Source organism: Camelus bactrianus, unplaced genomic scaffold (assembly GCF_048773025.1).
Source record: "Camelus bactrianus isolate YW-2024 breed Bactrian camel unplaced genomic scaffold, ASM4877302v1 HiC_scaffold_59, whole genome shotgun sequence".
NCBI classification, from domain to species: Eukaryota; Metazoa; Chordata; class Mammalia; order Artiodactyla; family Camelidae; genus Camelus; species Camelus bactrianus.
This window is the reverse complement of record NW_027413976.1, coordinates 1934841-2074120: the sequence shown is the minus strand read 5'-3', so window position 1 is coordinate 2074120 and position 139280 is coordinate 1934841. Positions and strand designations below refer to the sequence as shown.

Sequence of the window (139280 nt, the reverse complement as noted above, 5' to 3'; positions counted from 1 at the left end):
GGTACACAGTTTTGAAGACGCTAGCCTGCTGTGAATCCCCTTTGCCCGGCAGAGCGATAAAATGGCCTCTTTGCTTCTAAGCTCCAAGACCTTGTCTCTGGATTCTTGGGCTCGTCGGGGACGGGGGCCGAACTTTTGGCAACAAGCGTGCTTCAGAAACAGCGGATGCCCGAGAAGGACACTCTGCCTCTCCCTCTTCTTCCGGGCCTGAAATGGGGAGGAAAAAAAAATCGCTTCCCCTGGAAGCCGGAGTCCGGAGCCCGCCATCCGGAGGGACTTCTGGCTTGGCCTTCTCCTGGGGTGGGGGGGAGGGCACGCCACTGCACGTGTTCTTTGTCAACTCCCTGTTTCTCTCTTCTCGAGTTATCTCTTTGGGACGGCTCCCACACTGGGTGAAAACAGACAGACTGGCTGGTATGTCTCCCTACCCCACCCTTCGCCCCCAAATGACTGATCTCCTGTCCCATCAGAATCACCACTTGTTTTCCAACGTGGCTTTCTTGGATCCTGGAGGACTTGTAAAGGAAAAGCCCAGCTGGGCTAACAAGCTAAAGTCACAAATCTAAGTGTGATAAGTGTCCGTTTACTGATCTAAGTTCTGCTGGGCTAACTCGTAAATCTGAAGTTTAGTGTCAGTTTACTGGGCTAACAAGCTAACTCGTAAATCCAAGCTCAACAAGTGTCAGTAACGTGATCTGTTCCAAATTGATAAGCTCCAGTGTACTGATCCTTTGCTTTTTGTTGTTTGAGCCTTATTGGCGAATAGACCCATATTTGTAATTAACCCTATGAAACCTCATGTGCACGTCTTGGAGGTGCTCAGAGCTTCGGAGCAGAAGCCCCTCTGAGCCCGCCGGCGTAATAAATCTGAGTACTCCAACCCTCCGAGTGGTGCTTGTTTCTTGGCTGGCCTGTCATTTCCGTAACAGACTGATATCAACTTAGAGCCAAGATGGGCGCAGAACTGAAGGAGCTTCTCGGCTGGCCTAAGAAGCCTGTCGTCGTGATGTGGGAGGCATTCTTTACGAGGGACCTATCTGATTAAGTGCTTGACCGCCTTTTGGACTTTGAACCAACTTGGAGATAGGAACTAGGATGAGAGGGCACCCGAAATAGCTCAGCAAACTCTTCTCCATCCTTAGAAGACAGACAGACAGACAGACAGACAGACAGACAGAGTGTGTGTGTGTGTGTGTGTGTGTGTGTGTGTGTGTGCGCGCGCGCGCGCGTGTTTGTGCGCGTGCGGGGGTGTGGGAGAGGGAGGAGATGACGTCAGCGTACTGGACACTGTTTCAGTGACATGGGGAGTGCTGTCAACTAGGAAGGAACGTCATGTATTCTTCAGCCTTGTGTCTGTACAGGTGGGTACACTCAGGGTTCCAGAAAGGATGGGATATTCCTGGCAGTCGTCTACTGCCCTGGCATCGAGGGCTGGCTGGCTGGCTGGCTGTCATCCAAAGTGGAGGCTCTCGTGAAAGGGACAGAACCGAGTCCCAAGGAGATGCCTCCTTCACTGACTTTCATGCAAACACAGTGGACCACAGCCTCCGGAAAGAGGGTGGGTGGCACACGTGGCCCCAGTCTGTTCTGTCCATTCGGCAAATGGCCTGGGTTAGGGGAAACCCAGCATGGCGACCATCCGACAGGCCGACCCACCGACCCACGGACGTGCTCGGTTTCTCCCAGCTCCCTGGATGACCTCCCCCACCCACCCCCACCCCACCCGCATTCCTTCACCCACCGTGGTGTCTGGTGTCAGGGCACTTGGAAGATGACTCCCATTGTTCAATAGACAGGGGCAGGAAGATTCCTATAGGACCGCAAAAACAGTCAACTGGCCATACACACATACATACATACGTACAAACGTTTTGTCCCCAGAGGCCTCAGACCTCCTCTCTCTGGACCCGCTGAACCCCAGTAACTGTCCCCCATTCAACTGCCACATAGTAGGGGTCATCCAGACGTTCTTGGGATGGTAGGTATGACTTCCAAAGGGGTTGAAGCCTTCCTTCCCCCACTGCAAGCCTGATGCCATCAGCATGGCCAGGACACTGCTACAAACAAACAAACAAACAAACAAACAAACAAACAAACAAACACACACACACCACCACCACCACCACCACCACCAACAACAACAACAACAACGACGACAACAAAAGACAAACACATGCGTATGTGACTTGGGGACATACTTTCCGCAGCCTCCAGGGACGAAGGCACTCGCTTCGCTGGGTAAATCCTACGAGGCTTCACTAAAGCGCTTGCCAACTTACTTCTCAGAAGGATCGATCTCTGCCCCCATCACCCGCCATCATCAGGCAAGGTCGTCAGAATCCATGGGAGATATAGACTAGAAGAAGAAGTAGAGGAAGGAGGAGGAGGAGGTGGAGGAGGAGAATCAGTGACATGAGGTGTGTACGACTTCTTGTCTCCAAGAGGATTGAGTTTTAAATTTTTTTCTTTTCAGATACAAGGGAAAATAAACTTTTGTTTTTTCCCCTTCCTTCCCTTTTAGAGGCGGACACCCACATGGTAAATATCATACCTCTGTCAGCAGAATGGAACCCTTTCTCTTTTTCTCCCTCCCTGACCCTTCTGGGATTCAGAAATCCTCCGTGAGGATTTTTCTATTCTTGGCAGCAGAGTTATTAGCATCATTGACTTGGAGGCAAAAACTTAGGTTTCCATTAAACTGGGATAGACATGCATGGATAAGAGATACTAGTGCTACTCGTTTTCCTTAGGGTTCCCCTGTGTCTGTGGTGTGTGTGTGTGTGTGTGTGTGTGTGTGTGTGTGTGTGTGTGTGTGTGTGTGTGTCTGTGTCTGTGTCTGTCTGTCTGCCTGCCTGCCTGCCTGCCTGCCTGCCTGCCTGCCTGCCTGTTTATTGTAGGAACTCTCTGTCAATGGAAGTATAGTTGACTTACAATGTTGTGTTCATTTATGACGTACGGCATAGTGATTCACTTATTCACACACACACACACACACACACACACACACACACACACACGTATACTTTTTCAGGATAGGTTATTACAAGCTATTGAACATAGTTCCCTGTGCTAGACAGTAGGACCTACTTGTGTACCTAGTTTGTATAGGGTGGTTTATATCTGCTAGTCCCAAACTCCTGATTTATCCCTCTGCCCTCCCCCATTCCTCCACCCTACCCTGTCCCCTGTGTTAACCATCGGTTTCTTTTCCATGTCTGCGAGTCCAGTCTGTTTCTGGTTTGTAAATAGGTTCCTTGGAGTCTTTTTAAAATGGAGTTATTTATGTATGGATGGGTGTCTTGACTTACTTTCAGATCCCACCTAGAAGTGATGGCATAGGATATCTGTCTTCCTCTGGGTGACTGACATCACTAAAGCTACGGAACTCTTCACGTATGTGCGTGTGTCGTCCACGTTCAGGGGCCGTGCTGATCTTCTCTGGATGGTTCCCGTGTTAGTCGATGTGCTGTGGCAGCAAGCGCTTGCCTTAGGGTTTTTGTCTCAACCTGAAAGCCGGCCCGGAGACTGAAGGTCTTCTAGTTGCCTCCACTATCTGCCTAGGACCATCTCCACGAACGTTTCCCATTTTCTCTCACCCTTTTGTCTTGGCATCATTGAGTACTAAAATGCTCCGTCTCCTGAAGCCCTGCAGACTGAAGCTGGACAACGGGAGGTAAACGTCAGAGAAATGGCCACAACAGCTCCTGTGGAAACCATCCTAGGGCCTGTTTTTGGAGGAGCCGCTCAGAGAGTTGAGCCGAACACCCCAGGACATCATCAGAGGCATTTCAAACTGCTCGAGCCATTTCGATGACCCCGATGTGTGGAAATCTCCTACTAGACTGACCCCCTACTCCCGGCCCTGAATCTGGTTTCTCATCTGCTCCAATGATTAACTTTTGTGCTGTATTTTGGTTTTCCACACAAGTGCCTCTTAGGCGATACCTGACTGCTTGCTCCCTAGGCCTAGCTTCAGAAGCCCATCGACACCACCGCCTCCTGAGACGAGATACTACAACTGTTTCCTTGAACAGACCTGTTCTCAGAACTAAGAAACTGGGTCCATGAAACGCAGGCCCTCTAGGAAACTATTCCCTCCCTCCTGCCCCCACACCACACGCACGCATGCACGCTCAGACGCACGCACGCACGCACGCACGCACACATGGACGCACATGCACAGTCAACAGCCCAGCTTTTAATGTGTAAAACTTCCAGGGAAGTTACAGAATAGGGAAATGTTGGGGTCCAGAGTAGGCTGCCCCAAAATGTGCCCGATGGACTATGCTGAATGAAAGGGACTTCACAACTGGCCAAGGGGGAGGGTATAGGTCAGTGGTAGAGTGTGTGCTTAGCAAGCAAGCACAAGGTCCTGGGTTTAATCCCCAGTACCTCCGGTCAAAAATAAATACATAAAATCGAATTCCTCTCCCCGCCCCCCCCCAAAGTATACACTGCTGTATGTCAACTCTGTCTCAATAAAACTGGAAGAAAAAAAGGAAAAAAAAATGATTTAACAAAAGAAGGAAAGAAACAAACAAAGAACTGCCCGAGGCAAGAGGAACACTCTGGCCCTCCTTTCTGCCTCCCTGGAAGCAGGGGAAAAAGAATTTTGTTTTTTTAAAGTCTCCCATCCCAGAGGAATCTATCAAGTCAGAGGTCTGCTTCCATGCCCTTCCATGATTCTCAAACGGTGTAGTGGGGTTTACCCAGATTAGGAAAAGGAGGGGACTCCTTTGGCCTGAGACCAGGCGAGATTCTCCCCCTCCCTCCCGCCTCCCTCCGTGCAGTTGGGACGGGGTGGCCTAAGGGTGGGGAAATTGAAACCAAAGAACAAAAGCCGTTCAACAGAGAGGAGCCGGAGGCCAAGTCAAAGGCTCTGACCTGAGCACAGAGCTTTCTGCATTTGAATGAAGCGATTGAACGAGGCCCTGCCGAATGGATCCTCCTGACGTCCCCGCCCCCGCTTCCAGGAGACAGTCAGTCGATTTGGGACCGATCGGTGGAGAAGGCCTGTGAGGCGGCGGCGGCGGCGGTGGCGGCGGCGGCGGCGGAAGCAGCGGCGGGGGCGGGGGGTGGGTGGTGCGCGGGCGGGGGCGGGACCAACGTTCGCTCCAACTCTGCCTGCCTGCCTGCCTGCCTGCCTGCCTGCCTGCCTGCCTGCGGGGCTGAGGCCTGAGGGCCACGCTGGTTCCTGCCACTCAGGGAAACTTCTGCGGGTTTTGCCGAAAGATCGCCCTCCCCCACCCCGTCCCTGACGAGCCAAATAACCCAGAGACAGGGTCTTAGAGTTTAGAAGAAAAGAGGCAGCTTGATTGCTTTGCTGGGCAAAGGGGACTCACAGCAGGCTAGTGCCCTCCAAACTGTGAACCCGTCTTGGGGTTGGGGTTTCATGCTTCTGTGGACGAACAGGTTGGAGCATGAAAGGGAATCACAACAGGCGGGAGCACAAAAGGTGCTCATGATCAACAAGGGTCTCTGATGAAACTTCCTCCTAAATCTGGATGAGTGTCTGATAACATGGGACCTCCTGGTGGTCTAGTAGGTCATCAGCCCGTGACCTTCTTTATCTGGTCAGACTCACCCGGCGGCACCAGCGCCACGGAGGAACTCGGGGTGGGGGGTGGGGGGTGGGAGGGGGCTGGTCGTTCTCCTGAGCTTATCCTCCCGTGACTCCCTTCCTGGGGAAAGACTCAGACGCCAAACATGATTGTCAAGTTGAACGATCAGAGGAAGGTCAAATCAAACAGTTAGAATCGACAACTTTAGCTGTTTTTAACAGTGGGCCTGGAGCTGGGAGCGGTGTCTGGTCAGTCGAGTTTGCTGATCGTTCTAAAAGCAAGCAGTAAGCATAAAGCCAAAAATTGGCTTAGCCTAAGTGCGGCCACTTCATGATTCCTCCTTCACTGGGGGCTGAGGCGTGGGGGAGGGCGGGGGTGGGGGACAGGACTGAGGTGGCGGCGAACTTCTCCGTGAATGCTCGGAGCCGAACTGCTCTCTGGGCCTAGGTCTGAAAAAGGCCTGAGTCTCAGCTATGACAGATTCTCTCTCTTTCTGGGCACATGGACTGACTCGCCCCGCATCCTCCCATCCTGTCAGACCCTTTGGACACACACCTCCACCTGAAGAGTTCTTTGGCCTCGTCCAGAAAAAACAAACACACGCACGAACAAAACCAAACGAGCACACAGAAACCCTGCTGATCTCCTTGGACCCCATTCACTTCGGAGAGTCCCTCTCGTAGAAATCCCCTCTGATCGATGATTTCACCACAGCCGCCTCCCTTTCTCCGGCACAGTGACCCCCCACCCCCACCCCTGCGTGGGCCCTGTCCCTCTACCTATCAAAAACCAAACCCCAGGAGAAAAGAAAATCAGAATGCTGTTTTGAGCCACTGGATCTGTGAAAGGAACCAAACAGAAAGCTGAAATAACCAAACCAGCCGAACACCAAAAGCGAACAGACAGATACCCCAGAAAGAAGGGCATGCTGACCCTTGCCCCTTTCCTTCCTGGAATCAGGACATAACATAGATCTACACCCCACCCCCCACCCCACCCTCCCCAGATGTCTTCTTTATGCCGGAACGAGAGTGACGTTCTTATTGTCAACGGTGCTGTTATGGAAATGACAGGCCGGCCAAGAAACAAGCACCACTCGGAGGGCTGGAGTACTCAGATTTATTACGCCGGCGGGCTCAGAGGGGCTTCTGCTCCTAAGCCTTGAGCACCTCCAAGACGTGCACATGAGGTTTTATAGGGTTAAGTACCAGCTTGGGGTATTCGGCCAATAGGCACGCAATAGCTTTAGCAACATCATTATCACGAAAGTAGAGGCAGTGAGGCAGCAAACCAACATTTCAAGGCCAGATATGTCTCTTTGAAAATCCAGCTGGCTAGCAAAATATGAACAGGGAATCAGCAAACCGGCACTTATTAATTTAGATTTACGAGTTAGCCCAGCAGAACTCAGATCAGTAATCCGACAATTGTTACACTTAGATTTGCGACTTAGCTTGTTAACCCAGCTGGGCTTTTCCTTCACAGCGTAAAGCGGAGAAGGAGAGAATTCTGTACAAACAGACCTCGATGAAAAGAATCCTCACCCTCTTTTAGGCCCCCACCTCAACACACGTGCGCGCACACGCGCGCACACACACACACACACACATGCATGCACGCACGCGCGCGTATAGTTACTCCTGTTCTCTCTCTTTCTCTCTCCCTCATCCTTTCTTACTGATTTTTTAAAAATGTTTACTGATAACACAGAAAAATTTGCTTAAATATTGTCCAGGAATGATATTCATTTTTGAAAACATGATATATATTGTAAAGGATTTGGGCTTCCTTAGAAAAATCCCAGTCCAGGCACGATTGTATAGCACCTCCTTTCACTTTCAAGTGTCTCATTTCAGACAATAAAGTAGCCAGTCATCTTCCTTGTGCATGACCTTTGTAACTGGCACAAGTCAAACGGCACAAAATTCAGACCCAATCTCCTGATCCATATGATTCTCATATTCTTTTTTTTTTTTTTTTTTTTTTTTTTAGCGAGTCCAGAAGCTATGGGTCTGTGCCAACCACCCGTGGCTGTTCACTATCCAGCATTTCTTCCATTATCTTTATGTTGTCCTGTTTCTTGGAAGTATTAGTGCAGCTACTTTTCCCGATGGTCTCTCTGTCTCTGTCTCTCACTCTTTTCTCCTTCTTTTTTTTTGGGGGGGGTGGAGGGGGATGGGTTTGATTAGGTTATTTATTTATTTTAATGGTGGTTCTGGGGATTGAACCCAGGGCATCATGCATGCTAAGCAGGCACTCTAACAATGATCTATATCCTTCTCTACACCGCCCCCCCGACCCTCCAGCACCCCCCCCCGTCCCCGGCCAGGGCCTGTCTTTGCTCAACCCAATAGAAAAGCATTTATGTTTTGCCAGTTTCCTGGGTCCTTCTTTGTTTCATAAAACTGAGAAGAAATACACGTGGAAGTTCTCTCCTATGAATTGAACAGACTGAAGATCCTTTAAATAACCAAATGAGGTGGAAGTGCAGAGAGTACCATACGGGAACACACCGAGGCACATCGTCATCAAATTGACCAAAATTAAGGATAAGGAGAAAATATTAAAATGAACGAGAGAAAAGCAGCAAATAACATACAAGGGAACTCCCGTAAGGTTATCAGCTGATTTTTCAGCAGAAACTCTACAGGCCAGAAGTGGGTGGCACAACATACTTAAAGTGATGAAAGGGGAAAACTGACAGGTAAGAATACTCTATTCAGCAAGGCTCTCGTTCAGATTTGAGGGAGAAATCAAAAGCTTCACAGATAAACAAAAGCTACAAGATTTCAGCACCATCAAGCCGGCTTTACAAGGAATGATAAAGGATGGTCTCAAGTCATCAAATCCTAAGAAAAGAGAACAAAAAGATGACAGAGAAAGGGAGGGGGGGAGAGAGGGAGAGAGAGAGGGGGAGAGAGGGGGGGAGAGAGAGAGAGAGAGAGAGAGAGAGAAAGAGAGAGAGAGAGAGGGAGGGAGGGAGGGAGGGAGGGAGGGAGGGAGAGGAGACCTTCGAAAGATTGCTTTGCCTGTTTAGGGTCTTCCGTTGTTCCTTAAAAATTTTGAAATTGTTTGTTCTAGTTCTGTGAGGAATGTCGTGAGTATTTTGACAGGGGTTGCATGGAACCTGCGGATTGCTTTGGATAGTGTGGCCATGTTGATAGTATTGATTCTTCCAATGCAAGAGCACAAGGCATCTTTCCATTTCTTTGTGTCATTTCAGATTCTGGAGTATAGATAACCTCCTCGATTAAGTTTATTTCTAGGCATTTTACTGTTTTTGACTCAATGGAAGTGTTTATCCCAGTTATAAAATTCTGGTTTTTAAAGTGGAGGGGGAAAAAAAAAAGGAAAGGAAGGGCCACAAATGGCAAAATATCCTTCTTTCTCATGGGTGAATTGTATTCCATTACGTGTGTGTATGTGTGTGTGTGTGTGTGTGTGTGTGTGTGTGTGTGTGTGTCCCCTCTTCTTTATCTATTCAAATGTTGATGTGCACTTAGGATGCTTCCGTATCTTGGCAATCATAAATGATGTTGCTGTTAATAGCAGGGTGTGTGTATCTTTTTGAATTCATTCTTCTTTTGTGGTTGGCTTTATTCCTTTGATAAGTATGTAAGTTTAAAAAGCTAAAGCTCTAAACCTTCCTGGAAACAATGAACAGTACATATATGTAAATTAAAAATATATGTGCAGTAAAAACATTTTAAAAAAATAAATAAATAAAAAAGAACGAAAGACAAGGAAATTAGCTATCAAGCCGTGAAAGACATGGAAGAAACTTAAAAGACATCTTACTAAATCAAAGAAACCGGTCTGAAAATTGTTACCAACTGTACAATTCCAACCAAATGACATCCTGGAAAAGGCAAAGCTCTAGAAACAATCAAAAGATCATGGTATCCAGGGGTTTGGGGAGAGGGAGGGAAGGAGGAATGAACAGATGCAGCGTGAGGGATTTTTAAGGCGATGAAATTATTCTGTAGGATACCATAGTGGTGGCTGCATGTCATTGTACATTTGTCAAAACCCATAGAACGTACAACCTCAAGAGTGAACCGTCCTGTAAACTATGGACTTTGATGGATAATAACGTGTCCATGTCGGATCATCAGTTTTACCAAATAGGCCACACTGATGAGAGATGTTGAGGGGAGTGGAGGATATATGCGTGGGTGGGGAGGGCTATGTGAGAACTCTCTGTATTTTCTGCTCAATTCTGCTGTGAGCCTGAAACTGCTCTAGGAAATAAAGTCTATTAATCAAAAACAAAAACAAAAACAAAAACAGAAACAAAAACAAAAACAGAAACAAAAACAAAACACCCAAATGAGGTGAACCAGGATTCAGTCATCCAAAATGGAGCTGGACGGCCAGTGGGAGGAACTTTGTTGCAGACATAGTCCTGTTTCAGGGAGGGGGACGTTGTCCCCTCCCTCTACACATCTTGAGTTCTCTGGGCTGGACTGATCCAAAAATGGACCCCAGACGGATCGTTGAGCAGGAGCGACAGGGAACCTACTGTCTTTCATTCAAGCACTCATGTGTCCCCGAAGCAGGCAGCTTTTCTCCGTTTTAGGACAAGAAATCAGCCCTTTGTGCGAAATGGGCCGGGCTGAGAGCCTTTGGTTTTGGGTGACCCGTCCGTGAAGAATCGAGACGGAGTTTGGGTTTTGGGGAGGGGGGGAAGCCCCTGAAAGAAGTCACGAGGTTGGTTGGTTTCTCTAGGCTTCCGGGGCCTGAAGGCTCTCAGTGGGTGATCAGGGTGTTTTCCTAAGTCCAGATGCAGGGAGGGCACCCTCCACGGAAGTGATCGATTTCCCGCTTTCAGGGAGACAGAAAGAAGAGTCTGAGGGTCCCTCTTGCGTCTGCTGGCCCCTCGGCTTCTTCGGTCACTCTCATTTCTAACCCATCCGTGTGCCACGGAGGCACATACATGTTTGGGGTGGCCTCCCCTGGGTCCCGACACCGGCATCAATGGGGGGAGGGGGGGCATGAGTGGTCAGAACTGTATCAAGCTCAAGGGCACCACCAACCGGTTTCAAAAACAAATCTGCCAGCAGCTGCTAGCCGCAGCCTGGTCGTTTCAAAGTTCCCGCCTTGCTCTTGTGGTGTGTTTTCTTTCGTTTCCCCTTCTCCACTTGCCCCGTGGGGTAGTCTGATGACACACACTTCCAGTGCTTCTTTCTTGCATCTGTGTCTCCTGGGCTGCAGTCCTAAGAGCCCCCCCCATCGCCCCCGCCCCCCCAATCAACTCGTTTCTTTACCCTCCACCAGGTCTCCTGGCTTGGAAATCTCGGCTCACAGCATGTGTCTCGTGTCCTCTCTGAATTCACGGGCCCAGCCATCCACCCTAAGGAGACGGAGGGAGGGAAGGAAGGTTTTGACCTGGCGACCTTCCTTGCCGGCATCCTCCGGATTTGGGACCCTTCAGTGCGCCACCTGCCACCCGCCATACCACTCTCACCCTGAGGCCTAGCCCTCGGGGCTCCGTCCACGCGGAAACCTGAACGCGGACGGACCTGGACGGTGGGCGGGGTGGGGGTGGGGGTGTGGAGGGGCTTGCTTCATCACTGCCGGAACCGTGGAGGCGACCGGGACAGACGCGTCCTTCAAGAGGTGAAGGGACACGTCGCCCGGGCTAGGTCCGTGCCACAGCATGTGATTTGGCTCTAAAAAGGAAAGCAGGGACCCGTGGAGCCGAGAGACCTGTGGGAGACAGGCGGGGCCGTTTCTGCGTGCCCCTGACTCCCTGAAAGAAGCCAATCTGAAAAGGTGGCATCCTGTAGGGTACCGGCTCTGGATGACATTCATTCTCAAAAGGGCAAAAGCCCCAGCGAGGGTGAAAAGATGAGTGGGGTCGGGGGTGGTGGTGGTGAAGGTTGTCTGTGTGGGTGTGTGTGTGTGTGGGTGTGTGGGTGTGTGTGTGTGGGTGTGTGGGTGTGTGTGTTGTGGCGGGGGGTTGTTGATGAATAGGTGGAGCACAGGGGACTTTTAAGCAGCGAAACTCTCCGGTAGGTAGGTCCACGATGGGATGAAAACCAACGTGTTGGATATGGCAATACCTAAGATGGGGTGAACTGAAAGAACCCTTCTGGGTGTCCCGCCCCTCAGCCGAAGTTTAAAGTCCTTCCTAAAGCCAGAAGGTAAAGACACACGAGAGCAATCTGAGGGGCCATCGCTGAGGAGTAACAGCGAGGCCAGTGAATCCAGTGAAAGACTGACTGACGTGGGGGCCTGGGTCCCTCGGCTCGACCCCCTTCCCCGGGAAACCGAAGCCTTCGACGCAGGGATGCGCTTTGACACGCTTCTGTCTCATCGGAGAAGGCTTCTTCTGCCTGGCATTGCGTGACGGGGCCGAGAAACCCGTCCTCTCCTCCTCTGCGTGAGGTAGCGGTCGCTCCCGCCTTTGCGCAGCGGTGAAGAAAGCTACCAGAAACACGGTTCTGCGTTTCTCTCGATACCGTGGGCGAGCGTCACGGCTTTTCCTTGCGTTCCACCATGCAGTCAGATAGCATTCTCAAAACTAAGCGTGCCATGCAAATTTTCCTTTTCCTTTTTTAAAGTGACTGTCAAGAACTTAGGCAGCATCGAGTGAAAACGTTGGGCACCTTCATCTCTTGGTTTGTATGGAGCCAGCTAGGTCATCAGACCCACGTCACCATGATTTCTGAATTCTAAGATCCTTTCCAATCCATGATATTGTACATTCCTGGGTCATGGGATGTCACTATGGCTGATCAGGTCAAAGGGAATGTGTCCCTCCAGAGCACTTATTAACACGTCAGTTTATTTAAACGACAACAAAGGAAATTCCCTTCGGGCGATATTCATTCCACACGCTAAAGGAAAGCGATAGGTTGTGTGCCTGAGCCCACACAGTGTGACGCAGGAACGGGGTGGGGGTTGAGGGAGGAGGAACTCTGGCTAGTGTCCGGGACCTAACGGGAGATAGAGTGGAGGATTTTTGCCCTTCTTCAGGGACAGGGTGAATCGGCCCGAGGTTGCCTTGTGCGCTCAGAAAGAGGGCCTTTACCGGATGCCCCGAGCAAGCAGACTTTTCTTTTCTTCTTCTTCTTCTTTTCTTTTTTCAGTTTTATTGACATAGGTTTGACATACAGCCCTCTATCAGTTTCAGGTGTACAGCACAATGATTTGACTTCCATAGACTGTGAAGTGATTATTAGGTAACTTTAGTGACCAGGAAACAACGATATGTCAAAAGGGGGTTTAATCAACAGAACTGCTATTTCTGATGATCATCTATTCCTAAGAGAAAGGACAGATGAACACTCCAAAATGCAGCAAGTGCATAGTCACAGAATGATGAACAATCTTTACCCGTGCCGACGTTTTGACGCCAGGATACGTGGAAAGCTGAAGTTTTAGAGCATAGAAATATTTGGCTCTCCTTTTGACCTGGAAATCTCCTTGTTGGAAAGAAGCTAATTTCTCCTCCTCATCCTCGTCCTCCTCGTCCTCGTCCTCGTCCTCGTCCTCCTCCTGCCTTTTTAACTGAAAAAATAAAAAAATAAAATAAAAAAAAATTTTTTTAACAAGAAGTTTTTATCTTTTTGGAGGGGGGACGGGTCATTAGGTGTCTTTATCTACGTTTCAATTAATTATTTAGATTTATTATACGTTTTCAGTGGTGGCACTGGGGACTGAGCCCAAGGCCTTGTGCATGCTGAGCACGCACTCTACCGCAGAGCTCTACGCTTTCCCAGAAAGGAGCAAATTTCTAAACATAGAACTGGATGAGTAGGTCAGCTTTTTGATCTCATAGAAGCAGCGGCCCAGTTCTCTGGGGGGAACCCTCCTTATCTTGTCCATCTCGACAACGTCAGAAACGTCTGTCTGCATAGCCCACAGTGGCCTGAGAGTGAGGCCAGGGGGCTGAATCAGGTAGAACCTGAAACCGAATGGAAGAAACAAACAAACAAAAAAGGGTGGGGAGGGGCACGCGGAGGCCTTTTTAAACGTACACACTGCTGCGTGGTCTCCCTCGTCGAAACTCTAATTCGCAGCCTTCTTAAGGAGAAATATACACCTGAAACGTCTTTTTTCCACACAGAGTTTAAAAGCTTTCACCCTCCGAGCCGAAAAACCTTACCCGTCCCATCGGTTCTTTCTGAGTGAGTGGGTTCTCTAGTGTCCTACGCGTCTGCTGGGAAACAAGCTGCTGGAGAACCAGCAACTAGAAACCAAGCTGCACCAGCATTTCCATGAGCGTAAAATCTTACATTCACACTTACTTGCTTAAAAATGCACACGCCTGCTTTGTTTTCATGTTTTACACAGTCGATGACCTATAACATGTATGATGCTCAAGAAATTGTGTGAGGGGCAATCCTGAGATTGACCGTGAGGGCGCAACAGATGGCAGATATTTCCTTAGGGTAAAACAATGGACGGTCATGGGAAGCCAGATCATCCATTAACAGAACTTGGTTCTGGCAGGAAAGCATGTGGTTTAACCCCGGGGAAATATTTGCTATCTCGAGATGTCCCAGAGGCAATCACAGGATACACTTAGAAATTTTGCATCCCCCGAGGAGGGTGATTGTTCCTGGAAGGGATAGGCCTGAAATGAATCAGTTAGCCAGCAAGCAGAACTTCGTGCTTCTGGCATGAAATATCTAAAGCCCCACCTCTTTGATCGCATTTCTTTTTTTTTTTTTCCCTGAGCCGTATACTCCCAATAAACAGGATGTCGACCAGGCTTTTGGCACTCTAGATCCACGAGACCTTGAGTCCCCTGGTCCCATTTTCGCTCTTTACTTGGTCTCTTTGTTTCTTCATTCTTGCGTCGCCCGTCCTCAGACACGGTCCCGAGCTGCGCTGGACGCAGCACCCGTCCTACCCGACTCGTGAGTGACCTATAGTTTTTAAATGAAAGCTACAAAATCTCTGGTCATGTCGATCTGCTGGTCTCGTCTGTATGAGACAGGGCAGTACCTGAGTTTCAGAGACACACACAGACACACACACAGACACACACACACACACACACACACACACAGACACACAGACACACACACACACACACACACACACACACACAGACACACACACACACTCTAAAGGGAACAAAGAACAAAGAAAGATAGAGAAAGAAAAAGAAAAAGGCTCAGGGGAATAAAGGATTCGCTTGCTCTCTGTGACATGACCCAGTAGACCTAGTTGTCACGAGACAGGAAGCTCAACTCTCCGTGTTTACATTATCTGTTCCTGAGCTTTCTTGCAGAAAATTCTCATGCGTTTCTTTCCCCTCACGGAAGTCTTCTCTATTCCCCACAGAGCCTGGGGAGATGGCTCTTCACCCTGGAGCCGCCTGCGGCCGATCCAAGATATCGGATGATTTATGGAAGTGATCAGTGATCCTGAGACAAAGCCCTTCCTTTAGGTAGAAAAGCATGGCCCCTGCTGCTCAGGGAGCTGGCACTCCCCCTCCCTCTCCCCTCATGCCACCTTCTCCTTTGTGCACAAGCTATCGCTTTCGCAAAAGAGCTTGGCTTGCCTGAGAGTCTTGTGGAAGCCATCCTCATTTCTATGGTACTGCCGTCCAAGGATCTGGAAAGGGCCCGGTCCCATGTATGCATGTATGCATGTAGGCACTTGTGTATGTCCCCGGCTTGTAGGCCTGGCATGTTTCTTCCTCCACATACACTTGCCAGAGTTCATTCATGAAAGAGCTCTATGGAACTGGTTTTCAAGGGAACATGCAGGCAGGGAATGCGAACAGGAAGGAACCCAAATGTTTTCCTTCAGGTTGACATGATCTAGGACAGATCCTTTCATCCAGAAAAGCAAATGTCAAGGGATCGGTCTCGTGAAAAGAGCCATGTCTTGATTGTGACGAGCAGCATTCGAGGTGAAACTTTTCGCCTCCCTAGGTTTACCCCGAATCCATTAAGTTCCTGTGGGTTATCTCTGTCATAAAACGTGTCAGCCAGGAAAAAAAAAAAAAAAAAAAAGAGTCTGGGAGCGATGGTTGGCTCGGTCTCAAGTCTCAGGAAGTGTTCACACCCCAAGCAGTCCGAGGGGGTAGTGTGTGTGGGGGGGGGGGAGGCGGTCCATCTCTGAAAAATTGGTGCCTCCTCCACGTAGTTTTTGGTCCCTTGCAACTGAAGCATCTGGCGACGTCCCTGGAATGTTTAGATCGTTTCCAAAGAAGATGAGATACGGAAGCGTTCGTTCCTGGCTCCATGAGTCGAAGGGGACGTGCTTTAATATCTTTCTGACAGAAAAGACTCGAGATCTGTCAGTGTGTTGGCCGACATGACTGGTATACCTTCGGAGGATGGATGGACCTACAGACAGACAGACAGACCGGAATACATACATACTTACTTACATACGTACATATGTAAACATACAATACAATACAATACAATACAGTACAATACAATACAATACAATACAATACAATACAATACAATACAATGCAATACAATACAATACAATAAAACAAAACAAAATGAAACAGAATAAAATAAAATAAAATAAAATAAAATAAAATAAATTAAATTAAATTAAATTAAATTAAATTAAATTAAATTAAAATAAAAGGATGCTGTGAGGAGAAAGTGTCTGTTTCTGGCTAGGACCAAATCGTGTCCCTACGTGGACCGGTTGGGAAAGACTGGTGTCCCAGATGGTTCACCGTGACTTCCTCGTGAACATTTGCTGTGACCGATTCGGGCTTCGGAACAGTCACGGTCTCGTTCTGAGGAACGTCTCCTGGAAAGCATGTGGAGACCGTCTTCGTCTGCCGTCCTTAGGAAACGTTCCAGCAGAGCGGGTGTCCGAGAGCCTCTAGGGGCGATGGCTATGCTTCGTGGACGTCTGTCCCTCTTCAGGCCGAATTTCGTGGAAGTATGCTGATCTGGCCAGCCGACAAGTCTGAATGGGGGTGATTTTTTGGTAGAAATGCGTGTCCTTGGAGAGACCAGGGGAAGGGGAGCATGTCTCAGTGGAAACTCTCGTACAGCGTGATAGAGATGAGAATGCGGTTCTGTGTCATCATCTTTGCGTGCTTCCCGCCACCCTCCCCCTCCCCGCCCCGCCCCGCCTTCCACTGATACGCTGGGCCACGTCACGCGTGCTTCGAGTTTTCTCCGATTGTTGGCCAACGCTCTTCCGACTCCCGTTGCCCATGGTTCTCCCGCTTTGGACTTGGCATCCTCGAGAACCAAAGCCGCCCTTTCCCTGAAGCCCCGCCGAGCCGGGCTGAGCAGCTGGACATCCGCTGGAGAGAGGTCACTGCCGTGTCCCCTCTCGAGACCCTCCTCCTGCCCGTTGCTGTGGAGGCCACTCAGAAAGTGGACCTGAACCCGCATGCGTTTTTCAGGCCACCCGAGCCTCTTCGAGCCCGACGCCTAGACATCTTCCTGACTGGTGGCGCTCCGGACTCACACCCTGGGTTTCTCGTTGGCTTCAGCCACGGACCTTTGTCTTCCTGGAACGAAAGACCAGACCGGTTTCATCAGGTGGAACCACCTGCCTGGTGGCGGGACTGTCGTGGAACCCTATGGACCACCCCGAAGTGTCTATGCAGCCCAAGGGTGATCTCTCCAGTTGAACAACCATCGAGGCCCAAAAGGACCCCTGCCCTGGGAAGAAAGAAACCTTGACCTTGACCCTTAGCTGCCCGAACGAGAATTTGGATCAGGGTTGGTTATGGTGATGGAGATCTCCCTTGGCACAGTTCCCGTGTGCGGGACTTTCAATGACTCTGTCTTCCTGAAAGGACACCCGCCCCCTGACCACGCTGTCTCGTCATCAGTTTGTTTCCACGAGGGACGAACCGTCATTGTGTGCACGACAAAGTTGGCCGCTGCCTGTTTGGTCCGCCATCGCTCCGTAAGGGACCGACGAAGTGTGCGTCGTGACCAGTGACCGATTTCGGAGCCCGTGGATGGTGGGCGGGTGTGTATCTGTTTTCCAGGTCACGCGCGACGCGGTGTGTCGTGGTGTGGCCCGCCCGGCCACCCCACCTCCCTTCCCCCATGGAAAATCAAGGGAGAGTATTGCCCGAGACAGACGAAAGTGCAGCCACGAAACCTAAAAGGATGACCCTGGATGTCAACTTGGAGGTGGCTAGGAGACAGCTGAGCATGCATAGGATCACACTGCACTGCCACCGTGTGGGATGCCGCACATGTGTCGCCGTCGTGGTTTTCATCTCCTCCACCTATTGCCCTCACCTACATCCACTCTTTATCTCACTGAACTCTTTTTTTTTTTTTTTTTCCGGTAAGACAGTGAGAATTTTCTCTCTCTCTCTCTCTCTCTCTCTGTCTCTCTCTCTCCTACTCTCTCTCATAATTGACCTGACAATGGGATGTCCGTTTTCACGTGTCCAACATAGCGATTCGGGATTCTTCCATGTTCCACGATGATCACCGTGATGAGTCTGGTTACGGATCCGTCACCGGACAGCCTCATGACAATAGTATGGATTGACTCTACTCGCCCTGCTGTCCATGACCTCCCATAATTTGTGTATTTATTAATTGGAGTTAACTGGAAGCTTGTACTTTTTCCTCTCCCTCACCCATTGCACTCATTGTTCCTTCTTGGTATCCATGAGCCTGTTTCAGCTTCCTTGCATGTGTTCCTGCGTATTGTCTTGGGGATTCTGCCTCGAAGTGACAACATCCCTCTCGAACTTAAGTCACTTAGTTAACATCATCCCCTCTAGGTATAGGTCTCTCCAGACCACGTGGCACTGTCCATTCGTCCATCCGCGGGCCCGTAGTGGAACTGCCGGGTCTTCCAGGAGTTTTCTGTGGAATGTTTTGAGGGACTTCTGTCCTGTTTTCCCTAATGGCTTTCCTCCACCTCCGTTTCGCCCTCTCCCCCTCGCCCCCACCACCAACCCCTGTTCCGTGTTGCCTTCTGTCTTCTGTCGGAGAGCGGATTCTGTCAGGTATGAGTCGAGAGCTCTGTGTCCGCCTGCCAGCCCGCCCACCCGGCCCCATCTCGAACGGTGGTCTCTATCACGTGTTCCGTCAGGAGCAGGCACTTTCTGCTTGTTTTTGGAACTTGCTGTCGAGATTCCAGGTTCTGGGCCTGTCCGGATATCTCTTAGAAACGGAAATGTGTGCGTTTTCCCCTTTTTTAAATTGTGTTTGTTTGTTTACTTATTTATTTATTTACTTACTTACATTTATTTATTTATTTAGGCCTTTTTTTTTTGGTCCTTGCTGCTGTTGTTGCTTTCGGTGGTTGTTTGTTTATTCGGGGAGGGGAGGTAATTCGTTTCTTTTGCTGGTTTGTTGCCTGACTTAGTGATTGCCTGACTTACCGACTTCCTTATTGACTTGAACGGAAGTCCTGAAGATCGAACCCTGGACCTCGCGCGTGCTGGGCAGGCACTCTGCCGCTGAGTTTTACGCTCCATCCTCCCCCTCGCCCGCTCCCCCATTTGGGGGAGGAAAAAAATAATTGTTTTTTTCTTTTAAACTGAAAACATCCGTTTGGGTCTCCTGCGCGTGTTTCATCCCTGGTTTTCTGGCTTCTAGGAGGTGGAGTTGACCGAGTTCTTGGACTGTTGAGGAGAGGAACCCCTGATGGGCTGCGGTTGTGCTTTTTCTACGGTGTTTTTGTTTTTGTTTTTAAACCCCAGAGTAGTTCTTCAACTTGATTTCCCTTTGGTGGTGGGTTTTGTCGTTTGTTTTCATGTTTCCTTCCTTCCTTTCTTTCTTTCTTCTTTCTTTCTTTCTTTCTTTCTTTTTCTTTCTTTCTTTCTTTCTTTCTTTCTTTCTTTCTTTCTTTCTTTTTTCTTTCTTTCTTTCTTTCTTTCTTTCTTTCTTTCTTTCTTTCTTACTTTCTTTCTTCCTTCCTTCCTTCCTTCCTTCCTTCCTTCCTTCCTTCCTTCCTTCCTTCCTTCCTTCCTTCCTTCCTTCCTTCCTTCCTTCCTTTTTCCTTTCTTTCCTTTCTTTCTTTCCTTTCTTTCCTTTCTTTCCTTTCTTTCTTTCCTTTCTTTTCTTTCTTTTTTTTTTTTTTCGGATGGGGCTACAGTTTCCTTGTCCACGTTGACTGTGTCAAACACACACACCGACACACACGCACACCCAGACACGTGGATGCGCATGCACAGTGTTGCTCTGTGTAGATGCACTGAACCTCGATTTACCGAGCGGGTGGCTATCGACTCGCCCCCCCGAACCCCCGCCCGCATTTTTTTGTTTTCCCTCCTCCTTCCTGCGGTTGCGGTCAGCCGTGCTGACGTCCGTGTTCTCACGACCGACCGCGAGTGCGTTTTCCCCACGCGCCCGTTTGTTGTCTTTGGGCTTTGTCGCGATCTGTGCCGAGATCGATTTTTCTTTCCGCTTCGATGGGGTTCGCGGTCTTCATCCTTTCTTTTCTTGCTTCTGGGCTTTGCCTGTCTGCTTTCGAAAGACCTCCCGCATTCGAGAGGACGGACTCCAAAGCCGATTCCTGCGTTGTTCTCTGAGCGCTCGCCTGGTTTCGGTTTGCCAGCCCCCGCCTTCCCTCCCTCTTCCCCTCCTCCCCTTCCCAACCTCCCACCCGGGAACCCGGGATCTCGTCCTGGTCGCTCTGGGCCACCCGCGGCGTCGGCCCCGGCCCCGCCGGCGTGTCCGTGTGATCTCCCCCGCCCGGGGAATCGCGTGGGGAGCGCGTCCCCTTCGCGGCAGCCACCCGGCCGGCCGTGTCTTGCCAAACCCCGGCTCCCTCCGTCCTCCCCGCCCTGATCTGGTACCGGGGTCGCGTCGCGCCGCGTCGCGTCGTGTCGCCTCGTGTCGTGCCGTGCCGTGCCGTGCCGTGCCGTGACGAGGGTGAGCGGGCTCCGAGGCGGACGCCACGGGGCCGCCCGGCGCCTCAGTCCGGGACGAGCTCGGGCGTTTGGGCGGCCGGCGGCGGTCGGGATCGGTTCCGGGGACGTTGGCGACGGTTGTCGGGCGCCATCTGGCTGCCGCTCTGAGATCGTCCCTCTTCTCCCGAGCGTCGGCGACCTCGGCAAGGGATGGGGCTCGGCGGCGGGGCCCGAGGCAAACTTCGGGGAGGCTGGCGACACCGGCGGTGACAGTCCCCGTGGCGCTGAGCCGCGGGCGCGTCCTGCTCTCGGCGCAGATTGGACTCGCAGGATGATGAGGGGGTGACTGTCGCTGCGCTCCCGGGATCTCGTGTGCCGGGGGAAGCCGTGTGGCCTGGCCTGGTCGACCAGCATCCGCCTGTGCCCCTCCAGCCGCGGAGACCGACCCGAGCCGATCGGACACGGCCTGCGCCTTGCCGCCGCGGAGGAAAGGGAGAGAGTGTCCCGCGCCCGGGCCGCCGGCGGCTAGGTGGTCAGGCCCTCGTCTGCGTCCCTTGGACGACTGCTCCTGAGGCGAGGAGCGGCCCGGGCCCAGTGCTGTGAGGCCGGGGACGGGCGCGCTGGGGTTCCCGGTCGTCGGAGGCGCCTCCTTGGATGAAATGTTTTCTGAGTCCCGATGGATCCGGAGACGTGGCTGGGCCGGCCCCTGTTGGCGCGGGAGGCCTGGGAGGGGGTGCCCCCTGGCCCGTAAGCCTGCCCGCGTGGGTTCCGGTGGCGTTGAAGGGACCGAGACTTCATCCGGACTCGGGGACCGGCACGGGGGCGTCCTGCGAGGGATGTGGGGGAGGCAGGCTTTCCCCGGCCCGGGGCCCGGGGCCCGGTGCTCGGGAGCGGTCCCTCGTGGGGGGCCCTCTCGTCGGAGGCGCCTCTGTGGCATCTCCCCGAGTCCCCGGCCACGCGGGCGAGAAAAGGGCAGGGCGTCCCCGGCCTGATCCCGTCTCCCTCTCGTCCCTTCCCATTCCCATTCCCATTCCCACTCCTCCTCCTAAGCCTCCTCCTAATCCCCCTCCCCTCTCACCTCCCCCTACCAACCCCCCCACCCCTGTCGATCAGATGGCCCCCGAGAGCTTCGGGGCTGCCATTTATGGGGGTAGGGCTGGGGGCAGGTGGCCGGACCGAGGTCCCGGGGTCCCCCCCTGCAAATCGTGGACCCGCCCCGTTTCTGGGCGCTGTCATTTTTCCCGTCGTGTTGGGCATTTTCTGCCAGCAGATAGGTGCTGACACGGTCTTCCTCGGTGTCTGTCACCGAGTGTTGGGTCTCCGGACGCGTGCGAGGCTCTGGGCTTCTCTCTGCGTGAGCCCTGGCCTGGTAGCCGACTCCGCTTCTGACACTTGAGCCGCCCGCCAGGGCCTGCGCGCCGGCTCTCGTGTGTGCGTCCGGCTGACGTGGCCCGTGGTGCCACCTCCGGTCTCTGGTGGCCCGAGGGCGGTGGGGTGAGGTGGCGGCGTGGGTCTTTTACCCCGTGCGCTCCCCGCCGCAGGCACCCGGTGGTGGCCGGCACGACCCCACCCCCGTAGGCTCCGTGCCGCGTGTCAGGCATTCCCCGCCTGGGGTCGTTGGCCGCTCTCCTCGGAGAGGACCGAGGAGTGGGTGGCGCCTGGCGAGGCTGAAGCAGGCCCCTCTGGTGGTTGTCCTCGCCGGGCCCTCCCCTCTGGGGCCTCCCTGCCCCACATGGCTCGCTCGCTCACTCACTCACCTGACCGATGTGGTGAAGTCATGCTCCCCCGGGCCGGGCCTAAGCCGCGCCAGACGAGGGACGGGGACGTTCATGGCGAACGTGGCTTCTCCTCTCGTTCTGCCTGCGGGCCCCTCGCCTCTCCTCTGCCGCCCGTGGGTGGCGGGGGGGAGGCAGGTGTGCGGACTCCGGCCCGACCTCGGTCTCCCGTGCCTTGTGGTGTCGGCGGGGCCGGGGTCTTGCGACGCGGCAGACACTCTCGCCTCCTCGCCTGCTCGGCGTCCTGTCTCGCGAGCGGCCCTCCCCCGCGGCGGGGGAGGGCTGCCCCGCCGCCACGCCACGTACCCCCTCGTCGGGGTGTGAGCGTGTCTCGCCTTGGTCCTCTGCGGTGCCCCTGGAGCGCTCCAGGTTGTCCCTCAGGTGCCCGAGGCCGAGCGGCGGCATCGCTTCCCGTCCCCAGCGAGTCCTCTCGGGTAACCCCTGCGGTGGTCGTGTCTCCCGAGCGCCTCTCTTGAGGCGTGGGGGAGGGGTCGAGACGGTAAGCGAGGCGTGGCCGCTCCCCACCCTCGGTGGGGCCGGGGCCGCCTCCTGAACGTCAGTCCTCACCCTGTACCGGGGGGGGACTGACGTGTCCGGGCGCACGCCAGGTGGGTCCCCCTCAGCGGGGTTCGCGCCCGGGCGTGGGAGCGATCATGGTGGGGCCGGGTGATGTGCCGGTGAGGGAGGGCATCTTTCCTGTCCCCACGTGGTCTTTGGTGTGCCTCCTCGTGAGGTCGCATGGGCTTTCCGTGGTCCCAACCACAAACGCTTGCTTTCTGGCCCTCTGCTTACCCCTACTGCAGACCCCTCCTGCCCAGCCTAGTGCTGGCGTACACGTTGGCGGACTTCCATAGGTCTGAAGGGGGCACGCTGGTTAGGGGGCGATGTGCCCTCGGTATGGAAGTCTCTAGCGATCTGAGAGAGGAGCCTTGGGGTACCGGAACCACCAGCTGCTGCTCCTCCATCCAGGACGTGCATTCACCACGGGGAGCGACTGCTGCAGCATGTGGGCAGGGCCCCGTCACTTTGGCTTGTGGTTTGCACTGGCCCCGAGGTGGGGCCGAGTGCTGTTCTTTGCCTGCTGTTGCCCGTTCCTCCCCCTCCTAGTCAGGGGAGGTTTCTGCCGGGCCGGGCCCGGTGTCTGGCGCGGGGCCTTCAAGTGCATGTGTTTGCGTGGGCTTGGCCTCCCTGGCCCGTGCCATGGGGGAGGGGGAGGTGGTCCTCCCCGACATTGCCCCCTGTCTCCCCGCTGCGAGGAGCCACCCCACCTTTTCCTGTCCCGAGGTGCAGCCACCGGTGGTGGTGCGTGGGCCACGGGTCAGGCCGCCTCGCTTGGGAGCATTTCCAAGGGACTTGAGTCCTGGGGGCAAGCCATACAAAGCAGGATGGTGGTGGTGGCTCAACAGACGAGACAGACAGATGAGTGAGTGTAAAGGGTTACCCTCAGGAATGGGGTTTGGGCTGCTACACACGAGTCCTGGTGGTGGGGCCGGGGTATGGGAGGAACCGCCATGGGTTGGCTGAGGCCAGACGGGGTCCTGGGCGTCGTGTGTCTGCACTGCCATGTGGGGGTGGTGGGATCCTGCGGTGGATTCCCCGGCGGCCCTAATGTGTCTCAAGATTCCCCATCCCTCAGTTGGTGCCCGCTCACACCAACACCCCTGTGTCTGTTGCTCTTGCGCACGAGCGGCCCCTCTTCAGCGCCGCCGGCCCTCCCATGCCCAGAAGGATGGCCATCCGCTCTGAGGCTTTCCCACACCGACCCGCGTCATGGGACCAGAACGTGGCCTCACCACGTGTGGGTGCTGCCACTCCCCTGGAGGCAGACGCAGGTTAACAACGTCAGACTTGATGGGGGGAGATGGGGTGCTTCGGTAACGCACAAATGTTTGTGTGCGTGTTGGGGCAGGGCAGCGATGGCCTGTGCGGTGGGAGAGCATTGCAGTGGGCTGTTCAGAGGCACAGCAGTGTCGGGAGATGGTGGCCATGAGCCACAGTGAGGGTGAAGCGAGGTGCTGAGGAGAGGGCCTGTCGGTGCCTTGGGTGACATGGGACCGCCACTTTGCCAGAGGGCGTGTGGGGGTGAGAACCCATGTCACACACCGGCAGGTGATTAGTGTCAGGGTTTCTGTCAAGGGGCCCATGGTGGTGGCTCAATGGCCCACCACTCCAGTTTAAAAGCTTCCAAGCAGTGTCCCACATTCGAGGATGCGCAGGCTGTGGGCCGCTACCTCATTTGTCCTGTGCGCTCTCAACCGTCCTTTAACAAGTCCACTCTGTCTGCAGTCACCTGTGAGGCACCAGAGTTCGATTCGCTTCCTAAGACAGCTGCGGGACATATCCGGGTTTAAAGACAACCATAAGCACGCACGCGGGCGTCTTAGAGTGTGGGCATTGAAATGTCATTTCCCAAATCATGGCGACTCTACAGACGCATTGTCTGAGTGCAAGTCGGGCACGGGCAGGCCAACGTGGACCGGGAGACACTGCAGCACAGAACATGGGGAGTCCACGACTCGGGCTCAAACCACAGTCCGTGAGAGTGCAAAACCATAGAAACAGGAGGAATTATCAGAATTCCCCTTGCCAGAGAACACCTGTGACACCAGTAGCTGCGTGGACGGCGGCCCCAAACCTACCCCACACAGTCAGCCGTGTTCCGGAATTCTGAGTGTGGGGAGGTTCCGTCTTCTGTCTGCAGCACCCGGGATCTCCTAGGTGCCCTTCGCGTGTCTTCCCCGAGTGTCTGCCTGTGCGGACTTCCGGGGAAAGGCGGGGGTTGGGTTGGAAATGCAGGTAGCATCTAGTGCCTCCCCCTGGACAGGGTAGGGAATTAGCGGAATTCCCCCTGCCAGGGACTCCTTTGACACCACTCAGCTGCGAGGAGGGCGGACCCAAACCTCCCGCACACTGTCAGGCTTGTTCCGGAATTGTGACTGTGGGGAGGTTCCGTCTTCTGTCTGCAGGACCTTGTATTTCCTAGGAGCCATTCGCGTGTCTTCCCCGAGTTTCTCCCATTGAGGGCTGCCGGGGAAAGGCGGGGGTTGGGCTGGAAATGCTGGTAGAATCTATTGCCTCCCCCTGGACAGGGTAGGCAATTAGCGGACTTCCCCCTGCCAGGGAACACCAGTGACACCAGTCAGCCTCGTGGACGGGGGCCCCATTCCTCCCCCACACAGTCAGCCGTGTTCCGGAATTCTGAGTGTGGGGAAGTTCCGTATTCGGTCTGCAGAACCCGGGATCTCCTAGGAGCCCTCCGCGTGTCTTCCCCGAGTGTCTCCCATTGCGGGCTGCCGGGGAAAGGCGGGGGTTGGGATGGAAATGCAGGTAGCATCTAGTGCCTCCCCCTGGACAGGGTAGGGAATTAGCGGAATTCCCCCTGCCAGGGAACTCCTTTGACACCACTCAGCTTCGTGGAGGGCGGCCCCAAACCTCCCCCACACAGTCAGGCTTGTTCCGGAATTGTGAGTGTGGGGAGGATTCGTCTTCTGTCTGCAGGACCTTGGATCCCCTAGGAGCCATTCGCGTGTCTTCCCCGATTGTCTCCCAATGCGGGCTGCCGGGGAAATGCGGGGGTTGGGCTGGAAATGCAGATAGCATCTAGTGCCTCCCCCTGGTCATAGGAGGTAATTAGCGGACTTCCCCCTGCCAGGGAACACCTGTGACACCAGTCAGCTGCTTGGACGGCGGCCCCATTCCTCCCCCACACAGTCAGCCGTGTTCCGGAATTCTGAGTGTGGGGAGGTTCCGTATTCGGTCTGCAGAACCCGGGATCTCCTAGGAGCCCTTCGCGTGTCTTCCCCGAGTGTCTCCCATTGCGGGCTGCCGGGGAAAGGCGGGGGTTGGGCTGGAAATGCAGGTAGCATCTAGTGCCTCCCCCTGGACAGGGTAGGCATTTAGCGGATTCTCCATGCCAGGGAACACCTTTGACACCACTCAGCTTCGTGGAGGGCGGCCCCAAACATCCCCCACACAGTCAGGCTTGTTCCGGAATTGTGAGTGTGGGGAGGATTCGTCTTCTGTCTGCAGGACCTTGGATTTCATAGGAGCCATCCGCGTGTATTCCCAGAGTGTCTCCCATTGCGGGCTGCCGGGGAAAGGTGGGGGTTGGGCTGGAAATGCAGGTAGCATCTAGTGCCTCCCCCTGGACAGGGTAGGCAATTAGCGGACTTCCTCCTGCCAGGGAACTCCTTTGACACAACTCAGCTGCGAGGAGGGCGGACCCAAACCTCCCCCACACAGTCAGGCTTGTTCCGGAATTGTGAGTGTGGGGAGGTTCCGTCTTCAGTCCTCAGAACCTTGGATCCCCTAGGAGCCATTCGCGTGTCTTCCCCGATTGTCTCCCAGTGCGGGCTGCCGGGGAAAGGCGGGGGTTGGGCTGGAAATGCAGATAGCATCTAGTGCGTCCCCCTGGTCATAGGAGGTAATTAGCGGACTTCCCCCTGCCAGGGAACACCTGTGACACCAGTCAGCCTCGTGGACGGCGGCCCCATTCCTCCCCCACACAGTCAGCCTTGTTCCGGAATTCTGAGTGTGGGGAGGTTCCGTCTTCTGTCTGCAGCACCCGGGATCTCCTAGGAGCCCTTCGCGTGTCTTCCCCGAGTGTCTGCCTGTGCGGACTGCCGGGGAAAGGCGGGGGTTGGGCTGGAAATGCAGGTAGCATCTAGTGCCTCCCCCTGGACAGGGTAGGCAATTAGCGGACTTCCTCCTGCCAGGGAACTCCTTTGACACCACTCAGCTGCGAGGAGGGCGGACCCAAACCTCCCGCACACTGTCAGGCTTGTTCCGGAATTGTGAGTGTGTGGAGGTTCCGTCTTCTGTCTGCAGGACCTTGGATTTCCTAGGAGCCATCCGCGTGTCTTCCCCGAGTGTCTGCCTGTGCGGACTTCCGGGGAAAGGCGGGGGTTGGGCTGGAAATGCAGGTAGCATCTAGTGCCTCCCCCTGGACAGGGTAGGCATTTAGCGGATTCCCCATGCCAGGGAACACCTTTGACACCACTCAGCTTCGTGGAGGGCGGCCCCAAACCTCCCCCACACAGTCAGGCTTGTTCCGGAATTGTGAGTGTGGGGAGGATTCATCTTCTGTCTGCAAGACCTTGGATTTCCTAGGAGCCATCCGCGTGTATTCCCCGAGTGTCTCCCATTGCGGGCTGCCGGGGAAAGGCGGGAGTTGGGCTGGAAATGCAGGTAGCATCTAGTGCCTCCCCCTGGACAGGGTAGGGAATTAGCGGAATTCCCCCTGCCAGGGACTCCTTTGACACCACTCAGCTGCGAGGAGGGCGGACCCAAACCTCCCGCACACTGTCAGGCTTGTTCCGGAATTGTGACTGTGGGGAGGTTCCGTCTTCTGTCTGCAGGACCTTGTATTTCCTAGGAGCCATTCGCGTGTCTTCCCCGAGTTTCTCCCATTGAGGGCTGCCGGGGAAAGGCGGGGGTTGGGCTGGAAATGCTGGTAGAATCTATTGCCTCCCCCTGGACAGGGTAGGCAATTAGCGGACTTCCCCCTGCCAGGGAACACCAGTGACACCAGTCAGCTGCTTGGACGGCGGCCCCATTCCTCCCCCACACAGTCAGCCGTGTTCCGGAATTCTGAGTGTGGGGAGGTTCCGTATTCTGTCTGCAGAACCCGGTATCTCCTAGGAGCCCTTCGCGTGTCTTCCCCGAGTGTCTCCCATTGCGGGCTGCCGGGGAAAGGCGGGGGTTGGGCTGGAAATGCAGGTAGCATCTAGTGCCTCCCCCTGGACAGGGTAGGCATTTAGCGGATTCCCCATGCCAGGGAACACCTTTGACACCACTCAGCTTCGTGGAGGGCGGCCCCAAACCTCCCCCACACAGTCAGGCTTGTTCCGGAATTGTGAGTGTGGGGAGGATTCATCTTCTGTCTGCAGGACCTTGGATTTCATAGGAGCCATCCGCGTGTATTCCCCGAGTGTCTCCCATTGCGGGCTGCCGGGGAAAGGTGGGGGTTGGGCTGGAAATGCAGGTAGCATCTAGTGCATCCCCCTGGACAGGGTATGGAATTAGCGGAATTCCCCTGCCAGGGAACTCCTTTGACACCACTCAGCTGCGAGGAGGGCGGACCCAAACCACCCGCACACTGTCAGGCTTGTTCCGGAATTGTGAGTGTGTGGAGGTTCCGTCTTCTGTCTGCAGGACCTTGGATTTCCTAGGAGCCATCCGCGTGTCTTCCCCGAGTGTCTGCCTGTGCGGACTTCCGGGGAAAGGCGGGAGTTGGGCTGGAAATGCAGGTAGCATCTAGTGCCTCCCCCTGGACAGGGTAGGGAATTAGCGGAATTCCCCCTGCCAGGGACTCCTTTGACACCACTCAGCTGCGAGGAGGGCGGACCCAAACCTTCCGCACACTGTCAGGCTTGTTCCGGAATTGTGAGTGTGTGGAGGTTCCGTCTTCTGTCTGCAGAACCCGGGATCTCCTAGGAGCCCTTCGCGTGTCTTCCCCGAGTGTCTCCCATTGCGGGCTGCCGGGGAAAGGCGGGGGTTGGGCTGGAAATGCAGGTAGCATCTAGTGCCTCCCCCTGGACAGGGTAGGGAATTAGCGGAATTCCCCCTGCCAGGGAACTCCTTTGACACCACTCAGCTGCGAGGAGGGCGGACCCAAACCTCCCCAACACAGTCAGGCTTGTTCCGGAATTGTGAGTGTGTGGAGGTTCCGTCTTCTGTCTGCAGGACCTTGGATTTCCTAGGAGCCATCCGCGTGTCTTCCCCGAGTGTCTCCCAGTGCGGGCTGCTGGGGAAAGGTGGGGGTTGGGCTGGAAATGCAGATAGCATCTAGTGCCTCCCCCTGGTCATAGGAGGTAATTAGCGGACTTCCCCCTGCCAGGGAACACCAGTGACACCAGTCAGCCTCGTGGACGGGGGCCCCATTCCTCCCCCACACAGTCAGCCGTGTTCCGGAATTCTGAGTGTGGGGAGGTTCCGTCTTCTGTCTGCAGGACCTTGGATTTCCTAGGAGCCCTTCGCGTGTCTTCCCCGAGTGTCTCCCATTGCGGGCTGCCGGGGAAAGGCGGGGGTTGGGCTGGAAATGCAGGTAGCATCTAGTGCCTCCCCCTGGACAGGGTAGGCATTTAGCGGATTCCCCATGCCAGGGAACACCTTTGACACCACTCAGCTTCGTGGAGGGCGGCCCCAAACCTCCCCCACACAGTCAGGCTTGTTCCGGAATTGTGAGTGTGGGGAGGATTCATCTTCTGTCTGCAGGACCTTGGATTTCATAGGAGCCATCCGCGTGTATTCCCCGAGTGTCTCCCATTGCGGGCTGCCGGGGAAAGGTGGGGGTTGGGCTGGAAATGCAGGTAGCATCTAGTGCATCCCCCTGGACAGGGTATGGAATTAGCGGAATTCCCCTGCCAGGGAACTCCTTTGACACCACTCAGCTGCGAGGAGGGCGGACCCAAACCACCCGCACACTGTCAGGCTTGTTCCGGAATTGTGAGTGTGTGGAGGTTCCGTCTTCTGTCTGCAGGACCTTGGATTTCCTAGGAGCCATCCGCGTGTCTTCCCCGAGTGTCTGCCTGTGCGGACTTCCGGGGAAAGGCGGGAGTTGGGCTGGAAATGCAGGTAGCATCTAGTGCCTCCCCCTGGACAGGGTAGGCAATTAGCGGACTTCCTCCTGCCAGGGAACTCCTTTGACACAACTCAGCTGCGAGGAGGGCGGACCCAAACCTCCCCCACACAGTCAGGCTTGTTCCGGAATTGTGAGTGTGGGGAGGTTCCGTCTTCAGTCCTCAGAACCTTGGATCCCCTAGGAGCCATTCGCGTGTCTTCCCCGATTGTCTCCCAGTGCGGGCTGCCGGGGAAAGGCGGGGGTTGGGCTGGAAATGCAGATAGCATCTAGTGCGTCCCCCTGGTCATAGGAGGTAATTAGCGGACTTCCCCCTGCCAGGGAACACCTGTGACACCAGTCAGCCTCGTGGACGGCGGCCCCATTCCTCCCCCACACAGTCAGCCTTGTTCCGGAATTCTGAGTGTGGGGAGGTTCCGTCTTCTGTCTGCAGCACCCGGGATCTCCTAGGAGCCCTTCGCGTGTCTTCCCCGAGTGTCTGCCTGTGCGGACTGCCGGGGAAAGGCGGGGGTTGGGCTGGAAATGCAGGTAGCATCTAGTGCCTCCCCCTGGACAGGGTAGGCAATTAGCGGACTTCCTCCTGCCAGGGAACTCCTTTGACACCACTCAGCTGCGAGGAGGGCGGACCCAAACCTCCCGCACACTGTCAGGCTTGTTCCGGAATTGTGAGTGTGTGGAGGTTCCGTCTTCTGTCTGCAGGACCTTGGATTTCCTAGGAGCCATCCGCGTGTCTTCCCCGAGTGTCTGCCTGTGCGGACTTCCGGGGAAAGGCGGGGGTTGGGCTGGAAATGCAGGTAGCATCTAGTGCCTCCCCCTGGACAGGGTAGGCATTTAGCGGATTCCCCATGCCAGGGAACACCTTTGACACCACTCAGCTTCGTGGAGGGCGGCCCCAAACCTCCCCCACACAGTCAGGCTTGTTCCGGAATTGTGAGTGTGGGGAGGATTCATCTTCTGTCTGCAAGACCTTGGATTTCCTAGGAGCCATCCGCGTGTATTCCCCGAGTGTCTCCCATTGCGGGCTGCCGGGGAAAGGCGGGAGTTGGGCTGGAAATGCAGGTAGCATCTAGTGCCTCCCCCTGGACAGGGTAGGGAATTAGCGGAATTCCCCCTGCCAGGAACTCCTTTGACACCACTCAGCTGCGAGGAGGGCGGACCCAAACCTCCCGCACACTGTCAGGCTTGTTCCGGAATTGTGACTGTGGGGAGGTTCCGTCTTCTGTCTGCAGGACCTTGTATTTCCTAGGAGCCATTCGCGTGTCTTCCCCGAGTTTCTCCCATTGAGGGCTGCCGGGGAAAGGCGGGGGTTGGGCTGGAAATGCTGGTAGAATCTATTGCCTCCCCCTGGACAGGGTAGGCAATTAGCGGACTTCCCCCTGCCAGGGAACACCAGTGACACCAGTCAGCTGCTTGGACGGCGGCCCCATTCCTCCCCCACACAGTCAGCCGTGTTCCGGAATTCTGAGTGTGGGGAGGTTCCGTATTCTGTCTGCAGAACCCGGTATCTCCTAGGAGCCCTTCGCGTGTCTTCCCCGAGTGTCTCCCATTGCGGGCTGCCGGGGAAAGGCGGGGGTTGGGCTGGAAATGCAGGTAGCATCTAGTGCCTCCCCCTGGACAGGGTAGGCATTTAGCGGATTCCCCATGCCAGGGAACACCTTTGACACCACTCAGCTTCGTGGAGGGCGGCCCCAAACCTCCCCCACACAGTCAGGCTTGTTCCGGAATTGTGAGTGTGGGGAGGATTCATCTTCTGTCTGCAGGACCTTGGATTTCATAGGAGCCATCCGCGTGTATTCCCCGAGTGTCTCCCATTGCGGGCTGCCGGGGAAAGGTGGGGGTTGGGCTGGAAATGCAGGTAGCATCTAGTGCATCCCCCTGGACAGGGCAGGCAATTAGCGGAATTCCCCTGCCAGGGAACTCCTTTGACACCACTCAGCTGCGAGGAGGGCGGACCCAAACCACCCGCACACTGTCAGGCTTGTTCCGGAATTGTGAGTGTGTGGAGGTTCCGTCTTCTGTCTGCAGGACCTTGGATTTCCTAGGAGCCATCCGCGTGTCTTCCCCGAGTGTCTGCCTGTGCGGACTTCCGGGGAAAGGCGGGAGTTGGGCTGGAAATGCAGGTAGCATCTAGTGCCTCCCCCTGGACAGGGTAGGGAATTAGCGGAATTCCCCCTGCCAGGGACTCCTTTGACACCACTCAGCTGCGAGGAGGGCGGACCCAAACCTTCCGCACACTGTCAGGCTTGTTCCGGAATTGTGAGTGTGTGGAGGTTCCGTCTTCTCTCTGCAGAACCCGGGATCTCCTAGGAGCCCTTCGCGTGTCTTCCCCGAGTGTCTCCCATTGCGGGCTGCCGGGGAAAGGCGGGGGTTGGGCTGGAAATGCAGGTAGCATCTAGTGCCTCCCCCTGGACAGGGTAGGGAATTAGCGGAATTCCCCCTGCCAGGGAACTCCTTTGACACCACTCAGCTGCGAGGAGGGCGGACCCAAACCTCCCCAACACAGTCAGGCTTGTTCCGGAATTGTGAGTGTGTGGAGGTTCCGTCTTCTGTCTGCAGGACCTTGGATTTCCTAGGAGCCATCCGCGTGTCTTCCCCGAGTGTCTCCCAGTGCGGGCTGCTGGGGAAAGGTGGGGGTTGGGCTGGAAATGCAGATAGCATCTAGTGCCTCCCCCTGGTCATAGGAGGTAATTAGCGGACTTCCCCCTGCCAGGGAACACCAGTGACACCAGTCAGCCTCGTGGACGGGGGCCCCATTCCTCCCCCACACAGTCAGCCGTGTTCCGGAATTCTGAGTGTGGGGAGGTTCCGTCTTCTGTCTGCAGGACCTTGGATTTCCTAGGAGCCATCCGCGTGTCTTCCCCGAGTGTCAGCCTGTGCGGACTTCCGGGGAAAGGCGGGGGTTGGGCTGGAAATGCAGGTAGCATCTAGTGCCTCCCCCTGGACAGGGTAGGGAATTAGCGGAATTCCCCCTGCCAAGGAACTCCTTTGACACCACTCAGCTGCGAGGAGGGCGGACCCAAACCTCCCGCACACTGTCAGGCTTGTTCCGGAATTGTGAGTGCGTGGAGGTTCCGTCTTCTGTCTGCAGGACCTTGGATTTCCTAGGAGCCATCCGCGTGTCTTCCCCGAGTGTCAGCCTGTGCGGACTTCCGGGGAAAGGCGGGGGTTGGGCTGGAAATGCAGGTAGCATCTAGTGCCTCCCCCTGGACAGGGTAGGGAATTAGCGGAATTCCCCCTGCCAGGGACTCCTTTGACACAACTCAGCTGCGAGGAGGGCGGACCCAAACCTCCCCAACACAGTCAGGCTTGTTCCGGAATTGTGAGTGTGTGGAGGTTCCGTCTTCTGTCTGCAGGACCTTGGATTTCCTAGGAGGCATCCGCGTGTCTTCCCCGATTGTCTCCCAGTGCGGGCTGCCGGGGAAAGGCGGGGGTTGGGCTGGAAATGCAGATAGCATCTAGTGCGTCCCCCTGGTCATAGGAGGTAATTAGCGGACTTCCCCCTGCCAGGGAACACCTGTGACACCAGTCAGCCTCGTGGACGGCGGCCCCATTCCTCCCCCACACAGTCAGCCTTGTTCCGGAATTCTGAGTGTGGGGAGGTTCCGTCTTCTGTCTGCAGCACCCGGGATCTCCTAGGAGCCCTTCGCGTGTCTTCCCCGAGTGTATGCCTTTGCGGACTGCCGTGGAAAGGCGGGGGTTGTGTTGGAAATGCAGGTAGCATCTAGTGCCTCCCCCTGGACAGGGCAGGCAATTAGCGGAATTCCTCCTGCCAGGGACTCCTTTGACACCACTCAGCTGCGAGGAGGGCGGACCCAAACCTCCCGCACACTGTCAGGCTTGTTCCGGAATTGTGAGTGTGGGGAGGTTCCGTCTTCTGTCTGCAGGACCTTGGAATTCCTAGGAGCCATCCGCGTGTCTTCCCCGAGTGTCTCCCAGTGCGGGCTGCTGGGGAAAGGCGGGGGTTGGGCTGGAAATGCAGATAGCATCTAGTGCGTCCCCCTGGTCATAGGAGGTAATTAGCGGACTTCCCCCTGCCAGGGAACACCTGTGACACCAGTCAGCCTCGTGGACGGCGGCCCCATTCCTCCCCCACACAGTCAGCCTTGTTCCGGAATTCTGAGTGTGGGGAGGTTCCGTCTTCTGTCTGCAGCACCCGGGATCTCCTAGGAGCCCTTCGCGTGTCTTCCCCGAGTGTATGCCTTTGCGGACTGCCGTGGAAAGGCGGGGGTTGTGTTGGAAATGCAGGTAGCATCTAGTGCCTCCCCCTGGACAGGGCAGGCAATTAGCGGAATTCCTCCTGCCAGGGACTCCTTTGACACCACTCAGCTGCGAGGAGGGCGGACCCAAACCTCCCGCACACTGTCAGGCTTGTTCCGGAATTGTGAGTGTGGGGAGGTTCCGTCTTCTGTCTGCAGGACCTTGGAATTCCTAGGAGCCATCCGCGTGTCTTCCCCGAGTGTCTCCCAGTGCGGGCTGCTGGGGAAAGGTGGGGGTTGGGCTGGAAATGCAGATAGCATCTAGTGCCTCCCCCTGGTCATAGGAGGTAATTAGCGGACTTCCCCCTCCCAGGGAACACCTGTGACACCAGTCAGCTGCTTGGACGGCGGCCCCATTCCTCCCCCACACAGTCAGCCTTGTTCCGGAATTCTGAGTGTGGGGAGGTTCCGTATTCTGTCTGCAGAACCCGGTATCTCCTAGGAGCCCTTCGCGTGTCTTCCCCGAGTGTCTCCCATTGCGGGCTGCCGGGGAAAGGCGGGGGTTGGGCTGGAAATGCAGGTAGCATCTAGTGCCTCCCCCTGGACAGGGTAGGCATTTAGCGGATTCCCCATGCCAGGGAACACCTTTGACACCACTCAGCTTCGTGGAGGGCGGCCCCAAACCTCCCCCACACAGTCAGGCTTGTTCCGGAATTGTGAGTGTGGGGAGGATTCATCTTCTGTCTGCAGGACCTTGGATTTCATAGGAGCCATCCGCGTGTATTCCCCGAGTGTCTCCCATTGCGGGCTGCCGGGGAAAGGTGGGGGTTGGGCTGGAAATGCAGGTAGCATCTAGTGCATCCCCCTGGACAGGGTATGGAATTAGCGGAATTCCCCTGCCAGGGAACTCCTTTGACACCACTCAGCTGCGAGGAGGGCGGACCCAAACCACCCGCACACTGTCAGGCTTGTTCCGGAATTGTGAGTGTGTGGAGGTTCCGTCTTCTGTCTGCAGGACCTTGGATTTCCTAGGAGCCATCCGCGTGTCTTCCCCGAGTGTCTGCCTGTGCGGACTTCCGGGGAAAGGCGGGAGTTGGGCTGGAAATGCAGGTAGCATCTAGTGCCTCCCCCTGGACAGGGTAGGGAATTAGCGGAATTCCCCCTGCCAGGGACTCCTTTGACACCACTCAGCTGCGAGGAGGGCTTACCCAAACCTTCCGCACACTGTCAGGCTTGTTCCGGAATTGTGAGTGTGTGGAGGTTCCGTCTTCTGTCTGCAGAACCCGGGATCTCCTAGGAGCCCTTCGCGTGTCTTCCCCGAGTGTCTCCCATTGCGGGCTGCCGGGGAAAGGCGGGGGTTGGGCTGGAAATGCAGGTAGCATCTAGTGCCTCCCCCTGGACAGGGTAGGGAATTAGCGGAATTCCCCCTGCCAGGGAACTCCTTTGACACCACTCAGCTGCGAGGAGGGCGGACCCAAACCTCCCCAACACAGTCAGGCTTGTTCCGGAATTGTGAGTGTGTGGAGGTTCCGTCTTCTGTCTGCAGGACCTTGGATTTCCTAGGAGCCATCCGCGTGTCTTCCCCGAGTGTCTCCCAGTGCGGGCTGCTGGGGAAAGGCGGGGGTTGGGCTGGAAATGCAGATAGCATCTAGTGCCTCCCCCTGGTCATAGGAGGTAATTAGCGGACTTCCCCCTGCCAGGGAACACCAGTGACACCAGTCAGCCTCGTGGACGGGGGCCCCATTCCTCCCCCACACAGTCAGCCGTGTTCCGGAATTCTGAGTGTGGGGAAGTTCCGTATTCGGTCTGCAGAACCCGGGATCTCCTAGGAGCCCTCCGCGTGTCTTCCCCGAGTGTCTCCCATTGCGGGCTGCCGGGGAAAGGCGGGGGTTGGGATGGAAATGCAGGTAGCATCTAGTGCCTCCCCCTGGACAGGGTAGGGAATTAGCGGAATTCCCCCTGCCAGGGAACTCCTTTGACACCACTCAGCTGCGAGGAGGGCGGACCCAAACCTCCCCAACACAGTCAGGCTTGTTCCGGAATTGTGAGTGTGTGGAGGTTCCGTCTTCTGTCTGCAGGACCTTGGATTTCCTAGGAGCCATCCGCGTGTCTTCCCCGAGTGTCTCCCAGTGCGGGCTGCTGGGGAAAGGCGGGGGTTGGGCTGGAAATGCAGATAGCATCTAGTGCCTCCCCCTGGTCATAGGAGGTAATTAGCGGACTTCCCCCTGCCAGGGAACACCAGTGACACCAGTCAGCCTCGTGGACGGGGGCCCCATTCCTCCCCCACACAGTCAGCCGTGTTCCGGAATTCTGAGTGTGGGGAGGTTCCGTCTTCTGTCTGCAGGACCTTGGATTTCCTAGGAGCCATCCGCGTGGTTCCCCGAGTGTCAGCCTGTGCGGACTTCCGGGGAAAGGCGGGGGTTGGGCTGGAAATGCAGGTAGCATCTAGTGCCTCCCCCTGGACAGGGTAGGGAATTAGCGGAATTCCCCATGCCAGGGAACTCCTTTGACACCACTCAGCTGCGAGGAGGGCGGACCCAAACCTCCCCAACACAGTCAGGCTAGTTCCGGAATTGTGAGTGTGTGGAGGTTCCGTCTTCAGTCCTCAGAACCTTGGATCCCCTAGGAGCCATTCGCGTGTCTTCCCCGATTGTCTCCCAGTGCGGGCTGCCGGGGAAAGGCGGGGGTTGGGCTGGAAATGCAGGTAGCATCTAGTGCCTCCCCCTGGACAGGGTAGGGAATTAGCGGAATTCCCCCTGCCAAGGAACTCCTTTGACACCACTCAGCTGCGAGGAGGGCGGACCCAAACCTCCCGCACACTGTCAGGCTTGTTCCGGAATTGTGAGTGTGTGGAGGTTCCGTCTTCTGTCTGCAGGACCTTGGATGTCCTAGGAGCCATCCGCGTGTCTTCCCCGAGTGTCAGCCTGTGCGGGCTGCCGGGGAAATGCGGGGGTTGGGCTGGAAATGCAGGTAGCATCTAGTGCCTCCCCCTGGACAGGGCAGGCAATTAGTGGAATTCCTCCTGCCAGCGAACTCCTTTGACACAACTCAGCTGCGAGGAGGGCGGCCCCAACCCTCCCCCAAACAGTCACGCTTGTTCCGGAATTGTGAGTGTGGGGAGGTTCCGTCTTCTGTCTGCAGGACCTTGGATTTCATAGGAGCCATCCGGGTGTCTTCCCCGAGTGTCTCCAATTGCGGGCTGCCGGGGAAAGGCGGGGGTTGGGCTGGAAATGCAGGTAGCATCTAGTGCCTCCCCCTGGACAGGGTAGGCAATTAGCGGACTTCCTCCTGCCAGTGAACTCCTTTGACACAACTCAGCTGCGAGGAGGGCGGACCCAAACCTCCCCCACACAGTCAGGCTTGTTCCGGAATTGTGAGTGTGGGGAGGTTCCGTCTTCAGTCCTCAGAACCTTGGATCCCCTAGGAGCCATTCGCGTGTCTTCCCCGATTGTCTCCCAGTGCGGGCTGCCGGGGAAATGCGGGGGTTGGGTTGGAAATGCAGATAGCATCTAGTGCCTCCCCCTGGTCATAGGAGGTAATTAGCGGACTTCCCCCTGCCAGGGAACACCTGTGACACCAGTCAGCTGCTTGGACGACGGCCCCATTCCTCCCCCACACAGTCAGCCTTGTTCCGGAATTCTGAGTGTGGGGAGGTTCCGTATTCTGTCTGCAGAACCCGGTATCTCCTAGGAGCCCTTCGCGTGTCTTCCCCGAGTGTCTCCCATTGCGGGCTGCCGGGGAAAGGCGGGGGTTGGGCTGGAAATGCAGGTAGCATCTAGTGCCTCCCCCTGGACAGGGTAGGCATTTAGCGGATTCCCCATGCCAGGGAACACCTTTGACACCACTCAGCTTCGTGGAGGGCGGCCCCAAACCTCCCCCACACAGTCAGGCTTGTTCCGGAATTGTGAGTGTGGGGAGGTTCCGTCTTCTGTCTGCAGGACCTTGGATTTCCTAGGAGCCATCCGCGTGTCTTCCCCGAGTGTCTGCCTGTGCGGACTTCCGGGGAAAGGCGGGAGTTGGGCTGGAAATGCAGGTAGCATCTAGTGCCTCCCCCTGGACAGGGTAGGGAATTAGCGGAATTCCCCCTGCCAGGGACTCCTTTGACACCACTCAGCTGCGAGGAGGGCGGACCCAAACCTTCCGCACACTGTCAGGCTTGTTCCGGAATTGTGAGTGTGTGGAGGTTCCGTCTTCTCTCTGCAGAACCCGGGATCTCCTAGGAGCCCTTCGCGTGTCTTCCCCGAGTGTCTCCCATTGCGGGCTGCCGGGGAAAGGCGGGGGTTGGGCTGGAAATGCAGGTAGCATCTAGTGCCTCCCCCTGGACAGGGTAGGGAATTAGCGGAATTCCCCCTGCCAGGGAACTCCTTTGACACCACTCAGCTGCGAGGAGGGCGGACCCAAACCTCCCCAACACAGTCAGGCTTGTTCCGGAATTGTGAGTGTGTGGAGGTTCCGTCTTCTGTCTGCAGGACCTTGGATTTCCTAGGAGCCATCCGCGTGTCTTCCCCGAGTGTCTCCCAGTGCGGGCTGCTGGGGAAAGGTGGGGGTTGGGCTGGAAATGCAGATAGCATCTAGTGCCTCCCCCTGGTCATAGGAGGTAATTAGCGGACTTCCCCCTGCCAGGGAACACCAGTGACACCAGTCAGCCTCGTGGACGGGGGCCCCATTCCTCCCCCACACAGTCAGCCGTGTTCCGGAATTCTGAGTGTGGGGAGGTTCCGTCTTCTGTCTGCAGGACCTTGGATTTCCTAGGAGCCATCCGCGTGTCTTCCCCGAGTGTCAGCCTGTGCGGACTTCCGGGGAAAGGCGGGGGTTGGGCTGGAAATGCAGGTAGCATCTAGTGCCTCCCCCTGGACAGGGTAGGGAATTAGCGGAATTCCCCCTGCCAAGGAACTCCTTTGACACCACTCAGCTGCGAGGAGGGCGGACCCAAACCTCCCGCACACTGTCAGGCTTGTTCCGGAATTGTGAGTGCGTGGAGGTTCCGTCTTCTGTCTGCAGGACCTTGGATTTCCTAGGAGCCATCCGCGTGTCTTCCCCGAGTGTCAGCCTGTGCGGACTTCCGGGGAAAGGCGGGGGTTGGGCTGGAAATGCAGGTAGCATCTAGTGCATCCCCCTGGACAGGGCAGGCAATTAGCGGAATTCCCCTGCCAGGGAACTCCTTTGACACCACTCAGCTGCGAGGAGGGCGGACCCAAACCACCCGCACACTGTCAGGCTTGTTCCGGAATTGTGAGTGTGTGGAGGTTCCGTCTTCTGTCTGCAGGACCTTGGATTTCCTAGGAGCCATCCGCGTGTCTTCCCCGAGTGTCTGCCTGTGCGGACTTCCGGGGAAAGGCGGGAGTTGGGCTGGAAATGCAGGTAGCATCTAGTGCCTCCCCCTGGACAGGGTAGGGAATTAGCGGAATTCCCCCTGCCAGGGACTCCTTTGACACCACTCAGCTGCGAGGAGGGCTTACCCAAACCTTCCGCACACTGTCAGGCTTGTTCCGGAATTGTGAGTGTGTGGAGGTTCCGTCTTCTCTCTGCAGAACCCGGGATCTCCTAGGAGCCCTTCGCGTGTCTTCCCCGAGTGTCTCCCATTGCGGGCTGCCGGGGAAAGGCGGGGGTTGGGCTGGAAATGCAGGTAGCATCTAGTGCCTCCCCCTGGACAGGGTAGGGAATTAGCGGAATTCCCCCTGCCAGGGAACTCCTTTGACACCACTCAGCTGCGAGGAGGGCGGACCCAAACCTCCCCAACACAGTCAGGCTTGTTCCGGAATTGTGAGTGTGTGGAGGTTCCGTCTTCTGTCTGCAGGACCTTGGATTTCCTAGGAGCCATCCGCGTGTCTTCCCCGAGTGTCTCCCAGTGCGGGCTGCTGGGGAAAGGCGGGGGTTGGGCTGGAAATGCAGATAGCATCTAGTGCCTCCCCCTGGTCATAGGAGGTAATTAGCGGACTTCCCCCTGCCAGGGAACACCAGTGACACCAGTCAGCCTCGTGGACGGGGGCCCCATTCCTCCCCCACACAGTCAGCCGTGTTCCGGAATTCTGAGTGTGGGGAAGTTCCGTATTCGGTCTGCAGAACCCGGGATCTCCTAGGAGCCCTCCGCGTGTCTTCCCCGAGTGTCTCCCATTGCGGGCTGCCGGGGAAAGGCGGGGGTTGGGATGGAAATGCAGGTAGCATCTAGTGCCTCCCCCTGGACAGGGTAGGGAATTAGCGGAATTCCCCCTGCCAGGGAACTCCTTTGACACCACTCAGCTGCGAGGAGGGCGGACCCAAACCTCCCCAACACAGTCAGGCTTGTTCCGGAATTGTGAGTGTGTGGAGGTTCCGTCTTCTGTCTGCAGGACCTTGGATTTCCTAGGAGCCATCCGCGTGTCTTCCCCGAGTGTCTCCCAGTGCGGGCTGCTGGGGAAAGGCGGGGGTTGGGCTGGAAATGCAGATAGCATCTAGTGCCTCCCCCTGGTCATAGGAGGTAATTAGCGGACTTCCCCCTGCCAGGGAACACCAGTGACACCAGTCAGCCTCGTGGACGGGGGCCCCATTCCTCCCCCACACAGTCAGCCGTGTTCCGGAATTCTGAGTGTGGGGAGGTTCCGTCTTCTGTCTGCAGGACCTTGGATTTCCTAGGAGGCATCCGCGTGTCTTCCCCGATTGTCTCCCAGTGCGGGCTGCCGGGGAAAGGCGGGGGTTGGGCTGGAAATGCAGATAGCATCTAGTGCGTCCCCCTGGTCATAGGAGGTAATTAGCGGACTTCCCCCTGCCAGGGAACACCTGTGACACCAGTCAGCCTCGTGGACGGCGGCCCCATTCCTCCCCCACACAGTCAGCCTTGTTCCGGAATTCTGAGTGTGGGGAGGTTCCGTCTTCTGTCTGCAGCACCCGGGATCTCCTAGGAGCCCTTCGCGTGTCTTCCCCGAGTGTATGCCTTTGCGGACTGCCGTGGAAAGGCGGGGGTTGTGTTGGAAATGCAGGTAGCATCTAGTGCCTCCCCCTGGACAGGGCAGGCAATTAGCGGAATTCCTCCTGCCAGGGACTCCTTTGACACCACTCAGCTGCGAGGAGGGCGGACCCAAACCTCCCGCACACTGTCAGGCTTGTTCCGGAATTGTGAGTGTGGGGAGGTTCCGTCTTCTGTCTGCAGGACCTTGGAATTCCTAGGAGCCATCCGCGTGTCTTCCCCGAGTGTCTCCCAGTGCGGGCTGCTGGGGAAAGGCGGGGGTTGGGCTGGAAATGCAGATAGCATCTAGTGCGTCCCCCTGGTCATAGGAGGTAATTAGCGGACTTCCCCCTGCCAGGGAACACCTGTGACACCAGTCAGCCTCGTGGACGGCGGCCCCATTCCTCCCCCACACAGTCAGCCTTGTTCCGGAATTCTGAGTGTGGGGAGGTTCCGTCTTCTGTCTGCAGCACCCGGGATCTCCTAGGAGCCCTTCGCGTGTCTTCCCCGAGTGTATGCCTTTGCGGACTGCCGTGGAAAGGCGGGGGTTGTGTTGGAAATGCAGGTAGCATCTAGTGCCTCCCCCTGGACAGGGCAGGCAATTAGCGGAATTCCTCCTGCCAGGGACTCCTTTGACACCACTCAGCTGCGAGGAGGGCGGACCCAAACCTCCCGCACACTGTCAGGCTTGTTCCGGAATTGTGAGTGTGGGGAGGTTCCGTCTTCTGTCTGCAGGACCTTGGAATTCCTAGGAGCCATCCGCGTGTCTTCCCCGAGTGTCTCCCAGTGCGGGCTGCTGGGGAAAGGTGGGGGTTGGGCTGGAAATGCAGATAGCATCTAGTGCCTCCCCCTGGTCATAGGAGGTAATTAGCGGACTTCCCCCTCCCAGGGAACACCTGTGACACCAGTCAGCTGCTTGGACGGCGGCCCCATTCCTCCCCCACACAGTCAGCCTTGTTCCGGAATTCTGAGTGTGGGGAGGTTCCGTATTCTGTCTGCAGAACCCGGTATCTCCTAGGAGCCCTTCGCGTGTCTTCCCCGAGTGTCTCCCATTGCGGGCTGCCGGGGAAAGGCGGGGGTTGGGCTGGAAATGCAGGTAGCATCTAGTGCCTCCCCCTGGACAGGGTAGGCATTTAGCGGATTCCCCATGCCAGGGAACACCTTTGACACCACTCAGCTTCGTGGAGGGCGGCCCCAAACCTCCCCCACACAGTCAGGCTTGTTCCGGAATTGTGAGTGTGGGGAGGATTCATCTTCTGTCTGCAGGACCTTGGATTTCATAGGAGCCATCCGCGTGTATTCCCCGAGTGTCTCCCATTGCGGGCTGCCGGGGAAAGGTGGGGGTTGGGCTGGAAATGCAGGTAGCATCTAGTGCATCCCCCTGGACAGGGTATGGAATTAGCGGAATTCCCCTGCCAGGGAACTCCTTTGACACCACTCAGCTGCGAGGAGGGCGGACCCAAACCACCCGCACACTGTCAGGCTTGTTCCGGAATTGTGAGTGTGTGGAGGTTCCGTCTTCTGTCTGCAGGACCTTGGATTTCCTAGGAGCCATCCGCGTGTCTTCCCCGAGTGTCTGCCTGTGCGGACTTCCGGGGAAAGGCGGGAGTTGGGCTGGAAATGCAGGTAGCATCTAGTGCCTCCCCCTGGACAGGGTAGGGAATTAGCGGAATTCCCCCTGCCAGGGACTCCTTTGACACCACTCAGCTGCGAGGAGGGCTTACCCAAACCTTCCGCACACTGTCAGGCTTGTTCCGGAATTGTGAGTGTGTGGAGGTTCCGTCTTCTGTCTGCAGAACCCGGGATCTCCTAGGAGCCCTTCGCGTGTCTTCCCCGAGTGTCTCCCATTGCGGGCTGCCGGGGAAAGGCGGGGGTTGGGCTGGAAATGCAGGTAGCATCTAGTGCCTCCCCCTGGACAGGGTAGGGAATTAGCGGAATTCCCCCTGCCAGGGAACTCCTTTGACACCACTCAGCTGCGAGGAGGGCGGACCCAAACCTCCCCAACACAGTCAGGCTTGTTCCGGAATTGTGAGTGTGTGGAGGTTCCGTCTTCTGTCTGCAGGACCTTGGATTTCCTAGGAGCCATCCGCGTGTCTTCCCCGAGTGTCTCCCAGTGCGGGCTGCTGGGGAAAGGCGGGGGTTGGGCTGGAAATGCAGATAGCATCTAGTGCCTCCCCCTGGTCATAGGAGGTAATTAGCGGACTTCCCCCTGCCAGGGAACACCAGTGACACCAGTCAGCCTCGTGGACGGGGGCCCCATTCCTCCCCCACACAGTCAGCCGTGTTCCGGAATTCTGAGTGTGGGGAAGTTCCGTATTCGGTCTGCAGAACCCGGGATCTCCTAGGAGCCCTCCGCGTGTCTTCCCCGAGTGTCTCCCATTGCGGGCTGCCGGGGAAAGGCGGGGGTTGGGATGGAAATGCAGGTAGCATCTAGTGCCTCCCCCTGGACAGGGTAGGGAATTAGCGGAATTCCCCCTGCCAGGGAACTCCTTTGACACCACTCAGCTGCGAGGAGGGCGGACCCAAACCTCCCCAACACAGTCAGGCTTGTTCCGGAATTGTGAGTGTGTGGAGGTTCCGTCTTCTGTCTGCAGGACCTTGGATTTCCTAGGAGCCATCCGCGTGTCTTCCCCGAGTGTCTCCCAGTGCGGGCTGCTGGGGAAAGGCGGGGGTTGGGCTGGAAATGCAGATAGCATCTAGTGCCTCCCCCTGGTCATAGGAGGTAATTAGCGGACTTCCCCCTGCCAGGGAACACCAGTGACACCAGTCAGCCTCGTGGACGGGGGCCCCATTCCTCCCCCACACAGTCAGCCGTGTTCCGGAATTCTGAGTGTGGGGAGGTTCCGTCTTCTGTCTGCAGGACCTTGGATTTCCTAGGAGCCATCCGCGTGGTTCCCCGAGTGTCAGCCTGTGCGGACTTCCGGGGAAAGGCGGGGGTTGGGCTGGAAATGCAGGTAGCATCTAGTGCCTCCCCCTGGACAGGGTAGGGAATTAGCGGAATTCCCCATGCCAGGGAACTCCTTTGACACCACTCAGCTGCGAGGAGGGCGGACCCAAACCTCCCCAACACAGTCAGGCTAGTTCCGGAATTGTGAGTGTGTGGAGGTTCCGTCTTCAGTCCTCAGAACCTTGGATCCCCTAGGAGCCATTCGCGTGTCTTCCCCGATTGTCTCCCAGTGCGGGCTGCCGGGGAAAGGCGGGGGTTGGGCTGGAAATGCAGGTAGCATCTAGTGCCTCCCCCTGGACAGGGTAGGGAATTAGCGGAATTCCCCCTGCCAAGGAACTCCTTTGACACCACTCAGCTGCGAGGAGGGCGGACCCAAACCTCCCGCACACTGTCAGGCTTGTTCCGGAATTGTGAGTGTGTGGAGGTTCCGTCTTCTGTCTGCAGGACCTTGGATGTCCTAGGAGCCATCCGCGTGTCTTCCCCGAGTGTCAGCCTGTGCGGGCTGCCGGGGAAATGCGGGGGTTGGGCTGGAAATGCAGGTAGCATCTAGTGCCTCCCCCTGGACAGGGCAGGCAATTAGTGGAATTCCTCCTGCCAGCGAACTCCTTTGACACAACTCAGCTGCGAGGAGGGCGGCCCCAACCCTCCCCCAAACAGTCACGCTTGTTCCGGAATTGTGAGTGTGGGGAGGTTCCGTCTTCTGTCTGCAGGACCTTGGATTTCATAGGAGCCATCCGGGTGTCTTCCCCGAGTGTCTCCAATTGCGGGCTGCCGGGGAAAGGCGGGGGTTGGGCTGGAAATGCAGGTAGCATCTAGTGCCTCCCCCTGGACAGGGTAGGCAATTAGCGGACTTCCTCCTGCCAGTGAACTCCTTTGACACAACTCAGCTGCGAGGAGGGCGGACCCAAACCTCCCCCACACAGTCAGGCTTGTTCCGGAATTGTGAGTGTGGGGAGGTTCCGTCTTCAGTCCTCAGAACCTTGGATCCCCTAGGAGCCATTCGCGTGTCTTCCCCGATTGTCTCCCAGTGCGGGCTGCCGGGGAAATGCGGGGGTTGGGTTGGAAATGCAGATAGCATCTAGTGCCTCCCCCTGGTCATAGGAGGTAATTAGCGGACTTCCCCCTGCCAGGGAACACCTGTGACACCAGTCAGCTGCTTGGACGACGGCCCCATTCCTCCCCCACACAGTCAGCCTTGTTCCGGAATTCTGAGTGTGGGGAGGTTCCGTATTCTGTCTGCAGAACCCGGTATCTCCTAGGAGCCCTTCGCGTGTCTTCCCCGAGTGTCTCCCATTGCGGGCTGCCGGGGAAAGGCGGGGGTTGGGCTGGAAATGCAGGTAGCATCTAGTGCCTCCCCCTGGACAGGGTAGGCATTTAGCGGATTCCCCATGCCAGGGAACACCTTTGACACCACTCAGCTTCGTGGAGGGCGGCCCCAAACCTCCCCCACACAGTCAGGCTTGTTCCGGAATTGTGAGTGTGGGGAGGTTCCGTCTTCTGTCTGCAGGACCTTGGATTTCCTAGGAGCCATCCGCGTGTCTTCCCCGAGTGTCTGCCTGTGCGGACTTCCGGGGAAAGGCGGGAGTTGGGCTGGAAATGCAGGTAGCATCTAGTGCCTCCCCCTGGACAGGGTAGGGAATTAGCGGAATTCCCCCTGCCAGGGACTCCTTTGACACCACTCAGCTGCGAGGAGGGCGGACCCAAACCTTCCGCACACTGTCAGGCTTGTTCCGGAATTGTGAGTGTGTGGAGGTTCCGTCTTCTCTCTGCAGAACCCGGGATCTCCTAGGAGCCCTTCGCGTGTCTTCCCCGAGTGTCTCCCATTGCGGGCTGCCGGGGAAAGGCGGGGGTTGGGCTGGAAATGCAGGTAGCATCTAGTGCCTCCCCCTGGACAGGGTAGGGAATTAGCGGAATTCCCCCTGCCAGGGAACTCCTTTGACACCACTCAGCTGCGAGGAGGGCGGACCCAAACCTCCCCAACACAGTCAGGCTTGTTCCGGAATTGTGAGTGTGTGGAGGTTCCGTCTTCTGTCTGCAGGACCTTGGATTTCCTAGGAGCCATCCGCGTGTCTTCCCCGAGTGTCTCCCAGTGCGGGCTGCTGGGGAAAGGTGGGGGTTGGGCTGGAAATGCAGATAGCATCTAGTGCCTCCCCCTGGTCATAGGAGGTAATTAGCGGACTTCCCCCTGCCAGGGAACACCAGTGACACCAGTCAGCCTCGTGGACGGGGGCCCCATTCCTCCCCCACACAGTCAGCCGTGTTCCGGAATTCTGAGTGTGGGGAGGTTCCGTCTTCTGTCTGCAGGACCTTGGATTTCCTAGGAGCCATCCGCGTGTCTTCCCCGAGTGTCAGCCTGTGCGGACTTCCGGGGAAAGGCGGGGGTTGGGCTGGAAATGCAGGTAGCATCTAGTGCCTCCCCCTGGACAGGGTAGGGAATTAGCGGAATTCCCCCTGCCAAGGAACTCCTTTGACACCACTCAGCTGCGAGGAGGGCGGACCCAAACCTCCCGCACACTGTCAGGCTTGTTCCGGAATTGTGAGTGCGTGGAGGTTCCGTCTTCTGTCTGCAGGACCTTGGATTTCCTAGGAGCCATCCGCGTGTCTTCCCCGAGTGTCAGCCTGTGCGGACTTCCGGGGAAAGGCGGGGGTTGGGCTGGAAATGCAGGTAGCATCTAGTGCCTCCCCCTGGACAGGGTAGGGAATTAGCGGAATTCCCCCTGCCAGGGACTCCTTTGACACAACTCAGCTGCGAGGAGGGCGGACCCAAACCTCCCCAACACAGTCAGGCTTGTTCCGGAATTGTGAGTGTGTGGAGGTTCCGTCTTCTGTCTGCAGGACCTTGGATTTCCTAGGAGGCATCCGCGTGTCTTCCCCGATTGTCTCCCAGTGCGGGCTGCCGGGGAAAGGCGGGGGTTGGGCTGGAAATGCAGATAGCATCTAGTGCGTCCCCCTGGTCATAGGAGGTAATTAGCGGACTTCCCCCTGCCAGGGAACACCTGTGACACCAGTCAGCCTCGTGGACGGCGGCCCCATTCCTCCCCCACACAGTCAGCCTTGTTCCGGAATTCTGAGTGTGGGGAGGTTCCGTCTTCTGTCTGCAGCACCCGGGATCTCCTAGGAGCCCTTCGCGTGTCTTCCCCGAGTGTATGCCTTTGCGGACTGCCGTGGAAAGGCGGGGGTTGTGTTGGAAATGCAGGTAGCATCTAGTGCCTCCCCCTGGACAGGGCAGGCAATTAGCGGAATTCCTCCTGCCAGGGACTCCTTTGACACCACTCAGCTGCGAGGAGGGCGGACCCAAACCTCCCGCACACTGTCAGGCTTGTTCCGGAATTGTGAGTGTGGGGAGGTTCCGTCTTCTGTCTGCAGGACCTTGGAATTCCTAGGAGCCATCCGCGTGTCTTCCCCGAGTGTCTCCCAGTGCGGGCTGCTGGGGAAAGGCGGGGGTTGGGCTGGAAATGCAGATAGCATCTAGTGCGTCCCCCTGGTCATAGGAGGTAATTAGCGGACTTCCCCCTGCCAGGGAACACCTGTGACACCAGTCAGCCTCGTGGACGGCGGCCCCATTCCTCCCCCACACAGTCAGCCTTGTTCCGGAATTCTGAGTGTGGGGAGGTTCCGTCTTCTGTCTGCAGCACCCGGGATCTCCTAGGAGCCCTTCGCGTGTCTTCCCCGAGTGTATGCCTTTGCGGACTGCCGTGGAAAGGCGGGGGTTGTGTTGGAAATGCAGGTAGCATCTAGTGCCTCCCCCTGGACAGGGCAGGCAATTAGCGGAATTCCTCCTGCCAGGGACTCCTTTGACACCACTCAGCTGCGAGGAGGGCGGACCCAAACCTCCCGCACACTGTCAGGCTTGTTCCGGAATTGTGAGTGTGGGGAGGTTCCGTCTTCTGTCTGCAGGACCTTGGAATTCCTAGGAGCCATCCGCGTGTCTTCCCCGAGTGTCTCCCAGTGCGGGCTGCTGGGGAAAGGTGGGGGTTGGGCTGGAAATGCAGATAGCATCTAGTGCCTCCCCCTGGTCATAGGAGGTAATTAGCGGACTTCCCCCTCCCAGGGAACACCTGTGACACCAGTCAGCTGCTTGGACGGCGGCCCCATTCCTCCCCCACACAGTCAGCCTTGTTCCGGAATTCTGAGTGTGGGGAGGTTCCGTATTCTGTCTGCAGAACCCGGTATCTCCTAGGAGCCCTTCGCGTGTCTTCCCCGAGTGTCTCCCATTGCGGGCTGCCGGGGAAAGGCGGGGGTTGGGCTGGAAATGCAGGTAGCATCTAGTGCCTCCCCCTGGACAGGGTAGGCATTTAGCGGATTCCCCATGCCAGGGAACACCTTTGACACCACTCAGCTTCGTGGAGGGCGGCCCCAAACCTCCCCCACACAGTCAGGCTTGTTCCGGAATTGTGAGTGTGGGGAGGATTCATCTTCTGTCTGCAGGACCTTGGATTTCATAGGAGCCATCCGCGTGTATTCCCCGAGTGTCTCCCATTGCGGGCTGCCGGGGAAAGGTGGGGGTTGGGCTGGAAATGCAGGTAGCATCTAGTGCATCCCCCTGGACAGGGTATGGAATTAGCGGAATTCCCCTGCCAGGGAACTCCTTTGACACCACTCAGCTGCGAGGAGGGCGGACCCAAACCACCCGCACACTGTCAGGCTTGTTCCGGAATTGTGAGTGTGTGGAGGTTCCGTCTTCTGTCTGCAGGACCTTGGATTTCCTAGGAGCCATCCGCGTGTCTTCCCCGAGTGTCTGCCTGTGCGGACTTCCGGGGAAAGGCGGGAGTTGGGCTGGAAATGCAGGTAGCATCTAGTGCCTCCCCCTGGACAGGGTAGGGAATTAGCGGAATTCCCCCTGCCAGGGACTCCTTTGACACCACTCAGCTGCGAGGAGGGCTTACCCAAACCTTCCGCACACTGTCAGGCTTGTTCCGGAATTGTGAGTGTGTGGAGGTTCCGTCTTCTGTCTGCAGAACCCGGGATCTCCTAGGAGCCCTTCGCGTGTCTTCCCCGAGTGTCTCCCATTGCGGGCTGCCGGGGAAAGGCGGGGGTTGGGCTGGAAATGCAGGTAGCATCTAGTGCCTCCCCCTGGACAGGGTAGGGAATTAGCGGAATTCCCCCTGCCAGGGAACTCCTTTGACACCACTCAGCTGCGAGGAGGGCGGACCCAAACCTCCCCAACACAGTCAGGCTTGTTCCGGAATTGTGAGTGTGTGGAGGTTCCGTCTTCTGTCTGCAGGACCTTGGATTTCCTAGGAGCCATCCGCGTGTCTTCCCCGAGTGTCTCCCAGTGCGGGCTGCTGGGGAAAGGCGGGGGTTGGGCTGGAAATGCAGATAGCATCTAGTGCCTCCCCCTGGTCATAGGAGGTAATTAGCGGACTTCCCCCTGCCAGGGAACACCAGTGACACCAGTCAGCCTCGTGGACGGGGGCCCCATTCCTCCCCCACACAGTCAGCCGTGTTCCGGAATTCTGAGTGTGGGGAAGTTCCGTATTCGGTCTGCAGAACCCGGGATCTCCTAGGAGCCCTCCGCGTGTCTTCCCCGAGTGTCTCCCATTGCGGGCTGCCGGGGAAAGGCGGGGGTTGGGATGGAAATGCAGGTAGCATCTAGTGCCTCCCCCTGGACAGGGTAGGGAATTAGCGGAATTCCCCCTGCCAGGGAACTCCTTTGACACCACTCAGCTGCGAGGAGGGCGGACCCAAACCTCCCCAACACAGTCAGGCTTGTTCCGGAATTGTGAGTGTGTGGAGGTTCCGTCTTCTGTCTGCAGGACCTTGGATTTCCTAGGAGCCATCCGCGTGTCTTCCCCGAGTGTCTCCCAGTGCGGGCTGCTGGGGAAAGGCGGGGGTTGGGCTGGAAATGCAGATAGCATCTAGTGCCTCCCCCTGGTCATAGGAGGTAATTAGCGGACTTCCCCCTGCCAGGGAACACCAGTGACACCAGTCAGCCTCGTGGACGGGGGCCCCATTCCTCCCCCACACAGTCAGCCGTGTTCCGGAATTCTGAGTGTGGGGAGGTTCCGTCTTCTGTCTGCAGGACCTTGGATTTCCTAGGAGCCATCCGCGTGGTTCCCCGAGTGTCAGCCTGTGCGGACTTCCGGGGAAAGGCGGGGGTTGTGCTGGAAATGCAGGTAGCATCTAGTGCCTCCCCCTGGACAGGGTAGGGAATTAGCGGAATTCCCCATGCCAGGGAACTCCTTTGACACCACTCAGCTGCGAGGAGGGCGGACCCAAACCTCCCCAACACAGTCAGGCTAGTTCCGGAATTGTGAGTGTGTGGAGGTTCCGTCTTCAGTCCTCAGAACCTTGGATCCCCTAGGAGCCATTCGCGTGTCTTCCCCGATTGTCTCCCAGTGCGGGCTGCCGGGGAAAGGCGGGGGTTGGGCTGGAAATGCAGGTAGCATCTAGTGCCTCCCCCTGGACAGGGTAGGGAATTAGCGGAATTCCCCCTGCCAAGGAACTCCTTTGACACCACTCAGCTGCGAGGAGGGCGGACCCAAACCTCCCGCACACTGTCAGGCTTGTTCCGGAATTGTGAGTGTGTGGAGGTTCCGTCTTCTGTCTGCAGGACCTTGGATGTCCTAGGAGCCATCCGCGTGTCTTCCCCGAGTGTCAGCCTGTGCGGGCTGCCGGGGAAATGCGGGGGTTGGGCTGGAAATGCAGGTAGCATCTAGTGCCTCCCCCTGGACAGGGCAGGCAATTAGTGGAATTCCTCCTGCCAGCGAACTCCTTTGACACAACTCAGCTGCGAGGAGGGCGGCCCCAACCCTCCCCCAAACAGTCACGCTTGTTCCGGAATTGTGAGTGTGGGGAGGTTCCGTCTTCTGTCTGCAGGACCTTGGATTTCATAGGAGCCATCCGGGTGTCTTCCCCGAGTGTCTCCAATTGCGGGCTGCCGGGGAAAGGCGGGGGTTGGGCTGGAAATGCAGGTAGCATCTAGTGCCTCCCCCTGGACAGGGTAGGCAATTAGCGGACTTCCTCCTGCCAGTGAACTCCTTTGACACAACTCAGCTGCGAGGAGGGCGGACCCAAACCTCCCCCACACAGTCAGGCTTGTTCCGGAATTGTGAGTGTGGGGAGGTTCCGTCTTCAGTCCTCAGAACCTTGGATCCCCTAGGAGCCATTCGCGTGTCTTCCCCGATTGTCTCCCAGTGCGGGCTGCCGGGGAAATGCGGGGGTTGGGTTGGAAATGCAGATAGCATCTAGTGCCTCCCCCTGGTCATAGGAGGTAATTAGCGGACTTCCCCCTGCCAGGGAACACCTGTGACACCAGTCAGCTGCTTGGACGACGGCCCCATTCCTCCCCCACACAGTCAGCCTTGTTCCGGAATTCTGAGTGTGGGGAGGTTCCGTATTCTGTCTGCAGAACCCGGTATCTCCTAGGAGCCCTTCGCGTGTCTTCCCCGAGTGTCTCCCATTGCGGGCTGCCGGGGAAAGGCGGGGGTTGGGCTGGAAATGCAGGTAGCATCTAGTGCCTCCCCCTGGACAGGGTAGGCATTTAGCGGATTCCCCATGCCAGGGAACACCTTTGACACCACTCAGCTTCGTGGAGGGCGGCCCCAAACCTCCCCCACACAGTCAGGCTTGTTCCGGAATTGTGAGTGTGGGGAGGATTCATCTTCTGTCTGCAGGACCTTGGATTTCATAGGAGCCATCCGCGTGTATTCCCCGAGTGTCTCCGATTGCGGGCTGCCGGGGAAAGGTGGGGGTTGGGCTGGAAATGCAGGTAGCATCTAGTGCATCCCCCTGGACAGGGTATGGAATTAGCGGAATTCCCCTGCCAGGGAACTCCTTTGACACCACTCAGCTGCGAGGAGGGCGGACCCAAACCACCCGCACACTGTCAGGCTTGTTCCGGAATTGTGAGTGTGTGGAGGTTCCGTCTTCTGTCTGCAGGACCTTGGATTTCCTAGGAGCCATCCGCGTGTCTTCCCCGAGTGTCTGCCTGTGCGGACTTCCGGGGAAAGGCGGGAGTTGGGCTGGAAATGCAGGTAGCATCTAGTGCCTCCCCCTGGACAGGGTAGGGAATTAGCGGAATTCCCCCTGCCAGGGACTCCTTTGACACCACTCAGCTGCGAGGAGGGCGGACCCAAACCTTCCGCACACTGTCAGGCTTGTTCCGGAATTGTGAGTGTGTGGAGGTTCCGTCTTCTGTCTGCAGAACCCGGGATCTCCTAGAAGCCCTTCGCGTGTCTTCCCCGAGTGTCTCCCATTGCGGGCTGCCGGGGAAAGGCGGGGGTTGGGCTGGAAATGCAGGTAGCATCTAGTGCCTCCCCCTGGACAGGGTAGGGAATTAGCGGAATTCCCCCTGCCAGGCAACTCCTTTGACACCACTCAGCTGCGAGGAGGGCGGACCCAAACCTCCCCAACACAGTCAGGCTTGTTCCGGAATTGTGAGTGTGTGGAGGTTCCGTCTTCTGTCTGCAGGACCTTGGATTTCCTAGGAGCCATCCGCGTGTCTTCCCCGAGTGTCTCCCAGTGCGGGCTGCTGGGGAAAGGCGGGGGTTGGGCTGGAAATGCAGATAGCATCTAGTGCCTCCCCCTGGTCATAGGAGGTAATTAGCGGACTTCCCCCTGCCAGGGAACACCAGTGACACCAGTCAGCCTCGTGGACGGGGGCCCCATTCCTCCCCCACACAGTCAGCCGTGTTCCGGAATTCTGAGTGTGGGGAAGTTCCGTATTCGGTCTGCAGAACCCGGGATCTCCTAGGAGCCCTCCGCGTGTCTTCCCCGAGTGTCTCCCATTGCGGGCTGCCGGGGAAAGGCGGGGGTTGGGATGGAAATGCAGGTAGCATCTAGTGCCTCCCCCTGGACAGGGTAGGGAATTAGCGGAATTCCCCCTGCCAGGGAACTCCTTTGACACCACTCAGCTTCGTGGAGGGCGGCCCCAAACCTCCCCCACACAGTCAGGCTTGTTCCGGAATTGTGAGTGTGGGGAGGATTCGTCTTCTGTCTGCAGGACCTTGGATCCCCTAGGAGCCATTCGCGTGTCTTCCCCGATTGTCTCCCAATGCGGGCTGCCGGGGAAATGCGGGGGTTGGGCTGGAAATGCAGATAGCATCTAGTGCCTCCCCCTGGTCATAGGAGGTAATTAGCGGACTTCCCCCTGCCAGGGAACACCTGTGACACCAGTCAGCTGCTTGGACGGCGGCCCCATTCCTCCCCCACACAGTCAGCCGTGTTCCGGAATTCTGAGTGTGGGGAGGTTCCGTATTCGGTCTGCAGAACCCGGGATCTCCTAGGAGCCCTTCGCGTGTCTTCCCCGAGTGTCTCCCATTGCGGGCTGCCGGGGAAAGGCGGGGGTTGGGCTGGAAATGCAGGTAGCATCTAGTGCCTCCCCCTGGACAGGGTAGGCATTTAGCGGATTCTCCATGCCAGGGAACACCTTTGACACCACTCAGCTTCGTGGAGGGCGGCCCCAAACATCCCCCACACAGTCAGGCTTGTTCCGGAATTGTGAGTGTGGGGAGGATTCGTCTTCTGTCTGCAGGACCTTGGATTTCATAGGAGCCATCCGCGTGTATTCCCAGAGTGTCTCCCATTGCGGGCTGCCGGGGAAAGGTGGGGGTTGGGCTGGAAATGCAGGTAGCATCTAGTGCCTCCCCCTGGACAGGGTAGGCAATTAGCGGACTTCCTCCTGCCAGGGAACTCCTTTGACACAACTCAGCTGCGAGGAGGGCGGACCCAAACCTCCCCCACACAGTCAGGCTTGTTCCGGAATTGTGAGTGTGGGGAGGTTCCGTCTTCAGTCCTCAGAACCTTGGATCCCCTAGGAGCCATTCGCGTGTCTTCCCCGATTGTCTCCCAGTGCGGGCTGCCGGGGAAAGGCGGGGGTTGGGCTGGAAATGCAGATAGCATCTAGTGCGTCCCCCTGGTCATAGGAGGTAATTAGCGGACTTCCCCCTGCCAGGGAACACCTGTGACACCAGTCAGCCTCGTGGACGGCGGCCCCATTCCTCCCCCACACAGTCAGCCTTGTTCCGGAATTCTGAGTGTGGGGAGGTTCCGTCTTCTGTCTGCAGCACCCGGGATCTCCTAGGAGCCCTTCGCGTGTCTTCCCCGAGTGTCTGCCTGTGCGGACTGCCGGGGAAAGGCGGGGGTTGGGCTGGAAATGCAGGTAGCATCTAGTGCCTCCCCCTGGACAGGGTAGGCAATTAGCGGACTTCCTCCTGCCAGGGAACTCCTTTGACACAACTCAGCTGCGAGGAGGGCGGACCCAAACCTCCCGCACACTGTCAGGCTTGTTCCGGAATTGTGAGTGTGGGGAGGTTCCGTCTTCTGTCTGCAGGACCTTGGAATTCCTAGGAGCCATCCGCGTGTCTTCCCCGAGTGTCTCCCAGTGCGGGCTGCTGGGGAAAGGCGGGGGTTGGGCTGGAAATGCAGATAGCATCTAGTGCCTCCCCCTGGTCATAGGAGGTAATTAGCGGAATTCCCCCTGCCAGGGAACACCAGTGACACCAGTCAGCCTCGTGGACGGGGGACCCATTCCTCCCCCACACAGTCAGCCGTGTTCCGGAATTCTGAGTGTGGGGAGGTTCCGTCTTCAGTCCTCAGAACCTTGGATCCCCTAGGAGCCATTCGCGTGTCTTCCCCGATTGTCTCCCAGTGCGGGCTGCCGGGGAAATGCGGGGGTTGGGTTGGAAATGCAGATAGCATCTAGTGCCTCCCCCTGGTCATAGGAGGTAATTAGCGGACTTCCCCCTGCCAGGGAACACCTGTGACACCAGTCAGCTGCTTGGACGACGGCCCCATTCCTCCCCCACACAGTCAGCCTTGTTCCGGAATTCTGAGTGTGGGGAGGTTCCGTATTCTGTCTGCAGAACCCGGTATCTCCTAGGAGCCCTTCGCGTGTCTTCCCCGAGTGTCTCCCATTGCGGGCTGCCGGGGAAAGGCGGGGGTTGGGCTGGAAATGCAGGTAGCATCTAGTGCCTCCCCCTGGACAGGGTAGGCATTTAGCGGATTCCCCATGCCAGGGAACACCTTTGACACCACTCAGCTTCGTGGAGGGCGGCCCCAAACCTCCCCCACACAGTCAGGCTTGTTCCGGAATTGTGAGTGTGGGGAGGATTCATCTTCTGTCTGCAGGACCTTGGATTTCATAGGAGCCATCCGCGTGTATTCCCCGAGTGTCTCCGATTGCGGGCTGCCGGGGAAAGGTGGGGGTTGGGCTGGAAATGCAGGTAGCATCTAGTGCATCCCCCTGGACAGGGTATGGAATTAGCGGAATTCCCCTGCCAGGGAACTCCTTTGACACCACTCAGCTGCGAGGAGGGCGGACCCAAACCACCCGCACACTGTCAGGCTTGTTCCGGAATTGTGAGTGTGTGGAGGTTCCGTCTTCTGTCTGCAGGACCTTGGATTTCCTAGGAGCCATCCGCGTGTCTTCCCCGAGTGTCTGCCTGTGCGGACTTCCGGGGAAAGGCGGGAGTTGGGCTGGAAATGCAGGTAGCATCTAGTGCCTCCCCCTGGACAGGGTAGGGAATTAGCGGAATTCCCCCTGCCAGGGACTCCTTTGACACCACTCAGCTGCGAGGAGGGCGGACCCAAACCTTCCGCACACTGTCAGGCTTGTTCCGGAATTGTGAGTGTGTGGAGGTTCCGTCTTCTGTCTGCAGAACCCGGGATCTCCTAGGAGCCCTTCGCGTGTCTTCCCCGAGTGTCTCCCATTGCGGGCTGCCGGGGAAAGGCGGGGGTTGGGCTGGAAATGCAGGTAGCATCTAGTGCCTCCCCCTGGACAGGGTAGGGAATTAGCGGAATTCCCCCTGCCAGGGAACTCCTTTGACACCACTCAGCTGCGAGGAGGGCGGACCCAAACCTCCCCAACACAGTCAGGCTTGTTCCGGAATTGTGAGTGTGTGGAGGTTCCGTCTTCTGTCTGCAGGACCTTGGATTTCCTAGGAGCCATCCGCGTGTCTTCCCCGAGTGTCTCCCAGTGCGGGCTGCTGGGGAAAGGCGGGGGTTGGGCTGGAAATGCAGATAGCATCTAGTGCCTCCCCCTGGTCATAGGAGGTAATTAGCGGACTTCCCCCTGCCAGGGAACACCAGTGACACCAGTCAGCCTCGTGGACGGGGGCCCCATTCCTCCCCCACACAGTCAGCCGTGTTCCGGAATTCTGAGTGTGGGGAAGTTCCGTATTCGGTCTGCAGAACCCGGGATCTCCTAGGAGCCCTCCGCGTGTCTTCCCCGAGTGTCTCCCATTGCGGGCTGCCGGGGAAAGGCGGGGGTTGGGATGGAAATGCAGGTAGCATCTAGTGCCTCCCCCTGGACAGGGTAGGGAATTAGCGGAATTCCCCCTGCCAGGGAACTCCTTTGACACCACTCAGCTTCGTGGAGGGCGGCCCCAAACCTCCCCCACACAGTCAGGCTTGTTCCGGAATTGTGAGTGTGGGGAGGATTCGTCTTCTGTCTGCAGGACCTTGGATCCCCTAGGAGCCATTCGCGTGTCTTCCCCGATTGTCTCCCAATGCGGGCTGCCGGGGAAATGCGGGGGTTGGGCTGGAAATGCAGATAGCATCTAGTGCCTCCCCCTGGTCATAGGAGGTAATTAGCGGACTTCCCCCTGCCAGGGAACACCTGTGACACCAGTCAGCTGCTTGGACGGCGGCCCCATTCCTCCCCCACACAGTCAGCCGTGTTCCGGAATTCTGAGTGTGGGGAGGTTCCGTATTCGGTCTGCAGAACCCGGGATCTCCTAGGAGCCCTTCGCGTGTCTTCCCCGAGTGTCTCCCATTGCGGGCTGCCGGGGAAAGGCGGGGGTTGGGCTGGAAATGCAGGTAGCATCTAGTGCCTCCCCCTGGACAGGGTAGGCATTTAGCGGATTCTCCATGCCAGGGAACACCTTTGACACCACTCAGCTTCGTGGAGGGCGGCCCCAAACATCCCCCACACAGTCAGGCTTGTTCCGGAATTGTGAGTGTGGGGAGGATTCGTCTTCTGTCTGCAGGACCTTGGATTTCATAGGAGCCATCCGCGTGTATTCCCAGAGTGTCTCCCATTGCGGGCTGCCGGGGAAAGGTGGGGGTTGGGCTGGAAATGCAGGTAGCATCTAGTGCCTCCCCCTGGACAGGGTAGGCAATTAGCGGACTTCCTCCTGCCAGGGAACTCCTTTGACACAACTCAGCTGCGAGGAGGGCGGACCCAAACCTCCCCCACACAGTCAGGCTTGTTCCGGAATTGTGAGTGTGGGGAGGTTCCGTCTTCAGTCCTCAGAACCTTGGATCCCCTAGGAGCCATTCGCGTGTCTTCCCCGATTGTCTCCCAGTGCGGGCTGCCGGGGAAAGGCGGGGGTTGGGCTGGAAATGCAGATAGCATCTAGTGCGTCCCCCTGGTCATAGGAGGTAATTAGCGGACTTCCCCCTGCCAGGGAACACCTGTGACACCAGTCAGCCTCGTGGACGGCGGCCCCATTCCTCCCCCACACAGTCAGCCTTGTTCCGGAATTCTGAGTGTGGGGAGGTTCCGTCTTCTGTCTGCAGCACCCGGGATCTCCTAGGAGCCCTTCGCGTGTCTTCCCCGAGTGTCTGCCTGTGCGGACTGCCGGGGAAAGGCGGGGGTTGGGCTGGAAATGCAGGTAGCATCTAGTGCCTCCCCCTGGACAGGGTAGGCAATTAGCGGACTTCCTCCTGCCAGGGAACTCCTTTGACACAACTCAGCTGCGAGGAGGGCGGACCCAAACCTCCCGCACACTGTCAGGCTTGTTCCGGAATTGTGAGTGTGGGGAGGTTCCGTCTTCTGTCTGCAGGACCTTGGAATTCCTAGGAGCCATCCGCGTGTCTTCCCCGAGTGTCTCCCAGTGCGGGCTGCTGGGGAAAGGCGGGGGTTGGGCTGGAAATGCAGATAGCATCTAGTGCCTCCCCCTGGTCATAGGAGGTAATTAGCGGAATTCCCCCTGCCAGGGAACACCAGTGACACCAGTCAGCCTCGTGGACGGGGGACCCATTCCTCCCCCACACAGTCAGCCGTGTTCCGGAATTCTGAGTGTGGGGAGGTTCCGTCTTCAGTCCTCAGAACCTTGGATCCCCTAGGAGCCATCCGCGTGTCTTCCCCGAGTGTCTGCCTGTGCGGACTTCCGGGGAAAGGCGGGGGTTGGGCTGGAAATGCAGGTAGCATCTAGTGCCTCCCCCTGGACAGGGTAGGCAATTAGCGGACTTCCTCCTGCCAGGGAACTCCTTTGACACAACTCAGCTGCGAGGAGGGCGGACCCAAACCTCCCCCACACAGTCAGGCTTGTTCCGGAATTGTGAGTGTGGGGAGGTTCCGTCTTCAGTCCTCAGAACCTTGGATCCCCTAGGAGCCATTCGCGTGTCTTCCCCGATTGTCTCCCAGTGCGGGCTGCCGGGGAAATGCGGGGGTTGGGTTGGAAATGCAGATAGCATCTAGTGCCTCCCCCTGGTCATAGGAGGTAATTAGCGGACTTCCCCCTCCCAGGGAACACCTGTGACACCAGTCAGCTGCTTGGACGGCGGCCCCATTCCTCCCCCACACAGTCAGCCTTGTTCCGGAATTCTGAGTGTGGGGAGGTTCCGTATTCTGTCTGCAGAACCCGGTATCTCCTAGGAGCCCTTCGCGTGTCTTCCCCGAGTGTCTCCCATTGCGGGCTGCCGGGGAAAGGCGGGGGTTGGGCTGGAAATGCAGGTAGCATCTAGTGCCTCCCCCTGGACAGGGTAGGCATTTAGCGGATTCCCCATGCCAGGGAACACCTTTGACACCACTCAGCTTCGTGGAGGGCGGCCCCAAACCTCCCCCACACAGTCAGGCTTGTTCCGGAATTGTGAGTGTGGGGAGGATTCATCTTCTGTCTGCAGGACCTTGGATTTCATAGGAGCCATCCGCGTGTATTCCCCGAGTGTCTCCCATTGCGGGCTGCCGGGGAAAGGTGGGGGTTGGGCTGGAAATGCAGGTAGCATCTAGTGCATCCCCCTGGACAGGGTATGGAATTAGCGGAATTCCCCTGCCAGGGAACTCCTTTGACACCACTCAGCTGCGAGGAGGGCGGACCCAAACCACCCGCACACTGTCAGGCTTGTTCCGGAATTGTGAGTGTGTGGAGGTTCCGTCTTCTGTCTGCAGGACCTTGGATTTCCTAGGAGCCATCCGCGTGTCTTCCCCGAGTGTCTGCCTGTGCGGACTTCCGGGGAAAGGCGGGAGTTGGGCTGGAAATGCAGGTAGCATCTAGTGCCTCCCCCTGGACAGGGTAGGGAATTAGCGGAATTCCCCCTGCCAGGGACTCCTTTGACACCACTCAGCTGCGAGGAGGGCGGACCCAAACCTTCCGCACACTGTCAGGCTTGTTCCGGAATTGTGAGTGTGTGGAGGTTCCGTCTTCTGTCTGCAGGACCTTGGATTTCCTAGGAGCCATCCGCGTGTCTTCCCCGAGTGTCTCCCAGTGCGGGCTGCTGGGGAAAGGCGGGGGTTGGGCTGGAAATGCAGATAGCATCTAGTGCCTCCCCCTGGTCATAGGAGGTAATTAGCGGACTTCCCCCTGCCAGGGAACACCAGTGACACCAGTCAGCCTCGTGGACGGGGGCCCCATTCCTCCCCCACACAGTCAGCCGTGTTCCGGAATTCTGAGTGTGGGGAAGTTCCGTATTCGGTCTGCAGAACCCGGGATCTCCTAGGAGCCCTCCGCGTGTCTTCCCCGAGTGTCTCCCATTGCGGGCTGCCGGGGAAAGGCGGGGGTTGGGATGGAAATGCAGGTAGCATCTAGTGCCTCCCCCTGGACAGGGTAGGGAATTAGCGGAATTCCCCCTGCCAGGGAACTCCTTTGACACCACTCAGCTTCGTGGAGGGCGGCCCCAAACCTCCCCCACACAGTCAGGCTTGTTCCGGAATTGTGAGTGTGGGGAGGATTCGTCTTCTGTCTGCAGGACCTTGGATCCCCTAGGAGCCATTCGCGTGTCTTCCCCGATTGTCTCCCAATGCGGGCTGCCGGGGAAATGCGGGGGTTGGGCTGGAAATGCAGATAGCATCTAGTGCCTCCCCCTGGTCATAGGAGGTAATTAGCGGACTTCCCCCTGCCAGGGAACACCTGTGACACCAGTCAGCTGCTTGGACGGCGGCCCCATTCCTCCCCCACACAGTCAGCCGTGTTCCGGAATTCTGAGTGTGGGGAGGTTCCGTATTCGGTCTGCAGAACCCGGGATCTCCTAGGAGCCCTTCGCGTGTCTTCCCCGAGTGTCTCCCATTGCGGGCTGCCGGGGAAAGGCGGGGGTTGGGCTGGAAATGCAGGTAGCATCTAGTGCCTCCCCCTGGACAGGGTAGGCATTTAGCGGATTCTCCATGCCAGGGAACACCTTTGACACCACTCAGCTTCGTGGAGGGCGGCCCCAAACATCCCCCACACAGTCAGGCTTGTTCCGGAATTGTGAGTGTGGGGAGGATTCGTCTTCTGTCTGCAGGACCTTGGATTTCATAGGAGCCATCCGCGTGTATTCCCAGAGTGTCTCCCATTGCGGGCTGCCGGGGAAAGGTGGGGGTTGGGCTGGAAATGCAGGTAGCATCTAGTGCCTCCCCCTGGACAGGGTAGGCAATTAGCGGACTTCCTCCTGCCAGGGAACTCCTTTGACACAACTCAGCTGCGAGGAGGGCGGACCCAAACCTCCCCCACACAGTCAGGCTTGTTCCGGAATTGTGAGTGTGGGGAGGTTCCGTCTTCAGTCCTCAGAACCTTGGATCCCCTAGGAGCCATTCGCGTGTCTTCCCCGATTGTCTCCCAGTGCGGGCTGCCGGGGAAAGGCGGGGGTTGGGCTGGAAATGCAGATAGCATCTAGTGCGTCCCCCTGGTCATAGGAGGTAATTAGCGGACTTCCCCCTGCCAGGGAACACCTGTGACACCAGTCAGCCTCGTGGACGGCGGCCCCATTCCTCCCCCACACAGTCAGCCTTGTTCCGGAATTCTGAGTGTGGGGAGGTTCCGTCTTCTGTCTGCAGCACCCGGGATCTCCTAGGAGCCCTTCGCGTGTCTTCCCCGAGTGTCTGCCTGTGCGGACTGCCGGGGAAAGGCGGGGGTTGGGCTGGAAATGCAGGTAGCATCTAGTGCCTCCCCCTGGACAGGGTAGGCAATTAGCGGACTTCCTCCTGCCAGGGAACTCCTTTGACACAACTCAGCTGCGAGGAGGGCGGACCCAAACCTCCCGCACACTGTCAGGCTTGTTCCGGAATTGTGAGTGTGGGGAGGTTCCGTCTTCTGTCTGCAGGACCTTGGAATTCCTAGGAGCCATCCGCGTGTCTTCCCCGAGTGTCTCCCAGTGCGGGCTGCTGGGGAAAGGCGGGGGTTGGGCTGGAAATGCAGATAGCATCTAGTGCCTCCCCCTGGTCATAGGAGGTAATTAGCGGAATTCCCCCTGCCAGGGAACACCAGTGACACCAGTCAGCCTCGTGGACGGGGGACCCATTCCTCCCCCACACAGTCAGCCGTGTTCCGGAATTCTGAGTGTGGGGAGGTTCCGTCTTCAGTCCTCAGAACCTTGGATCCCCTAGGAGCCATCCGCGTGTCTTCCCCGAGTGTCTGCCTGTGCGGACTTCCGGGGAAAGGCGGGGGTTGGGCTGGAAATGCAGGTAGCATCTAGTGCCTCCCCCTGGACAGGGTAGGCAATTAGCGGACTTCCTCCTGCCAGGGAACTCCTTTGACACAACTCAGCTGCGAGGAGGGCGGACCCAAACCTCCCCCACACAGTCAGGCTTGTTCCGGAATTGTGAGTGTGGGGAGGTTCCGTCTTCAGTCCTCAGAACCTTGGATCCCCTAGGAGCCATTCGCGTGTCTTCCCCGATTGTCTCCCAGTGCGGGCTGCCGGGGAAATGCGGGGGTTGGGTTGGAAATGCAGATAGCATCTAGTGCCTCCCCCTGGTCATAGGAGGTAATTAGCGGACTTCCCCCTCCCAGGGAACACCTGTGACACCAGTCAGCTGCTTGGACGGCGGCCCCATTCCTCCCCCACACAGTCAGCCTTGTTCCGGAATTCTGAGTGTGGGGAGGTTCCGTATTCTGTCTGCAGAACCCGGTATCTCCTAGGAGCCCTTCGCGTGTCTTCCCCGAGTGTCTCCCATTGCGGGCTGCCGGGGAAAGGCGGGGGTTGGGCTGGAAATGCAGGTAGCATCTAGTGCCTCCCCCTGGACAGGGTAGGCATTTAGCGGATTCCCCATGCCAGGGAACACCTTTGACACCACTCAGCTTCGTGGAGGGCGGCCCCAAACCTCCCCCACACAGTCAGGCTTGTTCCGGAATTGTGAGTGTGGGGAGGATTCATCTTCTGTCTGCAGGACCTTGGATTTCATAGGAGCCATCCGCGTGTATTCCCCGAGTGTCTCCCATTGCGGGCTGCCGGGGAAAGGTGGGGGTTGGGCTGGAAATGCAGGTAGCATCTAGTGCATCCCCCTGGACAGGGTATGGAATTAGCGGAATTCCCCTGCCAGGGAACTCCTTTGACACCACTCAGCTGCGAGGAGGGCGGACCCAAACCACCCGCACACTGTCAGGCTTGTTCCGGAATTGTGAGTGTGTGGAGGTTCCGTCTTCTGTCTGCAGGACCTTGGATTTCCTAGGAGCCATCCGCGTGTCTTCCCCGAGTGTCTGCCTGTGCGGACTTCCGGGGAAAGGCGGGAGTTGGGCTGGAAATGCAGGTAGCATCTAGTGCCTCCCCCTGGACAGGGTAGGGAATTAGCGGAATTCCCCCTGCCAGGGACTCCTTTGACACCACTCAGCTGCGAGGAGGGCGGACCCAAACCTTCCGCACACTGTCAGGCTTGTTCCGGAATTGTGAGTGTGTGGAGGTTCCGTCTTCTGTCTGCAGGACCTTGGATTTCCTAGGAGCCATCCGCGTGTCTTCCCCGAGTGTCTCCCAGTGCGGGCTGCTGGGGAAAGGCGGGGGTTGGGCTGGAAATGCAGATAGCATCTAGTGCCTCCCCCTGGTCATAGGAGGTAATTAGCGGACTTCCCCCTGCCAGGGAACACCAGTGACACCAGTCAGCCTCGTGGACGGGGGCCCCATTCCTCCCCCACACAGTCAGCCGTGTTCCGGAATTCTGAGTGTGGGGAAGTTCCGTATTCGGTCTGCAGAACCCGGGATCTCCTAGGAGCCCTCCGCGTGTCTTCCCCGAGTGTCTCCCATTGCGGGCTGCCGGGGAAAGGCGGGGGTTGGGATGGAAATGCAGGTAGCATCTAGTGCCTCCCCCTGGACAGGGTAGGGAATTAGCGGAATTCCCCCTGCCAGGGAACTCCTTTGACACCACTCAGCTTCGTGGAGGGCGGCCCCAAACCTCCCCCACACAGTCAGGCTTGTTCCGGAATTGTGAGTGTGGGGAGGATTCGTCTTCTGTCTGCAGGACCTTGGATCCCCTAGGAGCCATTCGCGTGTCTTCCCCGATTGTCTCCCAATGCGGGCTGCCGGGGAAATGCGGGGGTTGGGCTGGAAATGCAGATAGCATCTAGTGCCTCCCCCTGGTCATAGGAGGTAATTAGCGGACTTCCCCCTGCCAGGGAACACCTGTGACACCAGTCAGCTGCTTGGACGGCGGCCCCATTCCTCCCCCACACAGTCAGCCGTGTTCCGGAATTCTGAGTGTGGGGAGGTTCCGTATTCGGTCTGCAGAACCCGGGATCTCCTAGGAGCCCTTCGCGTGTCTTCCCCGAGTGTCTCCCATTGCGGGCTGCCGGGGAAAGGCGGGGGTTGGGCTGGAAATGCAGGTAGCATCTAGTGCCTCCCCCTGGACAGGGTAGGCATTTAGCGGATTCTCCATGCCAGGGAACACCTTTGACACCACTCAGCTTCGTGGAGGGCGGCCCCAAACCTCCCCCACACAGTCAGGCTTGTTCCGGAATTGTGAGTGTGGGGAGGATTCATCTTCTGTCTGCAGGACCTTGGATTTCATAGGAGCCATCCGCGTGTATTCCCCGAGTGTCTCCGATTGCGGGCTGCCGGGGAAAGGTGGGGGTTGGGCTGGAAATGCAGGTAGCATCTAGTGCATCCCCCTGGACAGGGTATGGAATTAGCGGAATTCCCCTGCCAGGGAACTCCTTTGACACCACTCAGCTGCGAGGAGGGCGGACCCAAACCACCCGCACACTGTCAGGCTTGTTCCGGAATTGTGAGTGTGTGGAGGTTCCGTCTTCTGTCTGCAGGACCTTGGATTTCCTAGGAGCCATCCGCGTGTCTTCCCCGAGTGTCTGCCTGTGCGGACTTCCGGGGAAAGGCGGGAGTTGGGCTGGAAATGCAGGTAGCATCTAGTGCCTCCCCCTGGACAGGGTAGGGAATTAGCGGAATTCCCCCTGCCAGGGACTCCTTTGACACCACTCAGCTGCGAGGAGGGCGGACCCAAACCTTCCGCACACTGTCAGGCTTGTTCCGGAATTGTGAGTGTGTGGAGGTTCCGTCTTCTGTCTGCAGAACCCGGGATCTCCTAGGAGCCCTTCGCGTGTCTTCCCCGAGTGTCTCCCATTGCGGGCTGCCGGGGAAAGGCGGGGGTTGGGCTGGAAATGCAGGTAGCATCTAGTGCCTCCCCCTGGACAGGGTAGGGAATTAGCGGAATTCCCCCTGCCAGGGAACTCCTTTGACACCACTCAGCTGCGAGGAGGGCGGACCCAAACCTCCCCAACACAGTCAGGCTTGTTCCGGAATTGTGAGTGTGTGGAGGTTCCGTCTTCTGTCTGCAGGACCTTGGATTTCCTAGGAGCCATCCGCGTGTCTTCCCCGAGTGTCTCCCAGTGCGGGCTGCTGGGGAAAGGCGGGGGTTGGGCTGGAAATGCAGATAGCATCTAGTGCCTCCCCCTGGTCATAGGAGGTAATTAGCGGACTTCCCCCTGCCAGGGAACACCAGTGACACCAGTCAGCCTCGTGGACGGGGGCCCCATTCCTCCCCCACACAGTCAGCCGTGTTCCGGAATTCTGAGTGTGGGGAAGTTCCGTATTCGGTCTGCAGAACCCGGGATCTCCTAGGAGCCCTCCGCGTGTCTTCCCCGAGTGTCTCCCATTGCGGGCTGCCGGGGAAAGGCGGGGGTTGGGATGGAAATGCAGGTAGCATCTAGTGCCTCCCCCTGGACAGGGTAGGGAATTAGCGGAATTCCCCCTGCCAGGGAACTCCTTTGACACCACTCAGCTTCGTGGAGGGCGGCCCCAAACCTCCCCCACACAGTCAGGCTTGTTCCGGAATTGTGAGTGTGGGGAGGATTCGTCTTCTGTCTGCAGGACCTTGGATCCCCTAGGAGCCATTCGCGTGTCTTCCCCGATTGTCTCCCAATGCGGGCTGCCGGGGAAATGCGGGGGTTGGGCTGGAAATGCAGATAGCATCTAGTGCCTCCCCCTGGTCATAGGAGGTAATTAGCGGACTTCCCCCTGCCAGGGAACACCTGTGACACCAGTCAGCTGCTTGGACGGCGGCCCCATTCCTCCCCCACACAGTCAGCCGTGTTCCGGAATTCTGAGTGTGGGGAGGTTCCGTATTCGGTCTGCAGAACCCGGGATCTCCTAGGAGCCCTTCGCGTGTCTTCCCCGAGTGTCTCCCATTGCGGGCTGCCGGGGAAAGGCGGGGGTTGGGCTGGAAATGCAGGTAGCATCTAGTGCCTCCCCCTGGACAGGGTAGGCATTTAGCGGATTCTCCATGCCAGGGAACACCTTTGACACCACTCAGCTTCGTGGAGGGCGGCCCCAAACATCCCCCACACAGTCAGGCTTGTTCCGGAATTGTGAGTGTGGGGAGGATTCGTCTTCTGTCTGCAGGACCTTGGATTTCATAGGAGCCATCCGCGTGTATTCCCAGAGTGTCTCCCATTGCGGGCTGCCGGGGAAAGGTGGGGGTTGGGCTGGAAATGCAGGTAGCATCTAGTGCCTCCCCCTGGACAGGGTAGGCAATTAGCGGACTTCCTCCTGCCAGGGAACTCCTTTGACACAACTCAGCTGCGAGGAGGGCGGACCCAAACCTCCCCCACACAGTCAGGCTTGTTCCGGAATTGTGAGTGTGGGGAGGTTCCGTCTTCAGTCCTCAGAACCTTGGATCCCCTAGGAGCCATTCGCGTGTCTTCCCCGATTGTCTCCCAGTGCGGGCTGCCGGGGAAAGGCGGGGGTTGGGCTGGAAATGCAGATAGCATCTAGTGCGTCCCCCTGGTCATAGGAGGTAATTAGCGGACTTCCCCCTGCCAGGGAACACCTGTGACACCAGTCAGCCTCGTGGACGGCGGCCCCATTCCTCCCCCACACAGTCAGCCTTGTTCCGGAATTCTGAGTGTGGGGAGGTTCCGTCTTCTGTCTGCAGCACCCGGGATCTCCTAGGAGCCCTTCGCGTGTCTTCCCCGAGTGTCTGCCTGTGCGGACTGCCGGGGAAAGGCGGGGGTTGGGCTGGAAATGCAGGTAGCATCTAGTGCCTCCCCCTGGACAGGGTAGGCAATTAGCGGACTTCCTCCTGCCAGGGAACTCCTTTGACACAACTCAGCTGCGAGGAGGGCGGACCCAAACCTCCCGCACACTGTCAGGCTTGTTCCGGAATTGTGAGTGTGGGGAGGTTCCGTCTTCTGTCTGCAGGACCTTGGAATTCCTAGGAGCCATCCGCGTGTCTTCCCCGAGTGTCTCCCAGTGCGGGCTGCTGGGGAAAGGCGGGGGTTGGGCTGGAAATGCAGATAGCATCTAGTGCCTCCCCCTGGTCATAGGAGGTAATTAGCGGAATTCCCCCTGCCAGGGAACACCAGTGACACCAGTCAGCCTCGTGGACGGGGGACCCATTCCTCCCCCACACAGTCAGCCGTGTTCCGGAATTCTGAGTGTGGGGAGGTTCCGTCTTCAGTCCTCAGAACCTTGGATCCCCTAGGAGCCATCCGCGTGTCTTCCCCGAGTGTCTGCCTGTGCGGACTTCCGGGGAAAGGCGGGGGTTGGGCTGGAAATGCAGGTAGCATCTAGTGCCTCCCCCTGGACAGGGTAGGCAATTAGCGGACTTCCTCCTGCCAGGGAACTCCTTTGACACAACTCAGCTGCGAGGAGGGCGGACCCAAACCTCCCCCACACAGTCAGGCTTGTTCCGGAATTGTGAGTGTGGGGAGGTTCCGTCTTCAGTCCTCAGAACCTTGGATCCCCTAGGAGCCATTCGCGTGTCTTCCCCGATTGTCTCCCAGTGCGGGCTGCCGGGGAAATGCGGGGGTTGGGTTGGAAATGCAGATAGCATCTAGTGCCTCCCCCTGGTCATAGGAGGTAATTAGCGGACTTCCCCCTCCCAGGGAACACCTGTGACACCAGTCAGCTGCTTGGACGGCGGCCCCATTCCTCCCCCACACAGTCAGCCTTGTTCCGGAATTCTGAGTGTGGGGAGGTTCCGTATTCTGTCTGCAGAACCCGGTATCTCCTAGGAGCCCTTCGCGTGTCTTCCCCGAGTGTCTCCCATTGCGGGCTGCCGGGGAAAGGCGGGGGTTGGGCTGGAAATGCAGGTAGCATCTAGTGCCTCCCCCTGGACAGGGTAGGCATTTAGCGGATTCCCCATGCCAGGGAACACCTTTGACACCACTCAGCTTCGTGGAGGGCGGCCCCAAACCTCCCCCACACAGTCAGGCTTGTTCCGGAATTGTGAGTGTGGGGAGGATTCATCTTCTGTCTGCAGGACCTTGGATTTCATAGGAGCCATCCGCGTGTATTCCCCGAGTGTCTCCCATTGCGGGCTGCCGGGGAAAGGTGGGGGTTGGGCTGGAAATGCAGGTAGCATCTAGTGCATCCCCCTGGACAGGGTATGGAATTAGCGGAATTCCCCTGCCAGGGAACTCCTTTGACACCACTCAGCTGCGAGGAGGGCGGACCCAAACCACCCGCACACTGTCAGGCTTGTTCCGGAATTGTGAGTGTGTGGAGGTTCCGTCTTCTGTCTGCAGGACCTTGGATTTCCTAGGAGCCATCCGCGTGTCTTCCCCGAGTGTCTGCCTGTGCGGACTTCCGGGGAAAGGCGGGAGTTGGGCTGGAAATGCAGGTAGCATCTAGTGCCTCCCCCTGGACAGGGTAGGGAATTAGCGGAATTCCCCCTGCCAGGGACTCCTTTGACACCACTCAGCTGCGAGGAGGGCGGACCCAAACCTTCCGCACACTGTCAGGCTTGTTCCGGAATTGTGAGTGTGTGGAGGTTCCGTCTTCTGTCTGCAGGACCTTGGATTTCCTAGGAGCCATCCGCGTGTCTTCCCCGAGTGTCTCCCAGTGCGGGCTGCTGGGGAAAGGCGGGGGTTGGGCTGGAAATGCAGATAGCATCTAGTGCCTCCCCCTGGTCATAGGAGGTAATTAGCGGACTTCCCCCTGCCAGGGAACACCAGTGACACCAGTCAGCCTCGTGGACGGGGGCCCCATTCCTCCCCCACACAGTCAGCCGTGTTCCGGAATTCTGAGTGTGGGGAAGTTCCGTATTCGGTCTGCAGAACCCGGGATCTCCTAGGAGCCCTCCGCGTGTCTTCCCCGAGTGTCTCCCATTGCGGGCTGCCGGGGAAAGGCGGGGGTTGGGATGGAAATGCAGGTAGCATCTAGTGCCTCCCCCTGGACAGGGTAGGGAATTAGCGGAATTCCCCCTGCCAGGGAACTCCTTTGACACCACTCAGCTTCGTGGAGGGCGGCCCCAAACCTCCCCCACACAGTCAGGCTTGTTCCGGAATTGTGAGTGTGGGGAGGATTCGTCTTCTGTCTGCAGGACCTTGGATCCCCTAGGAGCCATTCGCGTGTCTTCCCCGATTGTCTCCCAATGCGGGCTGCCGGGGAAATGCGGGGGTTGGGCTGGAAATGCAGATAGCATCTAGTGCCTCCCCCTGGTCATAGGAGGTAATTAGCGGACTTCCCCCTGCCAGGGAACACCTGTGACACCAGTCAGCTGCTTGGACGGCGGCCCCATTCCTCCCCCACACAGTCAGCCGTGTTCCGGAATTCTGAGTGTGGGGAGGTTCCGTATTCGGTCTGCAGAACCCGGGATCTCCTAGGAGCCCTTCGCGTGTCTTCCCCGAGTGTCTCCCATTGCGGGCTGCCGGGGAAAGGCGGGGGTTGGGCTGGAAATGCAGGTAGCATCTAGTGCCTCCCCCTGGACAGGGTAGGCATTTAGCGGATTCTCCATGCCAGGGAACACCTTTGACACCACTCAGCTTCGTGGAGGGCGGCCCCAAACATCCCCCACACAGTCAGGCTTGTTCCGGAATTGTGAGTGTGGGGAGGATTCGTCTTCTGTCTGCAGGACCTTGGATTTCATAGGAGCCATCCGCGTGTATTCCCAGAGTGTCTCCCATTGCGGGCTGCCGGGGAAAGGTGGGGGTTGGGCTGGAAATGCAGGTAGCATCTAGTGCCTCCCCCTGGACAGGGTAGGCAATTAGCGGACTTCCTCCTGCCAGGGAACTCCTTTGACACAACTCAGCTGCGAGGAGGGCGGACCCAAACCTCCCCCACACAGTCAGGCTTGTTCCGGAATTGTGAGTGTGGGGAGGTTCCGTCTTCAGTCCTCAGAACCTTGGATCCCCTAGGAGCCATTCGCGTGTCTTCCCCGATTGTCTCCCAGTGCGGGCTGCCGGGGAAAGGCGGGGGTTGGGCTGGAAATGCAGATAGCATCTAGTGCGTCCCCCTGGTCATAGGAGGTAATTAGCGGACTTCCCCCTGCCAGGGAACACCTGTGACACCAGTCAGCCTCGTGGACGGCGGCCCCATTCCTCCCCCACACAGTCAGCCTTGTTCCGGAATTCTGAGTGTGGGGAGGTTCCGTCTTCTGTCTGCAGCACCCGGGATCTCCTAGGAGCCCTTCGCGTGTCTTCCCCGAGTGTCTGCCTGTGCGGACTGCCGGGGAAAGGCGGGGGTTGGGCTGGAAATGCAGGTAGCATCTAGTGCCTCCCCCTGGACAGGGTAGGCAATTAGCGGACTTCCTCCTGCCAGGGAACTCCTTTGACACAACTCAGCTGCGAGGAGGGCGGACCCAAACCTCCCGCACACTGTCAGGCTTGTTCCGGAATTGTGAGTGTGGGGAGGTTCCGTCTTCTGTCTGCAGGACCTTGGAATTCCTAGGAGCCATCCGCGTGTCTTCCCCGAGTGTCTCCCAGTGCGGGCTGCTGGGGAAAGGCGGGGGTTGGGCTGGAAATGCAGATAGCATCTAGTGCCTCCCCCTGGTCATAGGAGGTAATTAGCGGAATTCCCCCTGCCAGGGAACACCAGTGACACCAGTCAGCCTCGTGGACGGGGGACCCATTCCTCCCCCACACAGTCAGCCGTGTTCCGGAATTCTGAGTGTGGGGAGGTTCCGTCTTCAGTCCTCAGAACCTTGGATCCCCTAGGAGCCATCCGCGTGTCTTCCCCGAGTGTCTGCCTGTGCGGACTTCCGGGGAAAGGCGGGGGTTGGGCTGGAAATGCAGGTAGCATCTAGTGCCTCCCCCTGGACAGGGTAGGCAATTAGCGGACTTCCTCCTGCCAGGGAACTCCTTTGACACAACTCAGCTGCGAGGAGGGCGGACCCAAACCTCCCCCACACAGTCAGGCTTGTTCCGGAATTGTGAGTGTGGGGAGGTTCCGTCTTCAGTCCTCAGAACCTTGGATCCCCTAGGAGCCATTCGCGTGTCTTCCCCGATTGTCTCCCAGTGCGGGCTGCCGGGGAAATGCGGGGGTTGGGTTGGAAATGCAGATAGCATCTAGTGCCTCCCCCTGGTCATAGGAGGTAATTAGCGGACTTCCCCCTCCCAGGGAACACCTGTGACACCAGTCAGCTGCTTGGACGGCGGCCCCATTCCTCCCCCACACAGTCAGCCTTGTTCCGGAATTCTGAGTGTGGGGAGGTTCCGTATTCTGTCTGCAGAACCCGGTATCTCCTAGGAGCCCTTCGCGTGTCTTCCCCGAGTGTCTCCCATTGCGGGCTGCCGGGGAAAGGCGGGGGTTGGGCTGGAAATGCAGGTAGCATCTAGTGCCTCCCCCTGGACAGGGTAGGCATTTAGCGGATTCCCCATGCCAGGGAACACCTTTGACACCACTCAGCTTCGTGGAGGGCGGCCCCAAACCTCCCCCACACAGTCAGGCTTGTTCCGGAATTGTGAGTGTGGGGAGGATTCATCTTCTGTCTGCAGGACCTTGGATTTCATAGGAGCCATCCGCGTGTATTCCCCGAGTGTCTCCCATTGCGGGCTGCCGGGGAAAGGTGGGGGTTGGGCTGGAAATGCAGGTAGCATCTAGTGCATCCCCCTGGACAGGGTATGGAATTAGCGGAATTCCCCTGCCAGGGAACTCCTTTGACACCACTCAGCTGCGAGGAGGGCGGACCCAAACCACCCGCACACTGTCAGGCTTGTTCCGGAATTGTGAGTGTGTGGAGGTTCCGTCTTCTGTCTGCAGGACCTTGGATTTCCTAGGAGCCATCCGCGTGTCTTCCCCGAGTGTCTGCCTGTGCGGACTTCCGGGGAAAGGCGGGAGTTGGGCTGGAAATGCAGGTAGCATCTAGTGCCTCCCCCTGGACAGGGTAGGGAATTAGCGGAATTCCCCCTGCCAGGGACTCCTTTGACACCACTCAGCTGCGAGGAGGGCGGACCCAAACCTTCCGCACACTGTCAGGCTTGTTCCGGAATTGTGAGTGTGTGGAGGTTCCGTCTTCTGTCTGCAGGACCTTGGATTTCCTAGGAGCCATCCGCGTGTCTTCCCCGAGTGTCTCCCAGTGCGGGCTGCTGGGGAAAGGCGGGGGTTGGGCTGGAAATGCAGATAGCATCTAGTGCCTCCCCCTGGTCATAGGAGGTAATTAGCGGACTTCCCCCTGCCAGGGAACACCAGTGACACCAGTCAGCCTCGTGGACGGGGGCCCCATTCCTCCCCCACACAGTCAGCCGTGTTCCGGAATTCTGAGTGTGGGGAAGTTCCGTATTCGGTCTGCAGAACCCGGGATCTCCTAGGAGCCCTCCGCGTGTCTTCCCCGAGTGTCTCCCATTGCGGGCTGCCGGGGAAAGGCGGGGGTTGGGATGGAAATGCAGGTAGCATCTAGTGCCTCCCCCTGGACAGGGTAGGGAATTAGCGGAATTCCCCCTGCCAGGGAACTCCTTTGACACCACTCAGCTTCGTGGAGGGCGGCCCCAAACCTCCCCCACACAGTCAGGCTTGTTCCGGAATTGTGAGTGTGGGGAGGATTCGTCTTCTGTCTGCAGGACCTTGGATCCCCTAGGAGCCATTCGCGTGTCTTCCCCGATTGTCTCCCAATGCGGGCTGCCGGGGAAATGCGGGGGTTGGGCTGGAAATGCAGATAGCATCTAGTGCCTCCCCCTGGTCATAGGAGGTAATTAGCGGACTTCCCCCTGCCAGGGAACACCTGTGACACCAGTCAGCTGCTTGGACGGCGGCCCCATTCCTCCCCCACACAGTCAGCCGTGTTCCGGAATTCTGAGTGTGGGGAGGTTCCGTATTCGGTCTGCAGAACCCGGGATCTCCTAGGAGCCCTTCGCGTGTCTTCCCCGAGTGTCTCCCATTGCGGGCTGCCGGGGAAAGGCGGGGGTTGGGCTGGAAATGCAGGTAGCATCTAGTGCCTCCCCCTGGACAGGGTAGGCATTTAGCGGATTCTCCATGCCAGGGAACACCTTTGACACCACTCAGCTTCGTGGAGGGCGGCCCCAAACATCCCCCACACAGTCAGGCTTGTTCCGGAATTGTGAGTGTGGGGAGGATTCGTCTTCTGTCTGCAGGACCTTGGATTTCATAGGAGCCATCCGCGTGTATTCCCAGAGTGTCTCCCATTGCGGGCTGCCGGGGAAAGGTGGGGGTTGGGCTGGAAATGCAGGTAGCATCTAGTGCCTCCCCCTGGACAGGGTAGGCAATTAGCGGACTTCCTCCTGCCAGGGAACTCCTTTGACACAACTCAGCTGCGAGGAGGGCGGACCCAAACCTCCCCCACACAGTCAGGCTTGTTCCGGAATTGTGAGTGTGGGGAGGTTCCGTCTTCAGTCCTCAGAACCTTGGATCCCCTAGGAGCCATTCGCGTGTCTTCCCCGATTGTCTCCCAGTGCGGGCTGCCGGGGAAAGGCGGGGGTTGGGCTGGAAATGCAGATAGCATCTAGTGCGTCCCCCTGGTCATAGGAGGTAATTAGCGGACTTCCCCCTGCCAGGGAACACCTGTGACACCAGTCAGCCTCGTGGACGGCGGCCCCATTCCTCCCCCACACAGTCAGCCTTGTTCCGGAATTCTGAGTGTGGGGAGGTTCCGTCTTCTGTCTGCAGCACCCGGGATCTCCTAGGAGCCCTTCGCGTGTCTTCCCCGAGTGTCTGCCTGTGCGGACTGCCGGGGAAAGGCGGGGGTTGGGCTGGAAATGCAGGTAGCATCTAGTGCCTCCCCCTGGACAGGGTAGGCAATTAGCGGACTTCCTCCTGCCAGGGAACTCCTTTGACACAACTCAGCTGCGAGGAGGGCGGACCCAAACCTCCCGCACACTGTCAGGCTTGTTCCGGAATTGTGAGTGTGGGGAGGTTCCGTCTTCTGTCTGCAGGACCTTGGAATTCCTAGGAGCCATCCGCGTGTCTTCCCCGAGTGTCTCCCAGTGCGGGCTGCTGGGGAAAGGCGGGGGTTGGGCTGGAAATGCAGATAGCATCTAGTGCCTCCCCCTGGTCATAGGAGGTAATTAGCGGAATTCCCCCTGCCAGGGAACACCAGTGACACCAGTCAGCCTCGTGGACGGGGGACCCATTCCTCCCCCACACAGTCAGCCGTGTTCCGGAATTCTGAGTGTGGGGAGGTTCCGTCTTCAGTCCTCAGAACCTTGGATCCCCTAGGAGCCATTCGCGTGTCTTCCCCGATTGTCTCCCAGTGCGGGCTGCCGGGGAAAGGCGGGGGTTGGGCTGGAAATGCAGGTAGCATCTAGTGCCTCCCCCTGGACAGGGTAGGCAATTAGCGGACTACCTCCTGCAAGGGAACTCCTTTGACACAACTCAGCTGCGAGGAGGGCGGACCCAAACCTCCCCCACACAGTCAGGCTTGTTCCGGAATTGTGAGTGTGGGGAGGTTCCGTCTTCAGTCCTCAGAACCTTGGATCCCCTAGGAGCCATTCGCGTGTCTTCCCCGACTGTCTCCCAGTGCGGGCTGCCGGGGAAAGGCGGGGGTTGGGCTGGAAATGCAGGTAGCATCTAGTGCCTCCCCCTGGACAGGGTAGGGAATTAGCGGAATTCCCCCTGCCAGGGAACTCCTTTGACACCACTCAGCTGCGAGGAGGGCGGACCCAAACCTCCCGCACACTGTCAGGCTTGTTCCGGAATTGTGAGTGTGTGGAGGTTCCGTCTTCTGTCTGCAGGACCTTGGATTTCCTAGGAGCCATCCGCGTGTCTTCCCCGAGTGTCTGCCTGTGCGGACTTCCGGGGAAAGGCGGGGGTTGGGCTGGAAATGCAGGTAGCATCTAGTGCCTCCCCCTGGACAGGGTAGGCAATTAGCGGACTTCCTCCTGCCAGGGAACTCCTTTGACACAACTCAGCTGCGAGGAGGGCGGACCCAAACCTCCCCCACACAGTCAGGCTTGTTCCGGAATTGTGAGTGTGGGGAGGTTCCGTCTTCAGTCCTCAGAACCTTGGATCCCCTAGGAGCCATTCGCGTGTCTTCCCCGATTGTCTCCCAGTGCGGGCTGCCGGGGAAATGCGGGGGTTGGGTTGGAAATGCAGATAGCATCTAGTGCCTCCCCCTGGTCATAGGAGGTAATTAGCGGACTTCCCCCTGCCAGGGAACACCTGTGACACCAGTCAGCTGCTTGGACGGCGGCCCCATTCCTCCCCCACACAGTCAGCCGTGTTCCGGAATTCTGAGTGTGGGGAGGTTCCGTATTCTGTCTGCAGAACCCGGTATCTCCTAGGAGCCCTTCGCGTGTCTTCCCCGAGTGTCTCCCATTGCGGGCTGCCGGGGAAAGGCGGGGGTTGGGCTGGAAATGCAGGTAGCATCTAGTGCCTCCCCCTGGACAGGGTAGGCATTTAGCGGATTCCCCATGCCAGGGAACACCTTTGACACCACTCAGCTTCGTGGAGGGCGGCCCCAAACCTCCCCCACACAGTCAGGCTTGTTCCGGAATTGTGAGTGTGGGGAGGATTCATCTTCTGTCTGCAGGACCTTGGATTTCATAGGAGCCATCCGCGTGTATTCCCCGAGTGTCTCCCATTGCGGGCTGCCGGGGAAAGGTGGGGGTTGGGCTGGAAATGCAGGTAGCATCTAGTGCATCCCCCTGGACAGGGTATGGAATTAGCGGAATTCCCCTGCCAGGGAACTCCTTTGACACCACTCAGCTGCGAGGAGGGCGGACCCAAACCACCCGCACACTGTCAGGCTTGTTCCGGAATTGTGAGTGTGTGGAGGTTCCGTCTTCTGTCTGCAGGACCTTGGATTTCCTAGGAGCCATCCGCGTGTCTTCCCCGAGTGTCTGCCTGTGCGGACTTCCGGGGAAAGGCGGGAGTTGGGCTGGAAATGCAGGTAGCATCTAGTGCCTCCCCCTGGACAGGGTAGGGAATTAGCGGAATTCCCCCTGCCAGGGACTCCTTTGACACCACTCAGCTGCGAGGAGGGCGGACCCAAACCTTCCGCACACTGTCAGGCTTGTTCCGGAATTGTGAGTGTGTGGAGGTTCCGTCTTCTGTCTGCAGAACCCGGGATCTCCTAGGAGCCCTTCGCGTGTCTTCCCCGAGTGTCTCCCATTGCGGGCTGCCGGGGAAAGGCGGGGGTTGGGCTGGAAATGCAGGTAGCATCTAGTGCCTCCCCCTGGACAGGGTAGGCAATTAGCGGACTTCCTCCTGCCAGGGAACTCCTTTGACACAACTCAGCTGCGAGGAGGGCGGACCCAAACCTCCCCCACACAGTCAGGCTTGTTCCGGAATTGTGAGTGTGGGGAGGTTCCGTCTTCAGTCCTCAGAACCTTGGATCCCCTAGGAGCCATTCGCGTGTCTTCCCCGATTGTCTCCCAGTGCGGGCTGCCGGGGAAAGGCGGGGGTTGGGCTGGAAATGCAGATAGCATCTAGTGCGTCCCCCTGGTCATAGGAGGTAATTAGCGGACTTCCCCCTGCCAGGGAACACCTGTGACACCAGTCAGCCTCGTGGACGGCGGCCCCATTCCTCCCCCACACAGTCAGCCTTGTTCCGGAATTCTGAGTGTGGGGAGGTTCCGTCTTCTGTCTGCAGCACCCGGGATCTCCTAGGAGCCCTTCGCGTGTCTTCCCCGAGTGTCTGCCTGTGCGGACTGCCGGGGAAAGGCGGGGGTTGGGCTGGAAATGCAGGTAGCATCTAGTGCCTCCCCCTGGACAGGGTAGGCAATTAGCGGACTTCCTCCTGCCAGGGAACTCCTTTGACACAACTCAGCTGCGAGGAGGGCGGACCCAAACCTCCCGCACACTGTCAGGCTTGTTCCGGAATTGTGAGTGTGGGGAGGTTCCGTCTTCTGTCTGCAGGACCTTGGAATTCCTAGGAGCCATCCGCGTGTCTTCCCCGAGTGTCTCCCAGTGCGGGCTGCTGGGGAAAGGCGGGGGTTGGGCTGGAAATGCAGATAGCATCTAGTGCCTCCCCCTGGTCATAGGAGGTAATTAGCGGAATTCCCCCTGCCAGGGAACACCAGTGACACCAGTCAGCCTCGTGGACGGGGGACCCATTCCTCCCCCACACAGTCAGCCGTGTTCCGGAATTCTGAGTGTGGGGAGGTTCCGTCTTCAGTCCTCAGAACCTTGGATCCCCTAGGAGCCATCCGCGTGTCTTCCCCGAGTGTCTGCCTGTGCGGACTTCCGGGGAAAGGCGGGGGTTGGGCTGGAAATGCAGGTAGCATCTAGTGCCTCCCCCTGGACAGGGTAGGCAATTAGCGGACTTCCTCCTGCCAGGGAACTCCTTTGACACAACTCAGCTGCGAGGAGGGCGGACCCAAACCTCCCCCACACAGTCAGGCTTGTTCCGGAATTGTGAGTGTGGGGAGGTTCCGTCTTCAGTCCTCAGAACCTTGGATCCCCTAGGAGCCATTCGCGTGTCTTCCCCGATTGTCTCCCAGTGCGGGCTGCCGGGGAAATGCGGGGGTTGGGTTGGAAATGCAGATAGCATCTAGTGCCTCCCCCTGGTCATAGGAGGTAATTAGCGGACTTCCCCCTCCCAGGGAACACCTGTGACACCAGTCAGCTGCTTGGACGGCGGCCCCATTCCTCCCCCACACAGTCAGCCTTGTTCCGGAATTCTGAGTGTGGGGAGGTTCCGTATTCTGTCTGCAGAACCCGGTATCTCCTAGGAGCCCTTCGCGTGTCTTCCCCGAGTGTCTCCCATTGCGGGCTGCCGGGGAAAGGCGGGGGTTGGGCTGGAAATGCAGGTAGCATCTAGTGCCTCCCCCTGGACAGGGTAGGCATTTAGCGGATTCCCCATGCCAGGGAACACCTTTGACACCACTCAGCTTCGTGGAGGGCGGCCCCAAACCTCCCCCACACAGTCAGGCTTGTTCCGGAATTGTGAGTGTGGGGAGGATTCATCTTCTGTCTGCAGGACCTTGGATTTCATAGGAGCCATCCGCGTGTATTCCCCGAGTGTCTCCCATTGCGGGCTGCCGGGGAAAGGTGGGGGTTGGGCTGGAAATGCAGGTAGCATCTAGTGCATCCCCCTGGACAGGGTATGGAATTAGCGGAATTCCCCTGCCAGGGAACTCCTTTGACACCACTCAGCTGCGAGGAGGGCGGACCCAAACCACCCGCACACTGTCAGGCTTGTTCCGGAATTGTGAGTGTGTGGAGGTTCCGTCTTCTGTCTGCAGGACCTTGGATTTCCTAGGAGCCATCCGCGTGTCTTCCCCGAGTGTCTGCCTGTGCGGACTTCCGGGGAAAGGCGGGAGTTGGGCTGGAAATGCAGGTAGCATCTAGTGCCTCCCCCTGGACAGGGTAGGGAATTAGCGGAATTCCCCCTGCCAGGGACTCCTTTGACACCACTCAGCTGCGAGGAGGGCGGACCCAAACCTTCCGCACACTGTCAGGCTTGTTCCGGAATTGTGAGTGTGTGGAGGTTCCGTCTTCTGTCTGCAGAACCCGGGATCTCCTAGGAGCCCTTCGCGTGTCTTCCCCGAGTGTCTCCCATTGCGGGCTGCCGGGGAAAGGCGGGGGTTGGGCTGGAAATGCAGGTAGCATCTAGTGCCTCCCCCTGGACAGGGTAGGGAATTAGCGGAATTCCCCCTGCCAGGGAACTCCTTTGACACCACTCAGCTGCGAGGAGGGCGGACCCAAACCTCCCCAACACAGTCAGGCTTGTTCCGGAATTGTGAGTGTGTGGAGGTTCCGTCTTCTGTCTGCAGGACCTTGGATTTCCTAGGAGCCATCCGCGTGTCTTCCCCGAGTGTCTCCCAGTGCGGGCTGCTGGGGAAAGGCGGGGGTTGGGCTGGAAATGCAGATAGCATCTAGTGCCTCCCCCTGGTCATAGGAGGTAATTAGCGGACTTCCCCCTGCCAGGGAACACCAGTGACACCAGTCAGCCTCGTGGACGGGGGCCCCATTCCTCCCCCACACAGTCAGCCGTGTTCCGGAATTCTGAGTGTGGGGAAGTTCCGTATTCGGTCTGCAGAACCCGGGATCTCCTAGGAGCCCTCCGCGTGTCTTCCCCGAGTGTCTCCCATTGCGGGCTGCCGGGGAAAGGCGGGGGTTGGGATGGAAATGCAGGTAGCATCTAGTGCCTCCCCCTGGACAGGGTAGGGAATTAGCGGAATTCCCCCTGCCAGGGAACTCCTTTGACACCACTCAGCTTCGTGGAGGGCGGCCCCAAACCTCCCCCACACAGTCAGGCTTGTTCCGGAATTGTGAGTGTGGGGAGGATTCGTCTTCTGTCTGCAGGACCTTGGATCCCCTAGGAGCCATTCGCGTGTCTTCCCCGATTGTCTCCCAATGCGGGCTGCCGGGGAAATGCGGGGGTTGGGCTGGAAATGCAGATAGCATCTAGTGCCTCCCCCTGGTCATAGGAGGTAATTAGCGGACTTCCCCCTGCCAGGGAACACCTGTGACACCAGTCAGCTGCTTGGACGGCGGCCCCATTCCTCCCCCACACAGTCAGCCGTGTTCCGGAATTCTGAGTGTGGGGAGGTTCCGTATTCGGTCTGCAGAACCCGGGATCTCCTAGGAGCCCTTCGCGTGTCTTCCCCGAGTGTCTCCCATTGCGGGCTGCCGGGGAAAGGCGGGGGTTGGGCTGGAAATGCAGGTAGCATCTAGTGCCTCCCCCTGGACAGGGTAGGCATTTAGCGGATTCTCCATGCCAGGGAACACCTTTGACACCACTCAGCTTCGTGGAGGGCGGCCCCAAACATCCCCCACACAGTCAGGCTTGTTCCGGAATTGTGAGTGTGGGGAGGATTCGTCTTCTGTCTGCAGGACCTTGGATTTCATAGGAGCCATCCGCGTGTATTCCCAGAGTGTCTCCCATTGCGGGCTGCCGGGGAAAGGTGGGGGTTGGGCTGGAAATGCAGGTAGCATCTAGTGCCTCCCCCTGGACAGGGTAGGCAATTAGCGGACTTCCTCCTGCCAGGGAACTCCTTTGACACAACTCAGCTGCGAGGAGGGCGGACCCAAACCTCCCCCACACAGTCAGGCTTGTTCCGGAATTGTGAGTGTGGGGAGGTTCCGTCTTCAGTCCTCAGAACCTTGGATCCCCTAGGAGCCATTCGCGTGTCTTCCCCGATTGTCTCCCAGTGCGGGCTGCCGGGGAAAGGCGGGGGTTGGGCTGGAAATGCAGATAGCATCTAGTGCGTCCCCCTGGTCATAGGAGGTAATTAGCGGACTTCCCCCTGCCAGGGAACACCTGTGACACCAGTCAGCCTCGTGGACGGCGGCCCCATTCCTCCCCCACACAGTCAGCCTTGTTCCGGAATTCTGAGTGTGGGGAGGTTCCGTCTTCTGTCTGCAGCACCCGGGATCTCCTAGGAGCCCTTCGCGTGTCTTCCCCGAGTGTCTGCCTGTGCGGACTGCCGGGGAAAGGCGGGGGTTGGGCTGGAAATGCAGGTAGCATCTAGTGCCTCCCCCTGGACAGGGTAGGCAATTAGCGGACTTCCTCCTGCCAGGGAACTCCTTTGACACAACTCAGCTGCGAGGAGGGCGGACCCAAACCTCCCGCACACTGTCAGGCTTGTTCCGGAATTGTGAGTGTGGGGAGGTTCCGTCTTCTGTCTGCAGGACCTTGGAATTCCTAGGAGCCATCCGCGTGTCTTCCCCGAGTGTCTCCCAGTGCGGGCTGCTGGGGAAAGGCGGGGGTTGGGCTGGAAATGCAGATAGCATCTAGTGCCTCCCCCTGGTCATAGGAGGTAATTAGCGGAATTCCCCCTGCCAGGGAACACCAGTGACACCAGTCAGCCTCGTGGACGGGGGACCCATTCCTCCCCCACACAGTCAGCCGTGTTCCGGAATTCTGAGTGTGGGGAGGTTCCGTCTTCAGTCCTCAGAACCTTGGATCCCCTAGGAGCCATTCGCGTGTCTTCCCCGATTGTCTCCCAGTGCGGGCTGCCGGGGAAAGGCGGGGGTTGGGCTGGAAATGCAGGTAGCATCTAGTGCCTCCCCCTGGACAGGGTAGGCAATTAGCGGACTACCTCCTGCAAGGGAACTCCTTTGACACAACTCAGCTGCGAGGAGGGCGGACCCAAACCTCCCCCACACAGTCAGGCTTGTTCCGGAATTGTGAGTGTGGGGAGGTTCCGTCTTCAGTCCTCAGAACCTTGGATCCCCTAGGAGCCATTCGCGTGTCTTCCCCGACTGTCTCCCAGTGCGGGCTGCCGGGGAAAGGCGGGGGTTGGGCTGGAAATGCAGGTAGCATCTAGTGCCTCCCCCTGGACAGGGTAGGGAATTAGCGGAATTCCCCCTGCCAGGGAACTCCTTTGACACCACTCAGCTGCGAGGAGGGCGGACCCAAACCTCCCGCACACTGTCAGGCTTGTTCCGGAATTGTGAGTGTGTGGAGGTTCCGTCTTCTGTCTGCAGGACCTTGGATTTCCTAGGAGCCATCCGCGTGTCTTCCCCGAGTGTCTGCCTGTGCGGACTTCCGGGGAAAGGCGGGGGTTGGGCTGGAAATGCAGGTAGCATCTAGTGCCTCCCCCTGGACAGGGTAGGCAATTAGCGGACTTCCTCCTGCCAGGGAACTCCTTTGACACAACTCAGCTGCGAGGAGGGCGGACCCAAACCTCCCCCACACAGTCAGGCTTGTTCCGGAATTGTGAGTGTGGGGAGGTTCCGTCTTCAGTCCTCAGAACCTTGGATCCCCTAGGAGCCATTCGCGTGTCTTCCCCGATTGTCTCCCAGTGCGGGCTGCCGGGGAAATGCGGGGGTTGGGTTGGAAATGCAGATAGCATCTAGTGCCTCCCCCTGGTCATAGGAGGTAATTAGCGGACTTCCCCCTGCCAGGGAACACCTGTGACACCAGTCAGCTGCTTGGACGGCGGCCCCATTCCTCCCCCACACAGTCAGCCGTGTTCCGGAATTCTGAGTGTGGGGAGGTTCCGTATTCTGTCTGCAGAACCCGGTATCTCCTAGGAGCCCTTCGCGTGTCTTCCCCGAGTGTCTCCCATTGCGGGCTGCCGGGGAAAGGCGGGGGTTGGGCTGGAAATGCAGGTAGCATCTAGTGCCTCCCCCTGGACAGGGTAGGCATTTAGCGGATTCCCCATGCCAGGGAACACCTTTGACACCACTCAGCTTCGTGGAGGGCGGCCCCAAACCTCCCCCACACAGTCAGGCTTGTTCCGGAATTGTGAGTGTGGGGAGGATTCATCTTCTGTCTGCAGGACCTTGGATTTCATAGGAGCCATCCGCGTGTATTCCCCGAGTGTCTCCCATTGCGGGCTGCCGGGGAAAGGTGGGGGTTGGGCTGGAAATGCAGGTAGCATCTAGTGCATCCCCCTGGACAGGGTATGGAATTAGCGGAATTCCCCTGCCAGGGAACTCCTTTGACACCACTCAGCTGCGAGGAGGGCGGACCCAAACCACCCGCACACTGTCAGGCTTGTTCCGGAATTGTGAGTGTGTGGAGGTTCCGTCTTCTGTCTGCAGGACCTTGGATTTCCTAGGAGCCATCCGCGTGTCTTCCCCGAGTGTCTGCCTGTGCGGACTTCCGGGGAAAGGCGGGAGTTGGGCTGGAAATGCAGGTAGCATCTAGTGCCTCCCCCTGGACAGGGTAGGGAATTAGCGGAATTCCCCCTGCCAGGGACTCCTTTGACACCACTCAGCTGCGAGGAGGGCGGACCCAAACCTTCCGCACACTGTCAGGCTTGTTCCGGAATTGTGAGTGTGTGGAGGTTCCGTCTTCTCTCTGCAGAACCCGGGATCTCCTAGGAGCCCTTCGCGTGTCTTCCCCGAGTGTCTCCCATTGCGGGCTGCCGGGGAAAGGCGGGGGTTGGGCTGGAAATGCAGGTAGCATCTAGTGCCTCCCCCTGGACAGGGTAGGGAATTAGCGGAATTCCCCCTGCCAGGGAACTCCTTTGACACCACTCAGCTGCGAGGAGGGCGGACCCAAACCTCCCCAACACAGTCAGGCTTGTTCCGGAATTGTGAGTGTGTGGAGGTTCCGTCTTCTGTCTGCAGGACCTTGGATTTCCTAGGAGCCATCCGCGTGTCTTCCCCGAGTGTCTCCCAGTGCGGGCTGCTGGGGAAAGGTGGGGGTTGGGCTGGAAATGCAGATAGCATCTAGTGCCTCCCCCTGGTCATAGGAGGTAATTAGCGGACTTCCCCCTGCCAGGGAACACCAGTGACACCAGTCAGCCTCGTGGACGGGGGCCCCATTCCTCCCCCACACAGTCAGCCGTGTTCCGGAATTCTGAGTGTGGGGAGGTTCCGTCTTCTGTCTGCAGGACCTTGGATTTCCTAGGAGCCATCCGCGTGTCTTCCCCGAGTGTCAGCCTGTGCGGACTTCCGGGGAAAGGCGGGGGTTGGGCTGGAAATGCAGGTAGCATCTAGTGCCTCCCCCTGGACAGGGTAGGGAATTAGCGGAATTCCCCCTGCCAGGGACTCCTTTGACACAACTCAGCTGCAAGGAGGGCGGACCCAAACCTCCCCAACACAGTCAGGCTTGTTCCGGAATTGTGAGTGTGTGGAGGTTCCGTCTTCTGTCTGCAGGACCTTGGATTTCCTAGGAGCCATCCGCGTGTCTTCCCCGATTGTCTCCCAGTGCGGGCTGCCGGGGAAAGGCGGGGGTTGGGCTGGAAATGCAGATAGCATCTAGTGCGTCCCCCTGGTCATAGGAGGTAATTAGCGGACTTCCCCCTGCCAGGGAACACCTGTGACACCAGTCAGCCTCGTGGACGGCGGCCCCATTCCTCCCCCACACAGTCAGCCTTGTTCCGGAATTCTGAGTGTGGGGAGGTTCCGTCTTCTGTCTGCAGCACCCGGGATCTCCTAGGAGCCCTTCGCGTGTCTTCCCCGAGTGTATGCCTTTGCGGACTGCCGTGGAAAGGCGGGGGTTGTGTTGGAAATGCAGGTAGCATCTAGTGCCTCCCCCTGGACAGGGCAGGCAATTAGCGGAATTCCTCCTGCCAGGGACTCCTTTGACACCACTCAGCTGCGAGGAGGGCGGACCCAAACCTCCCGCACACTGTCAGGCTTGTTCCGGAATTGTGAGTGTGGGGAGGTTCCGTCTTCTGTCTGCAGGACCTTGGATTTCCTAGGAGCCATCCGCGTGTCTTCCCCGATTGTCTCCCAGTGCGGGCTGCCGGGGAAAGGCGGGGGTTGGGCTGGAAATGCAGATAGCATCTAGTGCGTCCCCCTGGTCATAGGAGGTAATTAGCGGACTTCCCCCTGCCAGGGAACACCTGTGACACCAGTCAGCCTCGTGGACGGCGGCCCCATTCCTCCCCAACACAGTCAGAATTGTTCCGGAATTCTGAGTGTGGGGAGGTTCCGTCTTCTGTCTGCAGCACCCGGGATCTCCTAGGAGCCCTTCGCGTGTCTTCCCCGAGTGTATGCCTTTGCGGACTGCCGTGGAAAGGCGGGGGTTGTGTTGGAAATGCAGGTAGCATCTAGTGCCTCCCCCTGGACAGGGCAGGCAATTAGCGGAATTCCTCCTGCCAGGGACTCCTTTGACACCACTCAGCTGCGAGGAGGGCGGACCCAAACCTCCCGCACACTGTCAGGCTTGTTCCGGAATTGTGAGTGTGGGGAGGTTCCGTCTTCTGTCTGCAGGACCTTGGAATTCCTAGGAGCCATCCGCGTGTCTTCCCCGAGTGTCTCCCAGTGCGGGCTGCTGGGGAAAGGCGGGGGTTGGGCTGGAAATGCAGATAGCATCTAGTGCCTCCCCCTGGTCATAGGAGGTAATTAGCGGAATTCCCCCTGCCAGGGAACACCAGTGACACCAGTCAGCCTCGCGGACGGGGGCCACATTCCTCCCCCACACAGTCAGCCGTGTTCCGGAATTCTGAGTGTGGGGAGGTTCCGTCTTCAGTCCTCAGAAACTTGGATCCCCTAGGAGCCATTCGCGTGTCTTCCCCGATTGTCTCCCAGTGCGGGCTGCCGGGGAAAGGCGGGGGTTGGGCTGGAAATGCAGGTAGCATCTAGTGCCTCCCCCTGGACAGGGTAGGCAATTAGCGGACTACCTCCTGCAAGGGAACTCCTTTGACACAACTCAGCTGCGAGGAGGGCGGACCCAAACCTCCCCCACACAGTCAGGCTTGTTCCGGAATTGTGAGTGTGGGGAGGTTCCGTCTTCAGTCCTCAGAACCTTGGATCCCCTAGGAGCCATTCGCGTGTCTTCCCCGACTGTCTCCCAGTGCGGGCTGCCGGGGAAAGGCGGGGGTTGGGCTGGAAATGCAGGTAGCATCTAGTGCCTCCCCCTGGACAGGGCAGGCAATTAGTGGAATTCCTCCTGCCAGCGAACTCCTTTGACACAACTCAGCTGCGAGGAGGGCGGCCCCAAACCTCCCCCACACAGTCACGCTTGTTCCGGAATTGTGAGTGTGGGGAGGTTCCGTCTTCAGTCCTCAGAACCTTGGATCCCCTAGGAGCCATTCGCGTGTCTTCCCCGATTGTCTCCCAGTGCGGGCTGCCGGGGAAATGCGGGGGTTGGGTTGGAAATGCAGATAGCATCTAGTGCCTCCCCCTGGTCATAGGAGGTAATTAGCGGACTTCCCCCTCCCAGGGAACACCTGTGACACCAGTCAGCTGCTTGGACGGCGGCCCCATTCCTCCCCCACACAGTCAGCCTTGTTCCGGAATTCTGAGTGTGGGGAGGTTCCGTATTCTGTCTGCAGAACCCGGTATCTCCTAGGAGCCCTTCGCGTGTCTTCCCCGAGTGTCTCCCATTGCGGGCTGCCGGGGAAAGGCGGGGGTTGGGCTGGAAATGCAGGTAGCATCTAGTGCCTCCCCCTGGACAGGGTAGGCATTTAGCGGATTCCCCATGCCAGGGAACACCTTTGACACCACTCAGCTTCGTGGAGGGCGGCCCCAAACCTCCCCCACACAGTCAGGCTTGTTCCGGAATTGTGAGTGTGGGGAGGATTCATCTTCTGTCTGCAGGACCTTGGATTTCATAGGAGCCATCCGCGTGTATTCCCCGAGTGTCTCCCATTGCGGGCTGCCGGGGAAAGGTGGGGGTTGTGCTGGAAATGCAGGTAGCATCTAGTGCATCCCCCTGGACAGGGTATGGAATTAGCGGAATTCCCCTGCCAGGGAACTCCTTTGACACCACTCAGCTGCGAGGAGGGCGGACCCAAACCACCCGCACACTGTCAGGCTTGTTCCGGAATTGTGAGTGTGTGGAGGTTCCGTCTTCTGTCTGCAGGACCTTGGATTTCCTAGGAGCCATCCGCGTGTCTTCCCCGAGTGTCTGCCTGTGCGGACTTCCGGGGAAAGGCGGGAGTTGGGCTGGAAATGCAGGTAGCATCTAGTGCCTCCCCCTGGACAGGGTAGGGAATTAGCGGAATTCCCCCTGCCAGGGACTCCTTTGACACCACTCAGCTGCGAGGAGGGCGGACCCAAACCTTCCGCACACTGTCAGGCTTGTTCCGGAATTGTGAGTGTGTGGAGGTTCCGTCTTCTGTCTGCAGAACCCGGGATCTCCTAGGAGCCCTTCGCGTGTCTTCCCCGAGTGTCTCCCATTGCGGGCTGCCGGGGAAAGGCGGGGGTTGGTCTGGAAATGCAGGTAGCATCTAGTGCCTCCCCCTGGACAGGGTAGGGAATTAGCGGAATTCCCCCTGCCAGGGAACTCCTTTGACACCACTCAGCTGCGAGGAGGGCGGACCCAAACCTCCCCAACACAGTCAGGCTTGTTCCGGAATTGTGAGTGTGTGGAGGTTCCGTCTTCTGTCTGCAGGACCTTGGATTTCCTAGGAGCCATCCGCGTGTCTTCCCCGAGTGTCTCCCAGTGCGGGCTGCTGGGGAAAGGCGGGGGTTGGGCTGGAAATGCTGGTAGAATCTATTGCCTCCCCCTGGACAGGGTAGGCAATTAGCGGGCTTCCCCCTGCAAGGGAACACCTGTGACACCAGTCAGCTGCTTGGACGGCGGCCCCGAACCTCCCCCACACAGTCAGCCGTGTTCCGGAATTGTGAGTGTGGGGAGGTACCGTCTTCTGTCTGCAGCACCCGGGATCTCCTAGGAGCCCTTCGCGTGTCTTCCCCGAGTGTCTGCCTGTGCGGACTGCCGGGGAAAGGCGGGGGTTGGGCTGGAAATGCAGATAGCATCTAGTGCGTCCCCCTGGACATAGGAGGTAATTAGCGGACTTCCCCCTGCCAGGGAACACCTGTGACACCAGTCAGCCTCGTGGACGGCGGCCCCATTCCTCCCCCACACAGTCAGCCTTGTTCCGGAATTCTGAGTGTGGGGAGGTTCCGTCTTCTGTCTGCAGCACCCGGGATCTCCTAGGAGCCCTTCGCGTGTCTTCCCCGAGTGTATGCCTGTGCGGACTGCCGTGGAAAGGCGGGGGTTGTGTTGGAAATGCAGGTAGCATCTAGTGCCTCCCCCTGGACAGGGCAGGCAATTAGCGGAATTCCTCCTGCCAGGGACTCCTTTGACACCACTCAGCTGCGAGGAGGGCGGACCCAAAACTCCCCCACACAGTCAGGCTTGTTCCGGAATTGTGAGTGTGGGGAGGTTCCGTCTTCAGTCCTCAGAACCTTGGATCCCCTAGGAGCCATTCGCGTGTCTTCCCCGATTGTCTCCCAGTGCGGGCTGCCGGAGAAAGGCGGGGGTTGGGCTGGAAATGCAGGTAGCATCTAGTGCCTCCCCCTGGACATGGTAGGCAATTAGCGGACTACCTCCTGCAAGGGAACTCCTTTGACACAACTCAGCTGCGAGGAGGGCGGACCCAAACCTCCCCCACACAGTCAGGCTTGTTCCGGAATTGTGAGTGTGGGGAGGTTCCGTCTTCAGTCCTCAGAACCTTGGATCCCCTAGGAGCCATTCGCGTGTCTTCCCCGACTGTCTCCCAGTGCGGGCTGCCGGGGAAAGGCGGGGGTTGGGCTGGAAATGCAGGTAGCATCTAGTGCCTCCCCCTGGACAGGGCAGGCAATTAGTGGAATTCCTCCTGCCAGCGAACTCCTTTGACACAACTCAGCTGCGAGGAGGGCGGCCCCAAACCTCCCCCACACAGTCACGCTTGTTCCGGAATTGTGAGTGTGGGGAGGTTCCGTCTTCTGTCTGCAGCACCCGGGATCTCCTAGGAGCCCTTCGCGTGTCTTCCCCGAGTGTCTGCCTGTGCGGACTGCCGGGGAAAGGCGGGGGTTGGGCTGGAAATGCAGGTAGCATCTAGTGCCTCCCCCTGGACAGGGTAGGCAATTAGCGGACTTCCTCCTGCCAGGGAACTCCTTTGACACAACTCAGCTGCGAGGAGGGCGGACCCAAACCTCCCCCACACAGTCAGGCTTGTTCCGGAATTGTGAGTGTGGGGAGGTTCCGTCTTCAGTCCTCAGAACCTTGGATCCCCTAGGAGCCATTCGCGTGTCTTCCCCGATTGTCTCCCAGTGCGGGCTGCCGGGGAAATGCGGGGGTTGGGTTGGAAATGCAGATAGCATCTAGTGCCTCCCCCTGGTCATAGGAGGTAATTAGCGGACTTGCCCCTGCCAGGGAACACCTGTGACACCAGTCAGCTGCTTGGACGGCGGCCCCATTCCTCCCCCACACAGTCAGCCTTGTTCCGGAATTCTGAGTGTGGGGAGGTTCCGTATTCTGTCTGCAGAACCCGGTATCTCCTAGGAGCCCTTCGCGTGTCTTCCCCGAGTGTCTCCCATTGCGGGCTGCCGGGGAAAGGCGGGGGTTGGGCTGGAAATGCAGGTAGCATCTAGTGCCTCCCCCTGGACAGGGTAGGCATTTAGCGGATTCCCCATGCCAGGGAACACCTTTGACACCACTCAGCTTCGTGGAGGGCGGCCCCAAACCTCCCCCACACAGTCAGGCTTGTTCCGGAATTGTGAGTGTGGGGAGGATTCATCTTCTGTCTGCAGGACCTTGGATTTCATAGGAGCCATCCGCGTGTATTCCCCGAGTGTCTCCCATTGCGGGCTGCCGGGGAAAGGTGGGGGTTGGGCTGGAAATGCAGGTAGCATCTAGTGCATCCCCCTGGACAGGGTATGGAATTAGCGGAATTCCCCTGCCAGGGAACTCCTTTGACACCACTCAGCTGCGAGGAGGGCGGACCCAAACCACCCGCACACTGTCAGGCTTGTTCCGGAATTGTGAGTGTGTGGAGGTTCCGTCTTCTGTCTGCAGGACCTTGGATTTCCTAGGAGCCATCCGCGTGTCTTCCCCGAGTGTCTGCCTGTGCGGACTTCCGGGGAAAGGCGGGAGTTGGGCTGGAAATGCAGGTAGCATCTAGTGCCTCCCCCTGGACAGGGTAGGGAATTAGCGGAATTCCCCCTGCCAGGGACTCCTTTGACACCACTCAGCTGCGAGGAGGGCGGACCCAAACCTCCCGCACACTGTCAGGCTTGTTCCGGAATTGTGAGTGTGTGGAGGTTCCGTCTTCTGTCTGCAGGACCTTGGATTTCCTAGGAGCCATCCGCGTGTCTTCCCCGAGTGTCTCCCAGTGCGGGCTGCTGGGGAAAGGTGGGGGTTGGGCTGGAAATGCAGATAGCATCTAGTGCCTCCCCCTGGTCATAGGAGGTAATTAGCGGACTTCCCCCTGCCAGGGAACACCAGTGACACCAGTCAGCCTCGTGGACGGGGGCCCCATTCCTCCCCCACACAGTCAGCCGTGTTCCGGAATTCTGAGTGTGGGGAGGTTCCGTATTCTGTCTGCAGAACCCGGGATCTCCTAGGAGCCCTTCGCGTGTCTTCCCCGAGTGTCTCCCATTGCGGGCTGCCGGGGAAAGGCGGGGGTTGGGCTGGAAATGCAGGTAGCATCTAGTGCCTCCCCCTGGACAGGGTAGGCAATTAGCGGTCTTCCTCCTGCCAGGGAACTCCTTTGACACAACTCAGCTGCGAGGAGGGCGGACCCAAACCTCCCCCACACAGTCAGGCTTGTTCCGGAATTGTGAGTGTGGGGAGGTTCCGTCTTCAGTCCTCAGAACCTTGGATCCCCTAGGAGCCATTCGCGTGTCTTCCCCGATTGTCTCCCAGTGCAGGCTGCCGGGGAAAGGCGGGGGTTGGGCTGGAAATGCAGGTAGCATCTAGTGCCTCCCCCTGGACATGGTAGGGAATTAGCGGAATTCCCCCTGCCAGGGAACTCCTTTGACACCACTCAGCTGCGAGGAGGGCGGACCCAAACCTCCCGCACACTGTCAGGCTTGTTCCGGAATTGTGAGTGTGTGGAGGTTCCGTCTTCTGTCTGCAGGACCTTGGATTTCCTAGGAGCCATCCGCGTGTCTTCCCCGAGTGTCAGCCTGTGCGGACTTCCGGGGAAAGGCGGGGGTTGGGCTGAAAATGCAGGTAGCATCTAGTGCCTCCCCCTGGACAGGGTAGGGAATTAGCGGAATTCCCCCTGCCAGGGACTCCTTTGACACCACTCAGCTGCGAGGAGGGCGGACCCAAACCTCCCGCACACTGTCAGGCTTGTTCCGGAATTGTGACTGTGGGGAGGTTCCGTCTTCTGTCTGCAGGACCTTGTATTTCCTAGGAGCCATTCGCGTGTCTTCCCCGAGTTTCTCCCATTGAGGGCTGCCGGAGAAAGGCGGGGGTTGGGCTGGAAATGCTGGTAGAATCTATTGCCTCCCCCTGGACAGGGTAGGCAATTAGCGGGCTTCCCCCTGCAAGGGAACACCTGTGACACCAGTCAGCTGCTTGGACGGCGGCCCCGAACCTCCCCCACACAGTCAGCCGTGTTCCGGAATTGTGAGTGTGGGGAGGTTCCGTCTTCTGTCTGCAGCACCCGGGATCTCCTAGGAGCCCTTCGCGTGTCTTCCCCGAGTGTCTGCCTGTGCGGACTGCCGGGGAAAGGCGGGGGTTGGGCTGGAAATGCAGATAGCATCTAGTGCGTCCCCCTGGTCATAGGAGGTAATTAGCGGACTTCCCCCTGCCAGGGAACACCTGTGACACCAGTCAGCCTCGTGGACGGCGGCCCCATTCCTCCCCCACACAGTCAGCCTTGTTCCGGAATTCTGAGTGTGGGGAGGTTCCGTCTTCTGTCTGCAGCACCCGGGATCTCCTAGGAGCCCTTCGCGTGTCTTCCCCGAGTGTATGCCTGTGCGGACTGCCGTGGAAAGGCGGGGGTTGTGTTGGAAATGCAGGTAGCATCTAGTGCCTCCCCCTGGACAGGGCAGGCAATTAGCGGAATTCCTCCTGCCAGGGACTCCTTTGACACCACTCAGCTGCGAGGAGGGCGGACCCAAAACTCCCCCACACAGTCAGGCTTGTTCCGGAATTGTGAGTGTGGGGAGGTTCCGTCTTCAGTCCTCAGAACCTTGGATCCCCTAGGAGCCATTCGCGTGTCTTCCCCGATTGTCTCCCAGTGCGGGCTGCCGGGGAAAGGCGGGGGTTGGGCTGGAAATGCAGGTAGCATCTAGTGCCTCCCCCTGGACAGGGTAGGCAATTAGCGGACTACCTCCTGCAAGGGAACTCCTTTGACACAACTCAGCTGCGAGGAGGGCGGACCCAAACCTCCCCCACACAGTCAGGCTTGTTCCGGAATTGTGAGTGTGTGGAGGTTCCGTCTTCAGTCCTCAGAACCTTGGATCCCCTCGGAGCCATTCGCGTGTCTTCCCCGACTGTCTCCCAGTGCGGGCTGCCGGGGAAAGGCGGGGGTTGGGCTGGAAATGCAGGTAGCATCTAGTGCCTCCCCCTGGACAGGGCAGGCAATTAGTGGAATTCCTCCTGCCAGCGAACTCCTTTGACACAACTCAGCTGCGAGGAGGGCGGCCCCAAACCTCCCCCACACAGTCACGCTTGTTCCGGAATTGTGAGTGTGGGGAGGTTCCGTCTTCTGTCTGCAGCACCCGGGATCTCCTAGGAGCCCTTCGCGTGTCTTCCCCGAGTGTCTGCCTGTGCGGACTGCCGGGGAAAGGCGGGGGTTGGGCTGGAAATGCAGGTAGCATCTAGTGCCTCCCCCTGGACAGGGTAGGCAATTAGCGGACTTCCTCCTGCCAGGGAACTCCTTTGACACAACTCAGCTGCGAGGAGGGCGGACCCAAACCTCCCCCACACAGTCAGGCTTGTTCCGGAATTGTGAGTGTGGGGAGGTTCCGTCTTCAGTCCTCAGAACCTTGGATCCCCTAGGAGCCATTCGCGTGTCTTCCCCGATTGTCTCCCAGTGCGGGCTGCCGGGGAAATGCGGGGGTTGGGTTGGAAATGCAGATAGCATCTAGTGCCTCCCCCTGGTCATAGGAGGTAATTAGCGGACTTCCCCCTGCCAGGGAACACCTGTGACACCAGTCAGCTGCTTGGACGGCGGCCCCATTCCTCCCCCACACAGTCAGCCTTGTTCCGGAATTCTGAGTGTGGGGAGGTTCCGTATTCTGTCTGCAGAACCCGGTATCTCCTAGGAGCCCTTCGCGTGTCTTCCCCGAGTGTCTCCCATTGCGGGCTGCCGGGGAAAGGCGGGGGTTGGGCTGGAAATGCAGGTAGCATCTAGTGCCTCCCCCTGGACAGGGTAGGCATTTAGCGGATTCCCCATGCCAGGGAACACCTTTGACACCACTCAGCTTCGTGGAGGGCGGCCCCAAACCTCCCCCACACAGTCAGGCTTGTTCCGGAATTGTGAGTGTGGGGAGGATTCATCTTCTGTCTGCAGGACCTTGGATTTCATAGGAGCCATCCGCGTGTATTCCCCGAGTGTCTCCCATTGCGGGCTGCCGGGGAAAGGTGGGGGTGGGGCTGGAAATGCAGGTAGCATCTAGTGCATCCCCCTGGACAGGGTATGGAATTAGCGGAATTCCCCTGCCAGGGAACTCCTTTGACACCACTCAGCTGCGAGGAGGGCGGACCCAAACCACCCGCACACTGTCAGGCTTGTTCCGGAATTGTGAGTGTGTGGAGGTTCCGTCTTCTGTCTGCAGGACCTTGGATTTCCTAGGAGCCATCCGCGTGTCTTCCCCGAGTGTCTGCCTGTGCGGACTTCCGGGGAAAGGCGGGAGTTGGGCTGGAAATGCAGGTAGCATCTAGTGCCTCCCCCTGGACAGGGTAGGGAATTAGCGGAATTCCCCCTGCCAGGGACTCCTTTGACACCACTCAGCTGCGAGGAGGGCGGACCCAAACCTTCCGCACACTGTCAGGCTTGTTCCGGAATTGTGAGTGTGTGGAGGTTCCGTCTTCTGTCTGCAGAACCCGGGATCTCCTAGGAGCCCTTCGCGTGTCTTCCCCGAGTGTCTCCCATTGCGGGCTGCCGGGGAAAGGCGGGGGTTGGGCTGGAAATGCAGGTAGCATCTAGTGCCTCCCCCTGGACAGGGTAGGGAATTAGCGGAATTCCCCCTGCCAGGGAACTCCTTTGACACCACTCAGCTGCGAGGAGGGCGGACCCAAACCTCCCCAACACAGTCAGGCTTGTTCCGGAATTGTGAGTGTGTGGAGGTTCCGTCTTCTGTCTGCAGGACCTTGGATTTCCTAGGAGCCATCCGCGTGTCTTCCCCGAGTGTCTCCCAGTGCGGGCTGCTGGGGAAATGTGGGGGTTGGGCTGGAAATGCAGATAGCATCTAGTGCCTCCCCCTGGTCATAGGAGGTAATTAGCGGACTTCCCCCTGCCAGGGAACACCAGTGACACCAGTCAGCCTCGTGGACGGGGGCCCCATTCCTCCCCCACACAGTCAGCCGTGTTCCGGAATTCTGAGTGTGGGGAGGTTCCGTCTTCTGTCTGCAGGACCTTGGATTTCCTAGGAGCCATCCGCGTGTCTTCCCCGAGTGTCAGCCTGTGCGGACTTCCGGGGAAAGGCGGGGGTTGGGCTGGAAATGCAGGTAGCATCTAGTGCCTCCCCCTGGACAGGGTAGGGAATTAGCGGAATTCCCCCTGCCAAGGAACTCCTTTGACACCACTCAGCTGCGAGGAGGGCGGACCCAAACCTCCCGCACACTGTCAGGCTTGTTCCGGAATTGTGAGTGCGTGGAGGTTCCGTCTTCTGTCTGCAGGACCTTGGATTTCCTAGGAGCCATCCGCGTGTCTTCCCCGAGTGTCAGCCTGTGCGGACTTCCGGGGAAAGGCGGGGGTTGGGCTGGAAATGCAGGTAGCATCTAGTGCCTCCCCCTGGACAGGGTAGGGAATTAGCGGAATTCCCCCTGCCAGGGACTCCTTTGACACAACTCAGCTGCGAGGAGGGCGGACCCAAACCTCCCCAACACAGTCAGGCTTGTTCCGGAATTGTGAGTGTGTGGAGGTTCCGTCTTCTGTCTGCAGGACCTTGGATTTCCTAGGAGCCATCCGCGTGTCTTCCCCGATTGTCTCCCAGTGCGGGCTGCCGGGGAAAGGCGGGGGTTGGGCTGGAAATGCAGATAGCATCTAGTGCGTCCCCCTGGTCATAGGAGGTAATTAGCGGACTTCCCCCTGCCAGGGAACACCTGTGACACCAGTCAGCCTCGTGGACGGCGGCCCCATTCCTCCCCCACACAGTCAGCCTTGTTCCGGAATTCTGAGTGTGGGGAGGTTCCGTCTTCTGTCTGCAGCACCCGGGATCTCCTAGGAGCCCTTCGCGTGTCTTCCCCGAGTGTATGCCTTTGCGGACTGCCGTGGAAAGGCGGGGGTTGTGTTGGAAATGCAGGTAGCATCTAGTGCCTCCCCCTGGACAGGGCAGGCAATTAGCGGAATTCCTCCTGCCAGGGACTCCTTTGACACCACTCAGATGCGAGGAGGGCGGACCCAAACCTCCCGCACACTGTCAGGCTTGTTCCGGAATTGTGAGTGTGGGGAGTTTCCGTCTTCTGTCTGCAGGACCTTGGAATTCCTAGGAGCCATCCGCGTGTCTTCCCCGAGTGTCTCCCAGTGCGGGCTGCTGGGGAAAGGTGGGGGTTGGGCTGGAAATGCAGATAGCATCTAGTGCCTCCCCCTGGTCATAGGAGGTAATTAGCGGACTTCCCCCTGCCAGGGAACACCAGTGACACCAGTCAGCCTCGTGGACGGGGGCCCCATTCCTCCCCCACACAGTCAGCCGTGTTCCGGAATTCTGAGTGTGGGGAGGTTCCGTCTTCTGTCTGCAGGACCTTGGATTTCCTAGGAGCCATCCGCGTGTCTTCCCCGAGTGTCAGCCTGTGCGGACTTCCGGGGAAAGGCGGGGGTTGGGCTGGAAATGCAGGTAGCATCTAGTGCCTCCCCCTGGACAGGGTAGGGAATTAGCGGAATTCCCCCTGCCAAGGAACTCCTTTGACACCACTCAGCTGCGAGGAGGGCGGACCCAAACCTCCCGCACACTGTCAGGCTTGTTCCGGAATTGTGAGTGCGTGGAGGTTCCGTCTTCTGTCTGCAGGACCTTGGATTTCCTAGGAGCCATCCGCGTGTCTTCCCCGAGTGTCAGCCTGTGCGGACTTCCGGGGAAAGGCGGGGGTTGGGCTGGAAATGCAGGTAGCATCTAGTGCCTCCCCCTGGACAGGGTAGGGAATTAGCGGAATTCCCCCTGCCAGGGACTCCTTTGACACAACTCAGCTGCGAGGAGGGCGGACCCAAACCTCCCCAACACAGTCAGGCTTGTTCCGGAATTGTGAGTGTGTGGAGGTTCCGTCTTCTGTCTGCAGGACCTTGGATTTCCTAGGAGCCATCCGCGTGTCTTCCCCGATTGTCTCCCAGTGCGGGCTGCCGGGGAAAGGCGGGGGTTGGGCTGGAAATGCAGATAGCATCTAGTGCGTCCCCCTGGTCATAGGAGGTAATTAGCGGACTTCCCCCTGCCAGGGAACACCTGTGACACCAGTCAGCCTCGTGGACGGCGGCCCCATTCCTCCCCCACACAGTCAGCCTTGTTCCGGAATTCTGAGTGTGGGGAGGTTCCGTCTTCTGTCTGCAGCACCCGGGATCTCCTAGGAGCCCTTCGCGTGTCTTCCCCGAGTGTATGCCTTTGCGGACTGCCGTGGAAAGGCGGGGGTTGTGTTGGAAATGCAGGTAGCATCTAGTGCCTCCCCCTGGACAGGGCAGGCAATTAGCGGAATTTCTCCTGCCAGGGACTCCTTTGACACCACTCAGCTGCGAGGAGGGCGGACCCAAACCTCCCGCACACTGTCAGGCTTGTTCCGGAATTGTGAGTGTGGGGAGGTTCCGTCTTCTGTCTGCAGGACCTTGGAATTCCTAGGAGCCATCCGCGTGTCTTCCCCGAGTGTCTCCCAGTGCGGGCTGCTGGGGAAAGGCGGGGGTTGGGCTGGAAATGCAGATAGCATCTAGTGCCTCCCCCTGGTCATAGGAGGTAATTAGCGGAATTCCCCCTGCCAGGGAACACCAGTGACACCAGTCAGCCTCGTGGACGGGGGCCCCATTCCTCCCCCACACAGTCAGCCGTGTTCCGGAATTCTGAGTGTGGGGAGGTTCCGTCTTCAGTCCTCAGAACCTTGGATCCCCTAGGAGCCATTCGCGTGTCTTCCCCGATTGTCTCCCAGTGCGGGCTGCCGGGGAAAGGCGGGGGTTGGGCTGGAAATGCAGGTAGCATCTAGTGCCTCCCCCTGGACAGGGTAGGCAATTAGCGGACTACCTCCTGCAAGGGAACTCCTTTGACACAACTCAGCTGCGAGGAGGGCGGACCCAAACCTCCCCCACACAGTCAGGCTTGTTCCGGAATTGTGAGTGTGGGGAGGTTCCTTCTTCAGTCCTCAGAACCTTGGATCCCCTAGGAGCCATTCGCGTGTCTTCCCCGACTGTCTCCCAGTGCGGGCTGCCGGGGAAAGGCGGGGGTTGGGCTGGAAATGCAGGTAGCATCTAGTGCCTCCCCCTGGACAGGGCAGGCAATTAGTGGAATTCCTCCTGCCAGCGAACTCCTTTGACACAACTCAGCTGCGAGGAGGGCGGCCCCAAACCTCCCCCACACAGTCACGCTTGTTCCGGAATTGTGAGTGTGGGGAGGTTCCGTCTTCTGTCTGCAGCACCCGGGATCTCCTAGGAGCCCTTCGCGTGTCTTCCCCGAGTGTCTGCCTGTGCGGACTGCCGGGGAAAGGCGGGGGTTGGGCTGGAAATGCAGGTAGCATCTAGTGCCTCCCCCTGGACAGGGTAGGCAATTAGCGGACTTCCTCCTGCCAGGGAACTCCTTTGACACAACTCAGCTGCGAGGAGGGCGGACCCAAACCTCCCCCACACAGTCAGGCTTGTTCCGGAATTGTGAGTGTGGGGAGGTTCCGTCTTCAGTCCTCAGAACCTTGGATCCCCTAGGAGCCATTCGCGTGTCTTCCCCGATTGTCTCCCAGTGCGGGCTGCCGGGGAAATGCGGGGGTTGGGTTGGAAATGCAGATAGCATCTAGTGCCTCCCCCTGGTCATAGGAGGTAATTAGCGGACTTCCCCCTCCCAGGGAACACCTGTGACACCAGTCAGCTGCTTGGACGGCGGCCCCATTCCTCCCCCACACAGTCAGCCTTGTTCCGGAATTCTGAGTGTGGGGAGGTTCCGTATTCTGTCTGCAGAACCCGGTATCTCCTAGGAGCCCTTCGCGTGTCTTCCCCGAGTGTCTCCCATTGCGGGCTGCCGGGGAAAGGCGGGGGTTGGGCTGGAAATGCAGGTAGCATCTAGTGCCTCCCCCTGGACAGGGTAGGCATTTAGCGGATTCCCCATGCCAGGGAACACCTTTGACACCACTCAGCTTCGTGGAGGGCGGCCCCAAACCTCCCCCACACAGTCAGGCTTGTTCCGGAATTGTGAGTGTGGGGAGGATTCATCTTCTGTCTGCAGGACCTTGGATTTCATAGGAGCCATCCGCGTGTATTCCCCGAGTGTCTCCCATTGCGGGCTGCCGGGGAAAGGTGGGGGTTGGGCTGGAAATGCAGGTAGCATCTAGTGCATCCCCCTGGACAGGGTATGGAATTAGCGGAATTCCCCTGCCAGGGAACTCCTTTGACACCACTCAGCTGCGAGGAGGGCGGACCCAAACCACCCGCACACTGTCAGGCTTGTTCCGGAATTGTGAGTGTGTGGAGGTTCCGTCTTCTGTCTGCAGGACCTTGGATTTCCTAGGAGCCATCCGCGTGTCTTCCCCGAGTGTCTGCCTGTGCGGACTTCCGGGGAAAGGCGGGAGTTGGGCTGGAAATGCAGGTAGCATCTAGTGCCTCCCCCTGGACAGGGTAGGGAATTAGCGGAATTCCCCCTGCCAGGGACTCCTTTGACACCACTCAGCTGCGAGGAGGGCGGACCCAAACCTTCCGCACACTGTCAGGCTTGTTCCGGAATTGTGAGTGTGTGGAGGTTCCGTCTTCTGTCTGCAGAACCCGGGATCTCCTAGGAGCCCTTCGCGTGTCTTCCCCGAGTGTCTCCCATTGCGGGCTGCCGGGGAAAGGCGGGGGTTGGTCTGGAAATGCAGGTAGCATCTAGTGCCTCCCCCTGGACAGGGTAGGGAATTAGCGGAATTCCCCCTGCCAGGGAACTCCTTTGACACCACTCAGCTGCGAGGAGGGCGGACCCAAACCTCCCCAACACAGTCAGGCTTGTTCCGGAATTGTGAGTGTGTGGAGGTTCCGTCTTCTGTCTGCAGGACCTTGGATTTCCTAGGAGCCATCCGCGTGTCTTCCCCGAGTGTCTCCCAGTGCGGGCTGCTGGGGAAAGGCGGGGGTTGGGCTGGAAATGCAGATAGCATCTAGTGCCTCCCCCTGGTCATAGGAGGTAATTAGCGGACTTCCCCCTGCCAGGGAACACCAGTGACACCAGTCAGCCTCGTGGACGGGGGCCCCATTCCTCCCCCACACAGTCAGCCGTGTTCCGGAATTCTGAGTGTGGGGAGGTTCCGTCTTCTGTCTGCAGGACCTTGGATTTCCTAGGGGCCATCCGCGTGTCTTCCCCGAGTGTCAGCCTGTGCGGACTTCCGGGGAAAGGCGGGGGTTGGGCTGGAAATGCAGGTAGCATCTAGTGCCTCCCCCTGGACAGGGTAGGGAATTAGCGGAATTCCCCCTGCCAGGGAACTCCTTTGACACCACTCAGCTGCGAGGAGGGCGGACCCAAACCTCCCCAACACAGTCAGGCTTGTTCCGGAATTGTGAGTGTGTGGAGGTTCCGTCTTCAGTCCTCAGAACCTTGGATCCCCTAGGAGCCATTCGCGTGTCTTCCCCGATTGTCTCCCAGTGCGGGCTGCCGGGGAAAGGCGGGGGTTGGGCTGGAAATGCAGGTAGCATCTAGTGCCTCCCCCTGGACAGGGTAGGGAATTAGCGGAATTCCCCCTGCCAAGGAACTCCTTTGACACCACTCAGCTGCGAGGAGGGCGGACCCAAACCTCCCCAACACAGTCAGGCTTGTTCCGGAATTGTGAGTGTGTGGAGGTTCCGTCTTCAGTCCTCAGAACCTTGGATCCCCTAGGAGCCATTCGCGTGTCTTCCCCGACTGTCTCCCAGTGCGGGCTGCCGGGGAAAGGCGGGGGTTGGGCTGGAAATGCAGGTAGCATCTAGTGCCTCCCCCTGGACAGGGCAGGCAATTAGTGGAATTCCTCCTGCCAGCGAACTCCTTTGATACAACTCAGCTGCGAGGAGGGCGGCCCCAAACCTCCCCCACACAGTCACGCTTGTTCCGGAATTGTGAGTGTGGGGAGGTTCCGTCTTCTGTCTGCAGCACCCGGGATCTCCTAGGAGCCCTTCGCGTGTCTTCCCCGAGTGTCTGCCTGTGCGGACTGCCGGGGAAAGGCGGGGGTTGGGCTGGAAATGCAGGTAGCATCTAGTGCCTCCCCCTGGACAGGGTAGGCAATTAGCGGACTTCCTCCTGCCAGGGAACTCCTTTGACACAACTCAGCTGCGAGGAGGGCGGACCCAAACCTCCCCCACACAGTCAGGCTTGTTCCGGAATTGTGAGTGTGGGGAGGTTCCGTCTTCAGTCCTCAGAACCTTGGATCCCCTAGGAGCCATTCGCGTGTCTTCCCCGATTGTCTCCCAGTGCGGGCTGCCGGGGAAATGCGGGGGTTGGGTTGGAAATGCAGATAGCATCTAGTGCCTCCCCCTGGTCATAGGAGGTAATTAGCGGACTTCCCCCTGCCAGGGAACACCTGTGACACCAGTCAGCTGCTTGGACGGCGGCCCCATTCCTTCCCCACACAGTCAGCCTTGTTCCGGAATTCTGAGTGTGGGGAGGTTCCGTATTCTGTCTGCAGAACCCGGTATCTCCTAGGAGCCCTTCGCGTGTCTTCCCCGAGTGTCTCCCATTGCGGGCTGCCGGGGAAAGGCGGGGGTTGGGCTGGAAATGCAGGTAGCATCTAGTGCCTCCCCCTGGACAGGGTAGGCATTTAGCGGATTCCCCATGCCAGGGAACACCTTTGACACCACTCAGCTTCGTGGAGGGCGGCCCCAAACCTCCCCCACACAGTCAGGCTTGTTCCGGAATTGTGAGTGTGGGGAGGATTCATCTTCTGTCTGCAGGACCTTGGATTTCATAGGAGCCATCCGCGTGTATTCCCCGAGTGTCTCCCATTGCGGGCTGCCGGGGAAAGGTGGGGGTTGGGCTGGAAATGCAGGTAGCATCTAGTGCATCCCCCTGGACAGGGTAGGGAATTAGCGGAATTCCCCTGCCAGGGAACTCCTTTGACACCACTCAGCTGCGAGGAGGGCGGACCCAAACCACCCGCACACTGTCAGGCTTGTTCCGGAATTGTGAGTGTGTGGAGGTTCCGTCTTCTGTCTGCAGGACCTTGGATTTCCTAGGAGCCATCCGCGTGTCTTCCCCGAGTGTCTGCCTGTGCGGACTTCCGGGGAAAGGCGGGAGTTGGGCTGGAAATGCAGGTAGCATCTAGTGCCTCCCCCTGGACAGGGTAGGGAATTAGCGGAATTCCCCCTGCCAGGGACTCCTTTGACACCACTCAGCTGCGAGGAGGGCGGACCCAAACCTTCCGCACACTGTCAGGCTTGTTCCGGAATTGTGAGTGTGTGGAGGTTCCGTCTTCTGTCTGCAGAACCCGGGATCTCCTAGGAGCCCTTCGCGTGTCTTCCCCGAGTGTCTCCCATTGCGGCCTGCCGGGGAAAGGCGGGGGTTGGGCTGGAAATGCAGGTAGCATCTAGTGCCTCCCCCTGGACAGGGTAGGGAATTAGCGGAATTCCCCCTGCCAGGGAACTCCTTTGACACCACTCAGCTGCGAGGAGGGCGGACCCAAACCTCCCCAACACAGTCAGGCTTGTTCCGGAATTGTGAGTGTGTGGAGGTTCCGTCTTCTGTCTGCAGGACCTTGGATTTCCTAGGAGCCATCCGCGTGTCTTCCCCGAGTGTCTCCCAGTGCGGGCTGCTGGGGAAAGGCGGGGGTTGGGCTGGAAATGCAGATAGCATCTAGTGCCTCCCCCTGGTCATAGGAGGTAATTAGCGGACTTCCCCCTGCCAGGGAACACCAGTGACACCAGTCAGCCTCGTGGACGGGGGCCCCATTCCTCCCCCACACAGTCAGCCGTGTTCCGGAATTCTGAGTGTGGGGAGGTTCCGTCTTCTGTCTGCAGGACCTTGGATTTCCTAGGAGCCATCCGCGTGTCTTCCCCGAGTGTCAGCCTGTGCGGACTTCCGGGGAAAGGCGGGGGTTGGGCTGGAAATGCAGGTAGCATCTAGTGCCTCCCCCTGGACAGGGTAGGGAATTAGCGGAATTCCCCATGCCAGGGAACTCCTTTGACACCACTCAGCTGCGAGGAGGGCGGACCCAAACCTCCCCAACACAGTCAGGCTAGTTCCGGAATTGTGAGTGTGTGGAGGTTCCGTCTTCAGTCCTCAGAACCTTGGATCCCCTAGGAGCCATTCGCGTGTCTTTCCCGATTGTCTCCCAGTGCGGGCTGCCGGGGAAAGGCGGGGGTTGGGCTGGAAATGCAGGTAGCATCTAGTGCCTCCCCCTGGACAGGGTAGGGAATTAGCGGAATTCCCCCTGCCAAGGAACTCCTTTGACACCACTCAGCTGCGAGGAGGGCGGACCCAAACCTCCCGCACACTGTCAGGCTTGTTCCGGAATTGTGAGTGTGTGGAGGTTCCGTCTTCTGTCTGCAGGACCTTGGATGTCCTAGGAGCCATCCGCGTGTCTTCCCCGAGTGTCAGCCTGTGCGGACTTCCGGGGAAAGGCGGGGGTTGGGCTGGAAATGCAGGTAGCATCTAGTGCCTCCCCCTGGACAGGGTAGGGAATTAGCGGAATTCCCCCTGCCAGGGACTCCTTTGACACAACTCAGCTGCGAGGAGTGCGGACCCAAACCTCCCCAACACAGTCAGGCTTGTTCCGGAATTGTGAGTGTGTGGAGGTTCCGTCTTCTGTCTGCAGGACTTTGGATTTCCTAGGAGCCATCCGCGTGTCTTCCCCGATTGTCTCCCAGTGCGGGCTGCCGGGGAAAGGCGGGGGTTGGGCTGGAAATGCTTATAGCATCTAGTGCGTCCCCCTGGTCATAGGAGGTAATTAGCGGACTTCCCCCTGCCAGGGAACACCTGTGACACCAGTCAGCCTCGTGGACGGCGGCCCCATTCCTCCCCCACACAGTCAGCCTTGTTCCGGAATTCTGAGTTTGGGGAGGTTCCGTCTTCTGTCTGCAGCACCCGGGATCTCCTAGGAGCCCTTCGCGTGTCTTCCCCGAGTGTATGCCTGTGCGGACTGCCGTGGAAAGGCGGGGGTTGTGTTGGAAATGCAGGTAGCATCTAGTGCCTCCCCCTGGACAGGGCAGGCAATTAGCGGAATTCCTCCTGCCAGGGACTCCTTTGACACCACTCAGCTGCGAGGAGGGCGGACCCAAACCTCCCGCACACTGTCAGGCTTGTTCCGGAATTGTGAGTGTGGGGAGGTTCCGTCTTCTGTCTGCAGGACCTTGGAATTCCTAGGAGCCATCCGCGTGTCTTCCCCGAGTGTCTCCCAGTGCGGGCTGCTGGGGAAAGGCGGGGGTTGGGCTGGAAATGCAGATAGCATCTAGTGCCTCCCCCTGGTCATAGGAGGTAATTAGCGGAATTCCCCCTGCCAGGGAACACCAGTGACACCAGTCAGCCTCGTGGACGGGGGCCCCATTCCTCCCCCACACAGTCAGCCGTGTTCCGGAATTCTGAGTGTGGGGAGGTTCCGTCTTCAGTCCTCAGAACCTTGGATCCCCTAGGAGCCATTCGCGTGTCTTCCCCGATTGTCTCCCAGTGCGGGCTGCCGGGGAAAGGCGGGGGTTGGGCTGGAAATGCAGGTAGCATCTAGTGCCTCCCCCTGGACAGGGTAGGCAATTAGCGGACTACCTCCTGCAAGGGAACTCCTTTGACACAAATCAGCTGCGAGGAGGGCGGACCCAAACCTCCCCCACACAGTCAGGCTTGTTCCGGAATTGTGAGTGTGGGGAGGTTCCGTCTTCAGTCCTCAGAACCTTGGATCCCCTAGGAGCCATCCGCGTGTATTCCCCGAGTGTCAGCCTGTGCGGACTTCCGGGGAAAGGCGGGGGTTGGGCTGGAAATGCAGGTAGCATCTAGTGCCTCCCCCTGGACAGGGTAGGGAATTAGCGGAATTCCCCCTGCCAAGGAACTCCTTTGACACCACTCAGCTGCGAGGAGGGCGGACCCAAACCTCCCGCACACTGTCAGGCTTGTTCCGGAATTGTGAGTGCGTGGAGGTTCCGTCTTCTGTCTGCAGGACCTTGGATTTCCTAGGAGCCATCCGCGTGTCTTCCCCGAGTGTCAGCCTGTGCGGACTTCCGGGGAAAGGCGGGGGTTGGGCTGGAAATGCAGGTAGCATCTAGTGCCTCCCCCTGGACAGGGTAGGGAATTAGCGGAATTCCCCCTGCCAGGGACTCCTTTGACACAACTCAGCTGCGAGGAGGGCGGACCCAAACCTCCCCAACACAGTCAGGCTTGTTCCGGAATTGTGAGTGTGTGGAGGTTCCGTCTTCTGTCTGCAGGACCTTGGATTTCCTAGGAGCCATCCGCGTGTCTTCCCCGATTGTCTCCCAGTGCGGGCTGCCGGGGAAAGGCGGGGGTTGGGCTGGAAATGCAGATAGCATCTAGTGCGTCCCCCTGGTCATAGGAGGTAATTAGCGGACTTCCCCCTGCCAGGGAACACCTGTGACACCAGTCAGCCTCGTGGACGGCGGCCCCATTCCTCCCCCACAAAGTCAGCCTTGTTCCGGAATTCTGAGTGTGGGGAGGTTCCGTCTTCTGTCTGCAGCACCCGGGATCTCCTAGGAGCCCTTCGCGTGTCTTCCCCGAGTGTATGCCTTTGCGGACTGCCGTGGAAAGGCGGGGGTTGTGTTGGAAATGCAGGTAGCATCTAGTGCCTCCCCCTGGACAGGGCAGGCAATTAGCGGAATTCCTCCTGCCAGGGACTCCTTTGACACCACTCAGCTGCGAGGAGGGCGGACCCAAACCTCCCGCACACTGTCAGGCTTGTTCCGGAATTGTGAGTGTGGGGAGGTTCCGTCTTCTGTCTGCAGGACCTTGGAATTCCTAGGAGCCATCCGCGTGTCTTCCCCGAGTGTCTCCCAGTGCGGGCTGCTGGGGAAAGGTGGGGGTTGGGCTGGAAATGCAGATAGCATCTAGTGCCTCCCCCTGGTCATAGGAGGTAATTAGCGGACTTCCCCCTGCCAGGGAACACCAGTGACACCAGTCAGCCTCGTGGACGGGGGCCCCATTCCTCCCCCACACAGTCAGCCGTGTTCCGGAATTCTGAGTGTGGGGAGGTTCCGTCTTCTGTCTGCAGGACCTTGGATTTCCTAGGAGCCATCCGCGTGTCTTCCCCGAGTGTCAGCCTGTGCGGACTTCCGGGGAAAGGCGGGGGTTGGGCTGGAAATGCAGGTAGCATCTAGTGCCTCCCCCTGGACAGGGTAGGGAATTAGCGGAATTCCCCCTGCCAAGGAACTCCTTTGACACCACTCAGCTGCGAGGAGGGCGGACCCAAACCTCCCGCACACTGTCAGGCTTGTTCCGGAATTGTGAGTGCGTGGAGGTTCCGTCTTCTGTCTGCAGGACCTTGGATTTCCTAGGAGCCATCCGCGTGTCTTCCCCGAGTGTCAGCCTGTGCGGACTTCCGGGGAAAGGCGGGGGTTGGGCTGGAAATGCAGGTAGCATCTAGTGCCTCCCCCTGGACAGGGTAGGGAATTAGCGGAATTCCCCCTGCCAAGGACTCCTTTGACACAACTCAGCTGCGAGGAGGGCGGACCCAAACCTCCCCAACACAGTCAGGCTTGTTCCGGAATTGTGAGTGTGTGGAGGTTCCGTCTTCTGTCTGCAGGACCTTGGATTTCCTAGGAGCCATCCGCGTGTCTTCCCCGATTGTCTCCCAGTGCGGGCTGCCGGGGAAAGGCGGGGGTTGGGCTGGAAATGCAGATAGCATCTAGTGCGTCCCCCTGGTCATAGGAGGTAATTAGCGGACTTCCCCCTGCCAGGGAACACCTGTGACACCAGTCAGCCTCGTGGACGGCGGCCCCATTCCTCCCCCACACAGTCAGCCTTGTTCCGGAATTCTGAGTGTGGGGAGGTTCCGTCTTCTGTCTGCAGCACCCGGGATCTCCTAGGAGCCCTTCGCGTGTCTTCCCCGAGTGTATGCCTTTGCGGACTGCCGTGGAAAGGCGGGGGTTGTGTTGGAAATGCAGGTAGCATCTAGTGCCTCCCCCTGGACAGGGCAGGCAATTAGCGGAATTCCTCCTGCCAGGGACTCCTTTGACACCACTCAGCTGCGAGGAGGGCGGACCCAAACCTCCCGCACACTGTCAGGCTTGTTCCGGAATTGTGAGTGTGGGGAGGTTCCGTCTTCTGTCTGCAGGACCTTGGAATTCCTAGGAGCCATCCGCGTGTCTTCCCCGAGTGTCTCCCAGTGCGGGCTGCTGGGGAAAGGCGGGGGTTGGGCTGGAAATGCAGATAGCATCTAGTGCCTCCCCCTGGTCATAGGAGGTAATTAGCGGAATTCCCCCTGCCAGGGAACACCAGTGACACCAGTCAGCCTCGTGGACGGGGGCCCCATTCCTCCCCCACACAGTCAGCCGTGTTCCGGAATTCTGAGTGTGGGGAGGTTCCGTCTTCAGTCCTCAGAACCTTGGATCCCCTAGGAGCCATTCGCGTGTCTTCCCCGATTGTCTCCCAGTGCGGGCTGCCGGGGAAAGGCGGGGGTTGGGCTGGAAATGCAGGTAGCATCTAGTGCCTCCCCCTGGACAGGGTAGGCAATTAGCGGACTACCTCCTGCAAGGGAACTCCTTTGACACAACTCAGCTGCGAGGAGGGCGGACCCAAACCTCCCCCACACAGTCAGGCTTGTTCCGGAATTGTGAGTGTGGGGAGGTTCCTTCTTCAGTCCTCAGAACCTTGGATCCCCTAGGAGCCATTCGCGTGTCTTCCCCGACTGTCTCCCAGTGCGGGCTGCCGGGGAAAGGCGGGGGTTGGGCTGGAAATGCAGGTAGCATCTAGTGCCTCCCCCTGGACAGGGCAGGCAATTAGTGGAATTCCTCCTGCCAGCGAACTCCTTTGACACAACTCAGCTGCGAGGAGGGCGGCCCCAAACCTCCCCCACACAGTCACGCTTGTTCCGGAATTGTGAGTGTGGGGAGGTTCCGTCTTCTGTCTGCAGCACCCGGGATCTCCTAGGAGCCCTTCGCGTGTCTTCCCCGAGTGTCTCCCATTGCGGGCTGCCGGGGAAAGGCGGGGGTTGGGCTGGAAATGCAGGTAGCATCTAGTGCCTCCCCCTGGACAGGGTAGGCAATTAGCGGACTTCCTCCTGCCAGGGAACTCCTTTGACACAACTCAGCTGCGAGGAGGGCGGACCCAAACCTCCCCCACACAGTCAGGCTTGTTCCGGAATTGTGACTGTGGGGAGGTTCCGTCTTCAGTCCTCAGAACCTTGGATCCCCTAGGAGCCATTCGCGTGTCTTCCCCGATTGTCTCCCAGTGCGGGCTGCCGGGGAAATGCGGGGGTTGGGTTGGAAATGCAGATAGCATCTAGTGCCTCCCCCTGGTCATAGGAGGTAATTAGCGGACTTCCCCCTCCCAGGGAACACCTGTGACACCAGTCAGCTGCTTGGACGGCGGCCCCATTCCTCCCCCACACAGTCAGCCTTGTTCCGGAATTCTGAGTGTGGGGAGGTTCCGTATTCTGTCTGCAGAACCCGGTATCTCCTAGGAGCCCTTCGCGTGTCTTCCCCGAGTGTCTCCCATTGCGGGCTGCCGGGGAAAGGCGGGGGTTGGGCTGGAAATGCAGGTAGCATCCAGTGCCTCCCCCTGGACAGGGTAGGCATTTAGCGGATTCCCCATGCCAGGGAACACCTTTGACACCACTCAGCTTCGTGGAGGGCGGCCCCAAACCTCCCCCACACAGTCAGGCTTGTTCCGGAATTGTGAGTGTGGGGAGGATTCATCTTCTGTCTGCAGGACCTTGGATTTCATAGGAGCCATCCGCGTGTATTCCCCGAGTGTCTCCCATTGCGGGCTGCCGGGGAAAGGTGGGGGTTGGGCTGGAAATGCAGGTAGCATCTAGTGCATCCCCCTGGACAGGGTATGGAATTAGCGGAATTCCCCTGCCAGGGAACTCCTTTGACACCACTCAGCTGCGAGGAGGGCGGACCCAAACCACCCGCACACTGTCAGGCTTGTTCCGGAATTGTGAGTGTGTGGAGGTTCCGTCTTCTGTCTGCAGGACCTTGGATTTCCTAGGAGCCATCCGCGTGTCTTCCCCGAGTGTCTGCCTGTGCGGACTTCCGGGGAAAGGCGGGAGTTGGGCTGGAATTGCAGGTAGCATCTAGTGCCTCCCCCTGGACAGGGTAGGGAATTAGCGGAATTCCCCCTGCCAGGGACTCCTTTGACACCACTCAGCTGCGAGGAGGGCGGACCCAAACCTTCCGCACACTGTCAGGCTTGTTCCGGAATTGTGAGTGTGTGGAGGTTCCGTCTTCTGTCTGCAGAACCCGGGATCTCCTAGGAGCCCTTCGCGTGTCTTCCCCGAGTGTCTCCCATTGCGGGCTGCCGGGGAAAGGCGGGGGTTGGTCTGGAAATGCAGGTAGCATCTAGTGCCTCCCCCTGGACAGGGTAGGGAATTAGCGGAATTCCCCCTGCCAGGGAACTCCTTTGACACCACTCAGCTGCGAGGAGGGCGGACCCAAACCTCCCCAACACAGTCAGGCTTGTTCCGGAATTGTGAGTGTGTGGAGGTTCCGTCTTCTGTCTGCAGGACCTTGGATTTCCTAGGAGCCATCCGCGTGTCTTCCCCGAGTGTCTCCCAGTGCGGGCTGCTGGGGAAAGGCGGGGGTTGGGCTGGAAATGCAGATAGCATCTAGTGCCTCCCCCTGGTCATAGGAGGTAATTAGCGGACTTCCCCCTGCCAGGGAACACCAGTGACACCAGTCAGCCTCGTGGACGGGGGCCCCATTCCTCCCCCACACAGTCAGCCGTGTTCCGGAATTCTGAGTGTGGGGAGGTTCCGTCTTCTGTCTGCAGGACCTTGGATTTCCTAGGAGCCATCCGCGTGTCTTCCCCGAGTGTCAGCCTGTGCGGACTTCCGGGGAAAGGCGGGGGTTGGGCTGGAAATGCAGGTAGCATCTAGTGCCTCCCCCTGGACAGGGTAGGGAATTAGCGGAATTCCCCCTGCCAGGGAACTCCTTTGACACCACTCAGCTGCGAGGAGGGCGGACCCAAACCTCCCCAACACAGTCAGGCTTGTTCCGGAATTGTGAGTGTGTGGAGGTTCCGTCTTCAGTCCTCAGAACCTTGGATCCCCTAGGAGCCATTCGCGTGTCTTCCCCGATTGTCTCCCAGTGCGGGCTGCCGGGGAAAGGCGGGGGTTGGGCTGGAAATGCAGGTAGCATCTAGTGCCTCCCCCTGGACAGGGTAGGGAATTAGCGGAATTCCCCCTGCCAAGGAACTCCTTTGACACCACTCAGCTGCGAGGAGGGCGGACCCAAACCTCCCGCACACTGTCAGGCTTGTTCCGGAATTGTGAGTGTGTGGAGGTTCCGTCTTCAGTCCTCAGAACCTTGGATCCCCTAGGAGCCATTCGCGTGTCTTCCCCGACTGTCTCCCAGTGCGGGCTGCCGGGGAAAGGCGGGGGTTGGGCTGGAAATGCAGGTAGCATCTAGTGCCTCCCCCTGGACAGGGCAGGCAATTAGTGGAATTCCTCCTGCCAGCGAACTCCTTTGATACAACTCAGCTGCGAGGAGGGCGGCCCCAAACCTCCCCCACACAGTCACGCTTGTTCCGGAATTGTGAGTGTGGGGAGGTTCCGTCTTCTGTCTGCAGCACCCGGGATCTCCTAGGAGCCCTTCGCGTGTCTTCCCCGAGTGTCTGCCTGTGCGGACTGCCGGGGAAAGGCGGGGGTTGGGCTGGAAATGCAGGTAGCATCTAGTGCCTCCCCCTGGACAGGGTAGGCAATTAGCGGACTTCCTCCTGCCAGGGAACTCCTTTGACACAACTCAGCTGCGAGGAGGGCGGACCCAAACCTCCCCCACACAGTCAGGCTTGTTCCGGAATTGTGAGTGTGGGGAGGTTCCGTCTTCAGTCCTCAGAACCTTGGATCCCCTAGGAGCCATTCGCGTGTCTTCCCCGATTGTCTCCCAGTGCGGGCTGCCGGGGAAATGCGGGGGTTGGGTTGGAAATGCAGATAGCATCTAGTGCCTCCCCCTGGTCATAGGAGGTAATTAGCGGACTTCCCCCTGCCAGGGAACACCTGTGACACCAGTCAGCTGCTTGGACGGCGGCCCCATTCCTCCCCCACACAGTCAGCCTTGTTCCGGAATTCTGAGTGTGGGGAGGTTCCGTATTCTGTCTGCAGAACCCGGTATCTCCTAGGAGCCCTTCGCGTGTCTTCCCCGAGTGTCTCCCATTGCGGGCTGCCGGGGAAAGGCGGGGGTTGGGCTGGAAATGCAGGTAGCATCTAGTGCCTCCCCCTGGACAGGGTAGGCATTTAGCGGATTCCCCATGCCAGGGAACACCTTTGACACCACTCAGCTTCGTGGAGGGCGGCCCCAAACCTCCCCCACACAGTCAGGCTTGTTCCGGAATTGTGAGTGTGGGGAGGATTCATCTTCTGTCTGCAGGACCTTGGATTTCATAGGAGCCATCCGCGTGTATTCCCCGAGTGTCTCCCATTGCGGGCTGCCGGGGAAAGGTGGGGGTTGGGCTGGAAATGCAGGTAGCATCTAGTGCATCCCCCTGGACAGGGTATGAAATTAGCGGAATTCCCCTGCCAGGGAACTCCTTTGACACCACTCAGCTGCGAGGAGGGCGGACCCAAACCACCCGCACACTGTCAGGCTTGTTCCGGAATTGTGAGTGTGTGGAGGTTCCGTCTTCTGTCTGCAGGACCTTGGATTTCCTAGGAGCCATCCGCGTGTCTTCCCCGAGTGTCTGCCTGTGCGGACTTCCGGGGAAAGGCGGGAGTTGGGCTGGAAATGCAGGTAGCATCTAGTGCCTCCCCCTGGACAGGGTAGGGAATTAGCGGAATTCCCCCTGCCAGGGACTCCTTTGACACCTCTCAGCTGCGAGGAGGGCGGACCCAAACCTTCCGCACACTGTCAGGCTTGTTCCGGAATTGTGAGTGTGTGGAGGTTCCGTCTTCTGTCTGCAGAACCCGGGATCTCCTAGGAGCCCTTCGCGTGTCTTCCCCGAGTGTCTCCCATTGCGGGCTGCCGGGGAAAGGCGGGGGTTGGGCTGGAAATGCAGGTAGCATCTAGTGCCTCCCCCTGGACAGGGTAGGGAATTAGCGGAATTCCCCCTGCCAGGGAACTCCTTTGACACCACTCAGCTGCGAGGAGGGCGGACCCAAACCTCCCCAACACAGTCAGGCTTGTTCCGGAATTGTGAGTGTGTGGAGGTTCCGTCTTCTGTCTGCAGGACCTTGGATTTCCTAGGAGCCATCCGCGTGTCTTCCCCGAGTGTCTCCCAGTGCGGGCTGCTGGGGAAAGGCGGGGGTTGGGCTGGAAATGCAGATAGCATCTAGTGCCTCCCCCTGGTCATAGGAGGTAATTAGCGGACTTCCCCCTGCCAGGGAACACCAGTGACACCAGTCAGCCTCGTGGACGGGGGCCCCATTCCTCCCCCACACAGTCAGCCGTGTTCCGGAATTCTGAGTGTGGGGAGGTTCCGTCTTCTGTCTGCAGGACCTTGGATTTCCTAGGAGCCATCCGCGTGTCTTCCCCGAGTGTCAGCCTGTGCGGACTTCCGGGGAAAGGCGGGGGTTGGGCTGGAAATGCAGGTAGCATCTAGTGCCTCCCCCTGGACAGGGTAGGGAATTAGCGGAATTCCCCATGCCAGGGAACTCCTTTGACACCACTCAGCTGCGAGGAGGGCGGACCCAAACCTCCCCAACACAGTCAGGCTAGTTCCGGAATTGTGAGTGTGTGGAGGTTCCGTCTTCAGTCCTCAGAACCTTGGATCCCCTAGGAGCCATTCGCGTGTCTTCCCCGATTGTCTCCCAGTGCGCGCTGCCGGGGAAAGGCGGGGGTTGGGCTGGAAATGCAGGTAGCATCTAGTGCCTCCCCCTGGACAGGGTAGGGAATTAGCGGAATTCCCCCTGCCAAGGAACTCCTTTGACACCACTCAGCTGCGAGGAGGGCGGACCCAAACCTCCCGCACACTGTCAGGCTTGTTCCGGAATTGTGAGTGTGTGGAGGTTCCGTCTTCTGTCTGCAGGACCTTGGATGTCCTAGGAGCCATCCGCGTGTCTTCCCCGAGTGTCAGCCTGTGCGGACTTCCGGGGAAAGGCGGGGGTTGGGCTGGAAATGCAGGTAGCATCTAGTGCCTCCCCCTGGACAGGGTAGGGAATTAGCGGAATTCCCCCTGCCAGGGACTCCTTTGACACAACTCAGCTGCGAGGAGGGCGGACCCAAACCTCCCCAACACAGTCAGGCTTGTTCCGGAATTGTGAGTGTGTGGAGGTTCCGTCTTCTGTCTGCAGGACTTTGGATTTCCTAGGAGCCATCCGCGTGTCTTCCCCGATTGTCTCCCAGTGCGGGCTGCCGGGGAAAGGCGGGGGTTGGGCTGGAAATGCAGATAGCATCTAGTGCGTCCCCCTGGTCATAGGAGGTAATTAGCGGACTTCCCCCTGCCAGGGAACACCTGTGACACCAGTCAGCCTCGTGGACGGCGGCCCCATTCCTCCCCCACACAGTCAGCCTTGTTCCGGAATTCTGAGTGTGGGGAGGTTCCGTCTTCTGTCTGCAGCACCCGGGATCCCCTAGGAGCACTTCGCGTGTCTTCCCCGAGTGTATGCCTGTGCGGACTGCCGTGGAAAGGCGGGGGTTGTGTTGGAAATGCAGGTAGCATCTAGTGCCTCCCCCTGGACAGGGCAGGCAATTAGCGGAATTCCTCCTGCCAGGGACTCCTTTGACACCACTCAGCTGCGAGGAGGGCGGACCCAAACCTCCCGCACACTGTCAGGCTTGTTCCGGAATTGTGAGTGTGGGGAGGTTCCGTCTTCTGTCTGCAGGACCTTGGAATTCCTAGGAGCCATCCGCGTGTCTTCCCCGAGTGTCTCCCAGTGCGGGCTGCTGGGGAAAGGCGGGGGTTGGGCTGGAAATGCAGATAGCATCTAGTGCCTCCCCCTGGTCATAGGAGGTAATTAGCGGAATTCCCCCTGCCAGGGAACACCAGTGACACCAGTCAGCCTCGTGGACGGGGGCCCCATTCCTCCCCCACACAGTCAGCCGTGTTCCGGAATTCTGAGTGTGGGGAGGTTCCGTCTTCAGTCCTCAGAACCTTGGATCCCCTAGGAGCCATTCGCGTGTCTTCCCCGATTGTCTCCCAGTGCGGGCTGCCGGGGAAAGGCGGGGGTTGGGCTGGAAATGCAGGTAGCATCTAGTGCCTCCCCCTGGACAGGGTAGGCAATTAGCGGACTACCTCCTGCAAGGGAACTCCTTTGACACAAATCAGCTGCGAGGAGGGCGGACCCAAACCTCCCCCACACAGTCAGGCTTGTTCCGGAATTGTGAGTGTGGGGAGGTTCCGTCTTCAGTCCTCAGAACCTTGGATCCCCTAGGAGCCATTCGCGTGTCTTCCCCGACTGTCTCCCAGTGCGGGCTGCCGGGGAAATGCGGGGGTTGGGCTGGAAATGCAGGTAGCATCTAGTGCCTCCCCCTGGACAGGGCAGGCAATTAGTGGAATTCCTCCTGCCAGCGAACTCCTTTGACACAACTCAGCTGCGAGGAGGGCGGCCCCAACCCTCCCCCACACAGTCACGCTTGTTCCGGAATTGTGAGTGTGGGGAGGTTCCGTCTTCTGTCTGCAGGACCTTGGATTTCATAGGAGCCATCCGGGTGTCTTCCCCGAGTGTCTCCAATTGCGGGCTGCCGGGGAAAGGCGGGGGTTGGGCTGGAAATGCAGGTAGCATCTAGTGCCTCCCCCTGGACAGGGTAGGCAATTAGCGGACTTCCTCCTGCCAGGGAACTCCTTTGACACAACTCAGCTGCGAGGAGGGCGGACCCAAACCTCCCCCACACAGTCAGGCTTGTTCCGGAATTGTGAGTGTGGGGAGGTTCCGTCTTCAGTCCTCAGAACCTTGGATCCCCTAGGAGCCATTCGCGTGTCTTCCCCGATTGTCTCCCAGTGCGGGCTGCCGGGGAAATGCGGGGGTTGGGTTGGAAATGCAGATAGCATCTAGTGCCTCCCCCTGGTCATAGGAGGTAATTAGCGGACTTCCCCCTCCCAGGGAACACCTGTGACACCAGTCAGCTGCTTGGACGGCGGCCCCATTCCTCCCCCACACAGTCAGCCTTGTTCCGGAATTCTGAGTGTGGGGAGGTTCCGTATTCTGTCTGCAGAACCCGGTATCTCCTAGGAGCCCTTCGCGTGTCTTCCCCGAGTGTCTCCCATTGCGGGCTGCCGGGGAAAGGCGGGGGTTGGGCTGGAAATGCAGGTAGCATCTAGTGCCTCCCCCTGGACAGGGTAGGCATTTAGCGGATTCCCCATGCCAGGGAACACCTTTGACACCACTCAGCTTCGTGGAGGGCGGCCCCAAACCTCCCCCACACAGTCAGGCTTGTTCCGGAATTGTGAGTGTGGGGAGGATTCATCTTCTGTCTGCAGGACCTTGGATTTCATAGGAGCCATCCGCGTGTATTCCCCGAGTGTCTCCCATTGCGGGCTGCCGGGGAAAGGTGGGGGTTGGGCTGGAAATGCAGGTAGCATCTAGTGCATCCCCCTGGACAGGGTATGGAATTAGCGGAATTCCCCTGCCAGGGAACTCCTTTGACACCACTCAGCTGCGAGGAGGGCGGACCCAAACCACCCGCACACTGTCAGGCTTGTTCCGGAATTGTGAGTGTGTGGAGGTTCCGTCTTCTGTCTGCAGGACCTTGGATTTCCTAGGAGCCATCCGCGTGTCTTCCCCGAGTGTCTGCCTGTGCGGACTTCCGGGGAAAGGCGGGAGTTGGGCTGGAAATGCAGGTAGCATCTAGTGCCTCCCCCTGGACAGGGTAGGGAATTAGCGGAATTCCCCCTGCCAGGGACTCCTTTGACACCACTCAGCTGCGAGGAGGGCGGACCCAAACCTTCCGCACACTGTCAGGCTTGTTCCGGAATTGTGAGTGTGTGGAGGTTCCGTCTTCTGTCTGCAGAACCCGGGATCTCCTAGGAGCCCTTCGCGTGTCTTCCCCGAGTGTCTCCCATTGCGGGCTGCCGGGGAAAGGCGGGGGTTGGGCTGGAAATGCAGGTAGCATCTAGTGCCTCCCCCTGGACAGGGTAGGGAATTAGCGGAATTCCCCCTGCCAGGGAACTCCTTTGACACCACTCAGCTGCGAGGAGGGCGGACCCAAACCTCCCCAACACAGTCAGGCTTGTTCCGGAATTGTGAGTGTGTGGAGGTTCCGTCTTCTGTCTGCAGGAACTTGGATTTCCTAGGAGCCATCCGCGTGTCTTCCCCGAGTGTCTCCCAGTGCGGGCTGCTGGGGAAAGGCGGGGGTTGGGCTGGAAATGCAGATAGCATCTAGTGCCTCCCCCTGGTCATAGGAGGTAATTAGCGGACTTCCCCCTGCCAGGGAACACCAGTGACACCAGTCAGCCTCGTGGACGGGGGCCCCATTCCTCCCCCACACAGTCAGCCGTGTTCCGGAATTCTGAGTGTGGGGAGGTTCCGTCTTCTGTCTGCAGGACCTTGGATTTCCTAGGAGCCATCCGCGTGTCTTCCCCGAGTGTCAGCCTGTGCGGACTTCCGGGGAAAGGCGGGGGTTGGGCTGGAAATGCAGGTAGCATCTAGTGCCTCCCCCTGGACAGGGTAGGGAATTAGCGGAATTCCCCATGCCAGGGAACTCCTTTGACACCACTCAGCTGCGAGGAGGGCGGACCCAAACCTCCCCAACACAGTCAGGCTAGTTCCGGAATTGTGAGTGTGTGGAGGTTCCGTCTTCAGTCCTCAGAACCTTGGATCCCCTAGGAGCCATTCGCGTGTCTTCCCCGATTGTCTCCCAGTGCGGGCTGCCGGGGAAAGGCGGGGGTTGGGCTGGAAATGCAGGTAGCATCTAGTGCCTCCCCCTGGACAGGGTAGGGAATTAGCGGAATTCCCCCTGCCAAGGAACTCCTTTGACACCACTCAGCTGCGAGGAGGGCGGACCCAAACCTCCCGCACACTGTCAGGCTTGTTCCGGAATTGTGAGTGTGTGGAGGTTCCGTCTTCTGTCTGCAGGAACTTGGATGTCCTAGGAGCCATCCGCGTGTCTTCCCCGAGTGTCAGCCTGTGCGGGCTGCCGGGGAAATGCGGGGGTTGTGCTGGAAATGCAGGTAGCATCTAGTGCCTCCCCCTGGACAGGGCAGGCAATTAGTGGAATTCCTCCTGCCAGCGAACTCCTTTGACACAACTCAGCTGCGAGGAGGGCGGCCCCAACCCTCCCCCACACAGTCACGCTTGTTCCGGAATTGTGAGTGTGGGGAGGTTCCGTCTTCTGTCTGCAGGACCTTGGATTTCATAGGAGCCATCCGGGTGTCTTCCCCGAGTGTCTCCAATTGCGGGCTGCCGGGGAAAGGCGGGGGTTGGGCTGGAAATGCAGGTAGCATCTAGTGCCTCCCCCTGGACAGGGTAGGCAATTAGCGGACTTCCTCCTGCCAGGGAACTCCTTTGACACAACTCAGCTGCGAGGAGGGCGGACCCAAACCTCCCCCACACAGTCAGGCTTGTTCCGGAATTGTGAGTGTGGGGAGGTTCCGTCTTCAGTCCTCAGAACCTTGGATCCCCTAGGAGCCATTCGCGTGTCTTCCCCGATTGTCTCCCAGTGCGGGCTGCCGGGGAAATGCGGGGGTTGGGTTGGAAATGCAGATAGCATCTAGTGCCTCCCCCTGGTCATAGGAGGTAATTAGCGGACTTCCCCCTGCCAGGGAACACCTGTGACACCAGTCAGCTGCTTGGACGGCGGCCCCATTCCTCCCCCACACAGTCAGCCTTGTTCCGGAATTCTGAGTGTGGGGAGGTTCCGTATTCTGTCTGCAGAACCCGGTATCTCCTAGGAGCCCTTCGCGTGTCTTCCCCGAGTGTCTCCCATTGCGGGCTGCCGGGGAAAGGCGGGGGTTGGGCTGGAAATGCAGGTAGCATCTAGTGCCTCCCCCTGGACAGGGTAGGCATTTAGCGGATTCCCCATGCCAGGGAACACCTTTGACACCACTCAGCTTCGTGGAGGGCGGCCCCAAACCTCCCCCACACAGTCAGGCTTGTTCCGGAATTGTGAGTGTGGGGAGGATTCATCTTCTGTCTGCAGGACCTTGGATTTCATAGGAGCCATCCGCGTGTATTCCCCGAGTGTCTCCCATTGCGGGCTGCCGGGGAAAGGTGGGGGTTCGGCTGGAAATGCAGGTAGCATCTAGTGCATCCCCCTGGACAGGGTATGGAATTAGCGGAATTCCCCTGCCAGGGAACTCCTTTGACACCACTCAGCTGCGAGGAGGGCGGACCCAAACCACCCGCACACTGTCAGGCTTGTTCCGGAATTGTGAGTGTGTGGAGGTTCCGTCGTCTGTCTGCAGGACCTTGGATTTCCTAGGAGCCATCCGCGTGTCTTCCCCGAGTGTCTGCCTGTGCGGACTTCCGGGGAAAGGCGGGAGTTGGGCTGGAAATGCAGGTAGCATCTAGTGCCTCCCCCTGGACAGGGTAGGGAATTAGCGGAATTCCCCCTGCCAGGGACTCCTTTGACACCACTCAGCTGCGAGGAGGGCGGACCCAAACTTTCCGCACACTGTCAGGCTTGTTCCGGAATTGTGAGTGTGTGGAGGTTCCGTCTTCTGTCTGCAGAACCCGGGATCTCCTAGGAGCCCTTCGCGTGTCTTCCCCGAGTGTCTCCCATTGCGGGCTGCCGGGGAAAGGCGGGGGTTGGGCTGGAAATGCAGGTAGCATCTAGTGCCTCCCCCTGGACAGGGTAGGGAATTAGCGGAATTCCCCCTGCCAGGGAACTCCTTTGACACCACTCAGCTGCGAGGAGGGCGGACCCAAACCTCCCCAACACAGTCAGGCTTGTTCCGGAATTGTGAGTGTGTGGAGGTTCCGTCTTCTGTCTGCAGGACCTTGGATTTCCTAGGAGCCATCCGCGTGTCTTCCCCGAGTGTCTCCCAGTGCGGGCTGCTGGGGAAAGGCGGGGGTTGGGCTGGAAATGCAGATAGCATCTAGTGCCTCCCCCTGGTCATAGGAGGTAATTAGCGGACTTCCCCCTGCCAGGGAACACCAGTGACACCAGTCAGCCTCGTGGACGGGGGCCCCATTCCTCCCCCACACAGTCAGCCGTGTTCCGGAATTCTGAGTGTGGGGAAGTTCCGTATTCGGTCTGCAGAACCCGGGATCTCCTAGGAGCCCTCCGCGTGTCTTCCCCGAGTGTCTCCCATTGCGGGCTGCCGGGGAAAGGCGGGGGTTGGGATGGAAATGCAGGTAGCATCTAGTGCCTCCCCCTGGACAGGGTAGGGAATTAGCGGAATTCCCCCTGCCAGGGAACTCCTTTGACACCACTCAGCTTCGTGGAGGGCGGCCCCAAACCTCCCCCACACAGTCAGGCTTGTTCCGGAATTGTGAGTGTGGGGAGGATTCGTCTTCTGTCTGCAGGACCTTGGATCCCCTAGGAGCCATTCGCGTGTCTTCCCCGATTGTCTCCCAATGCGGGCTGCCGGGGAAATGCGGGGGTTGGGCTGGAAATGCAGATAGCATCTAGTGCCTCCCCCTGGTCATAGGAGGTAATTAGCGGACTTCCCCCTGCCAGGGAACACCTGTGACACCAGTCAGCTGCTTGGACGGCGGCCCCATTCCTCCCCCACACAGTCAGCCGTGTTCCGGAATTCTGAGTGTGGGGAGGTTCCGTATTCGGTCTGCAGAACCCGGGATCTCCTAGGAGCCCTTCGCGTGTCTTCCCCGAGTGTCTCCCATTGCGGGCTGCCGGGGAAAGGCGGGGGTTGGGCTGGAAATGCAGGTAGCATCTAGTGCCTCCCCCTGGACAGGGTAGGCATTTAGCGGATTCTCCATGCCAGGGAACACCTTTGACACCACTCAGCTTCGTGGAGGGCGGCCCCAAACATCCCCCACACAGTCAGGCTTGTTCCGGAATTGTGAGTGTGGGGAGGATTCGTCTTCTGTCTGCAGGACCTTGGATTTCATAGGAGCCATCCGCGTGTATTCCCCGAGTGTCTGCCTGTGCGGACTGCCGGGGAAAGGCGGGGGTTGGGCTGGAAATGCAGGTAGCATCTAGTGCCTCCCCCTGGACAGGGTAGGCAATTAGCGGACTTCCTCCTGCCAGGGAACTCCTTTGACACAACTCAGCTGCGAGGAGGGCGGACCCAAACCTCCCGCACACTGTCAGGCTTGTTCCAGAATTGTGAGTGTGGGGAGGTTCCGTCTTCTGTCTGCAGGACCTTGGAATTCCTAGGAGCCATCCGCGTGTCTTCCCCGAGTGTCTCCCAGTGCGGGCTGCTGGGGAAAGGCGGGGGTTGGGCTGGAAATGCAGATAGCATCTAGTGCCTCCCCCTGGTCATAGGAGGTAATTAGCGGAATTCCCCCTGCCAGGGAACACCAGTGACACCAGTCAGCCTCGTGGACGGGGGACCAATTCCTCCCCCACACAGTCAGCCGTGTTCCGGAATTCTGAGTGTGGGGAGGTTCCGTCTTCAGTCCTCAGAACCTTGGATCCCCTAGGAGCCATTCGCGTGTCTTCCCCGATTGTCTCCCAGTGCGGGCTGCCGGGGAAAGGCGGGGGTTGGGCTGGAAATGCAGGTAGCATCTAGTGCCTCCCCCTGGACAGGGTAGGCAATTAGCGGACTACCTCCTGCAAGGGAACTCCTTTGACACAACTCAGCTGCGAGGAGGGCGGACCCAAACCTCCCCCACACAGTCAGGCTTGTTCCGGAATTGTGAGTGTGGGGAGGTTCCGTCTTCAGTCCTCAGAACCTTGGATCCCCTAGGAGCCATTCGCGTGTCTTCCCCGACTGTCTCCCAGTGCGGGCTGCCGGGGAAAGGCGGGCGTTGGGCTGGAAATGCAGGTAGCATCTAGTGCCTCCCCCTGGACAGGGTAGGGAATTAGCGGAATTCCCCCTGCCAGGGAACTCCTTTGACACCACTCAGCTGCGAGGAGGGCGGACCCAAACCTCCCGCACACTGTCAGGCTTGTTCCGGAATTGTGAGTGTGTGGAGGTTCCGTCTTCTGTCTGCAGGACCTTGGATTTCCTAGGAGCCATCCGCGTGTCTTCCCCGAGTGTCTGCCTGTGCGGACTTCCGGGGAAAGGCGGGGGTTGGGCTGGAAATGCAGGTAGCATCTAGTGCCTCCCCCTGGACAGGGTAGGCAATTAGCGGACTTCCTCCTGCCAGGGAACTCCTTTGACACAACTCAGCTGCGAGGAGGGCGGACCCAAACCTCCCCCACACAGTCAGGCTTGTTCCGGAATTGTGAGTGTGGGGAGGTTCCGTCTTCAGTCCTCAGAACCTTGGATCCCCTAGGAGCCATTCGCGTGTCTTCCCCGATTGTCTCCCAGTGCGGGCTGCCGGGGAAATGCGGGGGTTGGGTTGGAAATGCAGATAGCATCTAGTGCCTCCCCCTGGTCATAGGAGGTAATTAGCGGACTTCCCCCTGCCAGGGAACACCTGTGACACCAGTCAGCTGCTTGGACGGCGGCCCCATTCCTCCCCCACACAGTCAGCCGTGTTCCGGAATTCTGAGTGTGGGGAGGTTCCGTATTCTGTCTGCAGAACCCGGTATCTCCTAGGAGCCCTTCGCGTGTCTTTCCCGAGTGTCTCCCATTGCGGGCTGCCGGGGAAAGGCGGGGGTTGGGCTGGAAATGCAGGTAGCATCTAGTGCCTCCCCCTGGACAGGGTAGGCATTTAGCGGATTCCCCATGCCAGGGAACACCTTTGACACCACTCAGCTTCGTGGAGGGCGGCCCCAAACCTCCCCCACACAGTCAGGCTTGTTCCGGAATTGTGAGTGTGGGGAGGATTCATCTTCTGTCTGCAGGACCTTGGATTTCATAGGAGCCATCCGCGTGTATTCCCCGAGTGTCTCCCATTGCGGGCTGCCGGGGAAAGGTGGGGGTTGGGCTGGAAATGCAGGTAGCATCTAGTGCATCCCCCTGGACAGGGTATGGAATTAGCGGAATTCCCCTGCCAGGGAACTCCTTTGACACCACTCAGCTGCGAGGAGGGCGGACCCAAACCACCCGCACACTGTCAGGCTTGTTCCGGAATTGTGAGTGTGTGGAGGTTCCGTCTTCTGTCTGCAGGAACTTGGATTTCCTAGGAGCCATCCGCGTGTCTTCCCCGAGTGTCTGCCTGTGCGGACTTCCGGGGAAAGGCGGGAGTTGGGCTGGAAATGCAGGTAGCATCTAGTGCCTCCCCCTGGACAGGGTAGGGAATTAGCGGAATTCCCCCTGCCAGGGACTCCTTTGACACCACTCAGCTGCGAGGAGGGCGGACCCAAACCTCCCGCACACTGTCAGGCTTGTTCCGGAATTGTGAGTGTGTGGAGGTTCCGTCTTCTGTCTGCAGAACCCGGGATCTCCTAGGAGCCCTTCGCGTGTCTTCCCCGAGTGTCTCCCATTGCGGGCTGCCGGGGAAAGGCGGGGGTTGGGCTGGAAATGCAGGTAGCATCTAGTGCCTCCCCCTGGACAGGGTAGGGAATTAGCGGAATTCCCCCTGCCAGGGAACTCCTTTGACACCACTCAGCTGCGAGGAGGGCGGACCCAAACCTCCCCCACACAGTCAAGCTTGTTCCGGAATTGTGAGTGTGTGGAGGTTCCGTCTTCTGTCTGCAGGACCTTGGATTTCCTAGGAGCCATCCACGTGTCTTCCCCGAGTGTCTCCCAGTGCGGGCTGCTGGGGAAAGGCGGGGGTTGGGCTGGAAATGCAGATAGCATCTAGTGCCTCCCCCTGGTCATAGGAGGTAATTAGCGGACTTCCCCCTGCCAGGGAACACCAGTGACACCAGTCAGCCTCGTGGACGGGGGCCCCATTCCTCCCCCACACAGTCAGCCGTGTTCCGGAATTCTGAGTGTGGGGAGGTTCCGTATTCTGTCTGCAGAACCCGGGATCTCCTAGGAGCCCTTCGCGTGTCTTCCCCGAGTGTCTCCCATTGCGGGCTGCCGGGGAAAGGCGGGGGTTGGGCTGGAAATGCAGGTAGCATCTAGTGCCTCCCCCTGGACAGGGCAGGCAATTAGTGGAATTCCTCCTGCCAGCGAACTCCTTTGACACAACTCAGCTGCGAGGAGGGCGGCCCCAAACCTCCCCCACACAGTCACGCTTGTTCCGGAATTGTGAGTGTGGGGAGGTTCCGTCTTCTGTCTGCAGCACCCGGGATCTCCTAGGAGCCCTTCGCGTGTCTTCCCCGAGTGTCTGACTGTGCGGACTGCCGGGGAAAGGCGGGGGTTGGGCTGGAAATGCAGATAGCATCTAATGCGTCCCCCTGGTCATAGGAGGTAATTAGCGGACTTCCCCCTGCCAGGGAACACCTGTGACCCCAGTCAGCCTCGTGGACGGCGGCCCCATTCCTCCCCCACACAGTCAGCCTTGTTCCGGAATTCTGAGTGTGGGGAGGTTCCGTCTTCTGTCTGCAGCACCCGGGATCTCCTAGGAGCCCTTCGCGTGTCTTCCCCGAGTGTATGCCTGTGCGGACTGCCGTGGAAAGGCGGGGGTTGTGTTGGAAATGCAGGTAGCATCTAGTGCCTCCCCCTGGACAGGGCAGGCAATTAGCGGAATTCCTCCTGCCAGGGACTCCTTTGACAACACTCAGCTGCGAGGAGGGCGGACCCAAAACTCCCCCACACAGTCAGGCTTGTTCCGGAATTGTGAGTGTGGGGAGGTTCCGTCTTCAGTCCTCAGAACCTTGGATCCCCTAGGAGCCATTCGCCTGTCTTCCCCGATTGTCTCCCAGTGCGGGCTGCCGGGGAAAGGCGGGGGTTGGGCTGGAAATGCAGGTAGCATCTAGTGCCTCCCCCTGGACAGGGTAGGCAATTAGCGGACTACCTCCTGCAAGGGAACTCCTTTGACACAACTCAGCTGCGAGGAGGGCGGACCCAAACCTCCCCCACACAGTCAGGCTTGTTCCGGAATTGTGAGTGTGGGGAGGTTCCGTCTTCAGTCCTCAGAACCTTGGATCCCCTAGGAGCCATTCGCGTGTCTTCCCCGACTGTCTCCCAGTGCGGGCTGCCGGGGAAAGGCGGGGGTTGGGCTGGAAATGCAGGTAGCATCTAGTGCCTCCCCCTGGACAGGGCAGGCAATTAGTGGAATTCCTCCTGCCAGCGAACTCCTTTGACACAACTCAGCTGCGAGGAGGGCGGCCCCAAACCTCCCCCACACAGTCACGCTTGTTCCGGAATTGTGAGTGTGGGGAGGTTCCGTCTTCTGTCTGCAGCACCCGGGATCTCCTAGGAGCCCTTCGCGTGTCTTCCCCGAGTGTCTGCCTGTGCGGACTGCCGGGGAAAGGCGGGGGTTGGGCTGGAAATGCAGGTAGCATCTAGTGCCTCCCCCTGGACAGGGTAGGCAATTAGCGGACTTCCTCCTGCCAGGGAACTCCTTTGACACAACTCAGCTGCGAGGAGGGCGGACCCAAACCTCCCCCACACAGTCAGGCTTGCTCCGGAATTGTGAGTGTGGGGAGGTTCCGTCTTCAGTCCTCAGAACCTTGGATCCCCTAGGAGCCATTCGCGTGTCTTCCCCGATTGTCTCCCAGTGCGGGCTGCCGGGGAAATGCGGGGGTTGGGTTGGAAATGCAGATAGCATCTAGTGCCTCCCCCTGGTCATAGGAGGTAATTAGCGGACTTCCCCCTGCCAGGGAACACCTGTGACACCAGTCAGCTGCTTGGACGGCGGCCCCATTCCTCCCCCACACAGTCAGCCGTGTTCCGGAATTCTGAGTGTGGGGAGGTTCCGTATTCTGTCTGCAGAACCCGGTATCTCCTAGGAGCCCTTCGCGTGTCTTCCCCGAGTGTCTCCCATTGCGGGCTGCCGGGGAAAGGCGGGGGTTGGGCTGGAAATGCAGGTAGCATCTAGTGCCTCCCCCTGGACAGGGTAGGCATTTAGCGGATTCCCCATGCCAGGGAACACCTTTGACACCACTCAGCTTCGTGGAGGGCGGCCCCAAACCTCCCCCACACAGTCAGGCTTGTTCCGGAATTGTGAGTGTGGGGAGGATTCATCTTCTGTCTGCAGGACCTTGGATTTCATAGGAGCCATCCGCGTGTATTCCCCGAGTGTCTCCCATTGCGGGCTGCCGGGGAAAGGTGGGGGTTGGGCTGGAAATGCAGGTAGCATCTAGTGCATCCCCCTGGACAGGGTATGGAATTAGCGGAATTCCTCTGCCAGGGAACTCCTTTGACACCACTCAGCTGCGAGGAGGGCGGACCCAAACCACCCGCACACTGTCAGGCTTGTTCCGGAATTGTGAGTGTGTGGAGGTTCCGTCTTCTGTCTGCAGGACCTTGGATTTCCTAGGAGCCATCCGCGTGTCTTCCCCGAGTGTCTGCCTGTGCGGACTTCCGGGGAAAGGCGGGAGTTGGGCTGGAAATGCAGGTAGCATCTAGTGCCTCCCCCTGGACAGGGTAGGGAATTAGCGGAATTCCCCCTGCCAGGGACTCCTTTGACACCACTCAGCTGCGAGGAGGGCGGACCCAAACCTTCCGCACACTGTCAGGCTTGTTCCGGAATTGTGAGTGTGTGGAGGTTCCGTCTTCTCTCTGCAGAACCCGGGATCTCCTAGGAGCCCTTCGCGTGTCTTCCCCGAGTGTCTCCCATTGCGGGCTGCCGGGGAAAGGTGGGGGTTGGGCTGGAAATGCAGGTAGCATCTAGTGCCTCCCCCTGGACAGGGTAGGGAATTAGCGGAATTCCCCCTGCCAGGGAACTCCTTTGACACCACTCAGCTGCGAGGAGGGCGGACCCAAACCTCCCCAACACAGTCAGGCTTGTTCCGGAATTGTGAGTGTGTGGAGGTTCCGTCTTCTGTCTGCAGGACCTTGGATTTCCTAGGAGCCATCCGCGTGTCTTCCCCGAGTGTCTCCCAGTGCGGGCTGCTGGGGAAAGGTGGGGGTTGGGCTGGAAATGCAGATAGCATCTAGTGCCTCCCCCTGGTCATAGGAGGTAATTAGCGGACTTCCCCCTGCCAGGGAACACCAGTGACACCAGTCAGCCTCGTGGACGGGGGCCCCATTCCTCCCCCACACAGTCAGCCGTGTTCCGGAATTCTGAGTGTGGGGAGGTTCCGTCTTCTGTCTGCAGGACCTTGGATTTCCTAGGAGCCATCCGCGTGTCTTCCCCGAGTGTCAGCCTGTGCGGACTTCCGGGGAAAGGCGGGGGTTGGGCTGGAAATGCAGGTAGCATCTAGTGCCTCCCCCTGGACAGGGTAGGGAATTAGCGGAATTCCCCCTGCCAAGGAACTCCTTTGACACCACTCAGCTGCGAGGAGGGCGGACCCAAACCTCCCGCACACTGTCAGGCTTGTTCCGGAATTGTGAGTGCGTGGAGGTTCCGTCTTCTGTCTGCAGGACCTTGGATTTCCTAGGAGCCATCCGCGTGTCTTCCCCGAGTGTCAGCCTGTGCGGACTTCCGGGGAAAGGCGGGGGTTGGGCTGGAAATGCAGGTAGCATCTAGTGCCTCCCCCTGGACAGGGTAGGGAATTAGCGGAATTCCCCCTGCCAGGGACTCCTTTGACACAACTCAGCTGCGAGGAGGGCGGACCCAAACCTCCCCAACACAGTCAGGCTTGTTCCGGAATTGTGAGTGTGTGGAGGTTCCGTCTTCTGTCTGCAGGACCTTGGATTTCCTAGGAGCCATCCGCGTGTCTTCCCCGATTGTCTCCCAGTGCGGGCTGCCGGGGAAAGGCGGGGGTTGGGCTGGAAATGCAGATAGCATCTAGTGCGTCCCCCTGGTCATAGGAGGTAATTAGCGGACTTCCCCCTGCCAGGGAACACCTGTGACACCAGTCAGCCTCGTGGACGGCGGCCCCATTCCTCCCCCACACAGTCAGCCTTGTTCCGGAATTCTGAGTGTGGGGAGGTTCCGTCTTCTGTCTGCAGCACCCGGGATCTCCTAGGAGCCCTTCGCGTGTCTTCCCCGAGTGTATGCCTTTGCGGACTGCCGTGGAAAGGCGGGGGTTGTGTTGGAAATGCAGGTAGCATCTAGAGCCTCCCCCTGGACAGGGCAGGCAATTAGCGGAATTCCTCCTGCCAGGGACTCCTTTGACACCACTCAGCTGCGAGGAGGGCGGACCCAAACCTCCCGCACACTGTCAGGCTTGTTCCGGAATTGTGAGTGTGGGGAGGTTCCGTCTTCTGTCTGCAGGACCTTGGAATTCCTAGGAGCCATCCGCGTGTCTTCCCCGAGTGTCTCCCAGTGCGGGCTGCTGGGGAAAGGCGGGGGTTGGGCTGGAAATGCAGATAGCATCTAGTGCCTCCCCCTGGTCATAGGAGGTAATTAGCGGAATTCCCCCTACCAGGGAACACCAGTGACACCAGTCAGCCTCGTGGACGGGGGCCCCATTCCTCCCCCACACAGTCAGCCGTGTTCCGGAATTCTGAGTGTGGGGAGGTTCCGTCTTCAGTCCTCAGAACCTTGGATCCCCTAGGAGCCATTCGCGTGTCTTCCCCGATTGTCTCCCAGTGCGGGCTGCCGGGGAAAGGCGGGGGTTGGGCTGGAAATGCAGGTAGCATCTAGTGCCTCCCCCTGGACAGGGTAGGCAATTAGCGGACTACCTCCTGCAAGGGAACTCCTTTGACACAACTCAGCTGCGAGGAGGGCGGACCCAAACCTCCCCCACACAGTCAGGCTTGTTCCGGAATTGTGAGTGTGGGGAGGTTCCGTCTTCAGTCCTCAGAACCTTGGATCCCCTAGGAGCCATTCGCGTGTCTTCCCCGACTGTCTCCCAGTGCGGGCTGCCGGGGAAATGCGGGGGTTGGGTTGGAAATGCAGATAGCATCTAGTGCCTCCCCCTGGTCATAGGAGGTAATTAGCGGACTTCCCCCTGCCAGGGAACACCTGTGACACCAGTCAGCTGCTTGGACGGCGGCCCCATTCCTCCCCCACACAGTCAGCCGTGTTCCGGAATACTGAGTGTGGGGAGGTTCCGTATTCTGTCTGCAGAACCCGGTATCTCCTAGGAGCCCTTCGCGTGTCTTCCCAGAGTGTCTCCCATTGCGGGCTGCCGGGGAAAGGCGGGGGTTGGGCTGGAAATGCAGGTAGCATCTAGTGCCTCCCCCTGGACAGGGTAGGCATTTAGCGGATTCCCCATGCCAGGGAACACCTTTGACACCACTCAGCTTCGTGGAGGGCGGCCCCAAACCTCCCCCACACAGTCAGGCTTGTTCCGGAATTGTGAGTGTGGGGAGGATTCATCTTCTGTCTGCAGGACCTTGGATTTCATAGGAGCCATCCGCGTGTATTCCCCGAGTGTCTCCCATTGCGGGCTGCCGGGGAAAGGTGGGGGTTGGGCTGGAAATGCAGGTAGCATCTAGTGCATCCCCCTGGACAGGGTAGGGAATTAGCGGAATTCCCCCTGCCAGGGACTCCTTTGACACAACTCAGCTGCGAGGAGGGCGGACCCAAACCTCCCCAACACAGTCAGGCTTGTTCCGGAATTCTGAGTGTGGGGAGGTTCCGTCTTCTGTCTGCAGCACCCGGGATCTCCTAGGAGCCCTTCGCGTGTCTTCCCCGAGTGTATGCCTTTGCGGACTGCCGTGGAAAGGCGGGGGTTGTGTTGGAAATGCAGGTAGCATCTAGTGCCTCCCCCTGGACAGGGCAGGCAATTAGCGGAATTCCTCCTGCCAGGGACTCCTTTGACACCACTCAGCTGCGAGGAGGGCGGACCCAAACCTCCCGCACACTGTCAGGCTTGTTCCGGAATTGTGAGTGTGGGGAGGTTCCGTCTTCTGTCTGCAGGACCTTGGAATTCCTAGGAGCCATCCGCGTGTCTTCCCCGAGTGTCTCCCAGTGCGGGCTGCTGGGGAAAGGTGGGGGTTGGGCTGGAAATGCAGATAGCATCTAGTGCCTCCCCCTGGTCATAAGAGGTAATTAGCGGACTTCCCCCTGCCAGGGAACACCAGTGACACCAGTCAGCCTCGTGGACGGGGGCCCCATTCCTCCCCCACACAGTCAGCCGTGTTCCGGAATTCTGAGTGTGGGGAGGTTCCGTCTTCTGTCTGCAGGACCTTGGATTTCCTAGGAGCCATCCGCGTGTCTTCCCCGAGTGTCAGCCTGTGCGGACTTCCGGGGAAAGGCGGGGGTTGGGCTGGAAATGCAGGTAGCATCTAGTGCCTCCCCCTGGACAGGGTAGGGAATTAGCGGAATTCCCCCTGCCAAGGAACTCCTTTGACACCACTCAGCTGCGAGGAGGGCGGACCCAAACCTCCCGCACACTGTCAGGCTTGTTCCGGAATTGTGAGTGCGTGGAGGTTCCGTCTTCTGTCTGCAGGACCTTGGATTTCCTAGGAGCCATCCGCGTGTCTTCCCCGAGTGTCAGCCTGTGCGGACTTCCGGGGAAAGGCGGGGGTTGGGCTGGAAATGCAGGTAGCATCTAGTGCCTCCCCCTGGACAGGGTAGGGAATTAGCGGAATTCCCCCTGCCAAGGAACTCCTTTGACACCACTCAGCTGCGAGGAGGGCGGACCCAAACCTCCCGCACACTGTCAGGCTTGTTCCGGAATTGTGAGTGCGTGGAGGTTCCGTCTTCTGTCTGCAGGACCTTGGATTTCCTAGGAGCCATCCGCGTGTCTTCCCCGAGTGTCAGCCTGTGCGGACTTCCGGGGAAAGGCGGGGGTTGGGCTGGAAATGCAGGTAGCATCTAGTGCCTCCCCCTGGACAGGGTAGGGAATTAGCGGAATTCCCCCTGCCAGGGACTCCTTTGACACAACTCAGCTGCGAGGAGGGCGGACCCAAACCTCCCCAACACAGTCAGGCTTGTTCCGGAATTGTGAGTGTGTGGAGGTTCCGTCTTCTGTCTGCAGGACCTTGGATTTCCTAGGAGCCATCCGCGTGTCTTCCCCGATTGTCTCCCAGTGCGGGCTGCCGGGGAAAGGCGGGGGTTGGGCTGGAAATGCAGATAGCATCTAGTGCGTCCCCCTGGTCATAGGAGGTAATTAGCGGACTTCCCCCTGCCAGGGAACACCTGTGACACCAGTCAGCCTCGTGGACGGCGGCCCCATTCCTCCCCCACACAGTCAGCCTTGTTCCGGAATTCTGAGTGTGGGGAGGTTCCGTCTTCTGTCTGCAGCACCCGGGATCTCCTAGGAGCCCTTCGCGTGTCTTCCCCGAGTGTATGCCTTTGCGGACTGCCGTGGAAAGGCGGGGGTTGTGTTGGAAATGCAGGTAGCATCTAGTGCCTCCCCCTGGACAGGGCAGGCAATTAGCGGAATTCCTCCTGCCAGGGACTCCTTTGACACCACTCAGCTGCGAGGAGGGCGGACCCAAACCTCCCGCACACTGTCAGGCTTGTTCCGGAATTGTGAGTGTGGGGAGGTTCCGTCTTCTGTCTGCAGGACCTTGGAATTCCTAGGAGCCATCCGCGTGTCTTCCCCGAGTGTCTCCCAGTGCGGGCTGCTGGGGAAAGGCGGGGGTTGGGCTGGAAATGCAGATAGCATCTAGTGCCTCCCCCTGGTCATAGGAGGTAATTAGCGGAATTCCCCCTGCCAGGGAACACCAGTGACACCAGTCAGCCTCGTGGACGGGGGCCCCATTCCTCCCCCACACAGTCAGCCGTGTTCCGGAATTCTGAGTGTGGGGAGGTTCCGTCTTCAGTCCTCAGAACCTTGGATCCCCTAGGAGCCATTCGCGTGTCTTCCCCGATTGTCTCCCAGTGCGGGCTGCCGGGGAAAGGCGGGGGTTGGGCTGGAAATGCAGGTAGCATCTAGTGCCTCCCCCTGGACAGGGTAGGCAATTAGCGGACTACCTCCTGCAAGGGAACTCCTTTGACACAACTCAGCTGCGAGGAGGGCGGACCCAAACCTCCCCCACACAGTCAGGCTTGTTCCGGAATTGTGAGTGTGGGGAGGTTCCGTCTTCAGTCCTCAGAACCTTGGATCCCCTAGGAGCCATTCGCGTGTCTTCCCCGACTGTCTCCCAGTGCGGGCTTCCGGGGAAAGGCGGGGGTTGGGCTGGAAATGCAGGTAGCATCTAGTGCCTCCCCCTGGACAGGGCAGGCAATTAGTGGAATTCCTCCTGCCAGCGAACTCCTTTGACACAACTCAGCTGCGAGGAGGGCGGCCCCAACCCTCCCCCACACAGTCACGCTTGTTCCGGAATTGTGAGTGTGGGGAGGTTCCGTCTTCTGTCTGCAGGACCTTGGATTTCATAGGAGCCATCCGGGTGTCTTCCCCGAGTGTCTCCAATTGCGGGCTGCCGGGGAAAGGCGGGGGTTGGGCTGGAAATGCAGGTAGCATCTAGTGCCTCCCCCTGGACAGGGTAGGCAATTAGCGGACTTCCTCCTGCCAGGGAACTCCTTTGACACAACTCAGCTGCGAGGAGGGCGGACCCAAACCTCCCCCACACAGTCAGGCTTGTTCCGGAATTGTGAGTGTGGGGAGGTTCCGTCTTCAGTCCTCAGAACCTTGGATCCCCTAGGAGCCATTCGCGTGTCTTCCCCGATTGTCTCCCAGTGCGGGCTGCCGGGGAAAGGCGGGGGTTGGGCTGGAAATGCAGGTAGCATCTAGTGCCTCCCCCTGGACAGGGTAGGGAATTAGCGGAATTCCCCCTGCCAGGGAACTCCTTTGACACCACTCAGCTGCGAGGAGGGCGGACCCAAACCTCCCGCACACTGTCAGGCTTGTTCCGGAATTGTGAGTGTGTGGAGGTTCCGTCTTCTGTCTGCAGGACCTTGGATTTCCTAGGAGCCATCCGCGTGTCTTCCCCGAGTGTCTGCCTGTGCGGACTTCCGGGGAAAGGCGGGGGTTGGGCTGGAAATGCAGGTAGCATCTAGTGCCTCCCCCTGGACAGGGTAGGCAATTAGCGGACTTCCTCCTGCCAGGGAACTCCTTTGACACAACTCAGCTGCGAGGAGGGCGGACCCAATCCTCCCCCACACAGTCAGGCTTGTTCCGGAATTGTGAGTGTGGGGAGGTTCCGTCTTCAGTCCTCAGAACCTTGGATCCCCTAGGAGCCATTCGCGTGTCTTCCCCGATTGTCTCCCAGTGCGGGCTGCCGGGGAAATGCGGGGGTTGGGTTGGAAATGCAGATAGCATCTAGTGCCTCCCCCTGGTCATAGGAGGTAATTAGCGGACTTCCCCCTGCCAGGGAACACCTGTGACACCAGTCAGCTGCTTGGACGGCGGCCCCATTCCTCCCCCACACAGTCAGCCGTGTTCCGGAATACTGAGTGTGGGGAGGTTCCGTATTCTGTCTGCAGAACCCGGTATCTCCTAGGAGCCCTTCGCGTGTCTTTCCAGAGTGTCTCCCATTGCGGGCTGCCGGGGAAAGGCGGGGGTTGGGCTGGAAATGCAGGTAGCATCTAGTGCCTCCCCCTGGACAGGGTAGGCATTTAGCGGATTCCCCATGCCAGGGAACACCTTTGACACCACTCAGCTTCGTGGAGGGCGGCCCCAAACCTCCCCCACACAGTCAGGCTTGTTCCGGAATTGTGAGTGTGGGGAGGATTCATCTTCTGTCTGCAGGACCTTGGATTTCATAGGAGCCATCCGCGTGTATTCCTCGAGTGTCTCCCATTGCGGGCTGCCGGGGAAAGGTGGGGGTTGGGCTGGAAATGCAGGTAGCATCTAGTGCATCCCCCTGGACAGGGTATGGAATTAGCGGAATTCCCCTGCCAGGGAACTCCTTTGACACCACTCAGCTGCGAGGAGGGCGGACCCAAACCTCCCCCACACAGTCAGGCTTGTTCCGGAATTGTGAGTGTGGGGAGGTTCCGTCTTCAGTCCTCAGAACCTTGGATCCCCTAGGAGCCATTCGCGTGTCTTCCCCGATTGTCTCCCAGTGCGGGCTGCCGGGGAAATGCGGGGGTTGGGCTGGAAATGCAGGTAGCATCTAGTGCCTCCCCCTGGACAGGGTAGGGAATTAGCGGAATTCCCCCTGCCAGGGAACTCCTTTGACACCACTCAGCTGCGAGGAGGGCGGACCCAAACCTCCCGCACACTGTCAGGCTTGTTCCGGAATTGTGAGTGTGTGGAGGTTCCGTCTTCTGTCTGCAGGACCTTGGATTTCCTAGGAGCCATCCGCGTGTCTTCCCCGAGTGTCAGCCTGTGCGGACTTCCGGGGAAAGGCGGGGGTTGGGCTGGAAATGCAGGTAGCATCTAGTGCCTCCCCCTGGACAGGGTAGGGAATTAGCGGAATTCCCCCTGCCAGGGACTCCTTTGACACCACTCAGCTGCGAGGAGGGCGGACCCAAACCTCCCGCACACTGTCAGGCTTGTTCCGGAATTGTGACTGTGGGGAGGTTCCGTCTTCTGTCTGCAGGACCTTGTATTTCCAAGGAGCCATTCGCGTGTCTTCCCCGAGTTTCTCCATTGAGGGCTGCCGGAGAAAGGCGGGGGTTGGGCTGGAAATGCTGGTAGAATCTATTGCCTCCCCCTGGACAGGGTAGGCAATTAGCGGGCTTCCCCCTGCAAGGGAACACCTGTGACACCAGTCAGCTGCTTGGACGGCGGCCCCGAACCTCCCCCACACAGTCAGCCGTGTTCCGGAATTGTGAGTGTGGGGAGGTACCGTCTTCTGTCTGCAGCACCCGGGATCTCCTAGGAGCCCTTCGCGTGTCTTCCCCGAGTGTCTGCCTGTGCGGACTGCCGGGGAAAGGCGGGGGTTGGGCTGGAAATGCAGATAGCATCTAGTGCCTCCCCCTGGACAGGGCAGGCAATTAGCGGAATTACTCCTGCCAGGGACTCCTTTGACACCACTCAGCTGCGAGGAGGGCGGACCCAAAACTCCCCCACACAGTCAGGCTTGTTCCGGAATTGTGAGTGTGGGGAGGTTCCGTCTTCAGTCCTCAGAACCTTGGATCCCCTAGGAGCCATTCGCGTGTCTTCCCCGATTGTCTCCCAGTGCGGGCTGCCGGAGAAAGGCGGGGGTTGGGCTGGAAATGCAGGTAGCATCTAGTGCCTCCCCCTGGACAGGGTAGGCAATTAGCGGACTACCTCCTGCAAGGGAACTCCTTTGACACAACTCAGCTGCGAGGAGGGCGGACCCAAACCTCCCCCACACAGTCAGGCTTGTTCCGGAATTGTGAGTGTGGGGAGGTTCCGTCTTCAGTCCTCAGAACCTTGGATCCCCTAGGAGCCATTCGCGTGTCTTCCCCGACTGTCTCCCAGTGCGGGCTGCCGGGGAAAGGCGGGGGTTGGGCTGGAAATGCAGGTAGCATCTAGTGCCTCCCCCTGGACAGGGCAGGCAATTAGTGGAATTCCTCCTGCCAGCGAACTCCTTTGACACAACTCAGCTGCGAGGAGGGCGGCCCCAAACCTCCCCCACACAGTCACGCTTGTTCCGGAATTGTGAGTGTGGGGAGGTTCCGTCTTCTGTCTGCAGCACCCGGGATCTCCTAGGAGCCCTTCGCGTGTCTTCCCCGAGTGTCTGCCTGTGCGGACTGCCGGGGAAAGGCGGGGGTTGGGCTGGAAATGCAGGTAGCATCTAGTGCCTCCCCCTGGACAGGGTAGGCAATTAGCGGACTTCCTCCTGCCAGGGAACTCCTTTGACACAACTCAGCTGCGAGGAGGGCGGACCCAAACCTCCCCCACACAGTCAGGCTTGTTCCGGAATTGTGAGTGTGGGGAGGTTCCGTCTTCAGTCCTCAGAACCTTGGATCCCCTAGGAGCCATTCGCGTGTCTTCCCCGATTGTCTCCCAGTGCGGGCTGCCGGGGAAATGCGGGGGTTGGGTTGGAAATGCAGATAGCATCTAGTGCCTCCCCCTGGTCATAGGAGGTAATTAGCGGACTTCCCCCTGCCAGGGAACACCTGTGACACCAGTCAGCTGCTTGGACGGCGGCCCCATTCCTCCCCCACACAGTCAGCCGTGTTCCGGAATTCTGAGTGTGGGGAGGTTCCGTATTCTGTCTGCAGAACCCGGTATCTCCTAGGAGCCCTTCGCGTGTCTTCCCCGAGTGTCTCCCATTGCGGGCTGCCGGGGAAAGGCGGGGGTTGGGCTGGAAATGCAGGTAGCATCTAGTGCCTCCCCCTGGACAGGGTAGGCATTTAGCGGATTCCCCATGCCAGGGAACACCTTTGACACCACTCAGCTTCGTGGAGGGCGGCCCCAAACCTCCCCCACACAGTCAGGCTTGTTCCGGAATTGTGAGTGTGGGGAGGTTCCGTCTTCAGTCCTCAGAACCTTGGATCCCCTAGGAGCCATTCGCGTGTCTTCCCGGATTGTCTCCCAGTGCGGGCTGCCGGGGAAAGGCGGGGGTTGGGCTGGAAATGCAGGTAGCATCTAGTGCCTCCCCCTGGACAGGGTAGGCAATTAGCGGACTACCTCCTGCAAGGGAACTCCTTTGACACAACTCAGCTGCGAGGAGGGCGGACCCAAACCTCCCCCACACAGTCAGGCTTGTTCCGGAATTGTGAGTGTGTGGAGGTTCCGTCTTCAGTCCTCAGAACCTTGGATCCCCTAGGAGCCATTCGCGTGTCTTCCCCGACTGTCTCCCAGTGCGGGCTGCCGGGGAAAGGCGGGGGTTGGGCTGGAAATGCAGGTAGCATCTAGTGCCTCCCCCTGGACAGGGCAGGCAATTAGTGGAATTCCTCCTGCCAGCGAACTCCTTTGACACAACTCAGCTGCGAGGAGGGCGGCCCCAAACCTCCCCCACACAGTCACGCTTGTTCCGGAATTGTGAGTGTGGGGAGGTTCCGTCTTCTGTCTGCAGCACCCGGGATCTCCTAGGAGCCCTTCGCGTGTCTTCCCCGAGTGTCTGCCTGTGCGGACTGCCGGGGAAAGGCGGGGGTTGGGCTGGAAATGCAGGTAGCATCTAGTGCCTCCCCCTGGACAGGGTAGGCAATTAGCGGACTTCCTCCTGCCAGGGAACTCCTTTGACACAACTCAGCTGCGAGGAGGGCGGACCCAAACCTCCCCCACACAGTCAGGCTTGTTCCGGGATTGTGAGTGTGGGGAGGTTCCGTCTTCAGTCCTCAGAACCTTGGATCCCGTAGGAGCCATTCGCGTGTCTTCCCCGATTGTCTCCCAGTGCGGGCTGCCGGGGAAATGCGGGGGTTGGGTTGGAAATGCAGATAGCATCTAGTGCCTCCCCCTGGTCATAGGAGGTAATTAGCGGACTTCCCCCTGCCAGGGAACACCTGTGACACCAGTCAGCTGCTTGGACGGCGGCCCCATTCCTCCCCCACACAGTCAGCCTTGTTCCGGAATTCTGAGTGTGGGGAGGTTCCGTATTCTGTCTGCAGAACCCGGTATCTCCTAGGAGCCCTTCGCGTGTCTTCCCCGAGTGTCTCCCATTGCGGGCTGCCGGGGAAAGGCGGGGGTTGGGCTGGAAATGCAGGTAGCATCTAGTGCCTCCCCCTGGACAGGGTAGGCATTTAGCGGATTCCCCATGCCAGGGAACACCTTTGACACCACTCAGCTTCGTGGAGGGCGGCCCCAAACCTCCCCCACACAGTCAGGCTTGTTCCGGAATTGTGAGTGTGGGGAGGATTCATCTTCTGTCTGCAGGACCTTGGATTTCATAGGAGCCATCCGCGTGTATTCCCCGAGTGTCTCCCATTGCGGGCTGCCGGGGAAAGGTGGGGGTTGGGCTGGAAATGCAGGTAGCATCTAGTGCATCCCCCTGGACAGGGTATGGAATTAGCGGAATTCCCCTGCCAGGGAACTCCTTTGACACCACTCAGCTGCGAGGAGGGCGGACCCAAACCACCCGCACACTGTCAGGCTTGTTCCGGAATTGTGAGTGTGTGGAGGTTCCGTCTTCTGTCTGCAGGACCTTGGATTTCCTAGGAGCCATCCGCGTGTCTTCCCCGAGTGTCTGCCTGTGCGGACTTCCGGGGAAAGGCGGGAGTTGGGCTGGAAATGCAGGTAGCATCTAGTGCCTCCCCCTGGACAGGGTAGGGAATTAGCGGAATTCCCCCTGCCAGGGACTCCTTTGACACCACTCAGCTGCGAGGAGGGCGGACCCAAACCTTCTGCACACTGTCAGGCTTGTTCCGGAATTGTGAGTGTGTGGAGGTTCCGTCTTCTCTCTGCAGAACCCGGGATCTCCTAGGAGCCCTTCGCGTGTCTTCCCCGAGTGTCTCCCATTGCGGGCTGCCGGGGAAAGGCGGGGGTTGGGCTGGAAATGCAGGTAGCATCTAGTGCCTCCCCCTGGACAGGGTAGGGAATTAGCGGAATTCCCCCTGCCAGGGAACTCCTTTGACACCACTCAGCTGCGAGGAGGGCGGACCCAAACCTCCCCAACACAGTCAGGCTTGTTCCGGAATTGTGAGTGTGTGGAGGTTCCGTCTTCTGTCTGCAGGACCTTGGATTTCCTAGGAGCCATCCGCGTGTCTTCCCCGAGTGTCTCCCAGTGCGGGCTGCTGGGGAAAGGTGGGGGTTGGGCTGGAAATGCAGATAGCATCTAGTGCCTCCCCCTGGTCATAGGAGGTAATTAGCGGACTTCCCCCTGCCAGGGAACACCAGTGACACCAGTCAGCCTCGTGGACGGGGGCCCCATTCCTCCCCCACACAGTCAGCCGTGTTCCGGAATTCTGAGTGTGGGGAGGTTCCGTCTTCTGTCTGCAGGACCTTGGATTTCCTAGGAGCCATCCGCGTGTCTTCCCCGAGTGTCAGCCTGTGCGGACTTCCGGGGAAAGGCGGGGGTTGGGCTGGAAATGCAGGTAGCATCTAGTGCCTCCCCCTGGACAGGGTAGGGAATTAGCGGAATTCCCCCTGCCAAGGAACTCCTTTGACACCACTCAGCTGCGAGGAGGGCGGACCCAAACCTCCCGCACACTGTCAGGCTTGTTCCGGAATTGTGAGTGCGTGGAGGTTCCGTCTTCTGTCTGCAGGACCTTGGATTTCCTAGGAGCCATCCGCGTGTCTTCCCCGAGTGTCAGCCTGTGCGGACTTCCGGGGAAAGGCGGGGGTTGGGCTGGAAATGCAGGTAGCATCTAGTGCCTCCCCCTGGACAGGGTAGGGAATTAGCGGAATTCCCCCTGCCAGGGACTCCTTTGACACAACTCAGCTGCGAGGAGGGCGGACCCAAACCTCCCCAACACAGTCAGGCTTGTTCCGGAATTGTGAGTGTGTGGAGGTTCCGTCTTCTGTCTGCAGGACCTTGGATTTCCTAGGAGCCATCCGCGTGTCTTCCCCGATTGTCTCCCAGTGCGGGCTGCCGGGGAAAGGCGGGGGTTGGGCTGGAAATGCAGATAGCATCTAGTGCGTCCCCCTGGTCATAGGAGGTAATTAGCGGACTTCCCCCTGCCAGGGAACACCTGTGACACCAGTCAGCCTCGTGGACGGCGGCCCCATTCCTCCCCCACACAGTCAGCCTTGTTCCGGAATTCTGAGTGTGGGGAGGTTCCGTCTTCTGTCTGCAGCACCCGGGATCTCCTAGGAGCCCTTCGCGTGTCTTCCCCGAGTGTATGCCTTTGCGGACTGCCGTGGAAAGGCGGGGGTTGTGTTGGAAATGCAGGTAGCATCTAGTGCCTCCCCCTGGACAGGGCAGGCAATTAGCGGAATTCCTCCTGCCAGGGACTCCTTTGACACCACTCAGCTGCGAGGAGGGCGGACCCAAACCTCCCGCACACTGTCAGGCTTGTTCCGGAATTGTGAGTGTGGGGAGGTTCCGTCTTCTGTCTGCAGGACCTTGGAATTCCTAGGAGCCATCCGCGTGTCTTCCCCGAGTGTCTCCCAGTGCGGGCTGCTGGGGAAAGGTGGGGGTTGGGCTGGAAATGCAGATAGCATCTAGTGCCTCCCCCTGGTCATAGGAGGTAATTAGCGGACTTCCCCCTGCCAGGGAACACCAGTGACACCAGTCAGCCTCGTGGACGGGGGCCCCATTCCTCCCCCACACAGTCAGCCGTGTTCCGGAATTCTGAGTGTGGGGAGGTTCCGTCTTCTGTCTGCAGCACCCGGGATCTCCTAGGAGCCCTTCGCGTGTCTTCCCCGAGTGTATGACTTTGCGGACTGCCGTGGAAAGGCGGGGGTTGTGTTGGAAATGCAGGTAGCATCTAGTGCCTCCCCCTGGACAGGGCAGGCAATTAGCGGAATTCCTCCTGCCAGGGACTCCTTTGACACCACTCAGCTGCGAGGAGGGCGGACCCAAACCTCCCGCACACTGTCAGGCTTGTTCCGGAATTGTGAGTGTGGGGAGGTTCCGTCTTCTGTCTGCAGGACCTTGGAATTCCTAGGAGCCATCCGCGTGTCTTCCCCGAGTGTCTCCCAGTGCGGGCTGCTGGGGAAAGGTGGGGGTTGGGCTGGAAATGCAGATAGCATCTAGTGCCTCCCCCTGGTCATAGGAGGTAATTAGCGGACTTCCCCCTGCCAGGGAACACCAGTGACACCAGTCAGCCTCGTGGACGGGGGCCCCATTCCTCCCCCACACAGTCAGCCGTGTTCCGGAATTCTGAGTGTGGGGAGGTTCCGTCTTCTGTCTGCAGGACCTTGGATTTCCTAGGAGCCATCCGCGTGTCTTCCCCGAGTGTCAGCCTGTGCGGACTTCCGGGGAAAGGCGGGGGTTGGGCTGGAAATGCAGGTAGCATCTAGTGCCTCCCCCTGGACAGGGTAGGGAATTAGCGGAATTCCCCCTGCCAAGGAACTCCTTTGACACCACTCAGCTGCGAGGAGGGCGGACCCAAACCTCCCGCACACTGTCAGGCTTGTTCCGGAATTGTGAGTGCGTGGAGGTTCCGTCTTCTGTCTGCAGGACCTTGGATTTCCTAGGAGCCATCCGCGTGTCTTCCCCGAGTGTCAGCCTGTGCGGACTTCCGGGGAAAGGCGGGGGTTGGGCTGGAAATGCAGGTAGCATCTAGTGCCTCCCCCTGGACAGGGTAGGGAATTAGCGGAATTCCCCCTGCCAGGGACTCCTTTGACACAACTCAGCTGCGAGGAGGGCGGACCCAAACCTCCCCAACACAGTCAGGCTTGTTCCGGAATTGTGAGTGTGTGGAGGTTCCGTCTTCTGTCTGCAGGACCTTGGATTTCCTAGGAGCCATCCGCGTGTCTTCCCCGATTGTCTCCCAGTGCGGGCTGCCGGGGAAAGGCGGGGGTTGGGCTGGAAATGCAGATAGCATCTAGTACGTCCCCCTGGTCATAGGAGGTAATTAGCGGACTTCCCCCTGCCAGGGAACACCTGTGACACCAGTCAGCCTCGTGGACGGCGGCCCCATTCCTCCCCCACACAGTCAGCCTTGTTCCGGAATTCTGAGTGTGGGGAGGTTCCGTCTTCTGTCTGCAGCACCCGGGATCTCCTAGGAGCCCTTCGCGTGTCTTCCCCGAGTGTATGCCTTTGCGGACTGCCGTGGAAAGGCGGGGGTTGTGTTGGAAATGCAGGTAGCATCTAGTGCCTCCCCCTGGACAGGGCAGGCAATTAGCGGAATTCCTCCTGCCAGGGACTCCTTTGACACCACTCAGCTGCGAGGAGGGCGGACCCAAACCTCCCGCACACTGTCAGGCTTGTTCCGGAATTGTGAGTGTGGGGAGGTTCCGTCTTCTGTCTGCAGGACCTTGGAATTCCTAGGAGCCATCCGCGTGTCTTCCCCGAGTGTCTCCCAGTGCGGGCTGCTGGGGAAAGTCGGGGGTTGGGCTGGAAATGCAGATAGCATCTAGTGCCTCCCCCTGGTCATAGGAGGTAATTAGCGGAATTCCCCCTGCCAGGGAACACCAGTGACACCAGTCAGCCTCGTGGACGGGGGCCCCATTCCTCCCCCACACAGTCAGCCGTGTTCCGGAATTCTGAGTGTGGGGAGGTTCCGTCTTCAGTCCTCAGAACCTTGGATCCCCTAGGAGCCATTCGCGTGTCTTCCCCGATTGTCTCCCAGTGCGGGCTGCCGGGGAAAGGCGGGGGTTGGGCTGGAAATGCAGGTAGCATCTAGTGCCTCCCCCTGGACAGGGTAGGCAATTAGCGGACTACCTCCTGCAAGGGAACTCCTTTGACACAACTCAGCTGCGAGGAGGGCGGCCCCAAACCTCCCCCACACAGTCACGCTTGTTCCGGAATTGTGAGTGTGGGGAGGTTCCGTCTTCTGTCTGCAGCACCCGGGATCTCCTAGGAGCCCTTCGCGTGTCTTCCCCGAGTGTCTGCCTGTGCGGACTGCCGGGGAAAGGCGGGGGTTGGGCTGGAAATGCAGGTAGCATCTAGTGCCTCCCCCTGGACAGGGTAGGCAATTAGCGGACTTCCTCCTGCCAGGGAACTCCTTTGACACAACTCAGCTGCGAGGAGGGCGGACCCAAACCTCCCCCACACAGTCAGGCTTGTTCCGGAATTGTGAGTGTGGGGAGGTTCCGTCTTCAGTCCTCAGAACCTTGGATCCCCTAGGAGCCATTCGCGTGTCTTCCCCGATTGTCTCCCAGTGCGGGCTGCCGGGGAAATGCGGGGGTTGGGTTGGAACTGCAGATAGCATCTAGTGCCTCCCCCTGGTCATAGGAGGTAATTAGCGGACTTCCCCCTGCCAGGGAACACCTGTGACACCAGTCAGCTGCTTGGACGGCGGCCCCATTCCTCCCCCACACAGTCAGCCTTGTTCCGGAATTCTGAGTGTGGGGAGGTTCCGTATTCTGTCTGCAGAACCCGGTATCTCCTAGGAGCCCTTCGCGTGTCTTCCCCGAGTGTCTCCCATTGCGGGCTGCCGGGGAAAGGCGGGGGTTGGGCTGGAAATGCAGGTAGCATCTAGTGCCTCCCCCTGGACAGGGTAGGCATTTAGCGGATTCCCCATGCCAGGGAACACCTTTGACACCACTCAGCTTCGTGGAGGGCGGCCCCAAACCTCCCCCACACAGTCAGGCTTGTTCCGGAA

The 139280-nt window shown here is 58.7% G+C and overlaps 1 long non-coding RNA gene and 1 other non-coding gene across 2 annotated transcripts; both read right to left on the bottom strand.

Moving 5' to 3' along the window:
* Positions 1–329: 329 nt before the first annotated feature.
* On the bottom strand, positions 330–3852 carry LOC141577010 (uncharacterized). The gene is made up of 3 exons (XR_012505441.1): positions 3309–3852; positions 2199–2356; positions 330–1810 (listed from the first exon to the last, which is right to left on the bottom strand). It is a non-coding gene; the product is annotated as an uncharacterized LOC141577010 (long non-coding RNA).
* On the bottom strand, positions 3374–3482 carry LOC141577026 (U6 spliceosomal RNA). The gene has a single exon (XR_012505458.1). It is a non-coding gene; the product is annotated as a U6 spliceosomal RNA (small nuclear RNA).
* Positions 3853–139280: the final 135428 nt, after the last annotated feature.